Raw genomic sequence first — 122,623 nt, 5'->3', positions numbered from 1 at the left:
TTTGGCTCACTTTCACCTCATCCGCTTTATAATATCTTGTTAGTGTTGTATTTACAGAAAACTCAAAGAAAGAAAATCTGGCTTTGCAACATCTACCATTCATTTTGTGACATCATTGTGTGTCTCATTACATTATAAAATTAAATTCAGCTTTATTGTAATGACGGCAAGCTGTTGTTCATTTTGCCCAGGGCACACTGAAAGTCCCTGAAGCCAACCTGTTGGGTCCAAGTGGGGCCCTGACTCATTGTTACTGGAAGTATCAGTGAGTCAGCAGGTAATGCGCTGTTTAATCAGAAGAGAGAAGAAAGCCATTGTTATTTTGAAATGCCTTCAACACAGGAACGATGTGAAACCTATTTGTACTGCCAAGCTTTGAAGCTGTTAAGTTGATAAAGCTCCCCATCACAGGCCACTCTAAGCAATACTTTTTCATGTAAATGATGGTATAAATGATGAATGTAAAAATGTTGCACATGGTGAGAAACTGACAAAGGCTAACTTGAACAGGTGGGATATGGGAGGCAGAGGAACCCTAACATTGATCTTGTGATATAGTGTGGACGAAAGAATTACTTACAAATAAGTCACATCCCAATATATGGAGCACATATTACATGAATCTTTGTTCGTCAATCTTTGTTAATTTCCACCTCCTAGCTAGTATGAAAGGTCAAAGTCTAACCACCATCGTCAGTTAAAATTTAAATTGAATTAAAGCTTGAATTATACTTGGGTGCAGACGGAGACCTGACTTATTAGTAGTCATTCCTGTCATGCCTGGGTGTATGCATAGTTGGTGCATTGTAATGTAAATTCCCCATGGACGAGTCCATGCAGTCACAAAACACAGGCAGGCATTGAGGCTACGTCGTTTTCTCTCTGTTTTGGCCTCCCATCCACAATGAGATGGCATTTTCCCCAAGGGAAAATGCAGCGTTTTCAAAACGCTCTCGAAAACGCATACATTTGAAGACGGTGCTTATGCGTCGCAGTGTGGACAGCAAAAACGGGGACTTTCGAAAATGATGACGCATGTTAGTCATATGATACAGTCATGTGACCAATTAAACAAAGATAGCGGAGGCCATTATACAGCAGTTGTTTTGTTTGCTCTCAGTTTTGACAGCCCTATTAAAGATTGATATCAGTTTGTACATGCTTCAGATAGCTTTTCTTTGAATTTTTTAAATCTCACTCGCTTTTGAAACTTTGTACTTTTGTGTTACTCGCAGCAACAACTCCACCTCATTGTTAGTCCATTTAAAAAAACGGTGCTTTTCCTTAGCATTTTTCTGCAACATTTCAAAGAGCCGGAAAGTAAATAAACAGCAGACAGAAATGAGGCAGGCTGAATCTTCTTGCGTTTCACGCATGCGCAGTACTGGAACGTAAGCGTTTTTGGCCGTTTCAATGTGGACACACAACTCTGTGAAAACGACTGAAAACGCTAGTGTGGATCTATCCTGAGATGTCACTGGCTCACTGGCGGCTGAAGAAATTTACATTACATAAATTCCCGTGACATCAAACCATGAAAACCAGAGCAAACTTTTTGCAACACGTTTCCAAATTTGAAAAACAAGAAAAAAAAGAAAAAAAAACTGAATTCAGAAGCACATCATAAAATGAACAAAGATATTAAAAGTGAAACTTCCATCCATTCATTCGCTTCTGCTTATCCTTTTCAGGGTCTAGGGGGGCGCTGGAGCCTATCCCAGCTGTCATAGGGCGAGAGGCGGGGTACACCCTGGACAGGTCGCCAGTCTGTCGCAGGGCCAACACACAGGGACAGACAACCATTTGCGCTCACATTCACTTGCACCTAGTGGCAATTTGGATTATCAGACAATGTCTGATAATGAATGTCACACAATTAACCTATCCCCACAAGCTGCATGTCTTTGGACAGTGGGAGGAAGCGGGAGTACCTGGAGGGAACCCACACAAACACGGGGAGAACATGCAAACTCCACACAGAAAGACCTAATGGTGGAATTGAACTCAGGACCTTCTTGCTGTGCGGCAACAGTGCTAACCACCGTGCCGCCGCGGTGAAACTTAAATTTCTAATTTTATTAGTTCTCAGTAGCTGAGAAGTATTTACCTTGAAAAATCTCTCATCTTGGCTTCCTCTTCCCTCTTTCTTACAGATTTAGAAATCTGTAAGACTTTAAAGGCAGATCTACTGAGCAGGTTGGTGGTTCTATCCCTGGCTCTCCCAAGTCTGCATGCCAAATATCCTTGGGCATTATATTAACCCTAGGTTGCTCTCCGATGCATCCATCGGATTGTGAATGTTAGTTACTAAGCACTTAAAATTAGAGAAGAAACTGCTTGTGTGAATGGGTGAATGTGGGATGTTGTATTAAGTGCTTTGAGTGTTCTGGGAGAGTAGAAAAGGGCTATATAAGAATCAGTCAATTTAACATTTATCAATTATACATTGATTAGTTTGTAACTGTCTTAGAAATAATCCATTAAAATACACAAAACCAGCTTGAATACAGTAGCTGAGATGCAGTAGACATCACTGTTCTGCCTAATGCTGTTTGTGTATGTGGTTAGAGGCAGAGGAGAAGTCATTGGTGTTTGTTTTCCGTGGAGGCCTGCACATTCAGACGTGAAGGGGAAGGGAACCCCTTCGCCAAAGAAGTGAAAATCCAAAGCATAAGAGATAATGCCATCTAGATATAATGTCATCTTCTTCCTCCTAACCTCAAGCCATCTCATGAACTGAAGTCAGGGCTCTAAACATGCTCATTCGTTATTACAATGAACTGCCCAAACAACAAAAACAGCTGGTTGTAAGCTAACATGATGCCAGCTAATATTAGGCTCTTGTGTCCTAAAAATCACAGCTTAATTGCTTGAAGTGCCAGGGGTAAAACAAAACGGAATTCAGTTGACTGCAATTTGTAATCTAGTGACATCTAGTGGTGAGATTTGACACACTGTGACTTTAATTTTGTTCTCTCTGGGAAATAAATAAACTTTTTCACTGCAATATTGACAAAGTAATATGAGCTGAGTGACACTGAACTTCTTCATTTCACCTGTGGACTAGCTTCTCCTTTACACTGGCTTCTTTAGTTAAATAAAATGCTTCATGAATGGTTTTTTTCTTAGCGGTTAACAGCCATTCAATTTAATGTTTCTTTATTACTCTCTTTTAGCTCAAGGTTTGGTCTCTACCCACTCATATGGGTACAGGCGGCCTCTTATTCCTTATCTTTAGCAGTGAGTAACTGTGTGCATGCGGTTTGGTGCTAAGAGTGAGGTGCATGGTGAGATTTCACTGAAAACATTTGTGAGAGTAGACAAAACAGCGAATAGGAGGATTATGCAGCAAATCAGGCAGATTCAGCAAACAGACAAAAGATACACAGTAGATTTATTTACACAACCATCACAAGTGATGGTTGTGTAAATCACAATGTAATCACACAATATAAATCACACAAAATAAAAATCACAATGTGACAACATTCATGTTGTCACATTGTGATTTAATTTTTATATTCTGGCAAAAAAATCTGCTAACATTCATTCTCTGTGATTCTCGGTCACACGCTTGTTATGAGAACTGTTTCACTGGACCATCTCTGACTGCAGCTGACCTTTAAAAGTGAAACAAAAATGAAAGAATGTAGATGTAATCAGGTCAATTCCCTGGTAGCGTTAACTGCCCTCAGGTAAATGGGTGTTGTGCAATAAGTCAAAACAAGGACAGACAAACACAGGTGGATGACACAGTCAGATGCGAGGAAGGTTCTCACACTGTTTTCCTTGTGGCTTTTATGGGAAAACATGATGACTTCATGATACAGTTCACAAGAGTTCTCAGGAAACTGGCGTAATCTATGTTTAAAGTCAGTAGAGATTGATTTCAAACCACCCTCTAACAACCTTCTTGTTGTTAGACGATGCTTTCATGACTGTTGGTTATGTTAATGTGAACAGTAGTTTTATAGTCTGTACTGTCACTGATCCTACTAACGTCAGGCTGCTTTGGATGTAATGTCAGAGTTTGAAATTTACATTGTTCCAGGAAACATGGAAATGAAATATGTAAATCTGTATTCAAATCTGGATTTTGCTACTTATTTTAAAAGACTTATTTTTTTAAAATACCAACTCTCTAACTTCTGTTTATAGAAGAGTTACCGGTGGTTTCCATTTTAATACATTTTTGGTATATTTTACAGCTGGCAACAATTTCAGCGCTGTATTTAAGCTAATGCGGTGTGATGTGTGGTCATTAAAGAACAAGCTGTTTATAATTAAGATGTTAATTATAAGTATGAACATGGTGAGACTATACGGCTAAACATGCCAAAGATAACCACGTTACGCCTTCGACCCTTTTCATTTCTCCTGCGTCATCACGTGTACACGCATGCACGCACTTAGTCAAATACTTACAGTGTCCTCGCTTCATCATTGTTGCACTCACTCACAGCACACACTCTGACTTCTGCTTACAGACTGTTAACATTAACAAAAAGGCTCTGAGCTTGCCAGCATTTAACAGTGTAAGCCACTGCTGCTTTAAACAGAGCACAAATATGTCCACACTCGCTCAAACTCCCATAAACACACACACAGAATGCATGCAGAAAGCAGAGCTACCAAACAGTTCCTTGTCTAAACATGACAATGAGTCAGACTACATGTGGGCCAGTTTAAACAATACTGCTACTGATAATCAATGTTAGTGCACATTATAGTAGTTTTATCTTTCTTAGTTCCCACTTGTTTATTCAGTTCATTACTCAGTCAGGATTTGTGGCCTTTAAGTAGGACAGTGAACTTAAATTTACAACGAACATATCATATTTAGATAATTCTTGCATTTACATTTTTAATCTTCTACAAAGTATGATGCATAGAGATTAATATATGGATGAATATAAATTATTTGATCACCTGCACATTAAAACATCTGTCATCATTTATTGACACAGCTCTATAGAAGCTTGTGTTTCTTGTACAGGAAGTGGCTTTCATACCTTTTTTTCCAGGTGACCAGTTCTGAGTATGTTAGAAGCTGTTGATTTATGGGGATGTTCTAGGTTTTACCCAGAATGAGCTGAAAAAAAGAAAATGTGGTCAGAAGAGAATGGACAGACTGCTTCAAGGAAGACAACAGTAACTCAAATATCCACTTGTTATAACCAAGAGATGCAGTAGAACATGTCTGAAGGAAAAACACATCAAACCTTGAAGCAGATGGCCTACAGCAGCAGAAGCCTTTACGACCACACAAGCAAAGTGTAACTAATAAAATAGCTGGTAAGTGCAGAAGCATACATTGATACACACACACACACAACAACAACAACAAACATAAGAAAATGTTGCCAAAACTACGATCAAAGTTAAACGGAATATGAGACCATGGCTGCCTTGATTTGGCCAAGAAGGCTTGGTTCTTGTAGAAACTGGACCATTAAAATTAGACCATTCCTCATAGTCAGTGCAGCTAGGACATTTTTATACTCTATGACTGTGTGAACATATTAAGTTTTACAAGGCGCACTGATTATAAAGCGCACTGTCGGTGAATGGGTCTGTTTAAGGCGCACCAGATTATAAGGCGCATTAAGCTAAACAAAACAGTCAGATAAGTCAAACTTTACTCAACTCATTCTTTTTGCTTCCTCCACTTCTGTACCATTCATTCATTAATGCTGAATTCTCTGGCAGCTGCTCAATTCCCATGTTGTTGCAGTATATTAATGACAAACCTCATATTGTGGATGGATTACCTCAGTTGTTCTCCTGACTGAAGTTTGGTCCGTTTACAGCGTCCTGCCATGCGATTGCATTTGTCCCTAACCATTGGGAACCCTCATGTTAACTTTTATGAGTGGAAAAAAGTTAGCATTCATCCTCCAGCTTCACTGTGTTTAGGTGACAGCTATGCTAGCATATAACATAGCTGTTTCGCTAGCGATCACGTAGCACATTATTATATACTAGCTAGTCCAACTTCAGTAACCCTACAAAAGTCACTGCTGTTTAGTTTTCTGTCTTCATTTATGTTGGAAGTGGTAGCAGAGCTGTACGTTTGAATTTTTTCAGAAATCTCTCAGCCAGAACATGGTATATCATGTTTAGGTGGAAACTAGTGAGCTAAATTCCTGCTAACTTCTAACTGTTAAATTTAATAAATTCTGCTTTCATGGATGCCTGGATGTTAAACTTAATTGTTATACCTGGTAAAGCAGCAATGCTGATCATTTAATTAAAGATGAAAAAATATAGACAGTTTGTAACTCAAAGTGATGCCGCAGTGTTCTTTTGACTTTGGGACCTGAAGTAGACGGAGTTTTGGACCCAGATTACTCTGTGAGGCTCCTGACTACCCAGCGGTAATGCTCTGACAATCCATCAAGCGGTGCGGCTTTGTAGCTTACCAAAGTTGTACTTTTTTGACAGATTTTTGAACGTCACGTACCACATAAAATCGGTTCGAGGCCAGTAAACACAACCAGAATTCATACATAAGGTGCAGTGGATTATAAGGCGCACTGTCGATTTTTGTAAAAATTAAAGGATTTTAAGTGAGCTTTATAGTGCAGAAAATACAGTAAATATTTACAGTGGTGGATTTTATTGAATAGTTGGATTGAATAAGTTTAGAAAAACACGGCCTCTAAGACAGTGAACGTCCTTCACCTTCGCCTCTGCGAGAAACTCTGTTGCTGCTTTTCATGCAACGCAAAAAAGCTTCACAGCCTAAAAAACTGCCAGTGCATTAAACTCTTTGAAATGCAAATCATTTTATTTCAGGTATTTTCTACAGTGAGGATTTAGTGCAGCAAGGTGCATTTTTATGCCTCTGTTTGTTGAGGTTATTACCAGGTAAAGGAGGTCCACACTGCTGAATACTTCATCTGCTAGTGTAGCAAAAGGTGGACAGAGTAAGTATACCTGAGTAAAGACCTGAAATAATTGTAGTACTAGCAGTACTTTGGTCAGTGTAGACAGGTACTTTCCAGCAGGCTGAAGGATGTACCGCAGAATGTCTGACTTGAGACCACAGACAGGTGGCTGTGCCCTGTCACAGACCTGAAACCTACTACACTCTCAAGGTCTCCAAAGCTAACGGTTAGCCTAAGCTTGTATTGTTTGGTCGGTTTTGCCATTTCTTTATTAGGACTCCCTTTTTAATTTTTTTTAGAAAAGTTAGGTTTATAGTAAGTCCACATGAGGAGCTGATGTGCAAATTCAAAGCTCCTTCAAACGGACCAGAGTATTTCTAGAAGTGCAAATGTGTGAATTTGACTACTTTCTGTTGGATCCTACATGTGAGAACAGGAAACCCGAATTGACCCGACATTATCTGAAGGTTATATTTATATATATATATTTTAATTATTGGCTGTTGATGACAAAACCAGAAACCAGTAACCTAATGCACCCATTTACTTTTTTTTAGGTCTTGCATGAGTAGACATGCAGGGCCACTGGTGGTTCTCATGCTTAAAATGGAGCTGGACCAAGTTTAGTCTGGGAGTCTGTAGTCGTGTCATTAGTGGACTGGAGAAAGCGGTTCTTCTTGTGATGGTTTTACCATTCCTCTGTGTGGACCTCCTTATGTATAGGTGTGCAGTGGTGGAGCTCTGAAGGAAGATGTTGCAAAGCTACTGAAGGCAGATGAAGGCAGTTTAACTTTAACTTCGAGCTTTATCACTTTGAGTGGAAAGTTGTAGCCCAGCCCACAGAGGATCTCCTCAGAGAGGTTTATTACTTAGCTTGTTTGATAGTTTCCTTCTCCAACTCTGTAACTGCTTCTCTCTGTGTGTCAGGAGATCATGAAGCAGCTAGTAGATGCAGCCTTAAAAATGCACACAGAAGCTATGTCCCATCGAGACATCAAGGCTGAAGATCTGCTCATTTAAACCAACTCCGGTGACCAGTGAGTGTGTATCACAGAGGCTTTTAGATGTGACTGCATTGTGAGGGAAAATCCATACTGCCAATTTTCTGGTATGCCATCTGGCTTCTGCTCTTCATTCATCTGTCTGTGCTTAGGAGGAACCAGAATGTGCGCACCTTCCGAATTCTTCACAGCTGCTGGGCGCTCCGCTATAGGAAAAGTTGGACGGAGAGAGACAATTTACAACATCCTCTGTGGGACAATTTCTTTCAGTTGTGAGATGTCCCATGGTGAGAGTGGTAGAATAACTGTGTTTGGGGCTAACGCTGTATGGAACAGTTTCCTTGCAAAAAATTACTGCAGTTTCCATCTTGATCTGGGCTTTGTTTTCTGTCGTCCCTCTAACCAGACTGCCATAATTTTTTAGGGCTATGTTGAGCTTGAAATCCAAGGAATTGGGCCACTTTGGGAGAAATCTAGTAGCACTCATGGTTCCAAAACACAACTACAATCACACCTCAGCTTCACCTTTAGAGGTTAAGAATCACCTTCGGAGAGGACTAAATAAGCTGGGCCAATTTAGAGCAACAAATCATCTCCAGATTTCTCAATATTAGCTTTTGTTTTCAGCTTTGTCTTTAGCTTTGGAGCAGCATTGGCAGAGGTCAACTGAAAGAAAAGAAATTACTCAAGCTAAATAAAGATGACCAAAAACATGTTTTTCTACTATGATGTGATTTATATTTATTTTTTATTTTTTATTTATCAGGTTATTTTATTTATTATTTGGCCATGCTAATCTGTCCACTGCCAGAGACTGCTGTTTTCACCTTGTATAAAAAAGAGTTCAGGAATGTAATTTTTATCCAACTTCTTTCAATATGGAAAAACACACATACGTGCATCTCTTAACAGCAGTGATGTGTCAGAGTTTGCACTTTATAAAAGTCCTATTTTGGTCTATTCATTGGCATTCATTTCCCCAAGGAAAGGCATTCAACCAGGTCATTCCTCTTAACATCGTGTTTAACTCACACTCTGCAAATTCAAAACAGCTTGGCTGTGATATTTCTGCCTGGAAACCAGCAGCATGACACAATAACACAATAACACACAGTGTTGTGGCAGATTGTCCACTGTGTGAGCCTCCAGGTTGAAGGACAGGCTACCTGTTGGCTTTGATCCCAGTCTGACAGTTTGACACCCCCCCCCCCCCCCCCCCACATCAGAGTTTCCATGGGAACCTGTCGTGCCCAAACAGGGCCACAGAGACAGCATGATGTCATTGACACTTCAAAAGCACAACTTTAATTACCTGCATGTGGATCTTAGAGAAGGAGAGTGAAGGCCATGTGGCTGTTTACTAGAGGCAGTATGTGACAGAATAAACTCAACTACTGATGACCCATCAAAAATACCAACATAGCTGAATTTGTTATGAACAAATATCTTGTAGTTGTGCCTCTGCACATCTGGGGGGGGGGACCCAGCTTTCAACACCAGCGATGATTCTGCACATGGAAATTGGGTCAGTTTTAAACAGAACTTGGTGTTTGCTCTCTCCACAAGTTTAAAATCATGGTGAAACAGCAGCATGTACAGAGTGCACATATAGTCAAACAAACTATGACAAAAGTCCTTGGGACAAGTAAAACGTTTTATAATTAAAAGGTTGACTTCTTTAAATTAGGTAGTGATTTTTAAATAGGCAGAAAATATTTTGAATAAAAATGGTGTGCAATGAAAAAGGGGAGCACTTGTGGTATGAGAAACTTTGGAAAACTTGCAGAAGGACAGGAGAAGTGTTGATGGAACCCAGACCAAAAGAAGCAGAGACAGAAACAATAAGGTTTGAATCAATCCATGCAGAGCCATGGAGAGAAGAAGGTGTGCTCAATAAACATCTTTGGGAGCAACAGCATGGGATTTGTGTATATCAGGGGTATCAAAAGACCCCACAGGGTCACTTTCAGTGTCGGCACGTTTATTTTTCTAGCGTCTTCCAGTGGTGTTCAAAAGGAGAGCAAACGCTCTGCTTTTTTTCATCGTCTGTTTCCAATCGATCAGTGTGCTGCCTCCACAAATGAGGCTTTATTACTTTGTTTTAACAAAAAATGTGCGTGAAAAAACTCAAAATGAAGTATGAAGCTTTTTGTTTGTGTGAACGCCGTAAGAGTGTTAATGCTGTCCGGAGTGTAAAAAAGAAAAAGACAGGAAGCTGTGGTGAGTGAGGGTATAAAGGAAAAGTGATGGATGACATTTTGCAAACTCAGTCTGACCTCCAATCTCCAATTACATATTCTTGTACTTCTGAGAAGTTTTTAAAAAATTATATTGACCTTTCAAAGTATTCTTTTTACTTAAACCTCTGCCTTATTTTAGATGGAAGACACACAAGGTACACTTGAAGGGATTTTTCAGGCTCAAACAGGCCTTTGACTAGACACATATATAAGTGTAAATTTTTAAGGCAATGAGATTACGTTATCTTACTTAACCTCTTAAGCCCAAATCACAACATCATTGGCAAGGTGCTTTATATTGTAAGGTAAAAACCCTTCAACAATACAGAGGAAACCCCAGCAATCAGATGACCCCCCTAAGAGCAAGGACTTGGTGACAGTGGAAAGGAAAAACTCAAAACTCCCTCTTAACTGGAAGGAGGAGTTAAGCAGGAACCATCTACTTTGAGTGGTTGGGGGAGAATGTAAATCAGTGCCACAACACATGTAATGTGTGATTTTGCTTGTAACACATGGAGAAAAAAAATCTTAACACCAAAACTGCAAATAATGTGTCCTTCTACTAGCCTAAAATTGTTTGGTGGTTCCTCCTGTTCTGCTATACAGCAATATGGTGACCATTGAGCACCAAAAGTCAGAAGCTTTGAAAACATTTTGGGAACACCCCCCTGGTATTCACAGATGAATACCTCATGTGGCCATACTTGATACTTCAACACAATCATGTATTCAAAATAGTAAGAGTGAGTATGGACGAAAGACAGTTGAGATACGTTAGCATTGCCAAATCTACTTAGTTTACTCAGAAAACATGCATGTCTCTTTATTGCTGGAGTGATATAACAAGGTTGAAACAATATTATTTAATGGACTAAACATTAGCTCAATTTGCCAAAACTACTCAAGTGTACTTGATATCCAATCATCTTTTTCGCCAGCATTTCTATCACTACCCTTTATTTGCCTTGTTTCAATAAATGGAGACAGTGCTGTGTTTATGAAAACATAGATGGTGATACCAAAGTTGCAGCCTGGTACTTCTGAAAACAGCAAAGGAAAGTGGAATAATAGACATAATGTAAAAGTGACATAATGTAAAACATGTAAAAGTGAACAGGAAACGCGTGGTGTGCTTGTGCGTGAGTGTTCACTGCTCACAGTCACTGATGGAGCCGCTCTGTCACAGTCCAATAAAACATCTGGAGCTGTCTGCTCATGTTCTCGCTCAGGTTAGGTAAGTGTTTTTCAGACATTTTGTGCCCAAGGCCAAGCTACAATATTGCACACACCTGTATTCATATCAACACAAAATATACCGTCTGACATGTCATCAGTTCTTCTTCTGACTGTATTTGTCAGAAGAAGGGTTTGAGCATGACAGTAGACTTGGCACTCATTTAAAGTGGATCAGGTTTCTATCAGAAGAGACGTTTGGTTTCTAGATATTTTTTAATCATTTCTGGTGTTTGTCAGCTTCCCTAGAAAGATGACATTTCCTGTACAAACTAAAGCCACAAGAAGGGTTAGCAATTGACAATTTTTTAATCCTCTTGACAGCGGTGGGCACACTAGACCGCTGGCTAGTCGTGCTTTGCACCATAAAAAAAGAAGACCCATTTAAGTATATATTCCAACAGCGCGGCCTCGGACGGATTCTCAAGATTTCGTATCGAGATCATGTTACCAACGAGGAGGTACTTCAGCGCATTGCCTCACTACTGCTAGCGGACATGGTATTGGTCACGTTCTTCACCAACATCCGGAAAGATTACCGAAGATAGCCATGTCGTGTCACGGTCATTTATTGAGGACCCGAAAGCAGTCGATCTTTCATGGGACGAGGCTGAAGATGTGGCTGCAAACTGAGCTCATTGGCGATCCCTTGCTGCCCAATGCGCCATCCGGCACAGGAGGAACTAAGTCTAAGTAAGTAAGTTAAGTATATATTACATCTATAACATTTGACTGTGTATTTGTAAATAACTCAAGCTAAACATTTATTCCTTGCTTTTTGTGCAACAAGTGTTGCAATAATAATATATGGTTAACAGAAAATTCCAAGGCACACTTGAACTTACCTCGGAGTGTAACAGTGCATTTTAAATCGACAAGAAAGTGGCTACCCAAACAATTCGACTTGAGGCTTCACCTTACAAACTACCGAGGGACCTGATGGTGCCTAATTCCATCTTTTATACACAGTCAGTGGTCAAAAGATGTGAATGATGCATTTTCTAAAAGCCATTTTTGGAGCCATGTGCACCTTTGGTTTGCCTGCAGGCAAAATGAAGACAAAACAAGCATTGCCGCTGTTTCCTAACCTTTAATTACATTCTCCACCAGATATTGTGCAATATCTACATCTGCACCTAAAACATGAATGTTAAAGTACGCACATACCGGTTCTCACACACACACACAGACACACACACACACACACACACACACACACACACACACACTAGCTGACTAACTCCAAGAGAGGTGAGTCAGATACAATGTGCAGAGGGTGGGAGACATGTAGTGAATGAGTCTGGACGGGGTGTCCTCTGTGCAACAGTGGCAGGATTAGATAGTGGTGGAAGTGGACGGGCCCCTAATTTCAACAGTAGAGAGGATACTTGAGACTGCCGCAAGGATATGACCTCAAGAACTGGATGTGACTTTGGGGAAGTTTTGTGGATAAGCAGAAACTACACATGCATGCCTAAAACTGTGAAGTACTTAAAGGTTCTTCTTTGGATTGTCTTTTTACTGAACTTGAACTTTAAAATCACAGGAAAAAATCAAACTGAGTGAGAAAAAAATAAACTCTGTATGCACGTCCTGCATTTTTTCCTACAAACTAATCAGTAAAAACCCAATGATAAACGATGACTGACGGTTAAGCAAGACCACTTGCGTGTATGTGTAAGTGCAAGATGATGTCATGCAAGCACACTAAGCCAAAATATATCTCAGTCATATCCATCAATTGTTCTTTCTCTGCAGTCAAACACACACACACACACACTCTCTCTCTCACACACACACACACACACGCGCGCGTGCAACTCTGTCTTATCAAAACTTCTCTGTGTTACCACATCAGCCCTGCAACTTGGCAGCGAGGCCCCGATTTAGCATTACATCACCCTTTCCTCGTCCAGACCCTGGAGCTGAATGCACAAACTCAACCACACATGCTCACGCATTTGCAGGCAGAGCCAATTAGTAACGTTATTAGAGAACATCCATCAAGCTGAGGCCACGTATTTCCTCAAAGCCAAAGTTTGGAAAGACAACATCATTAGCTCCAGCCAGCAGCAGAGGAACATGTAATTGTGAGCACTTCTGCAAACACAAAAAAAGATTTACTGAAGCTGCTGATTTCAAGTAGACGTCACAGCTCCACGAACGCCATTGCATGTAAAAAGAATGTTTGCATGTAATGGAAGCAGACTACATGAAAATAGAAAGTGACGTCAGCATGCAATGTGGAAAAACTGCCCTCACATGACAAGCCACATGCCCAAAAAGCCTGTGTTTTTTCGATTGTTAATTTTAACACGTTACAATTTTTGTCTTAGTCTTTGCATTCAAACATTTTTAATTCTCAACGATTTTTGTTTTTCAAAACTATGTTACTTATGGAAGAGGAATTCACACTAAAAATGAAATAGGGGAATAGAAGTATCGTTATATGTATATAAAACAAATATACAGTGCAAAATAAAAAAAAGTAAAAAGAGTGGAAAGCATAAGGATAGATACATGTGCATATATGTTGTAGCATTTTCGTGGCTGACACTGAAGAATAATACAGAATATATTGAGAAATCTATAAATGTTGTAAATACTCAGTTATGAAATATACATAGACAAAGTTGACCTTAACCAATACCTGCTTCACCTTTAGATATTTCATATGCTGTAATCTCTTCCTTGCTTTTCCTTTTAGTGTTTACTTAGATCCCATTTTCACATAAACAATCAGGTGTTACTCAAACTAGATACTAAAACAGTGTTAATAAATGGAGTAAATGGAGAGTCATGTTCACACAGTAAGGTAATTATGGAGTTCCACAGGCTTCTGTGCTAGGACCAGTTCTGTTTACATTATATATGCTTCCCTTAAGCAGCATCATTGGAAAACATACCTTACATTTTCCCTGCTATGCAGACACCCAGCTTCGGTCGCAGCAGCTGGCCGCCCCTCCCTGGGCCTGGTTCTGCTGGAGGTTTCTTCCTGTTAAAAGGGAGTTTTTTCTTCCCACTACTGCCAAAGTGCTTGCACACAGGGCTCATATGATTGTTGGGGTTCTCTCTGTATGTATTACTGTAGGGTCTACCTTAAAATATAAAGTGCTTTGACTCACTCCCACAATCAGTGTTGGGGAGTAACGGAATACATGTACCGCCGTTACGTATTTAAAATACAAAATATGAGTAACTGTATTCCGTTACAGTTACCGTTTAAAAAGGTGGTATTTAGAATACAGTTACTTTGTTGAAATAAATGGATTACACGGCGGTACTTCCCTGTTTCATATTGTGGCGGGTCAGGACTGTTTGGGTTTTGTTTGACAGCTACGTTCTGTTGTTCCAGGTGGCAGCGTTACGGTTGCCATGGTTACAGGGTGACGCTCTCTCTCTGCGTGTTTCCTGGGTGAGAGAGTCATTTTTGGACCACTAAAAAAAAGACGTCGCCTAGTGTTAAAACTAGGCGACGTCTTTTTTTTTTTTTTTTCAACATCTGCTGAATGTCTAGTGTTGTCGCTGGCAGGACCTACATATACAGGCTATTTATAGTCCAAATGCGGTTGTTGTGGACGTCTTTTCAAAGTCAAACTTAGACTTATTTTAGACATCATTTTTAACAATGGTTCTACATGTATAGGCTCTGTAATCCCATGTTTTCAGAGGGTGGAGGGCAAGTTTTCTGTAGAGAAACAGCTATGTGTGAAGGAATGCAGAGTGATCAGCAGGCATCTCCAAGTTGGCGTGGGCTCTTGAACTAAAACAAAAGTGAGCAGCTGCACAGTGGATTTGGAGCAGAAATGTCCCGATCTTCTCACAGACAGTTCGCAAAATGTGCACATCGACAAAGACTGCTGAGCAGATAGCTCAGTTCATACACACTTGCGCAAACTTCGCTTACTTTCCGTCGTAACTTCTGTCAGAGCAGGCTGCCGATCACAACAACATTCACTTCCTCTTGCAAAGCTTTTCAAATAAAAGCCAGATACTTGTAAAAAATGAACCATATATAATGCAAATGAGCTGTTAAACATATGAAACACATTGTTTCATAATTTTAAAAGAGCAAAAGGGATTTCAAATTTTTCAATATACTTGAACCATCATTATTTTACATTTTAACATGGATTTCAACACATTTTAATAAAATGTGTTTTTATTAACATGGATACAAACAAATAAGCTGATTAACTAAAATAAATAAACCAGTTAAAGAAAATCAGGAAAATGTAAAATAATCCCCCAAAATTGCCTACGTGTACTGAATAAATCAATAGGCTAACACATAATGCCAACATGGATGCTGCCTACTGAGCCGGCTCTACTTTCTACAAAGGCTCAGATCCTTCAATGTATGCAGCAGGCTGCTATATAAGTTTTATCAGTTCATTGTTGCGAGTGCAGGCATCAGGGGCGATTTTAGCCCAGTTTTGGAGGTGCTTCAGCACCCCCAAAATGAATCAAAGCACCCCCAAAGATGTCTTACTTTTTTTGAAAATATTTGCTGTTTGTGGGACACACTACTAAAAGTATAAAAAGCATACAGTACTTAATTGAGATGGAACATTTTAACAACAAAAGTATAGATAACCCCTCCCCCCTCCCAAAATGGTTTGTTCCAGCTCGTGTCTCCCGTATTCTGGCTCTAGCGCCGTTGCTGCCTGAGCGATGGTGGCTGAGACTCAGCAGAGCGGAGGTGGAAGTGCCTGGCTTAAAACAGGACATATTAGCTGCATTTAACTTTTAGTTACTCTTTATATAGTTAGGTAGGAGTCAGACCATGTTTCTTTTTAACTGAAAAACATTACACCAGGTAATCTGCTGTGTTGAAAATAGGGCTGCCACGATTAGTTGACTAGTCACGATTACATCGACTATCAAAATCATTGACGACTGATTTAATAGTCGACTCGTCGTTTGAAGCTTTGTAAGATCACAAAAGACGCAGGAACAAGTAGTAGAATTTAAGAGTGTAATAACGAACTGAAACAGAAGATGGCAGCACTGCATGTACAAGGATGCCAGCTGCCGTTAAACCCCGAAGAAGAAGAAGGAGCTGTGTCCCAGAATTCATAGCGCAGCCCTGCTCTGTTTTCAACAATGGCAGCAGCTAGTTAGTTTTAATATTACTCTTATTATTCTTTCTGGGTCACAAAATAAACATTTAGCATATTTTCAGGCGAGAATGTAGCTGTGTAAACCTCAAATATCTGCTCAGTTTATCAAGACACCACATATTTTCAAAAGCGCTCCGACGTTTTCGGAGACGTCTGTTACCCACTAGCTTGATAGCTAGCCGGGGGCAAGGCTCACTAGAGCCCGTGAGAACACCGGACTCCGGCAAATCGTTTTCAAGCCCACTGCGGTCTTTCGCTACTCAGGTTAAACATATATAAGTCACTTAGATAACTTAAAAATTTTATTGTTTGGCTGTTTTTTAGTATTTTATTTGTTCCTGAGTAAATCGTACGGAGCCCCGCAGGGGACATGGGAGAAAAAAAAATTAAGATGGACTTTTGCGAGATCTCGCAAAACTAACTCGGGATCTCGCAAAAGTTTTGCGAGATCTCGCAAAACTAACTCGGGATCTCGCAAAACTTTTGCGAGATCTCGCAAAACAAACTCGGGATCTCGCAAAACTTTTGCGAGATCTCGCAAAACAAACTCGGGATCTCGCAAAACTTTTGCGAGATCTCGCAAACGTTTTAGCCGCATTCTTCGGACGCTGGCTCGAAGCCGACCGGGAGGTCGAGGCACGATGTGCCGGGAAAGCGGTGTTCCTCCCGGCTGTAGTAGGTCTCGACCTCCCGATAGCTCGAAGCTAACGGGACGTCTCGACCTCCCGTTAGCTTCAAGCTAATGGGAAGAATGCGGCTAAAACTTTTGCGAGATCTCGCAAAAGTTTTGCGAGATCCCGAGTTTGTTTTGCGAGATCTCGCAAAAGTTTTGCGAGATCCCGAGTTTGTTTTGCGAGATCCCGAGTTTGTTTTGCGAGCTCTCGCAAAAGTTTTGCGAGATCCCGAGTTTGTTTTGCGAGCTCTCGCAAAAGTTTTGCGAGATCCCGAGTTACTTTTGCGAGATCTCGCAAAAGTTTTGCGAGATCTCGCAAAAGTCCGTCTTAATTTTTTTTTCTCCCATGTCCCCTGCGGGGCTCCGTAAAATCGGTTAGGCTGAGATTAAAGTTATAGTTTTTACACAGCTGAATAAACGTCAAGCAGACAGCTGATTATCAGAAGTGTGAGATGCTCGAGAATATACTCCGGTGTCCCGTTATGTTTTAGATAACAAGGAGTTTATTAAACTTCACCGAAACAATCTGCAAATTTCATTCAAATTTAATAAACTATCATCTTGTCTTTATTTTTAGTTAGCACATACCTTAAACACTTCAAGCTGTAAGCTAATGATAGTTATATAAGAGCAGATGCATGCTGGTGCAATAAGCTGTACGCTGTACATCCAATGGATGCATGATCTGATTAGTCGACTAATTGCAAAAATAATCGGTGACTAGTCGACTATCAAAATAATTGTTTGTGGCAGCCCTAGTTGAAAACGTGTTTTCCGACGATGTTTGCTCTGTAGTAAAATTAGCGATATTTGACTGCCCTGTTGATCTCATTGAAATGTATACAGCCTATTTAAAATCTAAAACTTAACATTTTCCGTAGCCTGCTGTTGTTACCACTGTCCTGTTTGAAATGTAATGAGAGAAACTGGTTATTTTGCCATATGTGCATGTGCCGATATTGAACCCAAGGTACTAACTAGCTAACTGCTTGGATGCCCATTAACCTTATAACTCCTGTTGTGTGTGTGTGTACAGATTATCAGTCCAAAGAGGGAGAGAGGAAAGAGGGGAACATGAGGACAAAGTACAAGATCAGGAAGAACCAGGTAAGAAAACAGACAGGGAGTACTAACAGGCAAAACAGGAACTGTTAAACTGGCAAAGAAAAAGAAAGACAAACAACTTATACAATCTGGAATTTGTGTTCTCCCTATATTAAAGCTGCTATACAGAATCTGCAAAACAAACTGGGTTGTCAGCCCTGGCACTGCATTACCATATTGAGCTTCAGTCAGAGGAAGTCACGGTTGCCAAAGACTTTATAAAGCTCAAGAGTGAGGCTGGTGCCATTCCAGATATGTTAACATTGTACAATCTTCTGGATAATCAGATCTTCCCCAAACTGAAAACTGTTATTCAGGTTGCCCTAACAATCCCAGTTTGCAGCTGTAGCTGTGAGAGGTGTTTTAGTGTCTTGTGTCAGCTCCATACCTGGCTGAGAAGGACCATGGGTCAAAGCAGACTCCAGCACCTGGCTGTGATGTCAGTTGAGAAAGAGATGCTTGAGAGACTTGACCACCAAAATGTGATAGACAGATTTGCCAACTTCAAGGTGAGGCGACATAGGTTAAAATAAAAGAAAAAATCTGCAGAGCCATAGGAGTATCTGCAGTAAAGATCTTTTCATACATTGTATACATTGTACCAAAGGCCAAGTGTCTCCATTTTCTAATAATATTTTGTATATTTCAAGGACTCTTCTATTTTTGGAGTGTATTTTTTATGTATCTGTATTGTATTATACATACACTTTAGAAGTGAATCTCTGTCCAAAAAATGCACACAGTTTACTTTTTACTCACTATGAGCATCATTCATCATTTTCCCCCAGTAATTAAGGTTAGGATATGTATTTTTTTTTTTTTAAATTCCAATCCATTCTTCTTTGGCAGCAATTTAACAACCTTGATCAGATTTGATGGTTTTGTTACAGACTTTTCAAAAAAGTGTTTTGCTATTCTTTCAAAAATGTGGGGATTAAATTGTGTTAAAATGTACAAAACAGTGATGTCATGTTTTGTGACGAGGACCCAGGCACAGAGAGACTTGATGAATTTAAGAAACTTATGATTTAATAAAGAAATTTGCAGACTTGCACAGAGATGGTAAAATTATAATGACTGATAATGGAGATGAAGACAACAGACGATGAGGACAGGGAGGAACAGGGGTTTAAATGCACCAAGGAGGCAGTCAGAGAGAACTCGGGACAACTGGAGGCATTTAGGGATGCAGGGACTGACAGAGACGGGGAGGAAGTCTCATTGTGATGAGTAAAGTTTACCTTGCCTGGATGGGCAGCTCTCTGGGTGCTCAGCACCCCCAAAGCTCTGATCCTAGAATCGCCCCTGGCAGGCATCAAAGCAAAGGATGCAAACAGACTGAACAAACTCATCAGGAAGGCTGAGTCTGTTGTTGGCATGAAGCTCGCCACCCTGATTGCAGCAAGACTGCTGGCAATCATGGACAATGACTCCCATCCCCTCCATAACATACCGGGCAATCCGAAGAGCAGTTTCAGCAAAGGGTTCCTTCAGCTTCGCTGTCTGAGGGAACGTTCAGACTCTTTAATTCATCCAGTTGGGTCAGGTCCACATATGCGAAACAGAATGAATCACACCACACTGCACCCTGTTACCTGTGTATGCCATGACATATATTTGCACACATATTTGTGTCTTTTTATATTTAGATGTATATTTATATTTATACCTATATCACTATTTTTATATTAATATTTATTCATCAATATCTCTGTTTCTAGACTTCATTTTATAGGTGTGCTTGATGTTTGTTGTATATTTGTTACTATTGCCTATTGCCTATTATGTATAAACAAAAACAATGTTTGTTTATAAATAATCGGTATATATATCATGTTGATAACATGATATTTGTAAATTAAAAAATATTACATTTTTTAATCATATAAATTTCACGCACCTGTCATAGACGTCCACATGACATCCCCCCCAAAAATGACCCAGTCCAGAGTTCAAATGTTGAACGTCATATTGACCTCCAAGTTGGGTTGGACGTCCAAATTGTGGAAATCGTTGGGATGTCCAGAATTGATCACAGACCGATGGATCCAATGTAGATATGATCTGCAAGTCTATTTGATGTCCAGTGTTTTGTGGGTTTCCTTTTTAGGTTTATTTCAGTTCATCTTACATCTGCTTCAAAAGTCCAACAGTTTTCCTTGTTAGATTTGGACAGCCATGTAACCATGTAACATCTGCCAGTTTGTCACATTAATCCCCCAGCCTATCGAAATCATGCAACCTTTAAATAAATCACTCTTCGTCCTAGTCCCTTTCACTGAGCACACACCTGCCAACTTGTCCGTAATCTCAAACTCTATCCTATGTACAAAGATGATTAACTTCACTGATTCAGAGACATCGTGGCTCTTCTCTGGAAAGTGTTGTTTCACAGCTGAAGCTCTAGATTTCCCACAGTGTCCTCGATCTGTTTTGTTATGCTTCACACACTCTGAAATGCTTTTTTTTTTCACAGGGCATATAAGCACTTACAGAGTCCACCAAACACTCTTTAATAAATTCCTTCTCAGAGAATGGCTTACTGTTCTTTGCCATTTTATGGGAAATCACAAAGTTCAATCATTATTATTGAACTTTGATTTTGCCATTATTTATCATTTCTAGTCTTTTGGTTTCTTAGAGTTCTGTCTTCTGCTTTCTGCTTTCTGTCTCTGTGATCCATAGTTGCTCTCTCTCCCCTGTCAGCTGTATTCCCTTATCAAGTCTATGTCTCTGTGTTTCCTGTTTTACTTTGAAAGTCCGTGTCTCACGATAATGTATCTGATTTTGCTTCCCTTGTCTCGTTAGCCCTGATTTGTCCCAGCTGTGTTTCCCTCCTGTCTCCTATTCCCTGATTGCTCCCTCTGTGTATTTAAGCCCTGTGTTTTCTTTGGTCTGTGTTGTGATCTCCCTTATCCTATGCTGTGTGTTCTGTCTTCCTTGCCACCAACTGTCTGCACATTGGATCCACCATTACTGCCTGCACACAGCTCATGACAAAAGCATGTCTATTTCATGCTTTGAAGAGGAAAAGTGTGAAATGGACGCAGTGGAACGTCGTTAAAGTCTTCTGGTGCTGTATGGTTTCTGATGGGGGAAAAGAAATGTAAGTAGGAAGACTGATTAGACATCCACATGCAGAGAGCTTACATTTATTACGTTTCCCTGGGCATGCAAAGGATTGTATATGCAGTGATAACAAATGCAGCTTTCATAGCTTTTTAGGGGGGATTTTTCAGCTTTAAAAGCCAAAAGCCCGTACACAAGATAAACAGGAAAGAGCAGAGTAATGACAAACATGAGAGGAAGTGAAGAAATCCTGAACAAACATGTCAGTGGCAGAAAACACTGATTTACTGTTTCATGACAAGACTTGCGTTGTTTCTAATTAACCAAAACACAAGTGTTGCAAAAGAATACTCCTACTCGCCAATTTTCACCCCCCAAATGCGCACATACACACAGTACACACACTCTGCTTTGTCGTCTACAAATGAGCTAATTCATGATGAGTTTTATCAGGGCCCCAGAGAGCCAATAAATTCAGGAGTGTGTTGTCTTTACACCATGCGTATGTCAGACGCACACATGCAGACAGAATATTATGTCCCTTCCTGCTGTTTCAGTCTGGGAATCCATCATCCTGACCTTTTATGCATTGTGGAACTGCGCGCAAGCGTGCGCGCGCACACACACCACTCTTAATACAAACTAAAACTAAGCCTAATCCCAGTTTCAGCTGGGTTTACAGTGTGGTTAGTACATGCTGCATTACCACAAAGTATTTTTTTCCCCTCTGATCCTCCGTGCCTTCAGGTCTTTAACTCATCTGTCTGAATGGGTCCGCACTGAATACCACCTACTCGTAAAATCAGCTGCGGAAGCCTGCCTCTAAATTATAGTGTAAAGCATGTGGAGAGATGCAGTTTGGAAAAGGGAACACCATCTTTCAAACCTGTCTCGAAGAGGCTTTTTTAGAGCGTCAGTTTTCCAGCTGACAAAGCTTCTTTGATAACCTAATCATAGAAATGCTGGGTTTAAGGAGGTTTCCACACAGAGTAAGTCCTGGAAACTTTATGTTGTAGATATCCTCATGTCTCAGCTTGGCTGTTCACATACAAATACAGGACTTACTCTTGGATAAGCGATGAAGTAATTTTTATTTTTTATTATTCCACTTTTTAGAGGAGACCTGAGATACGGTAGAAGGTTTTCAGCTGGACAGGAAATACCTTTGACTAGACCCATTAAAAACCATGACATCTGCCATTCTTGAATTCATGAGTATAGTAGTTAGTTTAACATTAAACTGAGGACAAATTAAAATTTATCTATAAACAGCTACTTATTTTGAGATGATGGAGACACACTGAATCATTTGACAGCTTTCATTTTTAAATTTATTTTTTACATGTTCAGCTTTTTACCACACCACAATGAGGACAATACAGAAGACACATTTATTCTCAGCTTCTAATTAGCATAATTCACACAACCTGTTATCTGGATGTTTTAAATCTTCCAAGGGCAAGAGGACAGCTGACTGATAACAGCTGTGCAACTGAAGAGGTTTCACTTCTTGACAAGTTTGAAGGTATTTTGTATGAAAACATAATAGTTACAATAACATCCCCATTACTGCAAACTAGTGTTTCTTTAGTTTTCTCTTAATTACAGTGCATGATGAACCGTAAATGTACAGTTCAGTTTCCTCAAGAACAACAACAACCTCAAGTGCCACAGCCTATGGAGAATTGTGTGGTTCACTCCTTATTATTTCATTACTTCTACTGTTCCTACATGTTCATGTTTTGTTTTGGGTTTCTTTTTTTTGGGGGGGGGGGGTGTTTAAAAAACAAAAAAAAACAAACAAAAAAACAACAACAAAACAATGCTTTTCAAGTACTTGGGGACTGGATGACCTATAAAACCAGACCAAGTGGGTATCTGCAGCCTTTGGTACTGTGGCTTCAGTTTTCAACTTATTCTGACTCACAAGTTGTTGCAAACTGACTCTTGGCCAAGACCTTTGGCTTCACATTGTAACGGCTACAGTACACCTTTAATTTAACTTTTAAAAGTATAGGTCCAACTTTGGGAAATTTAACTGAAACTGCACCAGATTTGAGTCAAACTACACTTTGGGTTGGAGCTTGTTTGATTACCATCCACCACCCTATATGCATCCTAAAGCAGATTCTCAAGGCTAAAGCAGTATCCCTGTGTGTCAGATAATGATGTTAAGGGCCTTGCATTACAATCCCAGTGAACACTTCAACATAAATGGTTCAGAAACTTAATCTAGCTTCTTAAAAATTATTTTATATTATTATGTTGTCAGTTAGAACAAATGGTATAAATGGTCCCTAGGCAGTATCATTAGAAGGGATGGCATACAATCTCACTGTTATGCAGATGATACCCAGCTTTTTCTTTTTTCTCTCTCTCTTTTGAAGCCAGAAGACACACACCAAAAAGCAGGAATGTCTTAAAGACCTGAATGACCTCTAACTTCCTGCTTCTAAATTCAGATAAAACTTAGATTATTGTAGTCAGCTCTAAGAAATATGGTACTATATCTAACCAGATACTCTGGATAGCATTACCTTGGCCTCCCATGACACTGAGGAATCCTGGAGTATTTTTTTTGGTTAGGGATATTGTCCTTCAATGCACATATTAAACAAAAGGAGATCAAACGGACCCAAAGTCCAGGAAGGCCACCAGCCGGCACAACCAGAGCACACCTCTAGCAGCACAAGGTAACCCAAGAGGTCAAATTGAAATGAGTCATCCAATTTTGTCTGTGCTTTGTCTTTTTGTACAAGGAATATGGCATAATACTAGCAAAATGTGTCTTACTCGAGAGTTGTGGGCACATATATTTTCTTCTTGAGGAGATGTATGCTAATTTCATCCAAGCATGAAAAAGATTGAATGTCTCCCCAGAGAGAAGGAACTGTGAGGCTCGGAGTTCAGCTTTCAAAGGATGACGGCCAAAATGAGTACCAACCTGTTGCTGTGCTGACCACACACCACAACAAACACAACACTTTACAAAGCAGACTGTGGTAACCATGGTTCTTTCTATCATCTGACTCAAAACTTTTCCCAGCTCCATGAAACCCTGACCTACCCTACACCTTCTTGGCCCTAGAGCTGGAAGCAAGTGTTACACAGGTATGGCACACAATGAAGACATTTAAAACTCATGTAGTAGGTTGCAGATGGGGATCAGATAACATAAACAGTGTCGCACACTAATCACTGAAGGTCGCTCTCATTTACAGTTCTTCCCCTCCAGTTTCCATGCAAACACAAACAGATGGAGAAGTTAAAAATACAAAGTGCCAAATGTGATTAAGATGACCGATTCTCTTTTAATCACGTCCCATTTTGCTCCCCATTAAGTCGTCAGTTCTTATCGCTGCCCAGTTACAACATAAATTGTTTGTTTTGTTTTGGTTTGTGTGTTTTGTTTTTGTTTTTGTTTTTACTATACAGATCTAAAAAAGTTTTCCTAAAAACAAAACCAAGAGTTCCCCTGTGAGCTGATCCTAGCTATTTTCTTCCTACATGTTCATAACACTGACTGCATAGCTATCCAGTGACACATCCCCATTTTATGATCTAACTTAAACATAGGTTTTGAGGCATGTCATACAAATCATATTTCACTCTCTCTTGCACAACCGTGATGTTTCAACATGAAAACTCGAAGCATCCATAGCTGCTGGCTGATAGTACCCCATTGTCAGCCAGGCCAGGCGCTGCAAGCTTGAGCTCATGCTCTCCAGGCTGCTGCATGTTGGGGTTTTTTTTGTTTTGGTTTTTTTTTTGGGGGGGGTTTCCCTGCGTGCTGAGATTCCATGCACCCTGACCTCACCAGAGAAACTGGCAGGGCACAGAGTTAAGTCTGAACATAAACTGTACGAGTCAGGTTCTGTCAGTGAGAACAGTGATGGCAATTAGCTGCTTTGCTTTTCCAAACACCCTACATGTTGGAAATCTGACTGATGTGTCACAACAGCTTAGGAGAGAAGAGCCAGACAGCCAGGCTGCCGTTAGAGCTGTTTATTATTCCACCATCATAGGAGGAGTGCTCTGATAGCTCTGAGCTGAACTCAAGAAGCGCATGGAAGAAAAGCAAAGGAAGAAATCCAAAGTAACTGTGGGGAGGAAAGAACCAAAGCCGCCGCACAGAGATTAAAGCCCAAACAGTAAAGCAATATCCACATGATCTCTAAACACACTCAGACACTGATTTTCCACTCGATATTCCCAGATCTTCATTATGTGTGCCGTGAAGAGTGTAGCCAGCAGCTGACATGAATTTGCCTATGAGTTTAAGATACCAGTTTTTCTTTGGAGACACAGCAGGATCAGTACAGTCTGTACAGATAGGACACCATTAGTAAAACACCTTCCATGGACTATGATAAAACAACAACAAAAACATATAAAACTCAACATGTGGTCCTGAAGAGGAAAAACACCGGTTCAAAGGTACTGACTAAGCCTGTGCCACCTACCAGGCTGTATGGTAATTACATTGTGTGCTGTATGTTACGGTTCTCATTCATTATTGACATCAGAGATTAAATTAAATTAAATTCATAGAAATTACGTCATCAAAGCAGACATCAGGCTGAGTGACAGTTCAGTGTTTTACCAGTTTACCTACAATATAATGTAGCTATAACAGCAATTTGCAGTTTCTGTGGCACCCACTGACTTTACCAACAAACACTTGAATGTGATAATCATTTTTACTGTGTTTCCAGTGTTTTTAAAGAGTAATGGAGGGAGGAGTAAGAGATCAGTGATCAGAAAGGTGTGTTTTGTGATCTTACTGGTTCACGGTGTGCAGTTAACTCAGAAACTGTTAAAAACATGCAATGAAATCCACACAGGACATGGAGATAGATTTAAAAAATTGGCCATATTATATTTACATTACCACAGTGAGATTATTTTTTGTCTCATGAACAACATTAGCTAATTGTTATTTACTAAATTATCTTGAAATGACTCTTCAGTACAGAAATGAAGCCCAACTATCATGTTTTACAGTCCCGTGGTCTCAGCCTCAGATACTCAACTAATCAAAGTGATGTCATGACAAAAATGAATGACCAACAAAACATTTTTTTCTCCTTCATTTCTGTCACACAAAGCTGTATGAAACGTTTCTCGCGGTTAGTATCATGGTTGCTAGGCAACCTGAACAGCGCGACGAAGGCTAGACCGTCCCATTTCACAAGCCTCTCACTTCCGCACTTCTCGTACGTATAATACGCACCGTACGTAGTACGCGTACTGCGCGTACTTCAAGCGTGCAGACCCTGAATTGGGGCACAGCCATAGAGAGGTGAGGCTGAGATGGTTTGGACATATGAATACTGAACAAAGCATGTTGAAGATGGAGCTGCCAGACAGGAAAAAAGCATGAACTCAAAGGAGGTTTGTGGATGTTATGAAGGGAGACATCCCCTGGGTTAACTTAGCGGGATGACAAGCAGCTTTGTGTGATGGCCACAGTTGGGGTGAATCCAGACAACAAAAACATAACCTGGGTGTGTTGAATTTACTTCATAGTACAGAGCCCTGAACTGAATAGCTCAGCATGCTGTCACTGATTTTTGATTTTTGATTATTAAGTGTAGCTGGAGGAGGTGGCTGGGGAGAGGGAGGTCTGGGCCTCTTTGCTGCTGCCCCCGTGACCCGGCCTCGGATAAAGCGGAGGAAGATGGATGGATGGATGGATTTTTTTTTTTTTTTTTTTTTTTTTTTTTTTTTTTTTTTTAATCAGTTTTAAAAGATATCGAAGTATTGGATTTCTTCCTCAAGTCATCACTCTCTTTTAGTAACCTAAAAGAGCTGCCAACACGGTTGTAGACTCTTAGGTTGTGTCCAAAATTACTCTGCATCCAGTGTACTCCATTAAGCATCTGCCGGTCTAGATTCTGAAGGCATGCATTTTTCCACATAGGTCCAAAAACTTGACTGCTCACTACTGAGCATTTATGGGTATTTACAGCCACAGCCTTTCTCCTCTTTCACTTTCTTTCTTTCTTCAGTTACTGCAGACTATTTTTTATGACAGGGGACTCCAGCCAGTTTTTGCATATTTGTACAAATTTTAATACTTGACTTCTCCACAGTCGGATCTGTCTTTTCTTTCCCAGTGACTTGTACCAACAAGTCCACAGACATAAGATCACAGATAAGCATTGAAACAACAGAGAAGAATAGTGTTAGATCAACATTAAATCATCTTCAGCCTCCTGCCTTACGGTGAGTTAATTGTTCCCTACTTTTACAACATCCAGGGATCAGAGAGTGTGTGTGGTTCAGTATATCAACAGTGAAATCAGGCCCCATCCAGCACCGGCCTCAGCTTGCTGCCTGTCTCTGCAAACTGGATTATCGTCTTAAGATCTGTGACTGGATAAAGTTGCAGTAATTACACAGAACTAGGCCATCATGGAATTTCACAAATGTCATGCTCATCTTTTTCTATGGAATGATAATCTGTAACTGATATAGCCGTTGATGATGTTGTAAGTGCTGATGTCGTTTTAACTGAAATTACACAACTAGCATGTTGTATATTTCTTTGGCCAATAAATGGAGGTTATCAGCAGAGCTTCCACTGCAATTGTAGACCTCACTTCAAACGTGAGCACACAGCCAGACACACACAGCTCCTCTAGAGCTAGATTTGATGATAGATATTGATAAAGACCCAAGATTTCTGTCATTTTAACCTTTTTTTTTTTTTTTTTTTTTTACTTGTTTACTGTCAACTACATATTCCTGCTCTTTGGCCTTTATCTTTGAAGAGAGGCCAACGCTACATCTATTATCCATGATTTATATGAGAATATTCTATATCGAGATAATCTTCCACAGCACACCTGATCATTGCTCGTGGCACACCTATGTGATGTGGCACAGTGGTTGGGAAACACTGTATTGTATTATATTACACATTTCTTACATAAAGTGGCAAAAAATTAAGGTTTAATGCCATGTATATTCTTTACAATCCCTGTTTTGACTGGTGTGAAAAAAGTATTTTGAAAGTGTCTTTTTCACTTGAGTGATAAATCAAGTTTGGTTGGCTGTTGGTTGTGGTCACAACACCAGTGGTGTCCACAGACTAGCAGACTCTCACATCTTCTGTGAACAGACAGAATACATCTCACAAGGAGACAACTGATAAAATCGGAATGGAGAAGGTAGGAGCAGGATTTATGTGAACTGTGGTTTTACTTTAAAAACACTGCAGCACTGATAACGGTTTGTTTTTGTTTGTTTTTTTCAAACATGACGTATATGTGTAAGCATATCATCCCTCTTATTATGAAATCTTGATGGTATCTGGTCATTGTTTATCCTGAGATTGATAGCCTTTGCCTGGTTTGTCTGTAATTTTTAATGGCTGTGTTTGTGCTCTGCTCTCGTTTGACACATGGCATTACTTCAAAGAATATGAAAAGCGAAGTCTGTTATATTTTTTTTAATTAATTTTCTTTCCTTTCCTCCCTTTTGCCTGTGGCACATCTTAGACAGCTTTAAATCTGCTTTAATGTGTTTGTCTCTCCTAAACATTTGTGATCAAACCCTGGGACACACGCACGCACGCACACACACACACTTTTATCCCTTAGGGCACCAGAGGCAGGCAGGCAGCACGCACACAAACCCACATCTCGTATCAATCGAAGTTAAGTCCAGTTTATCCCTGCAAATGGTCTCTGTGGACTCCATCCTATATGTTCCTCTTCATCAGTGCACATCACTGTGCTGATGGCTGACATATACAAGCAGAGAGGGTCAGCAAGTTTTACAAGCACCTTCTTTTTTTTATTGTACTGAGTGCATGTCTGTAATGAGAGAGCTGGAACAGAGGGCATAAAACAAGAATGTGACGTGAAAGCAGATCATTTCTGGAGGTCGATAAGTTTTACAAGAAGCTTTGATGTAAATGAAAGTAAGTTACAAGACTTACTTTTCATAATTGCTTACGACAATGTTCAAAGAAGATTACAAATACACCGATTTTTATATGAAAAACAAAATTTACATTCCTCCCCTGTTGTATGTGGACATATAAATACGCATGTGTATGCACACAAATACATGTGAGTCTATGGAAAAGACCTCTGTCCACAATCAAAAAAATCATCAAGAGCTGCTGAATTTTCAAGTACTTGTTTCTTTTGTTTTGTTTTTTCGAAACCCAGAAGTCTTGGGTAAAAATGTGGATGTTCACACCAAAATGAGTATCTTGCATTGCGATGAGTCATTATAGTTCTGCAAGATGATGTTTGGATTGAATATTTCTTTCTTTAATAATTCTGCAGCTGTGTTTTTTTTTTCTTTGTTTTTTGTGTGTGTGTTTGTGCTGCCACCCATCTTGTCCTCCTCAAGATGGGTGGTGACCATGGTGGCCATTTAGAAGTCGGCCATCTTGGATACAACTTTAGTTTTTTCAATAGGAAGAGGGCCATGTGACACATCAAACTTATTGGTAATGTCACAAGAAAAACAATGGTGTGCTTGGTTTCAAAAATTAATGCACAAGTCATGTATTTTATAAAGGAAGGGCTCAGAGACCCCAATTGGGCTCCCATGAGCAAGATGAAAGCAGGAGATTCATGTCACAAGTCGGGATGTGGCGTGTGTGTTTAAGTCAACAGTATGTTACACTGCAAATAAAAAGTCAATTCTCATTTCACATTTTAGGTATTCAGCTTAAAAAAGTCCTTGTACAACATTCTGCTCATACAACTGAAAAGCAGAGGAACTTAGACATTAAGAGTAAAGTTGTTCTGTTTTTTTAAATAAACATGAAGACAACTTTTCTAAAGCAATGCTATAAGATCTGTAAAGTAAGTATGAGAGGAACATTGAAAAGCATCTACAAAACAATCACATAAATAAGCAAAAGTTAGATTTTCCCACAAAAGAATTTAGCAATTGCCCTCTCTTGTTCTTTCTTTTAAAAATTATTTTAAAATGTGTTTAATTACATTTTTAACAATACATTTGGGTTCAATCCAAAAGTCCTAGCTGCAAAATGATGCAAAAACAGATACACAAATGTAAAAATTGTTTTCTGCAACAGAGTTAATCTGGTTTTCATAAACTATGATTGAACAAGTAAGAAAGCCAACATAGAAAATTGAAAAAACTGTCTATTTGCATTACAAGACTGCAGCAACTATTTAGCATTCAGCAGCACACATCAACCTGAGGAATCTGATGAAACACTCTCATTGTTGAGTTAGTGAGTGCTCCAAGTCCAAAATATTCAGAAAATACATTTTAATTCCAAAACATTTTATTATTTAACCATGTGCTGCCAAGATAGTGCAAAAACGTTTCATAATATAAACTCCATAAGCTATTAAGTTAGTGGCCGTCATTCTCATTTATTCCCATTATTCAACAGGTTTTCAGCAGTAGAATCGCTAGATACACAGTATTTTATTCCAAGTGCCTGGTACACTTTTCTTGTAAATAACAAACACTCCAGTTATCTTCAGTGTTTTTAATCAAAACTATTCTGTAATTCCACAAAATCTAACAAAACATTTTCATTTCTTTATCGGAGCATGGATTTGATTTGTTTGTTTGAAAAAAAAACCACACACCTGAAGATCATGAACGTGTTCAAATTTGTTCAAAAAAACTTTCTCTGCAGCACTTTAAGTGGTCTAAAACACCACAAGGCACCTTTAAAATACGATTGCTGCATTATGAACATTGAGTGGTTGCTCCAGCTGTTCTTTACCACCCCTGATCCCAATTGATAAAATGGGTTTCGTTAAGACCAGTCTCTAAAAAGCAGTTCAGACCAAGCAACAGTCCTTCAAGAGTAAAAAAAAAAAAGAAGAAAAAAGCTGCAGTTCCACTATTGGCCAATTAAGGTTTGCTTAAAAAAAGCAAATCAATCCCCATAGATTTCCATGTTAAAAAGCATGTTTACAGACTGGTATAGGAAAGTCTACTCTATGGATAGTTTCGACCTTTCCTTCTCTTAATGTCATGTAATATGTGATATTTTTCTATAACTCATCTATTTGGATACAAGTAAGGTTTAAGTTAGGGATGTTATATTTGTAATACAATTGTCCGATAAATAATATAACCTGCTGTGTAGTTTGGCATGTTCAAAACATTTGTAAAAATACTGGAATTTCACTCTCCAGAACTGAAGCCCCCATTTAGCAGATACTTAATTTAATGAATGTTGCTTGCTAACCAAGTTAGCTAGCCAATATCTACAATCTACCCCCATCATCAAATATTGTCTCTTACTGCTCCTAAAAGACAGCCTGGTATCGTCCAAAATCCCAAGGCTTAGCCTTCAAAGTGGGGAATCCAGAAACTACTGGGTGAGATCACTGTGGCTACATCCATCTTTTACATACAGTCTGTGGGTTGCGCCAACCAACCTTAAGCCTGATAATAAGAGGCTTAAGGTGTCTCTTAGTGTGTGATGATTCACATGAATAAACATGTGAATATAGCCATTGCCTAGCAGCAGTGCTGTCCTGCTAATTTGTTGTTCCTGGAGTAAAAGAAAAGGCATTTAGATTAATATTATAGTAAGAAGAAAACAGGAAAATGAATAGGACTCTCTCAGGATTCTAATAAACACAAGAACACACTGCCAAGCAAACCCAGTTAATTACAAATAGGAGGAAATGCACAGCAGGCATGTCTATTAGGATGGACTTAGGTTGTATGGACATGGTTTACTCTTGGCAAAGAAACCATATTTTACTACAAAACAATCAGACTTTCAGAGTCCATGAAATTAAACTTAAATCAGTGCAACACAAAAACAATCAGTTTCACAGAAACCCAAATACACCTAAAAACTAAAGTCAAGCATTTCAGCATTTCTAAAATTAAAAAAAAAGATTGGGGGGGGGGGGGGGTGCTGCTGTTCTCACTGATGGGTGTGATGCTCTGCTCAGGCCATCAGCACTGCTCAGTATGGCTTCTTCTGCTCGTGACAGGCACAAAAACACACACATCATTGAAAACAAAGGTAATTAAATATCATTGTGACTGGTGTCATTACATCAAATGCATTTTTTAAATAATATAATCTTACCTCTACTGCCCTTTTCCTTGCTGTGGAGAAAATAAATGAAAATTACTCTTTAGGACATCAACACCTCATGTAACTCCACAAACAGCTAACACATGTATGTTTCCAGGAGGCGCTGGTGGGTTTGCGGCCTGTTTATATCACTCACCTGAGTGCAGGTAGCGCAGCATTACAATCAGGATGACCAGCAGTACGATCACAATCAAACCAAGAACAATGTTAAACATCCAGCTCCCTGGCTCTGAAACAGATAACACACATGAGACTCTGCTGCTCCCTACTGATAGTTTACAGTATTACACTGAGACGTCTCTCACCTTCCACATTCAGAATGAAGCTCTTTTTGATGGGCACTTTCAGGGAGTGATGAGAGACACTGCAAGTAAACTGTTTGCCAGACTGCCTGAGCGAAGCCTTGAGGTAGAAGAAAGCTGACAGCGAGTAGGTCCTGTCCTGGTTATGTTTGTGGCTGGACAGCAGGATGTTATCCAGTACCTTGGGCAGAGGAGCACCAACCCTCTGGCCTGACGCTGCCGGGTCCTGCTCGTACCAAACTATCTCCACATCCAGGGGGTAATAGCTGTTTGCCTCACACACAACTTTCTGCTCCTGGCCCTCCAGCAGTGAGAAGGTGGGTCCCACATTGAGGGAGACACGAGGAGGCTCTTAGGAGAGAAAGAATGGAAAATGTAAAAAGTTATCCCAAATGTATGAATCCACAGCTTCTGTGTTCTAAGTGATGGAAACATTGAAAAAAATCACACGTGAATTTCATTAACCATCATGGAGGGATGGATGGATGGATAATTGTTATTAATCTCTGTCTCTCTTCAACAGCATGTCGTCTATCCTGTCTTCCTTCCCTCACCCCAACCGGTTGCAGCAGATGGCCGCCCCTCCCTGAGCCTGGTTCTGCAGGATGTTTCTTCCTGTTAAAAGGGAGTTCTTCCTCCCCACTGTCACCAAGTGCAGCTTGAACTGACTGTTGCTGTGAATATAACTGACACAGGAAGCCACTGCTTTAATTTCAAGCTAACAATATAACAAATGAATGAGAACAATGTGTAACTCAGTTGGAGTTAGAGAAGAATAACTCAGTGATTATATGTTGTAGTAGCCAAGAGGTGTGGTGTCTGTGAAGGAGCAATGAAGGATAAACTGGGGGGGCTGGATAGATAGGGCTGTCATAAGGAAAAGTGTTTGTGATCGCTGATGATCATATGAACTGGAGACATTTGAAATTTCTGAATGTAAAAGTTGACAGTAAGACACAACTACATCATGAGCCACATAGAGCCCACTTTGATCTTAAGCGAGCTGGACCAGTTAAATTACCATTTCTATCAGTGTAAATGAGTTTAACTAACTAATTTCAACAATACATCTCTGTTGTTCTACATGAGACATACAACATACTGCTGTAGTAAACTACATTAAACTTTTTTGGCTCAAATTATTTTTAAAAAAAAGTGTAACATTACAGAAAACTCTGGTAGCTCCTTACCTGTAGTGTCCTATAATTATAAGGCAGAAAGTTAAATTTCCTATTTTTATTATTTATTTTACTCTAGAAGCATTGTTTTGTTTTTTAAAAAAGCTGACATTTCTAGAGCAGACAGTAAAAATGCAGTAACTTTTCTGTCATTTAATTGTTTATTTGCTACTTTATTGTTGTAGCATGAATGGCTGTGGGGGAGTTCTCTATCAGCAGGACAACTATAACATTTATAAAAATACACTTTTAACTGTATTTTTTAAAACTCGTGCTCTTCTTCACATTTCCAGTGGGCCGATTAGAGTCTTTGCCGTGCTGACCTTATGTCAAACAACGCTAGGCAATGTTTGGATGAAGTCAGGACCTAGAAGGGCAGGTAATATGCTGCCTGAGCATGAAGCACTGAAAGGAGCTGGTGTGTCAGCTGTGAAGAGCATGAAATGAAAGTAGATGAAATCTCAGCTGAAGCTCATTAAAAGTTCTCAGGGTCCACTGTCCATTCAAGTGCCCATTATCCCTAACTAAAGGGAACCCATTAAACTAATTTCCAGCCCCATTTGTTTCATTCTTGCTGTACAGTAGAGCAGCTTTACATGATGCACAGTACAAAATAATCTTGATTTAACTTCTACTGGGTCTTGAAATTGCTCTTCAGCACTAACTCCTCCCCCTTTACACCAAGTTTCTTCTGATTGGTTGGACCTTATGAACAAAAGATTAAAACAGTGGATGGGTGGGGCTTCTCTCCTTACAACCACATTAGGGATATCCACTCTCACTGACTTCATACAGATCTAAGAGTAGAAAAACTGTTTAAAGTCTAGATATGGATATTTGTTATTATCATAATCTGAAAATCTGACCATGTTTAATATGGAACAGTATCAGTATGACAGAAAAACTAAAAAAAACCAAAAAAAAAACCCAAAACAGAATCAGTCCCCTTTATAATCCATTTTTCAGTTTAACTAATGTAACAGGCAGAATTAATATTAGTACTTTGTATCATCTGATTTCCTCACCTTCGATGTGCAGATTTATGTCCACACTGCCAAACAGTGGATTCACTGACACTGAACAAATGTAGGTCCCTTCACTGCTCATCTTAGACAGGGCGAGGGTGTAGGTGGCATCGCCAGTCGCCAGAGCCTTCAGCCCAACGCCGCTCCCCTGGGTGTGCCCGGTGCGGCTGGTGTAGCTGAAGAGTTTATTCCTCTCTCCCCGGTGCTGCCAGTGCCACTCCACAGCGATGTTGGCACCCTTGTGGTCAACGTCAAACTGGCAGTGGAGCTTTTGCTGGGACATCAGGCCTGCTTTCACTGAAGGAGTCTTTGTTTTGATGGCCATGGCGACTGTGGAAACAGATCTGGTGACTGTCTGCACAAATTTCTAAAAACAAGTGGCCCACCATGTCCCATAACTACACATGCATCATCAACAATAAGTATCTCATATGATAGATATGTTTTTCTGATTCTGAAATCCTCATATGTTGAGTTTACCTGTGGTGGTGAGTACCTCTCTGTCAGGGATGGGGGGCCATTTGCGGTAGTCCTGTTCTCCTGGGGGAGGCTGGTCAGAGGGGTGCCTGAGGAAACCAGTGACTGTAAAGAGGCCCCTGCTGTGTCTGAGGGTACAGAGGAACCAGCGGTTGTACTCTTGGGCGCCCATGACAGGCCAGCGGACATAAATGCCCTCTGTGCTGTATCTGCGTAGCTCACACTCCAGCTGCTCTTCCTCCACCCCCTCCACATACCGCCTCAGGTCCAACTTTGATCCTAGAATGGGACACATGCAGTCAAATCAAATGTCTTTCAGCCTTCTCCTCATGCAGCCTGCAGTAACTCACCAGTGATTAATAAAGTGATGGCGTTTGGGTTAACAGGAGCATCTCCTTTCTGACCAAATTGCAGCATAGCCTCTCTGTGGATGAGTTGAGTCTCAGTGTGCCCCTCATTATTAGTAAACACATGTTCGTCAGTGAACTGACAGGGCAGCCACTGGTTCTGGATACTCCACACACCTAAATCACACAGACATATGCACAAAATCATCATTAAGCGTATGATTCCATTCATGCAGTCGAGTGTAGCGTCCACACTAGCTCTAAAAACGCGGTGACAAAGCCTTGCACAATAACTCACCTGCACTTAGACACAAGTAAATAAGGATATTTAAGATTAAACCCATGATTCTTCATTGGTGACCCCGCAGAAAATCCCCTTTAGTTCGGTTGCCGCTCGAAGTTTCTCCGGATACTTTCACTTTCATTTTCAAGAAAAAAAAACTGGCTTTGCAGACGCTCCGATCACGTGACAAGCAGCACACAAAGTAAGAGGGAAAATATGAAATTATAATAATATTCGCCGTTAAATTGCACTAGTTTCAACGTTAGATTGTTAAAGGGACCCCTAGTTATTGTTTTGTTTAGTAGTAATCTGGCTGTGTCCAGTGCGTACTACTGTGTGACAAGTTACTCACAAAATATCCATAATCATGCCCACAGTTGTATTTCTACAGAGGCTTCTCCACACGTCTCAGCGAGTCAACTGTAGGTTATGCTTCCATTTTTTTACGCCATCAAACTCGTAGTACTGCCTTTGACCTGAGGTGTTGCTGTGAGTGCACCAGAGCACATCCACAGCCACAGCACAGGAGGGTTTTTTTTTGTTTTTTTGTTTTGTTTTTTTTACAAAAAACTTTATTCATGAACAATAGCACAAGAAACAGACAAGAAACAAGTATTCATCAAATAAAAATCATGTGTAAAAACTGTGTCTTTAAGAAGCTAAAACAAAGTTATAAACTATCAGAAAGCAGGAACTTGTCTCAAATTAATTTAAAATGGCCAGGTAAAGCAACTTCTGTATTTATTTTTATTTAATGTTAATAACTGTACAGTGCTCTGTTTTTGGTAACTATTGTCCATGATGTAAATATGTAAAAGAAAATGTGTATACTTCTGTTCTGTGTCCTGTGTGTCCTGTTTGTTTGTATATGTGTTTTTCTTGCTGCTGTTACAACCAAATTTCCCCTTCTGGGACAATTAAAGGATTATTCTATTCTATTCTATTCTAAAGTAAGGGCTTTCCTATCACTTGCCAGTTTTAGCAATTTACTCAAGAATTTAAATTCATTAAGCAATCAGTTTTTCACTGTTTGGTTTTAAAATATTTACATTTGTGGATACAGTATTCCCTGACAACAACAGAGTTTAAACAAATATCCCACACTTGATTGCTTTATTGAATCCCAGTGGACTGTAACTAGCTCCATTTCATAAAGAGATTGCAATAATTCAGTGTGGAAAGAGCAGAAGATCCAGACTTCAATATCATCTTCCCAGAATACTCAGGTGGTCGTATCCAAGTTAAACCAGTTTAAATTGGTTTAACTTGGATAATAACTTGAAATTTCTGAATTTCATCTCCTTGTTACCTGAACTTAACTGAATTAATCTTAACTGAATTGTGACAGTTACAGGATCCTGTTCAGGGAGGGTGCTGTCCTAGCTCCACCAGTTACTGAAACATTACTATTAGGGGTTGCATCCTTCTTCCATATGGTCTTCCAGTGCTTCCACCAAATGTTGCCTTGGTGGGCCATTGTCATATGGTTTCCCTGCCATTGAGAGGGAACTGTAATAATGTAATAATGTAATAAACCAGCTGTACATTTATGTATTTATCTATTTTCCCTACCTGCTAACGTTCATCGTGGATGGAATTTTTCCCAGGATCCACTTGGTGGGAATCACTGGACAGGATCACCATACTTACAAAGAAAGACAATTTAAAAGCATAGTCCGTATGACCTGCATGTTTATAGGAGATGGCACGATTGAATCATTCAAAGCCACGCAGGTGATGGTGTCAGTGGTGTGCAGTTGTGGTTAGTTAGCCTGATACATCTGGTTTATGTGCCATAAATCTTATTTAAATGATCTTGTCAGCTGTCAGCTTGTCAGCTGTACTCCACTGAACCATGAATGGTTCAGTGGAGTACAGCTGCCTTCTATCTCTCTGGTTACATCTTCAAATGACTGGCCATGGTTGTGATTCTTTGCTTGGCAGTTTCCAAGCCATTGAGTACTTCTTAGACACTCCTTTCTGCAGCTCTGTGGAGGGCTAACTTCCCTCCACACTGCCTTGATTTTGGCCTCCTTCTCCATGGAGGGCACTGCTTCTTGTGGTTGTTCATCTTTTAGCCAAGCATCTCAGTGTTTGGTTTGTTTGTGGTTTAGATCAGCTGGTTGGTTTCAGTTTGTCTGTAACGCTGCATTCACATCTTTTAGTAGACCTTCAAAGATTACTTTGAAAGTTGAACGTTATAGACTTGATAATCAGCCACAGCTTAGCCACAATCTTCTCTCTCTAGCACTCAACACCTTCATCGAATCAGCTGTACTTGGGCTTGGTTCCAATATGGGATGAGGGTGATACTATCTCCGCCCTGACGTGATGTCCTGGCCCTGTCCTTGCCATAGCATTTGTGTTGTACATCATCGATCTCCAATTGGGATAGCAGTTGCTTCTTCAGAATGTTGGAGCACCTAAGCTACTAGTTGTTTCGCTGTCAGTTTACAACCTCTTCTGTTCCATGTGAGAGGATTTTCTCTAAGGCAGGAGAAATTATCTCCAAGAAAAGAAACAGACTCGGCCATCGCACAGTGGAACAAATTCTCTTCCTAAACAAAAACCAAACAGGATAACCTTAAATGCATCACGTTTTTACTTTACAAGTTAATAAGCATTTTCCTTTTTCAGTTCACAAATTAATTCTGCCTCCAGGTCAAAAATATGTATAAGAAAATTGGCCTAATATCATATTATTTATAAACATACCTGTCCAGTGGTTAATTGCATAAGTACATTAAGGCAGGACCTCACAGCAGAAGCATACTCCATAATGTATTGTACATTATTATATGTATATTAAATTTATTTTTATTATCTATTGTATTTACAAACATCAAGAAGTCACAAGAAGAGAAAGACCAGACCATGGCACATGTTTAAACAAGGTTTAAGTTTATTTTGTATTATCAATACCAATGCTCTCAGATTCAGATCTCATGTTCACTCCTTATGTTGAATACAGTTCTGTTTTAATATTGGTATAAATTTATGGTAGGGTTAGGTGAGGCTAAAGTACTGTATGATGTACTGTCAGTGAAGGTTGCAGCTGTTTTAACAAGAAAGTTCCGCACGAAAAGTCAAAGGGAGTAATCATACATGTTATTATACAGGAGCATAAATTCGGTTTTTATGAAAACTGCTGATCTCAGACCTGCACAGATTCTGATTTCCACATATCTGCAGTCAGCTGCATAGAGAACATGATATTTTCTCTGACAGCTTTAAACCCAATGTAAGAGAAAAGGTCTTCACTTGTATGTTGAAGTAAAAACTTTTACCTGTAATTCTCTCACTGTGGTAAATGTATTTAATCTGAAGTAGCATACACATGACAACATATCCCCTCTTGAAATTGAGGCATTTTATTTCATTTCGATAAACACTAATTAATGTCAGAAACATATGTTTCAAAGTTTGTGCTACAAAGGTGATGTGAAAAGGTCTACAAAGGAAAGAAAAATGCACTGTTTAAATGCATTCAAAACACACAGAGCTCTGTAGGGGGGATGTATGAAAAGAATGCATTTCTGAAAACCATTTGTCAATAATTCCAGTCTGTTATTGCAGCCACAAAACAACCATAAATATCATTAATGCAAAATGATATTTGCAGGTTCTCAAGTAACATTTCTGAAATAGATTACAGTATTTAACGTGAAAGCCACGGGGACATAAATGACCTCAAAACAAGAGTGAATTACAGGCTACAAGTCATGGTCCACTCTTACTGTGCATCTCTCTCACTTTTACTTCTTTCTTTTTCTGGTATGTGTGGAAAGCATGGTCTCCAAATGTAGCAGTGGGCCAGTCACACCAGTGTTCAAGCTGGTACATTTTTGTTTGTTTGTTTATTGATATATATATATATATATATATATATATATATATATATATATAATGGTGTAAAAACAAACATGCTTGAATCAAACATACATGCACTATGTTCATTATGGTATGGTACATTCCATTGTGACACACCATTCTAACCCATGACATTCCGTGCTATGGCATTCCATTTGGTGCTCAGCTGAACTGCAAAATATCATAAACATGTACAACTGTGGGATTTATGTCAAATATTTGTATATTTCATACAGATGTTGACACTCACAGTGCGCTAGGCAATTTTTATGTCTCATCAGGATTGGTTCAGTCATTCAGAAAGAAATAGTAAACACACAAATATTACCTTACACTGCATATATGTATTTAAACTGAGTTCAACCTTAAAGATGAGCAGCAAGCAGTAATATTGATTTATGTAGAATAAAATGCTGATGGGGAATGTTTTTCCTGCAGAATAAGTGCTTAAAAGGTCTGTGCAGTTTGTCAGTAATAGAGTTTGGCACATGTCTGACACAAGATATCTAAGAATGTAAAAACTCTAATATTAGTCATCAGCTTGTATGTCTGTTATTTAGCAACATATCTGAAACATGCAATATGAATAAATTAAACTAAAATTAAGAACAGAAGAGCAAAAATGACACATACCATCATTTCTTCTTCAAAGCCATCTGTGACATCACAGAATTGTCTTTGATGATAGCTGTAGGGGGCGGAGTCAGGTTTCAAGAAAACCCACAAATGCACCCCATGTAGACAGAAACTGTAAGCACTACACTAGCTTTTTAGTTTGAGTTTCCATTTGGAACCCACATTACCTAGTTGAGTAGATAACTGGTTGCACTTGATAACTTTGCGCGGACAATATAAATACAAATTAAATACATTCATTTAAAAATGGCTGCCACACTAGAATTACAGCATAAAAAAATTGAAAAATTAAGAAAAAGAGAAAAACACCTCATGGCTTTAAACAAGGAACAGCAGAAGACAATATCAGAATTTGTTATGGTGTGTAGAGAACGTGTGGATGACATTTCGAGGCTTAAACAGGAAGCCCGCGCCCATCTCTCAGAAATAGACCAACTAAGAAAACGTTTGGCTCAATGTGAGATGAAGGCCGCAGGATCAGAGAAATATGAGAAAAAAATCCTGGACCTTCAAAAGAGATGCAAAGACCTGGAAAGGAAACATGCCACTGAAAAAAAGAGACGGGAGCAGAAAGAAAAAGATGCGGAATTTCTGTCTCGTCTTCAAGGAAAAGTCAATAGACTGAACAAAGAAAATGAGGCCCTGAAGCAAAAATTAGAGCAGGTGACCACTGAAAAAAACCAAAAAGTAAAAGAACTGAAGGAAAAAGAAGAACAGATAAAAAATGAGCTTAGAGTCCAGGACCAGCTCAAAGAAGAGAGGGTCAACTTTGAAAAAAGGACATCAGAATATCTTGTAGAGGCTAGCACGCTGTTTCAATGTAGAGACAGACTTAAAACAGTGGAGGCACAAGAAGAGAAATTAAAAGCTGAAATTAAAACATGGCAAAAAAAAGCAGAGGATTTTGAAGAGCAAAAGGACAGGGTCATTATGGAGAAAAACGCATTGATAATGAAAAAAAATGAACTGTCAGATTTGCTTTTGGGAAAGAACTTGGACAATAAAAAACTAGTAAAACAGTTAAAAGAAAAACGAGAGGAAATAGAAAGTCAGACAAAGGAAGCCTCAAAGCAGCTTTCTAACACGCAACACCTGGAGAAAGTCCTGAAGATGAAAAATGAACAAATAGCCAAACTTGAAAGTGAGAGGCGGGAATCCTTCAAGAAAATGACATCCCAAGATCATGAGATTGTCAGTCTGAGAAATGCTCTGAAAGAAACAGAACACAGACTAAAAATACAGATGACGCACGATGAGTTTTGGCCTCAGCATGAAAAACTTAATAAGGAGTTATCTGAGGCTAAGACCGTGATCAGTCAATTTAAGGACACCATAGAGTCACTGACAAAAGACGCAGAACAAAAGAATAGTGAACGAGAAATGATTCAAGCAGAGCTATCCAAGTCTCAGACCAGGTATTTTGCTGTGAAAAATAAACTGGAGCTCACCAAACAAAAGCAGGCAGAAGCGCAGACGACACAGGCCAAACAACTTGCCTGTGTCGACAAGGAGCGCAACGTAGTTAAGAAAAGGCTGGTCCAGATTTTGGCAGACAAAGAAAAGTTGGACAAAGAGCTCACACACTACAAAGAAATTGTGTTTCAGCAGCAACAAAACATAAAAGAGCTGGAAACTGAAATTCAAATGAGTTCAATTCAAAGACAAACGATTGAAGGACAAAAACAGGAAATTGACCGTCTGACGGAGCAGGTAAAGGACCTGCGTGAGGAGAATTCCTCAAAGGTTGCCATTGAGCTGGACAAATACGCTGCAAAAACGCAGGAAAAAATCTTCTCGCAGTGGCGAACAAACAGACTTAACGCTAAAAGAAAAATGCACATGTCCAGTCACGCATTAGTATTTGAACAGCGCCGCCGGGACCGCCTGTTATGCAAATATAAACAGCTGGTCACAGAAAAGGACAAAGAAATTAAAGAACTACGGTCAACGCTGAATCAGGAGGCTGCACTTCAAAACAAAGATGCCATACAGAAACTCCACAGATGTGAGTGGGAAAATCGCAACCTCAAAAAGCAGTTAGTAACAACACAGCGAATCCTTTCTGTATATGAGGCTAAGAACAGCAGCCTTGTAGAAGAAAATAAACAACTGACACTTGAGGTGAGCGCAAAGCACACCCCGCTACCTCAGATTTCCACCAAGGCCAAGTCAAACTCTGTGGCGAAATCATATCAGCAGTCTGAGGTTGGGCGCTCAACCAGAGTCATCTCCAGCATTCCTCAAAAGACAGAAAAAAAGGTTTATCTCCTCCCTCCTCTCGTAGGCAAAACGTTGGCATTGCAGAATTTAAGCAGCAGACCCTCCAGATTATCCAGCAACTCTCCAAAGATTTTGCAACACACCCCCATAATTAAACAACAGACCCCAGTCCAGATGTACTTCACTGGATCAGGCAGCCATCCCATCCTGCCTAAAATCAGACACAATCATCCCAGTGCCGAAGAAGTCTCCCATCTCCAGCCTGAATGATTACCGCCCTGTGGCCCTCACACTGGTAATCATGAAATGCTTTGAGAGACTAGTCCTTCAGCACATCAAGGATTACCTACCCCCAGAATTTGACCCCCACCAGTTTGCATACCGCGCAAACAGATCCACAGAAGACGCCATCGCCACAGCCCTCCACGCTGTGCTGAGTCACCTAGAGAAACGGCAGAGCTACGTCCGAATGCTCTTTGTGGACTACAGCTCAGCCTTTAATACAATCATCCCGGACATCCTCATCACCAAACTGGTCACTCTTGGCCTCCCTCCTCTCACATGTGCCTGGAAAAAGGACTTTCTCACAAACCGGCCCCAGACTGTAAGACTTGGCCCTCATCTCTCCTCCACTCGCACACTGAGCACCAGCTCCCCACAGGGCTGTGTGCTGAGCCCCCTCCTGTATTCTCTCTACACCCACGAATGCAGTTTGACCCACAACAACACTCTCATCATCAAGTTTGCTAATGACACCACGGTAGTCGGACTCATCGCAAAGGGAGACGAGGCAGACTACAGAGAGGAAGTCCTGAAGCTGGCAGCATGGTGTTCAGAAAACAACCTGGCACTGAACACTGAGAAAACCAAAGAGCTCATTGTTGACTTCAAGAGACACAGCACTGACTTGGCCCCCCTTTACATCAACGGGGAGTGTGTGGAGAGGGTCCACACCTTCCGGTTCCTTGGTGTCCTCATCTCTGCTGACATCTCCTGGACAGACAACATCTCAGCGGTCGTCAACAGCGGCTGCACTTCCTGAGAGTCCTCAGGAAGTACAAGCTGAACTCCAACCTGCTGCTGACCTTCTACCGCTCGTCCATTGAGAGCCTGCTAACCTACTGCATCACGGTATGGTACGGCAGCTGCACCAAGCGGATAGAGTGAGGCTTCAGAGTGTGGTCAAGACAGCACAGAAGATCATCGGCTGACCTCTCCCCTCCCTGATGGACATTTATTCCTCCCGCTGTCTCAGCAGAGCAGCAAACATCATCAAGGACAGCTCCCACCCTGGTTTCAACATGTTCAGCCTGCTTCCCTCAGGGAAGCGCTACAGGTGTATCAGCACAAAAACCCACAGACTCAAAAACAGTTTCTTCCCCAAAGCCATAACCACCCTGAACTCACACATGCACCGATAACACAGCCCCCCTAAGAAACCTGCTGACCTGTTCCAACACCAGAAAGCCCACTTTGAAGCTGTGGAGGTAAACACAGACAACACGAGAGCTCTCAATTAACACTGCTCGTTTATTACTCATCACCACACAACTGGATACTTTTCCCTCCAAAACACAGCAATGACACTTCCTGAGAACTGGGTGTGAGTGGAGCCCTCCAGTGGTCCACCACACATGCCGCCGGCACCACCTGATCATCCAGAAGCACATGTGCTGGTTTAAGTCTGTCAATAGAAACAGCCTCCTGCCGACCCCCAAAATCCAAAAGGAAATGCTTCCGGCCCGGTTGAATAACCCTAAACGGGCCGTCATACAGTGGACGCAGCGGAGGCCTATGAGCGTCATGCCTGACAAAAACAAACTGCGAAGAGTCCAACGACCTCGGAACAAAGGTGTCGGGCACACGATCAGGCCGTGTGCCGCAAAGCGCTGGAAAACCTGATGCAGATGGGACACGTGCTGACTCTCAGAACAGCTGGCCAACAATATATCGTCAAGGTACACGAAGACGAAAGGCAAGACAGAGTTCATCAACCGCTGAAAAGTCTGGGCGCGCCTTTCAGGCCGCACGGCATGCGCAAAAATTCAAACAGGCCGAAAGGGGTAATAACGGCAGTTTTGGGGACGTCTTCGGCGCGCACGGGAACCTGGTGATACCCCCGAACCAAGTCAATTTTAGAAAAAATCGAGGTGCCGGCGAGGTGGGCGGAAAAATCCTGGATGTGGGAAATGGGGTAACGGTCGTTCTCCGTGACATTATTCAAACGGCGAAAATCCCCACACGGCCGCCACCGACCGTCTGACTTGGGCACCATGTGCAGCGGAGAAGCCCAGGCACTATTTGAGCGCTGCACAATGCCGAGGCGCTCCATTGCGGCAAACTCTTCCCGAGCGACGGAGAGTTTCGCGGGGTCGAGGCGGCGCATGTGTGCGAACACCGGGTGACCGACCGTCGGAATATAATGTTCAACCCCGTGCTTCGTTGCCGTGTTCGATAAATTAGGAACAGTCAGTGAAGGGAACTCCAAGAGCAAACGCTGAAAAACATGAACCCTGAAGTCACTAAATTAGCCCGATTCAGGGGCTCGATGGCGCGAGTGAAACAGGGTATTGAAGAAAAATACAGGGCATCGACACGATATTTCGTGTCGTCAGCCGAGATGCCACGAAGGGCGAACTGAGCCTCCACGTGCACGAACAATGACGGGGGATCGTGAAGCCAAAAGTCCGGCAGCTCGAGCGCCACAGCAAACGTAGCTGCAGCCGGAGGCAGAGGGCTGGCGGCTGCTGATGCATCCAGAGCGGAGTCGGTGCCACCATCGGACTGCAGCATGTTCGAGTCAGGGGTCACCAATGTGGAGGTAAGCACAGACGACACGAGAGCTCTCGATTAACACTGCTCGTTTATTACTCATCACCACATAACTGGATACTTTTTCCTCCAAAACACAGCAACAACACTTCCTGAAAACTGGGTGTGAGTGGAGCCCTCCAGTGGTCCACCACAAAGCAATCATTTCCTTCCATACATTGAAAGAAATAATCATCTTTTAGACTGGTCAACAAACAAAAATGGACTTTTTCTAAAATAAAACTCAATCACTAAGGGATATGGTTAAAAAGAATACTAAAAATACACTGAGGCAATTACATCTCTAACCCAGGAGGGCCTGTATTTACCGTAACACCAAAAATAGTAGACAACAATAAATAATAACATCTGTTTGCTGTGAGGAAGTGACATGAACACATTCCATCTGTGTCACTACCTCACCCCCAACCAGTCGCGGCAGATGACTGCCCCTTTCTGAGCCTGGTTCTGCTGGAGGTCTCTGCCTGTTAACAGGCAGTTTTTCCTCCCCACTGTCGCCAAGTGCTTGCTCATAGGGGGTCCTCGGATTGTTGGGGTTTCTATAATATTGTAGGGTCTTTACCTTACAATATAAAGTGCCTTGAAGCAGCTTCTTGTGAATTGGCATTTTGCAAATAAAATTTAATTGAAATGAACTGATTTCCTTTGGTTTAAGTCTGAGTGGTTGTATTTGAGCACTTTTGATCTACTTATATTCATTGTATTCATTCCTTAAAATGAGGTACTAACTCTAAACTTTCCACTGTGATTCTAAAACCTAAAGTACAAAGTACAAATACTTTACTGTACTTACGTTTCAGGTATCTCTATTTTCAGAATCAGCATATTTTAGAAATGTTGCATGAGTATTTTTTTTTCTGACACCTTTTAACTTTTACTCCCTACATTTTGACAGAAATTTCTGTATTTTCTATGCCTTACCTTTAAACATGGGTTTGTTACTTTAGGTTTAACACATTACAGAAAAGTTTTTATTTCCATGCACTTAGCATCTTTAAACAACAAACACAAGGAAAAAATCCTGGATCTCCAGAAGAAATGCTAGGACCTTGAAAACAAATGTGCCATTGTAAAAAAAAAAAAAAAAAAAAAGACATGGGAGCAGAAAGAAAAGGTAGTGGAATTTCTGGCTTTCAAGACAAAATCAAGACATTGAAAAAAAAAAAGTTACCCAGAAACAAAATTAAGCCAGGCAGTAATTGACAAAAAAGCAAAACAAGTGAACGAGAAAGAACTCAAGCAAAAAGAAGAATGCTTAAAAAAGGAGATCAAAAATCCAGGACCAGCTCATGGAAGAGTGGGTGAACTGTGAGAAAAGAAAAACATAATATGTGAAATGCTATACATATAAAGGCTAACCACTGAGCCCTGCTCTGAAAACCTGACATAGATGTAACTCTGTCTGTAAAGTTGCATTTAAGAAATAAGTGCTTAAAGTTAAAGTTTAAAGCGCCATCTTCTGTCACTACGGAACATAAAGTCACGTGGTTGGTTGGTTAATAGACTTACATTAGTTTATGTTTGCTAAATAGTGACACAATGAATAACCCCCTTACTCTATAAAGGTGTGTGTGTGTGTGTGTGAGGAATGCTCCTCAGATCAGCCTTTAGCATAGGTAATTAAATATCATTGTGACTGGTGTCATTACATCAAATGCATTTTTTAAATAATATAATCTTACCTCTACTGCCCTTTTCCTTGCTGTGGAGAAAATAAATGAAAATTACTCTTTAGGACATCAACACCTCATGTAACTCCACAAACAGCTAACACATGTAAACTGTATATGTTTCCAGGAGGCGCTGGTGGGTTTGCGGCCTGTTTATATCACTCACCTGAGTGCAGGTAGCGCAGCATTACAAACAGGATAACCAACGGTACGATCCCAATCAAACCAAGAACAATGTTGAACATCCAGCTCCCTGGCTCTGAAACAGATAACACACATGAGACTCTGCTGCTCCCTACTGATAGTTTACAGTATTACACTGAGACGTCTCTCACCTTCCACATTCAGAAGGAAGCTCTTTTTGATGGGCACTTTCAGGGAGTGATGAGAGACACTGCAAGTAAACTGTTTGCCAGACTGCCTGAGTGAAGCCTTGAGGTAGAAGAAAGCTGACAGCGAGTAGGTCCTGTCCTGGTTATGTTTGTGGCTGGACAGCAGGATGTTATCCAGTACCTTGGGCAGAGGAGCACCAACCCTCTGGCCTGACGCTGCCGGGTCCTGCTCGTACCAAACTATCTCCACATCCAGGGGGTAATAGCTGTTTGCCTCACACACAACTTTCTGCTCCTGGCCCTCCAGCAGTGAGAAGGTGGGTCCCACATTGAGGGAGACACGAGGAGGCTCTTAGGAGAGAAAGAATGGAAAATGTAAAAAGTTATCCCAAATGTATGAATCCACAGCTTCTGTGTTCTAAGTGATGGAAACATTGAAAAAAATCACACGTGAATTTCATTAACCATCATGGAGGGATGGATGGATGGATAATTGTTATTAATCTCTGTCTCTCTTCAACAGCATGTCGTCTATCCTGTCTTCCTTCCCTCACCCCAACCGGTTGCAGCAGATGGCCGCCCCTCCCTGAGCCTGGTTCTGCAGGATGTTTCTTCCTGTTAAAAGGGAGTTCTTCCTCCCCACTGTCACCAAGTGCAGCTTGAACTGACTGTTGCTGTGAATATAACTGACACAGGAAGCCACTGCTTTAATTTCAAGCTAACAATATAACAAATGAATGAGAACAATGTGTAACTCAGTTGGAGTTAGAGAAGAATAACTCAGTGATTATATGTTGTAGTAGCCAAGAGGTGTGGTCTCTGTGAAGGAGCAATGAAGGATAAACTGGGGGGGCTGGATAGATAGGGCTGTCATAAGGAAAAGTGTTTGTGATCGCTGATGATCATATGAACTGGAGACATTTGAAATTTCTGAATGTAAAAGTTTCAGGGACAAGAATTATTAGAGCCACATAGAGCCCACTTTGATCTTAAGCGAGCTGGACCAGTTAAATTACCATTTCTATCAGTGTAAATGAGTTTAACTAACTAATTTCAACAATACATCTCTGTTGTTCTACATGAGACATACAACATACTGCTGTAGTAAACTACATTAAACTTTTTTGGCTCAAATTATTTTTTAAAAAAAGTGTAACATTACAGAAAACTCTGGTAGCTCCTTACCTGTAGTGTCCTATAATTATAAGGCAGAAAGTTAAATTTCCTATTTTTATTATTTATTTTACTCTAGAAGCATTGTTTTGTTTTTTAAAAAAGCTGACATTTCTAGAGCAGACAGTAAAAATGCAGTAACTTTTCTGTCATTAAATTGTTTATTTGCTACTTTATTGTTGTAGCATGAATGGCTGTGGGGGAGTTCTCTATCAGCAGGACAACTATAACATTTATAAAAATACACTTTTAACTGTATTTTTTAAAACTCGTGCTCTTCTTCACATTTCCAGTGGGCCGATTAGAGTCTTTGCCGTGCTGACCTTATGTCAAACAACGCTAGGCAATGTTTGGATGAAGTCAGGAGAAGGGCAGGTAATATGCTGCCTGAGCATGAAGCACTGAAAGGAGCTGGTGTGTCAGCTGTGAAGAGCATGAAATGAAAGTAGATGAAATCTCAGCTGAAGCTCATTAAAAGTTCTCAGGGTCCACTGTCCATTCAAGTGCCCATTATCCCTAACTAAAGGGAACCCATTAAACTAATTTCCAGCCCCATTTGTTTCATTCTTGCTGTACAGTAGAGCAGCTTTACATGATGCACAGTACAAAATAATCTTAATTTAACTTCTACTGGGTCTTGAAATTGCTCTTCAGTGCTAACTCCTCCCCCTTTACACCAAGTTTCTTCTGATTGGTTGGACCTTATGAACAAAAGATTAAAACAGTGGATGGGTGGGGCTTCTCTCCTTACAACCACATTAGGGATATCCACTCTCACTGACTTCATACAGATCTAAGAGTAGAAAAACTGTTTAAAGTCTAGATATGGATATTTGTTATTATCATAATCTGAAAATCTGACCATGTTTAATATGGAACAGTATCAGTATGACAGAAAAACTAAAAAAAAAAAAACAGAATCAGTCCCCTTTATAATCCATTTTTCAGTTTAACTAATGTAACAGGCAGAATTAATATTAGTACTTTGTGTCATCTGATTTCCTCACCTTCGATGTGCAGATTTATGTCCACACTGCCAAACAGTGGATTCACTGACACTGAACAAATGTAGGTCCCTTCACTGCTCATCTTAGACAGGGGGAGGGTGTAGGTGGCATCGCCAGTCGCCAGAGCCTTCAGCCCAACGCCGCTCCCCTGGGTGTGCCCGGTGCGGCTGGTGTAGCTGAAGAGTTTATTCCTCTCTCCCCGGTGCTGCCAGTGCCACTCCACAGTGATGTTGGCACCCTTGTGGTCAACGTCAAACTGGCAGTGGAGCTTTTGCTGGGACATCAGGCCTGCTTTCACTGAAGGAGTCTTTGTTTTGATGGCCATGGCGACTGTGGAAACAGATCTGGTGACTGTCTGCACAAATTTCTCAAAACAAGTGGCCCACCATGTCCCATAACTACACATGCATCATCAACAATAAGTATCTCATATGATAGATATGTTTTTCTGATTCTGAAATCCTCATATGTTGAGTTTACCTGTGGTGGTGAGTACCTCTCTGTCAGGGATGGGGGTAGTCCTGACAGAGAGGTACTCTCTGTCAGGACTACATATGCGGTAGTCCTGCTCTCCTGGGGGAGGCTGGTCAGAGGGGTCCCTGAGGAAACCAGTGACTGTAAAGAGGCCCCTGCTGTGTCTGAGGGTACAGAGGAACCAGCGGTTGTACTCTTGGGCGCCCATGACAGGCCAGCGGACATAAATGTCCTCTGTGCTGTATCTGCGTAGCTCACACTCTAGCTGCTCTTCCTCCACCCCCTCCACATACCGCCTCAGGTCCAACTTTGATCCTAGAATGGGACACATGCAGTCAAATCAAATGTCTTTCAGCCTTCTCCTCATGCAGCCTGCAGTAACTCACCAGTGATTAATAAAGTGATGGCGTTTGGGTTAACAGGAGCATCTCCTTTCTGACCAAATTGCAGCATAGCCTCTCTGTGGATGAGTCGAGTCTCAGTGTGCCCCTCATTATTAGTAAACACATGTTCGTCAGTGAACTGACAGGGCAACCACTGGTTCTGGATACTCCACACACCTAAATCACACAGACATATGCACAAAATCATCATTAAGCGTATGATTTCATTCATGCAGTCGAGTGTAGCGTCCACACTAGCTCTAAAAACGCGGTGGCAAAGCCTTGCACAATAACTCACCTGCACTTAGACACAAGTAAATAAGGATATTTAAGATTAAACCCATGATTTTTCATTGGTGACCCCGCAGAAAATCCCCTTTAGTTCGGTTGCCGCTCGAAGTTTCTCCGGATACTTTCACTTTCATTTTCAAGAAAAAAAAAACTGGCTTTGCAGACGCTCCGACCACGTGACAAGCAGCACACAAAATAAGAGGGAAAATATGAAATTATAATAATATTCGCCGTTAAATTGCACTAGTTTCAACGTTAGATTGTTAAAGGGACCCCTAGTTATTGTTTTGTTTAGTAGTAATCTGGCTGTGTCCAGTGCGCACTACTGTGTGACAAGTTACTCACAAAATATCCATAATCATGCCCACAGTTGTATTTCTACAGAGGCTTCTCCACACGTCTCAACGAGTCAACTGTAGGTTATGCTTCCATGTTTTTTACGCCATCAAACTCGTAGTACTGCCTTTGACCTGAGGTGTTGCTGTGAGTGCACCAGAGCACATCCACAGCCACAGCACAGGAGGGGTTTTTTTTTTTTTGGTTTTTTTTGGTTTTTTTTTTTACAAAAAACTTTATTCATGAACAATAACACAAGAAACAGACAAGAAACTTAGAGTATTCATCAAATAAAAATCATGTGTAAAAACTGTGTGTTTAAGAAGCTAAAACAAAGTTATAAACTATCAGAAAGCAGGAACTTGTCTCAAATTAATTTAAAATGGCCAGGTAAAGCAACTTCTGTATTTATTTTTATTTAATGTTAATAACTGTACAGTGCTCTGTTTTTGGTAACTATTGTCCATGATGTAAATATGTAAAAGAAAATGTGTATGCTTCTGTTCTGTGTCCTGTGTGTCCTGTTTGTTTGTATATGTGTTTTTCTTGCTGCTGTTACAACCAAATTTCCCCTTCTGGGGCAATCAAAGGATTATTCTATTCTATTCTATTCTAAAGTAAGGGCTTTCCTATCACTTGCAAGTTTTAGCAATTTACTCAAGAATTTAAATTCATTAAGCAATCAGTTTTTCACTGTTTGGTTTTAAAATATTTACATTTGTGGATACAGTATTCCCTGACAACAACAGAGTCCAAACAAATATCCCATACTTGATTGCTTTATTGAATCCCAGTGGACTGTAACTAGCTCCATTTCATAAAGAGATTGCAATAATTCAGTGTGGAAAGAGCAGAAGATCCAGACTTCAATATCATCTTCCCAGAATACTCAGGTGGTCGTATCCAAGTTAAACCAGTTTAAATTGGTTTAACTTGGATAATAACTTGAAATTTCTGAATTTCATCTCCTTGTTACCTGAACTTAACTGAATTAATCTTAACTGAATTGTGACAGTTACAGGATCCTGTTCAGGGAGGGTGCTGTCCTAGCTCCACTAGTTACTGAAACATTACTATTAGGGGTTGCATCCTTCTTCCATATGGTCTTCCAGTGCTTCCACCAAATGTTGCCTTGGTGGGCCATTGTCATATGGTTTCCCTGCCATTGAGAGGGAACTGTAATAATGTAATAATGTAATAAACCAGCTGTACATTTATGTATTTATCTGTTTTCACAAAACAAAGAAAGACAATTTAGACAATTTAGAAGCATAGTCCGTATGACCTGCATGTTTATAGGAGACGGCACGATTGAATCATTCAAAGCCACGCAGGTGATGGTGTCAGTGGTGTGCAGTTGTGGTTAGTTAGCCTGACACATCTGGTTTATGTGCCATAAATCTTATTTAAAGGATCTTGTCAGCTGTCAGCTTGTCAGCTGTACTCCACTGAACCATGAATGGTTCAGTGGAGTACAGCTGCCTTCTATCTCTCTGGTATACATCTTCAAATGACTGGCCATGGTTGTGATTCTTTGCTTGGCAGTTTCCAAGTCATTGAGTACTTCTTAGACACTCCTTTCTGCAGCTCTGTGGAGGGCTAACTTCCCTCCACACTGCCTTGATTTTGGCCTCCTTCTCCATGGAGGGCACTGCTTCTTGTGGTTGTTCATCTTTTAGCCAAGCATCTCAGTGTTTGGTTTGTTTGTGGTTTAGATCAGCTGGTTGGTTTCAGTTTGTCTGTAACGCTGCATTCACATCTTTTAGTAGACCTTCAAAGATTACTTTGAAAGTTGAACGTTATAGACTTGATAATCAGCCACAGCTTAGCCACAATCTTCTCTCTCTAGCACTCAACACCTTCATCGAATCAGCTGTACTTGGGCTTGGTTCCAATATGGGATGAGGGTGATAATATCTCCCCCCTGACGTGATGTCCTGGCCCTGTCCTTGCCATAGCATTTGTGTTGTACATCATCGATCTCCAATTGGGATAGCAGTTGCTTCTTCAGAATGTTGGAGCACCTAAGCTACTAGTTGTTTCGCTGTCAGTTTACAACCTCTTCTGTTCCATGTGAGAGGATTTTCTCTAAGGCAGGAGAAATTATCTCCAAGAAAAGAAACAGACTCGGCCATCGCACAGTGGAACAAATTCTCTTCCTAAACAAAAACCAAACAGGATAACCTTAAATGCATCACGTTTTTACTTTACAAGTTAATAAGCATTTTCCTTTTTCAGTTCACAAATTAATTCTGCCTCCAGGTCAAAAATATGTATAAGAAAATTGGCCTAATATCATATTATTTATAAACATACCTGTCCAGTGGTTAATTGCATAAGTACATTAAGGCAGGACCTCACAGCAGAAGCATACTCCATAATGTATTGTACATTATTATATGTATATTAAATTTATTTTTATTATCTATTGTATTTACAAACATCAAGAAGTCACAAGAAGAGAAAGACCAGACCATGGCACATGTTTAAACAAGGTTTAAGTTTATTTTGTATTATCAATACCAATGCTCTCAGATTCAGATCTCATGTTCACTCCTTATGTTGAATACAGTTCTGTTTTAATATTGGTATAAATTTATGGTAGGGTTAGGTGAGGCTAAAGTACTGTATGATGTACTGTCAGTGAAGGTTGCAGCTGTTTTAACAAGAAAGTTCCGCACGAAAAGTCAAAGGGAGTAATCATACATGTTATTATACAGGAGCATAAATTCGGTTTTTATGAAAACTGCTGATCTCAGACCTGCACAGATTCTGATTTCCACCCTGCATATCTGCAGTCAGCTGCATAGAGAACATGATATTTTCTCTGACAGCTTTAAACCCAATGTAAGAGAAAAGGTCTTCAGTTGTATGTTGAAGTAAAAACTTTTACCTGTAATTCTCTCACTGTGGTAAATGTATTTAATCTGAAGTAGCATACACATGACAACATATCCCCTCTTGAAATTGAGGCATTTTATTTCATTTTGATAAACACTAATTAATGTCAGAAACATATGTTTCAAAGTTTGTGCTACAAAGGTGATGTGAAAAGGTCTACAAAGGAAAGAAAAATGCACTGTTTAAATGCATTCAAAACACACAGAGCTCTGTAGGGGGGGATGTATGAAAAGAATGCATTTCTGAAAACCATTTGTCAATAATTCCAGTCTGTTATTGCAGCCACAAAACAACCATAAATATCATTAATGCAAAATGATATTTGCAGGTTTTCAAGTAACATTTCTAAAATAGATTACAGTATTTAACGTGAAAGCCACGGGGACATAAATGACCTCAAAACAAGAGTGAAATACAGGCTACAAGTCATGGTCCACTCTTACTGTGCATCTCTCTCACTTCTTTCTTTTTCTGGTATGTGTGGAAAGCATGGTCTCCAAATGTAGCAGTGGGCCAGTCACACCAGTGTTCAAGCTGGTACATTTTTGTTTGTTTGTTATTGAGATATATATATATATATATATATATATATATATATATATATATATATATATATATATATATATATATATATAATGGTTTAAAAACAAACATGCTTGAATCAAACATACATGCACTATGTTCATTATGGTATGGTACATTCCATTGTGACACACCATTCTAACCCATGACATTCCGTGCTATGGCATTCCATTTGGTGCTCAGCTGAACTGCAAAATATCATAAACATGTACAACTGTGGGATTTATGTCAAATATTTGTATATTTCATACAGATGTTGACACTCACAGTGCGCTAGGCAATTTTTATGTCTCATCAGGATTGGTTCAGTCATTCAGAAAGAAATAGTAAACACACAAATATTACCTTACACTGCATATATGTATTTAAACTGAGTTCAACCTTAAAGATGAGCAGCAAGCAGTAATATTGATTTATGTAGAATAAGTGCTTAAAAGGTCTGTGCAGTTTGTCAGTAATAGAGTTTGGCACATGTCTGACACAAGATATCTAAGAATGTAAAAACTCTAATATTAGTCATCAGCTTGTATGTCTGTTATTTAGCAACATATCTGAAACATGCAAAATGAATAAATTAAAATAAAATTAAGAACAGAAGAGCAAAAATGACACATACCATCAAGACAAACAGCATTACATGTTTTTCTTCTTCAAAGCCATCTGTGACATCACAGAATTGTCTTTGATGATAGCTGTAGGGGGCGGAGCCAGGTTTCAAGAAAACCCTTAAATACACCCCATGTAGACAGAAACTGTAAGCACTACACTAGCTTTTTAGTTTGAGTTTCCATTTGGAACCCACATTACCTAGTTGAGTAGATAACTGGTTGCACTTGATAACTTTGCGCGGACAATATAAATACAAATTAAATACATTCATTTAAAAATGGCTGCCACACTAGAATTACAGCATAAAAAAATTGAAAAATTAAGAAAAAGAGAAAAACACCTCATGGCTTTAAACAAGGAACAGCAGAAGACAATATCAGAATTTGTTATGGTGTGTAGAGAACGTGTGGATGACATTTCGAGGCTTAAACAGGAAGCCCGCGCCCATCTCTCAGAAATAGACCAACTAAGAAAACGTTTGGCTCAATGTGAGATGAAGGCCGCAGGATCAGAGAAATATGAGAAAAAAATCCTGGACCTTCAAAAGAGATGCAAAGACCTGGAAAGGAAACATGCCACTGAAAAAAAGAGACGGGAGCAGAAAGAAAAAGATGCGGAATTTCTGTCTCGTCTTCAAGGAAAAGTCAATAGACTGAGCAAAGAAAATGAGGCCCTGAAGCAAAAATTAGAGCAGGTGACCACTGAAAAAAACCAAAAAGTAAAAGAACTGAAGGAAAAAGAAGAACAGATAAAAAATGAGCTTAGAGTCCAGGACCAGCTCAAAGAAGAGAGGGTCAACTTTGAAAAAAGGACATCAGAATATCTTGTAGAGGCTAGCACGCTGTTTCAATGTAGAGACAGACTTAAAACAGTGGAGGCACAAGAAGAGAAATTAAAAGCTGAAATTAAAACATGGCAAAAAAAAGCAGAGGATTTTGAAGATCAAAAGGACAGGGTCATTATGGAGAAAAACGCATTGATAATGAAAAAAAATGAACTGTCAGATTTGCTTTTGGGAAAGAACTTGGACAATAAAAAACTAGTAAAAGAGTTAAAAGAAAAACGAGAGGAAATAGAAAGTCAGACAAAGGAAGCCTCAAAGCAGCTTTCTAACATGCAACACCTGGAGAAAGTCCTGAAGATGAAAAATGAACAAATAGCCAAACTTGAAAGTGAGAGGCGGGAATCCTTCAAGAAAATGACATCCCAAGATCATGAGATTGTCAGTCTGAGAAATGCTCTGAAAGAAACAGAACACAGACTAGAAATACAGATGACGCACGATGAGTTTTGGCCTCAGCATGAAAAACTTAATAAGGAGTTATCTGAGGCTAAGACCGTGATCAGTCAATGTAAGGACACCATAGAGTCACTGACAAAAGACACAGAACAAAAGAATAGTGAACGAGAAATGATTCAAGCAGACCTATCCAAGTATCAGACCAGGTATTTTGCTGTGAAAAATAAACTGGAGCTCATCAAACAAAAGCAGGCAGAAGCGCAGACGGCACAGGCCAAACAACTTGCCTGTGTTGACAAGGAGCACAACGTAGTTAAGAAAAGGCTGGTCCAGATTTTGGCAGACAAAGAAAAGTTGGACAAAGAGCTCACACACTACAAAGAAATTGTGTTTCAGCAGCAACAAAACATAAAAGAGCTGGAAACTGAAATTCAAATGAGTTCAATTCAAAGACAAACGATTGAAGGACAAAAACAGGAAATTGACCGTCTGATGGAGCAGGTAAAGGACCTGCGTGAGGAGAATTCCTCAAAGGTTGCAATTGAGCTGAACAAATACGCTGCACAAACGCAGGAAAAAATCTTCTCGCAGTGGCGAACAAACAGACTTAACGCTAAAAGAAAAATGCACATGTCCAGTCACGCATTAGTATTTGAACAGCACCGCCGGGACCGCCTGTTATGCAAATATAAACAGCTGGTCACAGAAAAGGACAAAGAAATTAAAGAACTGCGGTCAACGCTGAATCAGGAGGCTGCACTTCAAAACAAAAATGCCATACAGAAACTCCACAGATGTGAGAGGGAAAATCGCGACCTCAAAAAGCAGTTAGTAACAACACAGCGAATCCTTTCTGTATATGAGGCTAAGAACAGCAGCCTTGTAGAAGAAAATAAACAACTGACACTTGAGGTGAGCGCAAAGCACGCCCCGCTACCTCAGATTTCCACCAAGGCCAAGTCAAACTCTATGGCGAAATCATATGAGCAGTCTGAGGTTGGGCGCTCAACCAGAGTCATCTCCAGCATTCCTCAAAAGACAGAAAAAAAGGTTTATCTCCTCCCTCCTCTCGTAGGCAAAACGTTGGCATTGCAGAATTTAAGCAGCAGACCCTCCAGATTATCCAGCAACTCTCCAAAGATTTTGCAACACACCCCCATAATTAAACAACAGACCCCAGTCCAGATGTACTTCACTGGATCAGGCAGCCATCCCATCCTGCCTAAAATCAGACACAATCATCCCAGTGCCGAAGAAGTCTCCCATCTCCAGCCTGAATGATTACCGCCCTGTGGCCCTCACACTGGTAATCATGAAATGCTTTGAGAGACTAGTCCTTCAGCACATCAAGGATTACCTACCCCCAGAATTCGACCCCCACCAGTTTGCATACCGTGCAAACAGATCCACAGAAGACGCCATCGCCACAGCCCTCCACGCTGTGCTAAGTCACCTAGAGCAGCGGCAAAGCTATGTCCGAATGCTCTTTGTGGACTACAGCTCAGCCTTTAATACAATCATCCCGGACATCCTCATCACCAAACTGGTCACTCTTGGCCTCCCTCCTCTCACATGTGCCTGGATAAAGGACTTTCTCACAAACCGGCCCCAGACTGTAAGACTTGGCCCTCATCTCTCCTCCACTCGCACACTGAGCACCGGCTCCCCACAGGGCTGTGTGCTGAGCCCCCTCCTGTATTCTCTCTACACCCACGAATGCAGTTTGACCCACAACAACACTCTCATCATCAAGTTTGCTAATGACACCACGGTAGTCGGACTCATCGCAAAGGGAGACGAGGCAGACTACAGAGAGGAAGTCCTGAAGCTGGCAGCATGGTGTTCAGAAAACAACCTGGCACTGAACACTGAGAAAACCAAAGAGCTCATTGTTGACTTCAGGAGACACAGCACTGACTTGGCCCCCCTTTACATCAACGGGGAGTGTGTGGAGAGGGTCCACACCATCCGGTTCCTTGGTGTCCTCATCTCTGCTGACATCTCCTGGACAGACAACATCTCAGCGGTCGTCAACAGCGGCTGCACTTCCTGAGAGTCCTCAGGAAGTACAAGCTGAACTCCAACCTGCTGCTGACCTTCTACCGCTCGTCCATTGAGAGCCTGCTAACCTACTGCATCACGGTATGGTACGGCAGCTGCACCAAGCGGATAGAGTGAGGCTTCAGAATGTGGTCAAGACAGCACAGAAGATCATCGGCTGACCTCTCCCCTCCCTGATGGACATTTATTCCTCCCGCTGTCTCAGCAGAGCAGCAAACATCATCAAGGACAGCTCCCACCCTGGTTTCAACATGTTCAGCCTGCTTCCCTCAGGGAAGCGCTACAGGTGCATCAGCACAAAAACCCACAGACTCAAAAACAGTTTCTTCCCCAAAGCCATAACCACCCTGAACTCACACATGCACCGATAACACAGCCCCCCTAAGAAACCTGCTGACCTGTTCCAACACCAGAAAGCCCACTTTGAAGCTGTGGAGGTAAACACAGACAACACGAGAGCTCTCAATTAACACTGCTTGTTTATTACTCATCACCACACAACTGGATACTTTTCCCTCCAAAACACAGCAATGACACTTCCTGAGAACTGGGTGTGAGTGGAGCCCTCCAGTGGTCCACCACAAAGCAATCATTTCCTTCCATACATTGAAAGAAATAATCATCTTTTAGACTGGTCAACAAACAAAAATGGACTTTTTCTAAAATAAAACTCAATCACTAAGGGATATGGTTAAAAACAATACTAAAAATACACTGAGGCAATTACATCTCTAACCCAGGAGGGCCCGTATTTACCGTAACACCAAAAATAGTAGACAACAATAAATAATAACATCTGTTTGCTGTGAGGAAGTGACATGAACACATTCCATCTGTGTCACTACCTCACCCCCAACCAGTCGCGGCAGATGACTGCCCCTTTCTGAGCCTGGTTCTGCTGGAGGTCTCTGCCTGTTAACAGGCAGTTTTTCCTCCCCACTGTCGCCAAGTGCTTGCTCATAGGGGGCCCTCGGATTGTTGGGGTTTCTGTAATATTGTAGGGTCTTTACCTTACAATATAAAGTGCCTTGAAGCAGCTTCTTGTGAATTGGCATTTTGCAAATAAAATTTAATTGAAATGAACTGATTTCCTTTGGTTTAAGTCTGAGTGGTTGTATTTGAGCACTTTTGATCTACTTCTATTCATTGTATTCATTCCTTAAAATGAGGTACTAACTCTAAACTTTCCACTGTGATTCTAAAACCTAAAGTACAAAGTACAAATACTTTACTGTACTTACGTTTCAGGTATCTCTATTTTCAGAATCAGCATATTTTAGAAATGTTGCATGAGTATTTTTTTTTCTGACACCTTTTAACTTTTACTCCCTACATTTTGACAGAAATTTCTGTATTTTCTATGCCTTACCTTTAAACATGGGTTTGTTACTTTAGGTTTAACACATTACAGAAAAGTTTTTATTTCCATGCACTTAGCATCTTTAAACAACAAACACAAGGAAAAAATCCTGGATCTCCAGAAGAAATGCTAGGACCTTGAAAACAAATGTGCCATTGTAAAAAAAAAAAAAAAAAAAAAGACATGGGAGCAGAAAGAAAAGGTAGTGGAATTTCTGGCTTTCAAGACAAAATCAAGACATTGAAAAAAAAAGTTACCCAGAAACAAAATTAAGCCAGGCAGTAATTGACAAAAAAGCAAAACAAGTGAAAGAGAAAGAACTCAAGCAAAAAGAAGAATGCTTAAAAAAGGAGATCAAAAATCCAGGACCAGCTCATGGAAGAGTGGGTGAACTGTGAGAAAAGAAAAACATAATATGTGGGGTGCTGCTGCTGTTCTCACTGATGGGTGTGATGCTCTGCTCAGGCCATCAGCGCTGCTCAGTATGGCTTCTTCTGCTCGTGACAGGCACAAAAACAACACACATCATTGAAAACAAAGGTAATTAAATATCATTGTGACTGGTGTCATTACATCAAATGCATTTTTTAAATAATATAATCTTACCTCTACTGCCCTTTTCCTTGCTGTGGAGAAAATAAATGAATATTACTCTTTAGGACATCAACACCTCATGTAACTCCACAAACAGCTAACACATGTAAACTGTATATGTTTCCAGGAGGCGCTGGTGGGTTTGCGGCCTGTTTATATCACTCACCTGAGTTCAGGTAGGGCAGCATTACATACAGGATAACCAACGGTACGATCCCAATCAAACCAAGAACAATGTTGAACATCCAGCTCCCTGGCTCTGAAACAGATAACACACATGAGACTCTGCTGCTCCCTACTGATAGTTTACAGTATTACACTGAGACGTCTCTCACCTTCCACATTCAGAATGAAGCTCTTTTTGATGGGCACTTTCAGGGAGTGATGAGAGACACTGCAAGTAAACTGTTTGCCAGACTGCCTGAGCGAAGCCTTGAGGTAGAAGAAAGCTGACAGCGAGTAGGTCCTGTCCTGGTTATGTTTGTGGCTGGACAGCAGGATGTTATCCAGTACCTTGGGCAGAGGAGCACCAACCCTCTGGCCTGACGCTGCCGGGTCCTGCTCGTACCAAACTATCTCCACATCCAGGGGGTAATAGCTGTTTGCCTCACACACAACTTTCTGCTCCTGGCCCTCCAGCAGTGAGAAGGTGGGTCCCACATTGAGGGAGACACGAGGAGGCTCTTAGGAGAGAAAGAATGGAAAATGTAAAAAGTTATCCCAAATGTATGAATCCACAGCTTCTGTGTTCTAAGTGATGGAAACATTGAAAAAAATCACACGTGAATTTCATTAACCATCATGGAGGGATGGATGGATGGATAATTGTTATTAATCTCTGTCTCTCTTCCACAGCATGTCGTCTATCCTGTCTTCCTTCCCTCACCCCAACCGGTTGCAGCAGATGGCCGCCCCTCCCTGAGCCTGGTTCTGCAGGTTGTTTCTTCCTGTTAAAAGGGAGTTCTTCCTCCCCACTGTCACCAAGTGCAGCTTGAACTGACTGTTGCTGTGAATATAACTGACACAGGAAGCCACTGCTTTAATTTCAAGCTAACAATATAACAAATGAATGAGAACAATGTGTAACTCAGTTGGAGTTAGAGAAGAATAACTCAGTGATTATATGTTGTAGTAGCCAAGAGGTGTGGTCTCTGTGAAGGAGCAATGAAGGATAAACTGGGGGGGCTGGATAGATAGGGCTGTCATAAGGAAAAGTGTTTGTGATCGCTGATGATCATATGAACTGGAGACATTTGAAATTTCTGAATGTAAAAGTTGACAGTAAGACACAACTACATCATGAGCCACATAGAGCCCACTTTGATCTTAAGCGAGCTGGACCAGTTAAATTACCATTTCTATCAGTGTAAATGAGTTTAACTAACTAATTTCAACAATAAATCTCTGTTGTTCTACATGAGACATACAACATACTGCTGTAGTAAACTACATTAAACTTTTTTGGCTCAAATTATTTTTTTAAAAAAGTGTAACATTACAGAAAACTCTGGTAGCTCCTTACCTGTAGTGTCCTATAATTATAAGGCAGAAAGTTAAATTTCCTATTTTTATTATTTATTTTACTCTAGAAGCATTGTTTTGTTTTTTAAAAAAGCTGACATTTCTAGAGCAGACAGTAAAAATACAGTAAGTTTTCTGTCATTTAATTGTTTATTTGCTACTTTATTGTTGTAGCATGAATGGCTGTGGGGGAGTTCTCTATCAGCAGGACAACTATAACATTTATAAAAATACACTTTTAACTGTATTTTTTAAAACTCGTGCTCTTCTTCACATTTCCAGTGGGCCGATTAGTCTTTGCCTAGCTGACCTTATGTCAAACGCTAGGCAATGTTTGGATGAAGTCAGGAGAAGGGCAGGTAATATGCTGCCTGAGCATGAAGCACTGAAAGGAGCTGGTGTGTCAGCTGTGAAGAGCATGAAATAAAAGTAGATGAAATCTCAGCTGAAGCTCATTAAAAGTTCTCAGGGTCCACTGTCCATTCAAGTGCCCATTATCCCTAACTAAAGGGAACCCATTAAACTAATTTCCAGCCCCATTTGTTTCATTCTTGCTGTACAGTAGAGCAGCTTTACATGATGCACAGTTCAAAATAATCTTGATTTAACTTCTACTGGGTCTTGAAATTGCTCTTCAGCACTAACTCCTCCCCCTTTACACCAAGTTTCTTCTGATTGGTTGGACCTTATGAACAAAAGATTAAAACAGTGGATGGGTGGGGCTTCTCTCCTTACAACCACATTAGGGATAGCCACTCTCACTGACTTCATACAGATCTAAGAGTAGAAAAACTGTTTAAAGTCTAGATATGGATACTTGTTATTATCATAATCTGAAAATCTGACCATGTTTAATATGGAACAGTATCAGTATGACAGAAAAACTAAAAAAACAAAACAAAACAAAAAAAAACAGAATCAGTCCCCTTTATAATCCATTTTTCAGTTTAACTAATGTAACAGGCAGAATTAATATTAGTACTTTGTGTCATCTGATTTCCTCACCTTCGATGTGCAGATTTATGTCCACACTGCCAAACAGTGGATTCACTGACACTGAACAAATGTAGGTCCCTTCACTGCTCATCTTAGACAGGGCGAGGGTGTAGGTGGCATCGCCAGTCGCCAGAGCCTTCAGCCCAACGCCGCTCCCCTGGGTGTGCCCGGTGTGGCTGGTGTAGCTGAAGAGTTTATTCCTCTCTCCCCGGTGCTGCCAGTGCCACTCCACAGTGATGTTGGCACCCTTGTGGTCAACGTCAAACTGGCAGTGGAGCTTTTGCTGGGACATCAGGCCTGCTTTCACTGAAGGAGTCTTTGTTTTGATGGCCATGGCGACTGTGGAAACAGATCTGGTGACTGTCCGCACAAATTTCTCAAAACAAGTGGCCCACCATGTCCCATAACTACACATGCATCATCAACAATAAGTATCTCATATGATAGATATATTTTTCTGATTCTGAAATCCTCATATGTTGAGTTTACCTGTGGTGGTGAGTACCTCTCTGTCAGGGATGGGGGTAGTCCTGACAGAGAGGTGCTCTCTGTCAGGACTACATTTGCGGTAGTGCTGCTCTCCTGGGGGAGGCTGGTCAGAGGGGTGCCTGAGGAAACCAGTGACTGTAAAGAGGCCCCTGCTGTGTCTGAGGGTACAGAGGAACCAGCGGTTGTACTCTTGGGCGCCCATGACAGGCCAGCGGACATAAATGCCCTCTGTGCTGTATCTGCGTAGCTCACACTCCAGCTGCTCTTCCTCCACCCCCTCCACATACCGCCTCAGGTCCAACTTTGATCCTAGAATGGGACACATGCAGTCAAATCAAATGTCTTTCAGCCTTCTCCTCATGCAGCCTGCAGTAACTCACCAGTGATTAATAAAGTGATGGCGTTTGGGTTAACAGGAGCATCTCCTTTCTGACCAAATTGCAGCATAGCCTCTCTGTGGATGAGTCGAGTCTCAGTGTGCCCCTCATTATTAGTAAACACATGTTCGTCAGTGAACTGACAGGGCAGCCACTGGTTCTGGATACTCCACACACCTAAATCACACAGACATATGCACAAAATCATCATTAAGCGTATGATTCCATTCATGCAGTCGAGTGTAGCGTCCACACTAGCTCTAAAAACGCGGTGACAAAGCCTTGCACAATAACTCACCTGCACTTAGATACAAGTAAATAAGGATATTTAAGATTAAACCCATGATTCTTCATTGGTGACCCCGCAGAAAATCCCCTTTAGTTCGGTTGCCGCTCGAAGTTTCTCCGGATACTTTCACTTTCATTTTCAAGAAAAAAAAAACTGGCTTTGCAGACGCTCCGATCACGTGACAAGCAGCACACAAAGTAAGAGGGAAAATATGAAATTATAATAATATTCGCCGTTAAATTGCACTAGTTTCAACGTTAGATTGTTAAAGGGACCCCTAGTTATTGTTTTGTTTAGTAGTGATCTGGCTGTGTCCAGTGCGCACTACTGTGTGACAAGTTACTCACAAAATATCCATAATCATGCCCACAGTTAATTTCTACAGAGTTTCTCCACACGTCTCAACGAGTCAACTGTAGGTTATGCTTCCATTTTTTTTACGCCATCAAACTCGTAGTACTGTCTTTGACCTGAGGTGTTGCTGTGAGTGCACCAGAGCACATCCGCAGCCACAGCACAGGAGGGGTTTTTGGGGGGGTTTTTTTGTTTTGTTTTTTACAAAAAACTTTATTCATGAACAATTGCACAAGAAACAGACAAGAAACTTAGAGTATTCATCAAATAAAAATCATGTGTAAAAACTGTGTGTTTAAGAAGCTAAAACAAAGTTATAAACTATCAGAAAGCAGGAACTTGTCTCAAATTAATTTAAAATGGCCAGGTAATGCAACTTCTGTATTTATTTTTATTTAATGTTAATAACTGTACAGTGCTCTGTTTTTGGTAACTATTGTCCATGATGTAAATATGTAAAAGAAAATGTGTATGCTTCTGTTCTGTGTCCTGTGTGTCCTGTTTGTTTGTATATTAGTTTTTCTTGCTGCTGTTACAACCAAATTTCCCCTTCTGGGTCAATTAAAGGATTATTCTATTCTATTCTATTCTATTCTATTCTATTCTAAAGTAAGGGCTTTCCTATCACTTGCAAGTTTTAGCAATTTACTCAAGAATTTAAATTCATTAAGCAATCAGTTTTTCACTGTTTGGTTTTAAAATATTTACATTTGTGGATACAGTATTCCCTGACAACAACAGAGTCCAAACAAATATCCCATACTTGATTGCTTTATTGAATCCCAGTGGACTGTAACTAGCTCCATTTCATAAAGAGATTGCAATAATTCAGTGTGGAAAGAGCAGAAGATCCAGACTTCAATATCATCTTCCCAGAATACTCAGGTGGTCGTATCCAAGTTAAACCAGTTTAAATTGGTTTAACTTGGATAATAACTTGAAATTTCTGAATTTCATCTCCTTGTTACCTGAACTTAACTGAATTAATCTTAACTGAATTGTGACAGTTACAGGATCCTGTTCAGGGAGGGTGCTGTCCTAGCTCCACCAGTTACTGAAACATTACTATTAGGGGTTGCATCCTTCTTCCATATGGTCTTCCAATGCTTCCACCAAATGTTGCCTTGGTGGGCCATTGTCATATGGTTTCCCTGCTATTGAGAGGGAACTGTAATAATGTAATAATGTAATAAACCAGTTGTACTAAGAGGGCACTGCTTCTTGTGGTTGTTCATCTTTTAGCCAAGCATCTCAGTGTTTGGTTTGTTTGTGGTTTAGATCAGCTGGTTGGTTTCAGTTTGTCTGTAACGCTGCATTCACATCTTTTAGTAGACCTTCAAAGATTACTTTGAAAGTTGAACGTTATAGACTTGATAATCAGCCACAGCTTAGCCACAATCTTCTCTCTCTAGCACTCAACACCTTCATCGAATCAGCTGTACTTGAGCTTGGTTCCAATATGGGATGAGGGTGACAATATCTCCCCCCTGACGTGATGTCCTGGCCCTGTCCTTGCCATAGCATTTGTGTTGTACATCATCGATCTCCAATTGGGATAGCAGTTGCTTCTTCAGAATGTTGGAGCACCTAAGCTACTAGTTGTTTCGCTGTCAGTTTACAACCTCTTCTGTTCCATGTGAGAGGATTTTCTCTAAGGCAGGAGAAATTATCTCCAAGAAAAGAAACAGACTCGGCCATCGCACAGTGGAACAAATTCTCTTCCTAAACAAAAACCAAACAGGATAACCTTAAATGCATCACGTTTTTACTTTACAAGTTAATAAGCATTTTCCTTTTTCAGTTCACAAATTAATTCTGCCTCCAGGTCAAAAATATGTATAAGAAAATTGGCCTAATATCATATTATTTATAAACGTACCTGTCCAGTGGTTAATTGCATAAGTACATTAAGGCAGGACCTCACAGCAGAAGCATACTGTATTGTACATTATTATATGTATATTAAATTTATTTTTATTATCTATTGTATTTACAAACATCAAGAAGTCACAAGCAAAGAAAGACCAGACCATGGAACATGTTTAAACAAGGTTTAAGTTTATTTTGTATTATCAATACCAATGCTCTCAGATTCAGATCTCATGCTCACTCCTTATGTTGAATACAGTTCTGTTTTAATATTGGTATAAATTTATGGTAGGGTTAGGTGAGGCTAAAGTACTGTATGATGTACTGTCAGTGAAGGTTGCAGCTGTTTTAACAAGAAAGTTCCGCACGAAAAGTCAAAGGGAGTAATCATACATGTTATTACACAGGAGCATAAATTCGGTTTTTATGAAAACTGCTGATCTCAGACCTGCACAGATTCTGATTTCCACATATCTGCAGTCAGCTGCATAGAGAACATGATATTTTCTCTGACAGCTTTAAACCCAATGTAAGAGAAAAAGTTTTCACTTGTATGTTGAAGTAAAAACTTTTACCTGTAATTCTCTCACTGTGGTAAATGTATTTAATCTGAAGTAGCATACACATGACAACATATCCCCTCTTGAAATTGAGGCATTTTATTTCATTTTGATAAACACTAATTAATGTCAGAAACATATGTTTCAAAGTTTGTGCTACAAAGGTGATGTGAAAAGGTCTACAAAGGAAAGAAAAATGCACTGTTTAAATGCATTCAAAACACACAGAGCTCTGTAGGGGGGGGATGTATGAAAAGAATGCATTTCTGAAAACCATTGTCAATAATTCCAGTCTGCTACCGCAACCACAAAACAACCATAAATATCATTAATGCAAAATGATATTTGCAGGTTTTCAAGTAACATTTCTGAAATAGATTACAGTATTTAACGTGAAAGCCACGGGGACATAAATGACCTCAAAACAAGAGTGAATTACAGGCTACAAGTCATGGTCCACTCTTACTGTGCATCTCTCTCACTTTTACTTCTTTCTTTTTCTGGTATGTGTGGAAAGCATGGTCTCCAAATGTAGCAGTGGGCCAGTCACACCAGTGTTCAAGCTGGTACATTTTTGTTTGTTTGTTTATTGATATATATATATATATATATATATAATGGTTTAAAAACAAACATGCTTGAATCAAACATACATGCACTGTGTTCATTATGGTATGGTACATTCCATTGTGACACACCATTCTAACCCATGACATTCCGTGCTATGGCATTCCATTTGGTGCTCAGCTGAACTGCAAAATATCATAAACATGTACAACTGTGGGATTTATGTCAAATATTTGTATATTTCATACAGATGTTGACACTCACAGTGCGCTAGGCAATTTTTATGTCTCATCAGGATTGGTTCAGTCATTCAGAAAGAAATAGTAAACACACAAATATTACCTTACACTGCATATATGTATTTAAACTGAGTTCAACCTTAAAGATGAGCAGCAAGCAGTAATATTGATTTATGTAGAATAAAATGCTGATGGGGAATGTTTTTCCTGCAGAATAAGTGCTTAAAAGGTCTGTGCAGTTTGTCAGTAATAGAGTTTGGCACATGTCTGACACAAGATATCTAAGAATGTAAAAACTCTAATATTAGTCATCAGCTTGTATGTCTGTTATTTAGCAACATATCTGAAACATGCAAAATGAATAAATTAAACTAAAATTAAGAACAGAGGAGCAAAAATGACACATACCATCAAGACAAACAGCATTACATGTTTTTCTTCTTCAAAGCCATCTGTGACATCACAGAATTGTCTTTGATGATAGCTGTAGGGGGCGGAGCCAGGTTTCAAGAAAACCCTTAAATACACCCCATGTAGACAGAAACTGTAAGCACTACACTAGCTTTTTAGTTTGAGTTTCCATTTGGAACCCACATTACCTAGTTGAGTAGATAACTGGTTGCACTTGATAACTTTGCGCGGACAATATAAATACAAATTAAATACATTCATTTAAAAATGGCTGCCACACTAGAATTACAGCATAAAAAAATTGAAAAATTAAGAAAAAGAGAAAAACACCTCATGGCTTTAAACAAGGAACAGCAGAAGACAATATCAGAATTTGTTATGGTGTGTAGAGAACGTGTGGATGAAATTTCGAGGCTTAAACAGGAAGCCCGTGCCCATCTCTCAGAAATAGACCAACTAAGAAAACGTTTGGCTCAATGTGAGATGAAGGCCGCAGGATCAGAGAAATATGAGAAAAAAATCCTGGACCTTCAAAAGAGATGCAAAGACCTGGAAAGGAAACATGCCACTGAAAAAAAGAGACGGGAGCAGAAAGAAAAAGATGCGGAATTTCTGTCTCGTCTTCAAGGAAAAGTCAATAGACTGAGCAAAGAAAATGAGGCCCTGAAGCAAAAATTAGAGCAGGTGACCACTGAAAAAAACCAAAAAGTAAAAGAACTGAAGGAAAAAGAAGAACAGATAAAAAATGAGCTTAGAGTCCAGGACCAGCTCAAAGAAGAGAGGGTCAACTTTGAAAAAAGGACATCAGAATATCTTGTAGAGGCTAGCACGCTGTTTCAATGTAGAGACAGACTTAAAACAGTGGAGGCACAAGAAGAGAAATTAAAAGCTGAAATTAAAACATGGCAAAAAAAAGCAGAGGATTTTGAAGAGCAAAAGGACAGGGTCATTATGGAGAAAAACGCATTGATAATGAAAAAAAATGAACTGTCAGATTTGCTTTTGGGAAAGGACTTGGACAATAAAAAACTAGTAAAAGAGTTAAAAGAAAAACGAGAGGAAATAGAAAGTCAGACAAAGGAAGCCTCAAAGCAGCTTTCTAACATGCAACACCTGGAGAAAGTCCTGAAGATGAAAAATGAACAAATAGCCAAACTTGAAAGTGAGAGGCGGGAATCCTTCAAGAAAATGACATCCCAAGATCATGAGATTGTCAGTCTGAGAAATGCTCTGAAAGAAACAGAACACAGACTAAAAATACAGATGACGCACGATGAGTTTTGGCCTCAGCATGAAAAACTTAATAAGGAGTTATCTGAGGCTAAGACCGTGATCAGTCAATTTAAGGACACCATAGAGTCACTGACAAAAGACGCAGAACAAAAGAATAGTGAACGAGAAATGATTCAAGCAGGGCTATCCAAGTATCAGACCAGGTATTTTGCTGTGAAAAATAAACTGGAGCTCACCAAACAAAAGCAGGCAGAAGCGCAGACGACACAGGCCAAACAACTTGCCTGTGTCGACAAGGAGCACAACGTAGTTAAGAAAAGGCTGGTCCAGATTTTGGCAGACAAAGAAAAGTTGGACAAAGAGCTCACACACTACAAAGAAATTGTGTTTCAGCAGCAACAAAACATAAAAGAGCTGGAAACTGAAATTCAAATGAGTTCAATTCAAAGACAAACAATTGAAGGACAAAAACAGGAAATTGACCGTCTGACGGAGCAGGTAAACGACCTGCGTGAGGAGAATTCCTCAAAGGTTGCAATTGAGCTGGACAAATATGCTGCAAAAACGCAGGAAAAAATCTTCTCGCAGTGGCGAACAAACAGACTTAACGCTAAAAGAAAAATGCACATGTCCAGTCACGCATTAGTATTTGAACAGCGCCACCGGGACCGCCTGTTATGCAAATATAAACAACTGGTCACAGAAAAGGACAAAGAAATTAAAGAACTGCGGTCAACGCTGAATCAGGAGGCTGCACTTCAAAACAAAGATGCCATACAGAAACTCCACAGATGTGATAGGGAAAATCGCGACCTCAAAAAGCAGTTAGTAACAACACAGCGAATCCTTTCTGTATATGAGGCTAAGAACAGCAGCCTTGTAGAAGAAAATAAACAACTGACACTTGAGGTGAGCGCAAAGCACGCCCCGCTACCTCAGATTTCCACCAAGGCCAAGTCAAACTCTATGGCGAAATCATATCAGCAGTCTGAGGTTGGGCGCTCAACCAGAGTCATCTCCAGCATTCCTCAAAAGACAGAAAAAAAGGTTTATCTCCTCCCTCCTCTCGTAGGCAAAACGTTGGCATTGCAGAATTTAAGCAGCAGACCCTCCAGATTATCCAGCAACTCTCCAAAGATTTTGCAACACACCCCCATAATTAAACAACAGACCCCAGTCCAGATGTACTTCACTGGATCAGGCAGCCATCCCATCCTGCCTAAAATCAGACACAATCATCCCAGTGCCGAAGAAGTCTCCCATCTCCAGCCTGAATGATTACCGCCCTGTGGCCCTCACACTGGTAATCATGAAATGTTTTGAGAGACTAGTCCTTCAGCACATCAAGGATTACCTACCCCCAGAATTTGACCCCCACCAGTTTGCATACCGTGCAAACAGATCCACAGAAGACGGCATCGCCACAGCCCTCCACGCTGTGCTGAGTCACCTAGAGCAGCGGCAAAGCTATGTCTGAATGCTCTTTGTGGACTACAGCTCAGCCTTTAATACAATCATCCCGGACATCCTCATCACCAAACTGGTCACTCTTGGCCTCCCTCCTCTCACATGTGCCTGGATAAAGGACTTTCTCACAAACCGGCCCCAGACTGTAAGACTTGGCCCTCATCTCTCCTCCACTCGCACACTGAGCACCGGCTCCCCACAGGGCTGGGTGCTGAGCCCCCTCCTGTATTCTCTCTACACCCACGAATGCAGTTTGACCCACAACAACACTCTCATCATCAAGTTTGCTAATGACACCACGGTAGTCGGACTCATCGCAAAGGGAGACGAGGCAGACTACAGAGAGGAAGTCCTGAAGCTGGCAGCATGGTGTTCAGAAAACAACCTGGCACTGAACACTGAGAAAACCAAAGAGCTCATTGTTGACTTCAAGAGACACAGCACTGACTTGGCCCCCCTTTACATCAACGGGGAGTGTGTGGAGAGGGTCCACACCATCCGGTTCCTTGGTGTCCTCATCTCTGCTGACATCTCCTGGACAGACAACATCTCAGCGGTCGTCAACAGCGGCTGCACTTCCTGAGAGTCCTCAGGAAGTACAAGCTGAACTCCAACCTGCTGCTGACCTTCTACCGCTCGTCCATTGAGAGCCTGCTAACCTACTGCATCACGGTATGGTACGGCAGCTGCACCAAGCGGATAGAGTGAGGCTTCAGAGTGTGGTCAAGACAGCACAGAAGATCATCGGCTGACCTCTCCCCTCCCTGATGGACATTTATTCCTCCCGCTGTCTCAGCAGAGCAGCAAACATCATCAAGGACAGCTCCCACCCTGGTTTCAACATGTTCAGCCTGCTTCCCTCAGGGAAGCGCTACAGGTGTATCAGCACAAAAACCCACAGACTCAAAAACAGTTTCTTCCACAAAGCCATAACCACCCTGAACTCACACATGCACCGATAACACAGCCCCCCTAAGAAACCTGCTGACCTGTTCCAACACCAGAAAGCCCACTTTGAAGCTGTGGAGGTAAACACAGACAACACGAGAGCTCTCAATTAACACTGCTTGTTTATTACTCATCACCACACAACTGGATACTTTTCCCTCCAAAACACAGCAATGACACTTCCTGAGAACTGGGTGTGAGTGGAGCCCTCCAGTGGTCCACCACCTGATCATCCAGAAGCACATGTGCTGGTTTAAGTCTGTCAATAGAAACAGCCTCCTGCCGACCCCCAAAATCCAAAAGGAAATGCTTCCGGCCCGGTTGAATAACCCTAAACGGGCCGTCATACAGTGGACGCAGCGGAGGCCTATGAGCGTCATGCCTGACAAAAACAAACTGCTAACAGTCCAACGACCTCGGAACGAAGGTGTCGGGCACACGATCAGGCCGTGTGCCGCCAAGCGCTGGAAAACCTGATGCAGATGGGACGCGTGCTGACTCTCAGAACAGCTGGCCACCAATATATCGTCAAGGTACACGAAGACGAAAGGCAAGACAGAGTTCATCAACCGCTGAAAAGTCTGGGCGGCGCCTTTCAGGCCGCACGGCATGCGCAAAAATTCAAACAGGCCGAAAGGGGTAATAACGGTAGTTTTCGGGACGTCTTCGGCGCGCACGGGAACCTGGTGATACCCCCGAACCAAGTCAATTTTTGAAAAAATCGAGGTGCCGGCGAGGTGGGCGGAAAAATCCTGGATGTGGGAAATGGGGTAACGGTCGTTCTCCGTGACATTATTCAAACGGCGAAAATCCCCACACGGCCGCCACCGACTGTCTGACTTGGGCACCATGTGTAGCGGAGAAGCCCAGGCACTATTCGAGCGCTGCACAATGCCGAGGCGCTCCATTGCGGCAAACTCTTCCCGAGCGACGGAGAGTTTCGCGGGGTCGGTCACCCGGTGTGTGCGAACACCGGGTGACCGACCGTCGGAATATAATGTTCAACCCCGTGCTTCGTTGCCGTGTTCGATAAATTAGGAACAGTCAGTGAAGGGAACTCCAAGAGCAAACGCTGAAAAACATGAACCCTGAAGTCACTAAATTAGCCCGATTCAGGGGCTCGATGGCGCGAGTGAAACAGGGTATTGAAGAAAAATACAGGGCGTCGACACGATATTTCGTGTCGTCAGCCGAGATGCCACGAAGGGCGAACTGAGCCTCCACGTGCACGAACCATGACGGGGGATCGTGAAGCCAAAAGTCCGGCAGCTCGAGCGCCACAGCAAACGTAGCTGCAGCCGGAGGCAGAGGGCTGGCGGCTGCTGATGCATCCAGAGCGGAGTCGGTGCCACCATCGGACTGCAGCATGTTCGAGTCAGGGGTCACCAATGTGGAGGTAAGCACAGACGACACGAGAGCTCTCGATTAACACTGCTCGTTTATTACTCATCACCACACAACTGGATACTTTTTCCTCCAAAACACAGCAACAACACTTCCTGAAAACTGGGTGTGAGTGGAGCCCTCCAGTGGTCCACCACAAAGCAATCATTTCCTTCCATACATTGAAAGAAATAATCATCTTTTAGACTGGTCAACAAACAAAAATGGACTTTTTCTAAAATAAAACTCAATCACTAAGGGATATGGTTAAAAAGAATACTAAAAATACACTGAGGCAATTACATCTCTAACCCAGGAGGGCCTGTATTTACCGTAACACCAAAAATAGTAGACAACAATAAATAATAACATCTGTTTGCTGTGAGGAAGTGACATGAACACATTCCATCTGTGTCACTACCTCACCCCCAACCAGTCGCGGCAGATGACTGCCCCTTTCTGAGCCTGGTTCTGCTGGAGGTCTCTGCCTGTTAACAGGCAGTTTTTCCTCCCCACTGTCGCCAAGTGCTTGCTCATAGGGGGTCCTCGGATTGTTGGGGTTTCTGTAATATTGTAGGGTCTTTACCTTACAATATAAAGTGCCTTGAAGCAGCTTCTTGTGAATTGGCATTTTGCAAATAAAATTTAATTGAAATGAACTGATTTCCTTTGGTTTAAGTCTGAGTGGTTGTATTTGAGCACTTTTGATCTACTTATATTCATTGTATTCATTCCTTAAAATGAGGTACTAACTCTAAACTTTCCACTGTGATTCTAAAACCTAAAGTACAAAGTACAAATACTTTACTGTACTTACGTTTCAGGTATCTCTATTTTCAGAATCAGCATATTTTAGAAATGTTGCATGAGTATTTTTTTTTCTGACACCTTTTAACTTTTACTCCCTACATTTTGACAGAAATTTCTGTATTTTCTATGCCTTACCTTTAAACATGGGTTTGTTACTTTAGGTTTAACACATTACAGAAAAGTTTTTATTTCCATGCACTTAGCATCTTTAAACAACAAACACAAGGAAAAAATCCTGGATCTCCAGAAGAAATGCTAGGACCTTGAAAACAAATGTGCCATTGTAAAAAAAAAAAAAAAAAGACATGGGAGCAGAAAGAAAAGGTAGTGGAATTTCTGGCTTTCAAGACAAAATCAAGACATTGAAAAAAAAAAAGTTACCCAGAAACAAAATTAAGCCAGGCAGTAATTGACAAAAAAGCAAAACAAGTGAAAGAGAAAGAACTCAAGCAAAAAGAAGAATGCTTAAAAAAGGAGATCAAAAATCCAGGACCAGCTCATGGAAGAGTGGGTGAACTGTGAGAAAAGAAAAACATAATATGTGAAATGCTATACATATAAAGGCTAACCACTGAGCCCTGCTCTGAAAACCTGACATAGATGTAACTCTGTCTGTAAAGTTGCATTTAAGAAATAAGTGCTTAAAGTTAAAGTTTAAAGCGCCATCTTCTGTCACTACGGAACATAAAGTCACGTGGTTGGTTGGTTAATAGACTTACATTAGTTTATGTTTGCTAAATAGTGACACAATGAATAACCCCCTTACTCTATAAAGGTGTGTGTGTGTGTGTGTGAGGAATGCTCCTCAGATCAGCCTTTAGCATAGGTAATTAAATATCATTGTGACTGGTGTCATTACATCAAATGCATTTTTTAAATAATATAATCTTACCTCTACTGCCCTTTTCCTTGCTGTGGAGAAAATAAATGAAAATTACTCTTTAGGACATCAACACCTCATGTAACTCCACAAACAGCTAACACATGTAAACTGTATATGTTTCCAGGAGGCGCTGGTGGGTTTGCGGCCTGTTTATATCACTCACCTGAGTGCAGGTAGCGCAGCATTACAAACAGGATAACCAACGGTACGATCCCAATCAAACCAAGAACAATGTTGAACATCCAGCTCCCTGGCTCTGAAACAGATAACACACATGAGACTCTGCTGCTCCCTACTGATAGTTTACAGTATTACACTGAGACGTCTCTCACCTTCCACATTCAGAATGAAGCTCTTTTTGATGGGCACTTTCAGGGAGTGATGAGAGACACTGCAAGTAAACTGTTTGCCAGACTGCCTGAGCGAAGCCTTGAGGTAGAAGAAAGCTGACAGCGAGTAGGTCCTGTCCTGGTTATGTTTGTGGCTGGACAGCAGGATGTTATCCAGTACCTTGGGCAGAGGAGCACCAACCCTCTGGCCTGACGCTGCCGGGTCCTGCTCGTACCAAACTATCTCCACATCCAGGGGGTAATAGCTGTTTGCCTCACACACAACTTTCTGCTCCTGGCCCTCCAGCAGTGAGAAGGTGGGTCCCACATTGAGGGAGACACGAGGAGGCTCTTAGGAGAGAAAGAATGGAAAATGTAAAAAGTTATCCCAAATGTATGAATCCACAGCTTCTGTGTTCTAAGTGATGGAAACATTGAAAAAAATCACACGTGAATTTCATTAACCATCATGGAGGGATGGATGGATGGATAATTGTTATTAATCTCTGTCTCTCTTCAACAGCATGTCGTCTATCCTGTCTTCCTTCCCTCACCCCAACCGGTTGCAGCAGATGGCCGCCCCTCCCTGAGCCTGGTTCTGCAGGATGTTTCTTCCTGTTAAAAGGGAGTTCTTCCTCCCCACTGTCACCAAGTGCAGCTTGAACTGACTGTTGCTGTGAATATAACTGACACAGGAAGCCACTGCTTTAATTTCAAGCTAACAATATAACAAATGAATGAGAACAATGTGTAACTCAGTTGGAGTTAGAGAAGAATAACTCAGTGATTATATGTTGTAGTAGCCAAGAGGTGTGGTGTCTGTGAAGGAGCAATGAAGGATAAACTGGGGGGGCTGGATAGATAGGGCTGTTATAAGGAAAAGTGTTTGTGATCGCTGATGATCATTTGAACTGGACACATTTGAAATTTCTGAATGTAAAAGTTGACAGTAAGACACAACTACATCATGAGCCACATAGAGCCCACTTTGATCTTAAGCGAGCTGGACCAGTTAAATTACCATTTCTATCAGTGTAAATGAGTTTAACTAACTAATTTCAACAATACATCTCTGTTGTTCTACATGAGACATACAACATACTGCTGTAGTAAACTACATTAAACTTTTTTGGCTCAAATTATTTTTTTAAAAAAGTGTAACATTACAGAAAACTCTGGTAGCTCCTTACCTGTAGTGTCCTATAATTATAAGGCAGAAAGTTAAATTTCCTATTTTTATTATTTATTTTACTCTAGAAGCATTGTTTTGTTTTTTAAAAAAGCTGACATTTCTAGAGCAGACAGTAAAAATGCAGTAACTTTTCTGTCATTTAATTGTTTATTTGCTACTTTATTGTTGTAGCATGAATGGCTGTGGGGGAGTTCTCTATCAGCAGGACAACTATAACATTTATAAAAATACACTTTTAACTGTATTTTTTAAAACTCGTGCTCTTCTTCACATTTCCAGTGGGCCGATTAGAGTCTTTGCCGTGCTGACCTTATGTCAAACAACGCTAGGCAATGTTTGGATGAAGTCAGGAGAAGGGCAGGTAATATGCTGCCTGAGCATGAAGCACTGAAAGGAGCTGGTGTGTCAGCTGTGAAGAGCATGAAATGAAAGTAGATGAAATCTCAGCTGAAGCTCATTAAAAGTTCTCAGGGTCCACTGTCCATTCAAGTGCCCATTATCCCTAACTAAAGGGAACCCATTAAACTAATTTCCAGCCCCATTTGTTTCATTCTTGCTGTACAGTAGAGCAGCTTTACATGATGCACAGTACAAAATAATCTTGATTTAACTTCTACTGGGTCTTGAAATTGCTCTTCAGCGCTAACTCCTCCCCCTTTACACCAAGTTTCTTCTGATTGGTTGGACCTTATGAACAAAAGATTAAAACAGTGGATGGGTGGGGCTTCTCTCCTTACAACCACATTAGGGATATCCACTCTCACTGACTTCATACAGATCTAAGAGTAGAAAAACTGTTTAAAGTCTAGATATGGATATTTGTTATTATCATAATCTGAAAATCTGACCATGTTTAATATGGAACAGTATCAGTATGACAGAAAAACTAAAAAAAAAACAAAAAAACAGAATCAGTCCCCTTTATAATCCATTTTTCAGTTTAACTAATGTAACAGGCAGAATTAATATTAGTACTTTGTGTCATCTGATTTCCTCACCTTCGATGTGCAGATTTATGTCCACACTGCCAAACAGTGGATTCACTGACACTGAACAAATGTAGGTCCCTTCACTGCTCATCTTAGACAGGGGGAGGGTGTAGGTGGCATCGCCAGTCGCCAGAGCCTTCAGCCCAACGCCGCTCCCCTGGGTGTGCCCGGTGCGGCTGGTGTAGCTGAAGAGTTTATTCCTCTCTCCCCGGTGCTGCCAGTGCCACTCCACAGTGATGTTGGCACCCTTGTGGTCAACGTCAAACTGGCAGTGGAGCTTTTGCTGGGACATCAGGCCTGCTTTCACTGAAGGAGTCTTTGTTTTGATGGCCATGGCGACTGTGGAAACAGATCTGGTGACTGTCTGCACAAATTTCTCAAAACAAGTGGCCCACCATGTCCCATAACTACACATGCATCATCAACAATAAGTATCTCATATGATAGATATGTTTTTCTGATTCTGAAATCCTCATATGTTGAGTTTACCTGTGGTGGTGAGTACCTCTCTGTCAGGGATGGGGGTAGTCCTGACAGAGAGGTACTCTCTGTCAGGACTACATATGCGGTAGTCCTGCTCTCCTGGGGGAGGCTGGTCAGAGGGGTCCCTGAGGAAACCAGTGACTGTAAAGAGGCCCCTGCTGTGTCTGAGGGTACAGAGGAACCAGCGGTTGTACTCTTGGGCGCCCATGACAGGCCAGCGGACATAAATGTCCTCTGTGCTGTATCTGCGTAGCTCACACTCTAGCTGCTCTTCCTCCACCCCCTCCACATACCGCCTCAGGTCCAACTTTGATCCTAGAATAGGACACATGCAGTCAAATCAAATGTCTTTCAGCCTTCTCCTCATGCAGCCTGCAGTAACTCACCAGTGATTAATAAAGTGATGGCGTTTGGGTTAACAGGAGCATCTCCTTTCTGACCAAATTGCAGCATAGCCTCTCTGTGGATGAGTTGAGTCTCAGTGTGCCCCTCATTATTAGTAAACACATGTTCGTCAGTGAACTGACAGGGCAGCCACTGGTTCTGGATACTCCACACACCTAAATCACACAGACATATGCACAAAATCATCATTAAGCGTATGATTCCATTCATGCAGTCGAGTGTAGCGTCCACACTAGCTCTAAAAACGCGGTGACAAAGCCTTGCACAATAACTCACCTGCACTTAGATACAAGTAAATAAGGATATTTAAGATTAAACCCATGATTCTTCATTGGTGACCCCGCAGAAAATCCCCTTTAGTTCGGTTGCCGCTCGAAGTTTCTCCGGATACTTTCACTTTCATTTTCAAGAAAAAAAAACTGGCTTTGCAGACGCTCCGACCACGTGACAAGAAGCACACAAAGTAAGAGGGAAAATATGAAATTATAATAATATTCGCCGTTAAATTGCACTAGTTTCAACGTTAGATTGTTAAAGGGACCCCTAGTTATTGTTTTGTTTAGTAGTGATCTGGCTGTGTCCAGTGCGCACTACTGTGTGACAAGTTACTCACAAAATATCCATAATCATGCCCACAGTTGTATTTCTACAGAGGTTTCTCCACACGTCTCAGCGAGTCAACTGTAGGTTATGCTTCCATTTTTTTTACGCCATCAAACTCATAGTACCGCCTTTGACCTGAGGTGTTGCTGTGAGTGCACCAGAGCACATCCACAGCCACAGCACAGGAGGGTTTTTTTTTTTTTTTTTGGTTTTTTTTGTTTTGTTTTTTTACAAAAAACTTTATTCATGAACAATAGCACAAGAAACAGACAAGAAACTTAGAGTATTCATCAAATAAAAATCATGTGTAAAAACTGTGTCTTTAAGAAGCTAAAACAAAGTTATAAACTATCAGAAAGCAGGAACTTGTCTCAAATTAATTTAAAATGGCCAGGTAAAGCAACTTCTGTATTTATTTTTATTTAATGTTAATAACTGTACAGTGCTCTGTTTTTGGTAACTATTGTCCATGATGTAAATATGTAAAAGAAAATGTGTATGCTTCTGTTCTGTGTCCTGTGTGTCCTGTTTGTTTGTATATTAGTTTTTCTTGCTGCTGTTACAACCAAATTTCCCCTTCTGGGTCAATTAAAGGATTATTCTATTCTATTCTATTCTATTCTATTCTAAAGTAAGGGCTTTCCTATCACTTGCAAGTTTTAGCAATTTACTCAAGAATTTAAATTCATTAAGCAATCAGTTTTTCACTGTTTGGTTTTAAAATATTTACATTTGTGGATACAGTATTCCCTGACAACAACAGAGTCCAAACAAATATCCCATACTTGATTGCTTTATTGAATCCCAGTGGACTGTAACTAGCTCCATTTCATAAAGAGATTGCAATAATTCAGTGTGGAAAGAGCAGAAGATCCAGACTTCAATATCATCTTCACAGAATACTCAGGTGGTCGTATCCAAGTTAAACCAGTTTAAATTGGTTTAACTTGGATAATAACTTGAAATTTCTGAATTTCATCTCCTTGTTACCTGAACTTAACTGAATTAATCTTAACTGAATTGTGACAGTTACAGGATCCTGTTCAGGGAGGGTGCTGTCCTAGCTCCACAGTTACTGAAACATTACTATTAGGGGTTGCATCCTTCTTCCATATGGTCTTCCAGTGCTTCCACCAAATGTTGCCTTGGTGGGCCATTGTCATATGGTTTCCCTGCCATTGAGAGGGAACTGTAATAATGTAATAATGTAATAAACCAGCTGTACATTCATGTATTTATCTGTTTTCCCTACCTGCTAACGTTCATCGTGGATGGAATTTTTCCCAGGATCCACTTGGTGGGAATCACTGGACAGGATCACCATACTTACAAAGAAAGACAATTTAGAAGCATAGTCCGTATGACCTGCATGTTTATAGGAGACGGCACGATTGAATCATTCAAAGCCACGCAGGTGATGGTGTCAGTGGTGTGCAGTTGTGGTTAGTTAGCCTGATACATCTGGTTTATGTGCCATAAATCTTATTTGAAGGATCTTGTCAGCTGTCAGCTTGTCAGCTGTACTCCACTGAACCATTCATGGTTCAGTGGAGTACAGCTGCCTTCTATCTCTCTGGTATACATCTTCAAGTGACTGGCCATGGTTGTGATTCTTTGCTTGGCACTTTCCAAGCCATTGAGTACTTCTTAGACACTCCTTTCTGCAGCTCTGTGGAGGGCTAACTTCCCTCCACACTGCCTTGATTTTGGCCTCCTTCTCCATGGAGGGCACTGCTTCTTGTGGTTGTTCATCTTTTAGCCAAGCATCTCAGTGTTTGGTTTGTTTGTGGTTTAGATCAGCTGGTTGGTTTCAGTTTGTCTGTAACGCTGCATTCACATCTTTTAGTAGACCTTCAAAGATTACTTTGAAAGTTGAACGTTATAGACTTGATAATCAGCCACAGCTTAGCCACAATCTTCTCTCTCTAGCACTCAACACCTTCATCACATCAGCTGTACTTGAGCTTGGTTCCAATATGGGATGAGGGTGATAATATCTCCCCCCTGACGTGATGTCCTGGCCCTGTCCTTGCCATAGCATTTGTGTTGTACATCATCGATCTCCAATTGGGATAGCAGTTGCTTCTTCAGAATGTTGGAGCACCTAAGCTACTAGTTGTTTCGCTGTCAGTTTACAACCTCTTCTGTTCCATGTGAGAGGATTTTCTCTAAGGCAGGAGAAATTATCTCCAAGAAAAGAAACAGACTCGGCCATCGCACAGTGGAACAAATTCTCTTCCTAAACAAAAACCAAACAGGATAACCTTAAATGCATCACGTTTTTACTTTACAAGTTAATAAGCATTTTCCTTTTTCAGTTCACAAATTAATTCTGCCTCCAGGTCAAAAATATGTATAAGAAAATTGGCCTAATATCATATTATTTATAAACATACCTGTCCAGTGGTTAATTGCATAAGTACATTAAGGCAGGACCTCACAGCAGAAGCATACTCCATAATGTATTGTACATTATTATATGTATATTAAATTTATTTTTATTATCTATTGTATTTACAAACATCAAGAAGTCACAAGAAGAGAAAGACCAGACCATGGCACATGTTTAAACAAGGTTTAAGTTTATTTTGTATTATCAATACCAATGCTCTCAGATTCAGATCTCATGTTCACTCCTTATGTTGAATACAGTTCTGTTTTAATATTGGTATAAATTTATGGTAGGGTTAGGTGAGGCTAAAGTACTGTATGATGTACTGTCAGTGAAGGTTGCAGCTGTTTTAACAAGAAAGTTCCGCACGAAAAGTCAAAGGGAGTAATCATACATGTTATTATACAGGAGCATAAATTCGGTTTTTATGAAAACTGCTGATCTCAGACCTGCACAGATTCTGATTTCCACCCTGCATATCTGCAGTCAGCTGCATAGAGAACATGATATTTTCTCTGACAGCTTTAAACCCAATGTAAGAGAAAAGGTCTTCACTTGTATGTTGAAGTAAAAACTTTTACCTGTAATTCTCTCACTGTGGTAAATGTATTTAATCTGAAGTAGCATACACATGACAACATATCCCCTCTTGAAATTGAGGCATTTTATTTCATTTTGATAAACACTAATTAATGTCAGAAACATATGTTTCAAAGTTTGTGCTACAAAGGTGATGTGAAAAGGTCTACAAAGGAAAGAAAAATGCACTGTTTAAATGCATTCAAAACACACAGAGCTCTGTAGGGGGGGATGTATGAAAAGAATGCATTTCTGAAAACCATTGTCAATAATTCCAGTCTGTTATTGCAACCACAAAACAACCATAAATATCATTAATGCAAAATGATATTTGCAGGTTTTCAAGTAACATTTCTGAAATAGATTACAGTATTTAACGTGAAAGCCACGGGGACATAAATGACCTCAAAACAAGAGTGAATTACAGGCTACAAGTCATGGTCCACTCTTACTGTGCATCTCTCTCACTTTTACTTCTTTCTTTTTCTGGTATGTGTGGAAAGCATGGTCTCCAAATGTAGCAGTGGGCCAGTCACACCAGTGTTCAAGCTGGTACATTTTTGTTTGTTTGTTTATTGATATATATATATATATAATGGTTTAAAAACAAACATGCTTGAATCAAACATACATGCACTATGTTCATTATGGTATGGTACATTCCATTGTGACACACCATTCTAACCCATGACATTCCGTGCTATGGCATTCCATTTGGTGCTCAGCTGAACTGCAAAATATCATAAACATGTACAACTGTGGGATTTATGTCAAATATTTGTATATTTCATACAGATGTTGACACTCACAGTGCGCTAGGCAATTTTTATGTCTCATCAGGATTGGTTCAGTCATTCAGAAAGAAATAGTAAACACACAAATATTACCTTACACTGCATATATGTATTTAAACTGAGTTCAACCTTAAAGATGAGCAGCAAGCAGTAATATTGATTTATGTAGAATAAGATGCTGATGGGGAATGTTTTTCCTGCAGAATAAGTGCTTAAAAGGTCTGTGCAGTTTGTCAGTAATAGAGTTTGGCACATGTCTGACACAAGATATCTAAGAATGTAAAAACTCTAATATTAGTCATCAGCTTGTATGTCTGTTATTTAGCAACATATCTGAAACATGCAAAATGAATAAATTAAACTAAAATTAAGAACAGAAGAGCAAAAATGACACATACCATCAAGACAAACAGCATTACATGTTTTTCTTCTTCAAAGCCATCTGTGACATCACAGAATTGTCTTTGATGATAGCTGTAGGGGGCGGAGTCAGGTTTCAAGAAAACCCTTAAATACACCCCATGTAGACAGAAACTGTAAGCACTACACTAGCTTTTTAGTTTGAGTTTCCATTTGGAACCCACATTACCTAGTTGAGTAGATAACTAGTTGCACTTGATAACTTTGCGCGGACAATATAAATACAAATTAAATACATTCATTTAGAAATGGCTGCCACACTAGAATTACAGCATAAAAAAATTGAAAAATTAAGAAAAAGAGAAAAACACCTCATGGCTTTAAACAAGGAACAGCAGAAGACAATATCAGAATTTGTTATGGTGTGTAGAGAACGTGGGGATGACATTTCGAGGCTTAAACAGGAAGCCCGTGCCCATCTCTCAGAAATAGACCAACTAAGAAAACGTTTGGCTCAATGTGAGATGAAGGCCGCAGGATCAGAGAAATATGAGAAAAAAATCCTGGACCTTCAAAAGAGATGCAAAGACCTGGAAAGGAAACATGCCACTGAAAAAAAGAGACGGGAGCAGAAAGAAAAAGATGCGGAATTTCTGTCTCGTCTTCAAGGAAAAGTCAATAGACTGAGCAAAGAAAATGAGGCCCTGAAGCAAAAATTAGAGCAGGTGACCACTGAAAAAAACCTAAAAGTAAAAGAACTGAAGGAAAAAGAAGAACAGATAAAAAATGAGCTTAGAGTCCAGGACCAGCTCAAAGAAGAGAGGGTCAACTTTGAAAAAAGGACATCAGAATATCTTGTAGAGGCTAGCACGCTGTTTCAATGTAGAGACAGACTTAAAACAGTGGAGGCACAAGAAGAGAAATTAAAAGCTGAAATTAAAACATGGCAAAAAAAAGCAGAGGATTTTGAAGAGCAAAAGGACAGGGTCATTATGGAGAAAAACGCATTGATAATGAAAAAAAATGAACTGTCAGATTTGATTTTGGGAAAGAACTTGGACAATAAAAAACTAGTAAAAGAGTTAAAAGAAAAACGAGAGGAAATAGAAAGGCAGACAAAGGAAGCCTCAAAGCAGCTTTCTAACATGCAACACCTGGAGAAAGTCCTGAAGATGAAAAATGAACAAATAGCCAAACGTGAAAGTGAGAGGCAGGAATCCTTCAAGAAAATGACATCCCAAGATCATGAGATTGTCAGTCTGAGAAATGCTCTGAAAGAAACAGAACACAGACTAAAAATACAGATGACGCACGATGAGTTTTGGCCTCAGCATGAAAAACTTAATAAGGAGTTATCTGAGGCTAAGACCGTGATCAGTCAATTTAAGGACACCATAGAGTCACTGACAAAAGACGCAGAACAAAAGAATAGTGAACGAGAAATGATTCAAGCAGAGCTATCCAAGTATCAGACCAGGTATTTTGCTGTGAAAAATAAACTGGAGCTCATCAAACAAAAGCAGGCAGAAGCGCAGACGGCACAGGCCAAACAACTTGCCTGTGTCGACAAGGAGCGCAACGTAGTTAAGAAAAGGCTGGTCCAGATTTTGGCAGACAAAGAAAAGTTGGACAAAGAGCTCACACACTACAAAGAAATTGTGTTTCAGCAGCAACAAAACATAAAAGAGCTGGAAACTGAAATTCAAATGAGTTCAATTCAAAGACAAACGATTGAAGGACAAAAACAGGAAATTGACCGTCTGACGGAGCAGGTAAAGGACCTGCGTGAGGAGAATTCCTTAAAGGTTGCCATTGAGCTGGACAAATACGCTGCAAAAACGCAGGAAAAAATCTTCTCGCAGTGGCGAACAAACAGACTTAACGCTAAAAGAAAAATGCACATGTCCAGTCACGCATTAGTATTTGAACAGCGCCACAGGGACCGCCTGTTATGCAAATATAAACAACTGGTCACAGAAAAGGACAAAGAAATTAAAGAACTACGGTCAACGCTGAATCAGGAGGCTGCACTTCAAAACAAAGATGCCATACAGAAACTCCACAGATGTGAGTGGGAAAATCGCGACCTCAAAAAGCAGTTAGTAACAACACAGCGAATCCTTTCTGTATATGAGGCTAAGAACAGCAGCCTTGTAGAAGAAAATAAACAACTGACACTTGAGGTGAGCGCAAAGCACGCCCCGCTACCTCAGATTTCCACCAAGGCCAAGTCAAACTCTATGGCGAAATCATATCAGCAGTCTGAGGTTGGGCGCTCAACCAGAGTCATCTCCAGCATTCCTCAAAAGACAGAAAAAAAGGTTTATCTCCTCCCTCCTCTCGTAGGCAAAACGTTGGCATTGCAGAATTTAAGCAGCAGACCCTCCAGATTATCCAGCAACTCTCCAAAGATTTTGCAACACACCCCCATAATTAAACAACAGACCCCAGTCCAGATGTACTTCACTGGATCAGGCAGCCATCCCATCCTGCCTAAAATCAGACACAATCATCCCAGTGCCGAAGAAGTCTCCCATCTCCAGCCTGAATGATTACCGCCCTGTGGCCCTCACACTGGTAATCATGAAATGTTTTGAGAGACTAGTCCTTCAGCACATCAAGGATTACCAACCCCCAGAATTTGACCCCCACCAGTTTGCATACCGTGCAAACAGATCCACAGAAGACGGCATCGCCACAGCCCTCCACGCTGTGCTGAGTCACCTAGAGCAACGGCAGAGCTACGTCCGAATGCTCTTTGTGGACTACAGCTCAGCCTTTAATACAATCATCCCGGACATCCTCATCACCAAACTGGTCACTCTTGGCCTCCCTCCTCTCACATGTGCCTGGATAAAGGACTTTCTCACAAACCGGCCCCAGACTGTAAGACTTGGCCCTCATCTCTCCTCCACTCGCACACTGAGCACCGGCTCCCCACAGGGCTGTGTGCTGAGCCCCCTCCTGTATTCTCTCTACACCCACGAATGCAGTTTGACCCACAACAACACTCTCATCATCAAGTTTGCTAATGACACCACGGTAGTCGGACTCATCGCAAAGGGAGACGAGGCAGACTACAGAGAGGAAGTCCTGAAGCTGGCAGCATGGTGTTCAGAAAACAACCTGGCACTGAACACTGAGAAAACCAAAGAGCTCATTGTTGACTTCAAGAGACACAGCACTGACTTGGCCCCCCTTTACATCAACGGGGAGTGTGTGGAGAGGGTCCACACCATCCGGTTCCTTGGTGTCCTCATCTCTGCTGACATCTCCTGGACAGACAACATCTCAGCGGTCGTCAACAGCGGCTGCACTTCCTGAGAGTCCTCAGGAAGTACAAGCTGAACTCCAACCTGCTGCTGACCTTCTACCGCTCGTCCATTGAGAGCCTGCTAACCTACTGCATCACGGTATGGTACGGCAGCTGCACCAAGCGGATAGAGTGAGGCTTCAGAGTGTGGTCAAGACAGCACAGAAGATCATCGGCTGACCTCTCCCCTCCCTGATGGACATTTATTCCTCCCGCTGTCTCAGCAGAGCAGCAAACATCATCAAGGACAGCTCCCACCCTGGTTTTAACATGTTCAGCCTGCTTCCCTCAGGGAAGCGCTACAGGTGCATCAGCACAAAAACCCACAGACTCAAAAACAGTTTCTTCCCCAAAGCTATAACCACCCTGAACTCACACATGCACCGATAACACAGCCCCCCTAAGAAACCTGCTGACCTGTTCCAACACCAGAAAGCCCACTTTGAAGCTGTGGAGGTAAACACAGACAACACACTGCTCGTTTATTACTCATCACCACACAACTGGATACTTTTCCCTCCAAAACACAGCAATGACACTTCCTGAGAACTGGGTGTGAGTGGAGCCCTCCAGTGGTCCACCACACATGCCGCCGGCACCACCTGATCATCCAGAAGCACATGTGCTGGTTTAAGTCTGTCAATAGAAACAGCCTCCTGCCGACCCCCAAAATCCAAAAGGAAATGCTTCCGGCCCGGTTGAATAACCCTAAACGGGCCGTCATACAGTGGACGCAGCGGAGGCCTATGAGCGTCATGCCTGACAAAAACAAACTGCGAAGAGTCCAACGACCTCGGAACAAAGGTGTCGGGCACACGATCAGGCCGTGTGCCGCCAAGCGCTGGAAAACCTGATGCAGATGGGACGCGTGCTGACTCAGAACAGCTGGCCACCAATATATCGTCAAGGTACACGAAGACGAAAGGCAAGACAGAGTTCATCAACCGCTGAAAAGTCTGGGCGGCGCCTTTCAGGCCGCACGGCATGCGCAAAAATTCAAACAGGCCGAAAGGGGTAATAACGGCAGTTTTGGGGACGTCTTCGGTGCGCACGGGAACCTGGTGATACCCCCGAACCAAGTCAATTTTAGAAAAAATCGAGGTGCCGGCGAGGTGGGCGGAAAAATCCTGGATGTGGGAAATGGGGTAACGGTCGTTCTCCGTGACATTATTCAAACGGCGAAAATCCCCACACGGCCGCCACCGACCGTCTGACTTGGGCACCATGTGTAGCGGAGAAGCCCAGGCACTATTCGAGCGCTGCACAATGCCGAGGCGCTCCATTGCGGCAAACTCTTCCCGAGCGGCGGAGAGTTTCGCGGGGTCGAGGCGGCGCGTATGTGCGAACACCGGGTGACCGACCGTCGGAATATAATGTTCAACCCCGTGCTTCGTTGCCGTGTTCGATAAATTAGGAACAGTCAGTGAAGGGAACTCCAAGCGCAAACGCTGAAAAACATGAACCCTGAAGTCACTAAATTAGCCCGATTCAGGGGCTTGATGGCGCGAGTGAAACAGGGTATTGAAGAAAAAGACAGGGCATCGACACGATATTTCGTGTCGTCAGCCGAGATGCCACGAAGGGCGAACTGAGCCTCCACGTGCACGAACAATGACGGGGGATCGTGAAGCCAAAAGTCCGGCAGCTCGAGCGCCACAGCAAACGTAGCTGCAGCCGGAGGCAGAGGGCTGGCGGCTGCTGATGCATCCAGAGCGGAGTCGGTGCCACCATCGGACTGCAGCATGTTCGAGTCAGGGGTCACCAATGTGGAGGTAAGCACAGACGACACGAGAGCTCTCGATTAACACTGCTCGTTTATTACTCATCACCACACAACTGGATACTTTTTCCTCCAAAACACAGCAACAACACTTCCTGAAAACTGGGTGTGAGTGGAGCCCTCCAGTGGTCCACCACAAAGCAATCATTTCCTTCCATACATTGAAAGAAATAATCATCTTTTAGACTGGTCAACAAACAAAAATGGACTTTTTCTAAAATAAAACTCAATCACTAAGGGATATGGTTAAAAAGAATACTAAAAATACACTGAGGCAATTACATCTCTAACCCAGGAGGGCCTGTATTTACCGTAACACCGAAAATAGTAGACAACAATAAATAATAACATCTGTTTGCTGTGAGGAAGTGACATGAACACATTCCATCTGTGTCACTACCTCACCCCCAACCAGTCGCGGCAGATGACTGCCCCTTTCTGAGCCTGGTTCTGCTGGAGGTCTCTGCCTGTTAACAGGCAGTTTTTCCTCCCCACTGTCGCCAAGTGCTTGCTCATAGGGGGTCCTCGGATTGTTGGGGTTTCTGTAATATTGTAGGGTCTTTACCTTACAATATAAAGTGCCTTGAAGCAGCTTCTTGTGAACTGGCACTATGCAAATAAAATTTAATTGAAATGAACTGATTTCCTTTGGTTTAAGTCTGAGTGGTTGTATTTGAGCATCTCTATTTTCAGAATCAGCATATTTTAGAAATGTTGCATGAGTATTTTTTTTTCTGACACCTTTTAACTTTTACTCCCTACATTTTGACAGAAATTTCTGTATTTTCTATGCCTTACCTTTAAACATGGGTTTGTTACTTTAGGTTTAACACATTACAGAAAAGTTTTTATTTCCATGCACTTAGCATCTTTAAACAACAAACACAAGGAAAAAATCCTGGATCTCCAGAAGAAATGCTAGGACCTTGAAAACAAATGTGCCATTGTGTAAAAAAAAAAAAAAAAAAAAGACATGGGAGCAGAAAGAAAAGGTAGTGGAATTTCTGGCTTTCAAGACAAAATCAAGACATTGAAAAAAAAAGTTACCCAGAAACAAAATTAAGCCAGGCAGTAATTGACAAAAAAGCAAAACAAGTGAAAGAGAAAGAACTCAAGCAAAAAGAAGAATGCTTAAAAAAGGAGATCAAAAATCCAGGACCAGCTCATGGAAGAGTGGGTGAACTGTGAGAAAAGAAAAAACATAATATGTGAAATTCTATACATATAAAGGCTAACCACTGAGCCCTGCTCTGAAAAACTGACATAGATGTAACTCTGTCTGTAAAGTTGCATTTAAGAAATAAGTGCTTAAAGTTAAAGTTTAAAGCGCCATCTTCTGTCACTACGGAACATAAAGTCACGTGGTTAATAGACTTACATTAGTTTATGTTTGCTAAATAGTGACACAATGAATAACCCCCTTACTCTATAAAGGTGTGTGTGCGTGTTTGTGTGTGTGAGGAATGCTCCTCAGATCAGCCTTTAGCATAGGACTGCATAGGATACAGGATACAGTATACTGATCTTCAAATGCATCTGTAGTTAATGTCTAATGAGTAATGTAATGATGTAATTTGTTTCATCTGATAGACATCGTACACTTTCTGGATCCATATATTATATGTGGGAGGTCCTGGTTTTAACCATCTAATAATTATGCATTTTAGGGCTGCAGTGAGGTAAGTTTTGGCTTTGCAGTCAATAAGTTCTGGAATCCTTCCCAAAACTGCTACTGTAGGACTTAGTGGAATATTTACTTTGAAAACTCAAATTATAGGATCAAATATCTGCCTCCAGAATACTTTAGGGCAGAGCCAAAATATATGGGTATGGTTGTGCTGTGTCCCACAGTTCCTCCAGTATGAACTCAGAAGTGTGGGGCCCATCTTATCAGTTATTTCTGGTGTTCTGTAGAATCTGCTGATAATTTTCCATTTAAACTCTCTCCATCTGTTTGAATTAGTGGTCTGGTGTGCTTTAGTACATATTTCCCACTTGGTATCATCAGGTATTTTTTCATTTATTTCTGCTTTCCACCTTCCCCTCATCCTCAGGGAATTATGCTTAATCATTGATGGGAATGCATTATAGGTTTGACTAATAGTAGTAGTCTTGTCTCTGTTTCCCATCTGTTTTTTCGGTTGTTTTTTTTTTTTTTTTTTTTTTTTTTTTTTTTTTTTTTTAGAAATTCTTCAATTGGTGTGGGGTTGGCAATGTTTCCCTAGCTCTTGAGTGTTGTCAAAAAGGACCTTAGTTGTAGGTATCTATAGAAATCTGTCCTGGGGAGATTAAATTCATTCTTCAGATGTTCAAATGTCTTAAAGTTCACTTGTTCCAATAGTTGATGTACACATTTCAGTCCATTATATGCAGTATCCAAATACTGCATTTAAAAAGTGGACAGGGAAAAGGGTTTCATAGATCCAATGCTTGATAGTGATGAATGATACTTTGGTGGTCCCAGTGCTGACAGAATTTTGTTCCAAAATTCTAATGTATTAGAAGACTGCCATTTATTTTACGAGACTATCTAGAAAAGGAAGTGTTTCCATTGGTTCAGGATATTTGCTATTTTCTATATTGAGCCAGCGAGTATGAATATCACTTTGCAGCCATGTCAGCAAAGGTTTTATTTGTGCAGCCCAGTAGTAATGTTTAAAATTAGGAACATTAATACCCCCCCCCTTATCTTGAACAACTGCAGGGTCTTGAGTCTAATTCTACGCTGCTGTTTATCCCATATGAAGTTAGAAGTTATTTTGTCCAGCTTATCAAGCATTGTCATTTGGATTTTTTTTTAACTGGTATCATCTGTAAAATAAATAGAATAGTCTGGGCAGAACATTCATACATATACATTCAACTCAGCTCATTAGGGACAGGAGGAGAATAGACCACTTCTCTCAATCATTGCTGATATGTTGAATTATTTTATTAGAATTTTTCTCAAACAAGTGGTCCAAAGGTATGGGAATGAAAATTCCCAAGTATTGTTAAGGGTTCAAATATTGAGGAGGGATACAGGAGGGTCGGTCAAACGATGATTTTAATGAACACACGTGTGGGAGATGAACACTGTACGCAGACAGCATCAATCTCTCCCTAACAATACACAAGCAGTTGTTTTATACCATCAGGGTTTATTTTTATGACGCCCCCTCATGCGTCAAGCAGATACAATAGATGCATAAGTTTCAAAACCACAATGACTTTTAACACAGTTTGAAAAAACCACATCGCCTCGTCTCCATCCCAGGTGTCTTTCTGTCGCTGCCGGACACTCGCTTATCGTCTGGAACATCAGGCACACATTCTGCAACAAAACGTTCTTTTGCAGGCACAATTTTGCAGTCACAAGCAAAATATTTTGAGGGATTCTAAGTGTGTGTGTGGTTGTGTCAACCTGAAATGCACTCAGTTTCACCTCTCACCTCACCAGCTAAATCTTGTAACCTTTCCACCAGACAGAAGGCCAGCACGTACACAACTGAAACTATATGTGTAATATATTGAATAAATGTTGTAATCAAATGATACTACTTAAAACTTCATAAAAGAATATAAAAAGAATAAAAGATAACAATGAATAACCTGGTTATTCAAATGGACTCATCCAGACAGCTCCTCAAAATAAACACCAAAAAATGCACACTTTACAGAGGAAACAAAGACATTTCAGAAGTACACATCCTGACTTATTCTGAGTCATCTGTTACCAAGCAAACTCAAACACAGCAGGTTGCTGAATACACTCAGGTCTTTATTCAGGCCTGTTTCTAGATTATGTGATATATGTATTGTAAGCGTGTATGCAATCTTTCCATAGCTCTAGGCCACTTTGCTCAATAGATCGGCATCGCGCCGGACGAAGCTTCTGACCATCAATTAACTGACCGAGCTTCAACTCTTTAATAAGCACCAAAATGCAATGTGTATAAAATGATTACAGTTGCTCCTGCAATGAAAGATTATTATATGATTATGGTACCACCTGTAATACAGACTTTAATGTAATGTTAACAGCTTCAATAAATGCTTTAATGGTTCTAATGCAATGATAATACTGATAATAAAATAGCAGTAAAATAACTTGTTTAATCCTACAGTATTTAATACCCACTTTAGACCATTTTAATTCACTTTGTACTTTAATATTTTCTGGAATTGTCCCATTTATATCCATTGCCTTGGTCTTATCTATGTTAACCTTGTAACTTGAGTAATATCCATAGTCTAGAATAATGTTTTTTAGGTATGATATTGTAAGATTGGGTTCTGTTAGAAATAGTATTGTATCAGCAGCACATAGGGATATTTTATGCTCTTCGTTGTTTTATTTATTTTTTTTTGTTATTGCCTATTAGTAACAGGTTGAGAGAGTTCCACCTCCACCTCCTGTTTGTAGTGCTGGCCCGTTTGAAGCTGAAGCTCTGGCGCATGTGTCACAAAAATCAACACACTGCTTCAGAAACACTGTGCCTGTGTCTGAACAGAGTCGTATGATCAATGACGTCTGAAGCTTCATTCGGCATGTCACTGCTTCAGTACCTAATTCAATGGTTTGTAAGGAACTGAATCACTGGCAGGGCTTGTGCTGTGTTTTGGTGGTGATTTGTGCGCTCACACAATGTGCTTACACATGGCCCACATACTGCAAAGAATGACGGCCCTTTGGTGGCCCAGATCTGGTTTGCCACAGGTGGCCCACACATGGGCCAGCACAAGGCCCGTTGCAGACATACTGCTGGCCCTGTGCTGGCCCAGAACAGTTTCAGCTCTGGCCCCAGATGTCAGCCTAATGTGTACCTTAATCAAGCCATGTAATAACAACATGTGCCGGAACATAATAGTGCAAAAATAACGTGACGAAACTCTGTTCAGATAGTGAATGGACTGATTCTTACATAGCACTTTTCTACTCTCCCAGATTATTCAAAGTGTTCTATACAACATGCCACATTCACCCACTTTCTCTAAACTGAGTGCTTCCTAACTACGCTTCCTAACTACATTTATACACATTCACACTCTTGACATGCAGACATGCAGACAGTAGGTCAGTTCGACCTACTGATCGAACCGCTAACCTTCCGATCAGTAGGTGACCTGCGCTACCTCCTGAGCTACAGCCACCCAGTGCGAAACATGAGTAAACCCTCACTAGGTTTTAGATAAAATGTACACTCACAAACCTGTCAAACCTGCATTTGAAATGTTGGTTACCATAGATAGCAGTATAGTATTGTAACATGGCATTTGGGTCTTCTAACTAAAATAGGAAAATAGGAACATAAATAGTGCCATCATTGCCAGGCCTGGCCCACATCTGGTTGACATACACCCTGCCATGACATCAGTCAGTCAGAAGTGCCAGCTTGATGCTGGATCCAGGCCAGACCTGTTTTCAATGAGCCTGGGCCACATAAACCAAACCGTAATCGGGCCAGATGTGGCGTGTCATCACATAGACAGTGCCACCTATGCCAGGCCTGGCCCATATCTGGATGACATACCACTTACCATGCCAGAAGTCAGCCAGCAGTGGCAGCTAGACACCAGATCCGGGCCAGACCTGTCTGCTATGTGGGAACACTCTGGAGTAAAAAACGTGAGTGCTTCCTCTTGTTACCCTCCATTAGTGAGAGTGCTTCTCTTTCGACTCTTCTTTCAAATCTTTGCATACCAATAAACCTGTGACTGAATTTTGTTGTCTTTTGTAAAACTGATAAAATTCTTCTCATCTGCTCAGCTTAATTTTTTCTTGTGATTTTTAATATAAAGGGATCCTGAACTCTGAATACAGGCTGCTCTTGGACATACCATCATAACATCATGATAAGCGAGTTTAGACTCTTTTTGGGTGTGCTCAAGCATGCTATATAGGGTCAAAAGCATTAGCTGATGTAGCTAATTTTAACCTTATTGCGAGCAGTGTTGGTCAAGTTACTTGATTAAAGTAATCAGTAACTAATTACTGATTACTTCCCCCCAAAAGTAATCCCGTTACTTTACTGATTACTTATTTTCAAAAGTAATTAATTACTTAGTTACTTAGTTACTTTTTAAAAACACGATTTACAACCTGAATAGGTGATAAAGCGATAGATCTTTCAGCCCAATTCTACTTTTTCTACATAATCCATCATACAAAATGAAATCAAATGGAAAAGTCCCTTTTTAAAACTTGTTTTATTAGTTTTAATCTTTTAACTTTATGCATCAAGCAAAAATTTAATTATATGCAACATTCTCTGACTGGAAGAAATTTGTTTAATATTTAAACCTATTTTCTGCACATTCCAGCACATAAAATAAAATATTTTTTGTGTTTACACTCACTCTTTCAAATAGATGCAAGTAAAACACAGCAGAAAATAAATAAAGTCAAAGACTCAGCGGTTCTTTTGCTCTATTTTCACCTGTAAAGCAGGTGGGCGGAGGTTTACCTTGGTGCAGGTGTGCCGCAGCGGTCAGTGGAAGAATCCGCGAGTTTCTCTGTGACTTTCCCATTACGTCATTGCGCACTCGGTGCTTGCTTGGAAGTTTAGGGGTTTTTTTCGCTGTAAAAAGAAGTTTTCTTCCCACGCACAACGGACACTAATTTTTATGTCACTTTTTATGGAATCAAACTCAAAGTAAGGTCAGTACTTCCATGCTTTAAACGCTGCACGCTCATACTCTCTCCCGCACTCGATATATTATCCATTGTTGCTCTGTACACAGCTGTTTTCACAAACGTCGCACTTGCTTACGTCACTGTCATGAGACATTCTCGCAAAAAATCATGGTTTTAGTAACGCAATAACGCAGCGTTCCTACGGGAAAGTAACGGTAATCCAATTACCGTTTTTGCAATAGTAATCCCTTACTTTACTCGTTACTTGAAAAAAGTAATCGGATTACAGTAACGCGTTACAAGTACCGCGTTACTGCCCATCTCTGATTGCGAGTTGCCAGCCAAGGAGCTGATGGACTTTACTATTAATAGTTTGTTACAAATTTCTATTCCTATTCTGGTCAAATTGGGCTTCAGTGTTTGTTTACTGTACAGCTCCAGATCCAGGTGGCAGCAAGTCAGAATGTTGTTATCTCTGTATGTCAGCAGCAGCCTGTATTCAGTTTGAATATTGCTATAAACTGATATGGATCAGTTTATCTTTTATTCACTGCAACATTTAACATTTGGGTGATGGCACAAAGACTGAGAGAGGGGAGGATAGAGAGGGAGTAGGGTGAAGACAGCAAAGAGAGAGAGAGCAAAAAGAAACAGGTAAGAGTGGACATGTAGTCACATTCACCAAAAATTATAAAGCTGTAGCTTCATTTTTTACCCACATTTATTAATGATGATTTCACGTATCTAAGTATTGGGTTGTACTGTTGTTGATTATTTGGAACACCAACCTGCTCTTATAGTAATTATAAGATTATATTTTTATCATTTTCCAACAAATACAATTCCAGGAATATGGAGAGAGACACACAGAGTCAGAGAGAACAGACTACAAATCTGTTCTCCAATCGTGAAATTAGGGTACATGATGCTTTGTGCTGAGTCTGCATAACAAAGGGAGCATTTGTATGAAGTCAAAAACATATAAAACAACTCTATTACAAGTTTGCTTCATGTACAAGGTCTATGGAGTTGGCAGGGGGATTTTCCATTGTTTATACTATATAATGCTACTGTGTAAAAAAGGTTGATGACATTTGCAAACAGCATGTTCCATTACTAATAAATAAAGCACTGCATGCATGACATTATGACTGGGAGCTGAACCCCCCCCCCCCCAAAAGGTTTAAACCTAGAATTGCCCACGCTCTCCAAACATCATCTAACTTGGTTTATTTTTCATCTGAGTGTTTAAATAAAAGCTTGTAGTAAAGGTAGTGCATATTTTATTTATCACAGATTTTACATTGGATGCCCTTCCTGATGCAACCCTCCTGTTTATCCAGCCTTGATAAACCAGCACTAGAAGTACACTAGCTTGGTTTGCATTTCATTCCAGTCTGAAAGAGATCTTTCTGTTCCTGTTTGCTAACCTGAATCTACAGTGGATTCATTCTTTTCAGCATCCTTATTATATTTATTAATTTTTACAGTAATCTTCATTTAGTAAACTGACATTCAGTTTCCAATACTCTGTTTTTATTCAGCTCTATATAGAACCTTGTCTCCCCAGTGTTTAGTCCAAAAAGTGTCTCGTGCATCAGAAGAATCAGTCCTGGCTCCTGAATCCACTGGCTCAGCAGCTGCTAACCCGTAATCTTCAGTAGTTTTAATGTTATTGCACTGTTTTACATTCATACATGCAGGAGTTTACACATCGACACAAATCTACCTTTCACTGATGTTTCCATGGGGACCCCAGAAAGGACAGTTTGCCAGCCAGCCTTGTGTGTTGAGAATGGGGCCACATACTCTCGCTCTGATCCCAGTCCTCCAGTTTGTTTGTTTTTATATCGCCTTACCTGCTAACGTTCTCCATGCTGTGAAGAAAAATGACAATTACCCTCTAGAACATCAACGAGTTATGTCATGATGATCTTCATATTTGTACATGCTTTCATGTCAGTGACTCCCAAACAGCAAGCTCGTGTGACTGTATTTTTTCCTTGTGTGTGTGGTTTGATGTAGCAGCAGGTCTGTATCACTCACCTGAGTGCAGGTAGCGCCGCTTCACATATAACAGCAGGATCATAACAGAGCCCACAGCGAGGTACAACATCCAGTTTGTTGGCTCTGAAACAGAACACACATCAAGCTCTGCTGCTCCCAGATGCTAGCTCCTAGTATTACACTGAGACTCACCTTCCACAATCAGGGTGAAGCTCTTTGTGATGGGCACTTTCAGGGACTGATGGGAAACGCTGCATGTGAACCTTTTCCCAGAGTCCCTGAGTGAAGCCTGGAGGTAGAAGAAGCCCGACAACGAGAAGGTCATGTCCCGATTTTCTTTGTGGACGGAAAGGAAGACATTCTCCAGTGACCTGGGATGTGGAGCGTCCAACATGGCTGGATCCTGCTCGTACCAAATTATCTCCACATCCCGAGGGTAGTAGCTGTTTGCCCCACACACAATCTTCCTCTTGTTACCCTCCACTAGTGAGAGACTGGGTCCCACATTGAGGGAGACATGGGGAGGCTCTGAGGAAAGCAGAGAGGGAAAAAAAACATTACTTTAAAAGCTGAAACGAACAGTGGCTTTTCTGCTGACTTTCTATATTTCTGAGTTCTAAAACCACCTCCACACCATACGACTTTTATCACTTAAGATGAGAATGAACACTTTAAGAGCCTGATTTGCTTTTTTTTAAAAAAAAAAGAAAAAAAAGACTGAATAAAAAAAAGAGTTAAAAAAATTTTTTGTCAGCATTTACAAAGATACTTTTACACGCTATTTTGCCCTATTCAGGAAACATGGTTTTGCAGACATGTTTATGTGCAGCCCTCCAACAGCGTGTAGCCTGATGGCGATGACGCTATGCTGATAATGCTGAAAAGTGGGCGTGAACAGCAGAGAGAGTGAGTGACAGCAGGCATGCAACAGGAAACAGCAACGGACTGGTTCTACCACATATTTTTGACGTTGCTCCTGATAGCAGTAAACATCTCCAGCAAACTTTAAACAGTAATAATAAGAGTATTTATGGTTGTCACACTATGCTGTACACATCACAAACAGCTTTTTCACAGTCCACCTTAAACTCCATCCACTTAAACTCCATCAATAAATGTGGTTGAAAGCATATAAGTACAATTTAGTATTAGTACTTTTGTCCATGGCCTATGAACTCTCTGACTGTTTTCCTCACCTTCAATCTGCAGATTTATATCCACCCTGCCGAATAGTGGATTCACGGACACTGAACAAATGTAGGTCCCTTCACTGATCATTGTGGTGGAGGCGAGGGTGTAGGAGGCATCTCCGGCTGCAAAGGCACGTAGTCCAACACCACTTCCTTGGGTCTGTCCTGTGCGCCTGTTGTAACTGAAGAGCTTGGTCCTCTCACCGTGGTGCTGCTTGTGCCACTCCACAGTGACCTTTGCACCCTTGTGGTCGACATCAAACTGGCAGTGGAGCTTTTGCTGGAACTTCAGACGTGCTTTAACTGAGGGAGTCTGTGTTTTGATGACCATGGCGACTGTGAAAAAGTGTGACAAACATGAACACATGCGAGTTGTTAAGCACATTTCTCAATACAAGCGTCCAATAACAGTGTAGGAGCCATGAGAAAGGCCATCTTTCATTTGTGTATTGAAAGTTGAAGATCAACCCTAAGTGGTGCAACATTTCTTAAATCTGAAATGTGACACCTCTGGCAATCCCTAATTCCAGGCCAGTACGGCTGAAGATTCCTGGTTAGCTGGGTACATATACCACTAAGTTAACAAACCACCTGGGTACAGCCTACTGTGCATATAGCTTAACACAAGGATCCTTACCTCTTATCTGTGTACATGTGTTTATTTGTCTCATCCATGTAATCATTAACACCAACTGGCTGATATTAGTTACACAGACACAGGTTCCTGTTGCATGCATGCAATCTTCCTCATTAACTCTGTACCATTGTTCCACATGATAACACTTTCTTATCTTTAATTAGCTTAAAAATTCCTGCACACGTTGAGGAAATCCAAAGCACCTGCCACAGATGCTCTTTGTTGTCATTAATGATGCATTCAACCACATCTTATAGGACAAATACACATTTGTTCTGGGACACACCCAACATGTGTGTGCACTCTCTCTCAAACAAATACTAATATTTCTAGGTTATGTGCTGGTGTAATACATTTTGTAGATATGTAAATATGTCATCAAGGGAGACTGCTGATGTCTAACTTTGATTATAGTTCTTCATTTAATTATTAATCAGACTGACCAAATCAATGTATTTTATGAGAAGAATTAAGTACATTTTTATTATTTCATTATTTTAATTATTTTATGAACATTTTATTATTTGTTTTAATGGATGGTTAGTCATTTGCAATCAAGTTAATTGTTTTATTTTCCTTCAGTCAAAGTTTGTTCCCATAATATTTATATTTTCTTCCTTTATGGGGTTCTGGCACAGCAATACTAACGACTAGTCATAACGCCAACGAACAACAAACTTTTAAGACAAATATATTCAGTTTTTGTCTGAAATCCTCATATGTTCAGTTTACCTGTGGTGGTGAGCACCTCTCTGTTAGGGATGGGGGGCCATTTGTGGTAGTCCGGCCGTCCTGGGGGAGGCTGGTCGAAGGGGCGCCTGAGGAAGCTGGTGATGGTGAAGAGGCCCCTGCTGTGTCTGAGGATGCAGGTAAACCATTGGTTGTACTCCCGGGCACCGAGGACAGGCCAGCGGACATAACCGCCCTCTGTGCTGTATCTGTGCAGCTCACACTTCAGCTGCTCTGCCTCCACCCCCTCCACATACTGCAGTAGATCCAACTTTGATCCTAGAAGACAATAAAATAAACTCTAACACACTGTAGTTGTTGTTGTTGTTGTTGATGCTGTTTTCAGCCTTCTCGTCATGCAGGCTGCAGTAACTCACTGTTGATCAGGAAAGTGATGGCGTTTGGGTTAACAGGAGCATCTCCTTTTTGACCAAACTGAAGTATAGCCTCTCTGTGGATGAGCCGAGTCTCTGTGTGGTTGTCCTTATTCAAAAACACACGCTCATCAATGAAGTTGCAGGGCAGCCACTGGATCTGATGGACACTCCACACACCTGAATGACACACAAAGACATAGAAAATCAAACAGTGTTAAGTTCATGTGGTAGCCTGTAGTGCCGATACTTGTTGCTGACCTACACACAAGCTGTAATCTGTGACAATAACTCACCTGCACTTAGAGACCAGTAAATAAATATCGTGAATATTAAACTCATAATTCTTCCCCGGTGCCCTCCACGGTCATACCCCTTGCTGCGCGATTGTCACAGGAAGTTTGTCGGGATACTTTCACTTTCACTCTGCGGGAGGGGGGGAATCCTGTGCAGAACAGGATAACGAGCTACTCACAGAAGAAAATAACAAAAAAATAATCTAGAATATTTGCTATTAAATTGCGTTAATTTCCCCGGATAGCCTGTACAGGTGTCCTAATTATTTTATTGTCAGTCATTATGAGGATGACTGTGTGTCCTGTGTAAACTACTGTCTGTGCTATGTCATACATAAAAGCTGGATTTTTACCGATTTGTTTTCCCACAAAGATCTATTGTTAATTTACGGCGAATAGTTTTGTTTTTGTCTTTTGTTTTTGGTTTTTTTTGGTGGGGGGTGTCTTTTTTGTTTTTTAACTGTATTAAACTTGCAGTACCTTTGCTGTCCTGAAATGTCGCTGTGAAAACTGACCGCATGAAAATACCAGATCAATAGAGAGAAGTCCTGAAATTCAACACACGTCGTACAAGAGAACTTTTCCACCCAATTTTATTAATGAACAATAACAATACGAACAGATGAGGCGCTTATCCACCAAACAGAAATAAATTATACAAAGGCTGAGTGTTTAGGAGACATATCAAGAGACATATCAAATACAATAAATATTAAAAATATTAATTAACATGAAAAAAGCATAAGCATAAAAAAAAGTTCCTAAAGAAAAAAAGAGTCCTGATACCAAAGCCCCAAAACATATTCCATACTGTTTTATTGCATCCTGTTGGACTGTAACCAACTCCTCCTGTGATTCCAGAAAGCCTGCAGTGATTCAGTGTGGAAAAAGCAGACAATCCACACTTTCTATATCATCTTCACAGAATACTCAGGTGGCCATATCCAAGTTAAACCAACTAAAGCCTGAATGATTATTTTGTTGGTAAATTCATTTACAATTTTGAATTTCTCTTCTTTCCCTTTGGGAGGAAGAGGAAGTGAAATATGCTTACTCCTTGTTACATGAACCTCCTCAGCCTCAAATTCCTTCAAAATAGAAGTAGATGAGACTTTCTGCAACTGAATGCTTCTAAAAACCTTTTGTACATTTATCATCACAAAAGTCAATAGCTGCTATGCAGAGCTGTCTGAGTCCAGGAGAAGTCTCAGAGTACACAATGTCTTCTTTATCCATCCATCTTGAAGGCAGTGGGATAAGTTTTTAATCTCATCTCAGAAGGATGGTTTGTCCAGTTTAACCTATGCAGCATTCTCTTTTCCAATGTCTCAAAGTGATTTAAGATATAGATAATGCAATTTTAATTCAGTAAACAATTTTTGTTATACAAAGAAAAGAAATGTGGTTAAAAATGTTGATTCCTTTGGTATAAATGCAACTGAATTTGGACTTAATGGATTGTGTGTTTTGTGCTTCTTTCCAAATCTAAAGTACTGCAAAGTTTTCATTAGAAAAAGATGTCTGACATCATCAAATGCACTACAAAAATATAAGAATACAATATATCCATGCTCTTGAATTAAATAGGCTTCCATCAGTACAATCTGACATCAGTCCAGTGTTATTACAACTGACCATCCGTTCTAAAATAGCTGTGAGCTGGTATGTCCCTGTATATTTCTTTGAAGCCATCATCAGGATCACTGAATTCAGATCCTCAGTTTTCAGCTCTGATTCACATAATCTTTGAAAGAGTCCTGAGTATACAGGATAACATCCTGAATCCAAAAGAGTAATCTGTGGAGCATAAACTGGAATAAAAAGTGACTACTTATTTGTTAGTACTTCAGAAAACTATTTGCCAACAGACTTGTGATTGACTTACATTGGATGTCTGAATCACTGATATCTAAATTAATAAAACATGACAAACTCTTCATACCTGATAAAAAGCCATCAAACTTTTGCCCTTTTGCAAACTAAAAAACGGCCTCTCTTAAAAAGCCCTGAAATTTAATGACCCAAACAAAACTGTAATGTTCACCATAAATTTTAACAAAGAAAAATAAAATAAAATACAACACTTGTTCAAGTCAACCAGTTCACTAGCTGGTAACCCATCATTTTAAGCAGAGTTGTAATGCACTGCCTCACTGTCACACATGGAATGCAGGAGTTCACCAGCCCTCAGTCCGTCGATGTATCTGTGAAGACTCTGAAGGAAGACTCATTTAGCAGCTCACCTCTCTTATTCAGTCTGTGGCCACAACCTCTTCCTTTCTTCCTTTCAATTCAATTCAATTCCATTTTATTTGTACAACACCAAAACAACAGTAATCTCAAGGTGCTTGCCATTCCCTTTTTTGTTTTTTGTTTTTATATCACCTTACCTGCACCAACTTTCTCCACACTGTGGAGGGAAAAAAAAACAATAATTACTTTAAAGAACTTCAACATCTCACATGTGATACAACCAAGTTCCAAAAGAGCTGGGACGGTGTATGAAATCTGAATAAAAGCAGAATGTAATGCATTACACATCTCATGATCCCATATCTTATTCACAAACATTGAAAACATATCAAATGTTAAAACCGATAAAATGGAGAATTTAAAGAAACACAAATAGTTCATTTGGATTTTAATGGCTTATTTATTGTGAGGGTCCCAGGGGGCTGGAGTCTGTCACACCTACTGCAAGGTGAGAGGCGGGGTACACCCCGGACAGGCTGCCTGTCTGTCACAGGGCTAACACAGAGAGACATACAACCTTTCATGGGTAATTTAGAATATCCACTTAACTCAACCCCAATAACTGTATGTCTTTGGACTGAGGATAGGCTCCAGATACCCCTGCAACCCTGATAAGGATAAATGTAAGAGAATGGGTGGATGGAATTTGATGGCAGTAACTCTATGGTGTAAAGCTGTGTATTGAGTGTATCAAACCCAAATGCAGAAATCAGGATTCGGGAGTGAACTGATAAGGCTGGGACACAAAGGAAAAAATCAGGAATGATGAGACCACAGGCTTTAAACCATACACAAGCACAGGAGACAAACAACGCCTAACACACAACATGAAGTACCTAAACATGGAATTACAAAGAGGAAAGGAACACAACCTAATAACCCAGAACAGAGCCCAGAGAAGTAAAACTAAGGCCTCAAACTAGAAACACTACACAATTATCAGTAAACTGACACAAAGGAGCAAGTGCCACAATACCGAAATGAGATTAGGTCTGATACAAGAACACAACAGAGGCAGGAATGCATAATGAACTAAATGGATACAAAATAGACTAAAAACCCAGAAGGGAACTAGATCAGAAAAACAACTTTTTCCCCCATTAAACCTGTCCTGCCTCGCAGCTTTTGTAATCCGAATTATTAGCCAACTCCAATGTTGTGCCAAACATATTTCGCTTTTCCAAGATGAGCGCCATAAAATCTCTATATGCTCCTCCTGTTTGTGTGTTTCTGTATTCGTTTCTGTATTCATTTCTATTAGTGTTATTTCAGTTATTATAATGTAATATGACCATTTCTAAGCTAACAGGCAGGAGAGAGAAAAGCAAGTGGGAGAAAATAGGAGAAAATATCAAAGATAAAAGGATAGAGCACAAATAGAAAAGCACCACCTGCTGCACCTGTAGTCCCAGAACTGCCTGGAAGGTTGCGACTCCAAAAACACAAAAACACAGCTGTTTCGTCCACACGTAAACGGCGATCAAATCACCGAAAACTGAGATTTTTTAAAACTCCTTTTTTGCGTTTACATGTGGATGAGGAATACAGAGTTCGTCACGCAACGTCAAAGGTATGTGCCTTATTTCACGTCACGCTGTGCGCCACGTTATTGTTTACATGAGATGAATTGCAGAATGGCAGAAAATACTGTTAATCTGAATATCTTCAGTTTTTACACGCTTACATATACACACGCAGTTACTGTCCCTCCATTTAGAAAGGCAGAGGCGTCACGGTGTGATTCTTTTATGTGTAGTTGGTTTTTTTCATGTGTAATAATATTCAACATTGCTATCAATACATTTTTCAAAAAATGCCTCTCTGTGCAAAATGGGTTTAAAAATATAAACAACTGTGGGATACTGTTTGTCCTTGATTTGAACCGGGGGAACAAATCGTGGCAGGATCAGCCTGATATTATTTGTATCCCACTGTAACATTACTGTATAAAGAGCTAACATCTCCAAAATGTCAGGAGTAGTTAGTCATTACAACAAGTGTTTGTGAACTAAAACTCAAGAATGTGGGATACTGTTTGTCCAGGATCTGGAGACCGGGCCCCACACTTTGGGAAGCTCTGGGTTAACAGAAGTTCATATTGAGATTCTTCTTTGTGTGACAGAGCTTCAACCTGCATTTGTGGATGTGACCTGTATTCACAAACACTCACTTGTAGAGGTGTTCCTGAGCTTTGCATTGATTTCTATGACAGAATTCCTGTTTTTAAAGCATGGCCCAATTCTGATTGGATATTCTGCCTTGTCTATCGTCTGTTGCCTTTCATTTGCCAGGTGGCATATTATTTGATTAACTATCAAATTTAATGCTTCAATGCAACTATTTAAAAAAGAAATTGACCTTGTCCCTTAGACACATTCTCTGAACCTTTTGACGATATTATGTACAGGAAACTATGACATATTTAAAGTTTGCAATTTTATGGAACATTATTCTGAAATTGTTAAACAATTCTTAGACACTTCTGGGAAACTCTGCCCCTCTGAGATGCTCTTTTTATACCCAGTCATGTTACTGACTCCAAAAATGTTTCTCCCACTGTTTTTTCAGTACTGCAGACTTTTCCAGACTTTTCTTGCCCAGCACCAACATTTTTTTCTGATATGTTGCTGTCATCAAATTCAATATAGTCTAGTATTTTTCTCAGTAAATTTTCTCACTTTAGTCTTTTCACATGTTTTCCATTTTCTTTTAAATTGCAAATCATCCATTCTGTTTATTTATCTATATTAATAATTATTTTCTGTAGAATAAATATCATTTTCTCTAATATATGTTATTTATATTATTTTCTTTACATTTTACACACAACTTTGCAACTTTTTTAAAATTGGGGTTGAACATGCTTTATATGTCAGTTGCTCCCAAACAGCAAGCACGTGTTCCTCAGGTGTGATTTAGCTGGAATTCTGTATCACTCACCTGAGTGCAGGTAGCGCCGCTTCACATACAACAGCAGGATCACAAAAGAGCCCACAACGAGGTACAACATCCAGTTTGTTGGCTCTGAAACAGAACACACATCAGGCTCTGCTCCTCCCAGCTGCTAGCTCCTAGTACTATACTGACACTCACCTTCCACAATCAGGGTGAAACTCTTTGTGATGGGCACTTTCAGAGACTGATGGGAGACGCTGCATGTGAACTTTTTCCCAGAGTCCCTGAGCGCAGCCTGGAGGTAGAAAACACCTGACAGCAAGAAGGTCATGTCCCTATTTACTTTGTGGCTGAACAGAACACTGTGGTTCAGTGGCTTAGGATGTGGAGTGCCTGGATCCTCCTCGTACCAAATTATCTCCACATCCCGAGGGTAGTAGCCATTTGCCTCACACTTAACCATCAAGTCCTTGCCCTCCTGCAATAACAGGGTGGTTCCAACATTGAGGGAGACATGGGGAGACTCTGAGGAAAGGAGAGAGAAAAATAAATAATAATAGTAATTTCAATACCTAACAGCAGACATTTATTATAGTAACTGGGCTGTTTTATTTAATTCACTCGTTTTAATTTAATATTCTTTCAGGTCAAAACTGGTGACATTTAAAAGTTGAGATTTGGTCTGAGTTTCAGAATTCTAGGAAGTCAAATTTAGTAAGATGCATTTCAGGTTACACACTTAACAGAATAATTAAATATATATATATATATGTATATATATATATATATATATATATATATATATATATATATATATATATATATATATATATATATATATATATATATATATATATAGAGAGAGAGAGAGAGAGAGAGAGAGAGAGAGAGAGAGAGAGAGAGAGAGAGAGAGAGAGCGAGAGAGAGAGAGAGAGAGTTTCTGACCACACTTAGTGGAGTGTAGTGGAGTAACAATCCCACAAATGGATTTAACAGTTCATTAAAATTTGCCTTCCATCCTTCAAAGTTAGTTGAAAATAGATTCAGAAAACCAAAAAGATCTAATAACTAAGAAACTGAGATTCTTAAAAGGCTGCTGTATATTGACAACATATAAAAAGTACCATATAAAGATTTCAAATATCATGTCACATTTGACCTCTTACATTTCCTTCAAGGTCAATAGATTGATCTGAAGGTCAAAGTAATAAAATGCTATAAAGAGCTATTTAAAAATTGGTTTCTTACTCTCATTGTTTGTACTGACAACATATACACCAGTCAAAGGTTTGGACACAGCTTCTTATGGCAAGCACAACAGTCAATCATTACTTTAACAACTGAAGATCAGTCAGTCTGGAAAACTGCTAAAATTTTGAATGTATCCCCAAGTGCAGTCCCAAAAACCATCGAGCACTACAATGAAACTGGCTCACATGAGGATTGCCCCACAAAAGGAAGACCAAGAGTCACCTCTGCTGCTAAGGGTAAAATTCATCTGAGTCACCAGCCTCAGAAATCACAAGCTAACAGCACCTCAGATTAGAGCCCAGATAAATGCCACACAGATTTTCCAGTAGCAGACATCTCTACATGAACTGTTCAGTGAAGACTGTGCGAATGAGGCCTTTGTGGTCAAATAGCTGCTAAGAAAGCACCACTAAGGAAAAGCAGGCGAGGAGGTGTGATGGTGTGGGGATGCTTTGCTGGTGACACTGTTGGGGATTGATTCAAAATGGAAGGCACACTGAACCAGCATGGCTCCCACAGCATCCTGTAGCAACATGCCATCCCATCCGGTTTGCTATTAGTTGGACCATCATTTATTTTTCAACAGGACAATGACACCAAACACACCCCCAGGCTGTGTAAGGGCTATTTGACTGAGAAGGAGAGTGAGGAGTGCTGTGCCTGATGGCCTGGCCTCCACAGTCACCCGACCTAAACCCAATTGAGCTGGGTTGGGATGAGATGGACCACAGAGTGAAGGCAAAAGGGCCAAGGAGTGCTCAGCATCTCTGGAAATTCCTTCAAGACTGTTGGAAAACCATTTCAGGTGACTGCCTCATGAAGCTTATGGAGAGAATGCCATGAGTGTGCAAAGCAAAGGGTGGCTATTTTAAAGAATCTAAAGTATATAAAATGTTTTGAGTTATTTCACGCTTTTTTGTTTACTGCATAATTCTATATGTGTTCATTCATAGTTTTGATTCCTTCAGTGAGAATCTACAATAGTCATGAAAATAAACAAAAACCATTAAATGAGAAGGTGTGTCCAAACTTTTGACTGGTAGTATAGACATTTAGGGAATGATCCAATCCTATGTACCTTCAATCTGCAGATATATATCCACCTTGGCAAACAGTGGATTCACGGACACTGAACAAATGTAGGTCCCTTCACTGATCATTGTGGTGGAGGCGAGGGTGTAGGAGGCATCTCCAGCCGCAAGGGCACGTAGTCCGACACCGTTCCCCTCGGTCTGTCCTGTGCGCCTGTTGTAACTGAAGAGCTTGGTCCTCTCACCAGGGCGGTGCCTATGCCACTCTACAGTGACCTTTGCACCCTTGTGGTCAACATCAAACTGGCAGTGGAGCTTTTGCTGGGACTTCAGGCGTGCTTTAACTGAGGGAGTCTGTGTTTTGATGACCATGGCAACTGTGGAAACAGACGTGACAAACAACACAAGTGTCCTTTACTCAAATAGGTGACAACCACTTCCTGTATCTATGACATGACAATTATTTGGCCATCCACCATTCCAAGTCGATATAACTATAACTGTCTCTCTCTATTTCTACTCTAATCTCCAAGACACAAACACAGTTTCTTTTCAGCACTCTGTCCTTGAACTTCTGCCACTGCAACAGGCAGGCAATTAACAAACCCTAGGAATGGTCTGTATGGCTCAAAAAAAAACAGAATCCTCATATGTGAGTTTACCTGTAGTGGTGAGTACCTCTTTGTCAGCAATGACAGACCAGTTGTGGTAGTCTGGCTGCCCTGGGGGAGGCTGGTCAGAGGGGTGTCTAAGGGTGCCAGCGACTGTGAAGCGGCCCCTGCTGTGTCTGAGGATGCAGGTAAACCAGTGGTTGTACTCCCGGGCACCGAGGACAGGCCAGCGGACGTAACCGCCCTCTGTGCTGTATCTGTGCAGCTCACACTTCAGCTGCTCTGCCTCCACCCCCTCCACATACTGCAACAGATCCAACTTTGATCCTAGAAGACAATAAAATAAACACTAACACACTGTAGTTGTTTTTTCAGCCTTCTCCTCATGCAGGCTGCAGTAACTCACTGATGACCAGGAAAGTGATGACGTTTGGGTTAACAGGAGCATCTCCTTTCTGACCAAACTGAAGTATAGTCTCTCTGGGGATGACCCGAGTCTCAGTGTGGTTGTCCTTGTTCAAATACAAACGCTCATCAATGAAGTAACAAGGCAGCCACTGGATCTGATGGACACTCCACACACCTGAATGACACGAATACATCAGTCAGACAGCATAGCCGTTGGAATTCATGCGGTAGACTAGAATATCTATAGTCACTGTTGACCTAACACGCACAAACTGACCTAAGCTAATCTGTGACAACGTGTTGCACTATAACTCACCTGCACTTAGATACAAGTAAACAAAAATCCTCAAGATTAAAACCGTCATTCTTCTCCACTGTCAAACTCCTTGTTGTTCGATGTCCACACAAAGTTTCTCTTGACACTTTCACTTTCATTTCAAAGGAAAAAGAAAAAAGGAGTGCGATTTCTGGCGTGATGAGCAGCTCGAAAACCAAACCTTTAAAAAAAACATTAATCATAATCAAAAAAGTTAATAAAATCGAGAATATATGCTAGGAAATTTCAAATAAATAAATAAATAAATCAGGATACAATGTCCTAGTTCTTTTTACAGCGTTCCTGTTTTCATGTTAGACGTAACATTATTGTAGCTGGAGCCTATCCCAGCTGCCACGTGGCCAGAGGCCTGTCTGATAGGAAGACTGTGGTAGGTGCATATTTTACTTTATCCATTACCACACAAACGGACTCTAAACTGTGAGCGGTACCCGGTGTACTTGGAGTCACGGGGCAAATGTACTCCATACTTGATTCGAACTCAGGATTGCTGTAATGTGACTATGTGAACCACCGCACCACATAGTTTAATAAATAGTTCACAGCAGTTCATGAGGAGTCAACAGCTTGCAACAGGTGCTTTATATAAAACTCGTAGTATTGACTTTGCCCTGAGATGTCGCTGTGAGGGCATGACGACAGCAGCCTTCCTAGTCTTTCCGACACCAGAGCTGATGGACGAGAGTCATGTCACTTCCTGTTAATCTCGTTTTACAGCAATTCACTATTTAGTTCACCTGAAAGTCCTCAAATAATAGCTGTGAATGTAGCGAAAGCACTCAGATAATTATTTCTCCATGCCCGATGTTAGGTCTAATAATCTACATCATAAGTTATTTAGATATTGGGAGCGTAGTTAAACCACAACAAAACCTATAATGCATATGAGAACACGCTGCTTGTGGTGGTCGAAGGTGATCACTGTCAGGAAGTTACTGTCAGAAAGTTTTCTGCGGCTGTGTGTTTCATGCCTGAAGTAAAGTAGTCGATGCATTATGCGGCTCTTGGTGCTGTTTGTGTTACACCGAAATGTTGGAAACCATAAAAATGTGAAAATGAAGCTGCATCTATTAACTATTAAGGAAAATATTTAAAAACAAAACAAAAAACAATAACCAAAATTGTTTACCCAACAAGAATGACATTCTGGGGCTACAGAGCCATAGAGCTCTATTCATTCTGCCATATGCTTAGAGCGCCCTCTATGAAACCGGAAATCCACAGAGTGGGAGTTCTTGATCATGAATACTCTCTGGTTGTACACGCTGACGCTAACAGCGGAAGCGCTTTATACAAAGTTGGTGTCACTCTGATAGAAACCTTTGCTGGGACGTAGTTTCGTGTTTGCTCTCTACTTCATTATACTCTGTTGTAAAGTATTAGAGCTGTGGTACAGCTTATAGTTGGAACTAAAATTAGCTAACTAGCTTCTCAGCATCCAGGTCCACTCTGCAGCTTTGGCACTAATAATGAACAAAGGTAACCGTTACACTCCTCACGTTCCCATACAGTAAACACGAGTCACAATTTCTGTTATGCTACAGTTAATGTTGCATGTGGTAAAAGGAAATAACAGCAAACCGTGATTTTTCGCCATAATCAACCCCCACAAAATTAAATAGTATCAGCTTTAGCAGTTTAAGAGGTAATGCTGTTCTCTAACCGCTCTGCTGTTTGTGTGTGAGAATGACAGAGCAGCGACATTTTTCCTATATATATTTATATAGCTTGTATTCATTCTGTGTGGAACTGAAAAATAGACACTAATACCTTATTCTACAGAGTGTGGATGTTCATATACAAGATCACGATTTAAAATAATGAGATACAAGTAACCTCTCTGAGCTCAGACTATGTTCCTTCCACTGTCAACTTAAGATGAACCAGAGTTGAACTTAAGCTTATCTTCAGTCAAAAGCCATTTTCAAAGTGGCATTTTCTGGTCTTAAGATCAAATGTGGGGTTTTTTTTGTGCAGCTTTGCCATTTTAGGCTAATTTAAGGAGCTGAGAGGACAGTTAAAAATTTTCAAAAAAATCAATTTCCTCTGGCAAATTTGAGTTTTGATGCCTTTTCTCTTGTTCTTTCAGACTCGACAGTGCTTTGGGGAGCTTTCCTCCTGGCTGATAAGCTGTGTTCCCCCTCATCTCTGTCCACCATTCAGAAAGCAGACTGGAGCCGGGTGGGACATGTGATCCTGGAAGCACTCAAAGAAATCTGCAGAAAGGATGAAGTCAGTGACTGTCCCAACCCAGCAGCTGAGAGCTGGAAAAAGAGGATGGTTTGTGTTGTGTGGCTGAAGCTGCTGTGCAGAGAGGCTGAGGAGAACGTTGAGTTTGCTTGGAGGGAGAACCCTTTCTTCTCTCTCCAAAACAGCCTCCCTGAGGTCAGCCGTGTCGTCCTGCTGGAGCTGGTGAAGTCAGCAGCAGCTGCGGGTGTTTTTGCCAGTTTCCTCCTGCGTCTTCCTCACGCTCAAATCTGTGCTGAGCTGGAAAGGCTGGTGGAACATGTGAGGAGCGATCCCATAGGGGAAGACGATATCCGACTCCTTCTGGAGGTTTGGTGGGAGCTGTGGAAAGGCAGAGTGGAAGAGGAGGTTGGAGAAGAAGAGAGCATAGAGAAGATGTTTGCCAGCCAGCTTGCTCGCCTCTCCTCTGAGTCCTCCAGTCTGTCCCCTCAGGCTGCAAAGAGGTTAAAGTTAGACACGCCAAATTCAGCAGATATTCTGCACATTCTTCTTTACGCACTCAAAGACATGAAAGGTCACATATCCTCACCTGACCTCTGCTTTCAGGCCTTATCCATTTCCCTCGATGCTCTTTACACAACCTTCCTGATAGACCAAAACATGGTGCTTCCAGCTAAAGAGAAGTTGGACTGTTTGTGTAAAATCCTCCGAGCCAGAGAGGAGAACATGGAGAAGCTGAGTCCTGAAATGATTCAGGAAGCTCTGAAAGACTTGCGTGCTTCTCACACACCTTCTCAGTTTAATCTGCGCCAGATGAAGCTGAGTGAAGCTCTGAGGATTATCACAGAGCTTGCACAGTTTTGGCAAAGCGGTGTTCTCAATCAGTGTGACCACTCCAGCCCTAGTTACTCTGCTTTCCAGCTAGAACAAAGCATCCAGAGGGTCCTGGCTTCTCTAGAGGAAGCACCCGGAGCTGGGAGTGACGACTTTGAAGGAGAGAGTGATACACTCAGAGGTGTGCTGAAGTCACTGTCCCTCCCTGCAGCAGAGAGCAGCCCTGAAGTGAGCGCAGAGGTTGCTGCTGTCATCATCACCCATCACCTGGAAGACTGTGAGGACTTTGCAGTGTTGTTTGCCAGCGAGCCATTATGGGCAGAACGTGCGGATCGCTGGCTCGACTGCCTGGAAAAAAACCAGGGGGCATTCCGGCAGCACGGCACCCTTATGAGCCTCGCCTCCACCCTAATGAGCAGACTCCATAGCGAGAGCGCTAATGTGAGGCAGTGCCACAAACTGCTGAAAATCACTTCAGGTATTTTCTCCACACTCACATTAGAAGACCAGAACAAAGCGTTGGCTGCCATGCTGAGATTATCCAGCAGGGGGATCTTCAAGTGCTCTGTACCTGCTGCTCTGGCTGATGGGTTTGAACAGGAGCTCAACATGACCTTCAACTGCATCATTCAGGGGGCGGGCGGAGCTTCAGTGGGAGCTTCACAGGGCAACCTGACTACGGCAGCCTCTCTAGTTGCAAGAGTGGCCTTTCAGAACCCCGAAGCCACTTTGAGGTCCTGCTGTCATTCGGCTGTTTTCAACAAAGGAGCTTTCTCTCTAATGGCTAAGATCCTGGAACAGCTGCCAGGACTCAGAGACCAGAGGGGAAGAAGAGATGGAGGGAGGAAAAATGTGGTGTGCAGTTTACTTTGCAAGTGTTTACAGGACATGATCCAGACCAAGTCACTGTTAGCAACTGAAAAAGAACAGTTCCTCAAGTTTCTGGGTCTGCTCATGGAGCCCGTCACTTCAGCTGAGGGAGAAGGAAAGAGGGAAAGCGTTCTGTCACCTCACGAAGTCGTGAAAACCTTTGTCCTGCCTAACCTCTCAGCTACGGGTGAATATCACATGTTTATGTTTACCACAACCTACATTAGCTATTTTATTAGCATTTTACAGTTGTGATCAAAAGTTTAGATCCACTCGTCATGGATATGAATGTCATGGTAAACGTGGTGCTTCCACCACCTCTGGGCTTCTAACATTTCCAGGGTGGAATGATTGTACAGCATATATGTGTGATGACTTTGAAAAAAACAAAACAAGAATTGGATTCACAGGTTTTAATTTATTTCCACTGATCCTGACAGGGTCAAAATTCTAAATGTTAAATGAAAAGGTTAAGTGTACCGTAGCATGTTGCATCTTCATCAGACACTTTTAGTAGTTACCAATAAGCATCTGGCATAATTCTTGGCAGAATTGATAGGTTATTCAAAATTATTGGTTTCCAGGCATAGACCACTAGAGTTGAGGTCTGGGCTTTAGGAAGGGAATTCCAGAAGGTTACGGTAATGTCAGCCTTCTTTATCCAAGTTTCAACCATCTGACTGTTGATTTGAGCCACAGAGCATGATGCTACCACGACCATGCTTGACAGCAGGTACAGCATTCTTAGGTTTGAAAGCCTCTGCAGCTGCAAGTGTCAGTTAAGTGCGAAGATGTCGATTTTGGAGCAGGGGCTTCTATATCGGCATCTTCTTGGTCCATGGCGATGTAAAAAAAAAAAAAAAAAAACAACAACTCTTCACTGTGGACAGTGATGCTGCTGTTCCAGAAGTTTCCAGTTACATAAATGCATTGGGATGTAAAGTAAATTATTTGTCACTGATAGTTATTCTGTGGTTCTGCCAGCTCACTGTTCTGTGGATGCAGAGCTGAGTATCCAGCTTCTCCAGACTGCTTTGTCTGTGGACATGCAGGAAGCAGCCACCACTCCTCACTGGGTGTTCAACTGCTCTCCTTTCCCCCTCCTCTACATGCTGGCCCAGCTACACAACCAGACTCTCAGGTTTGTATCATAAGTAAAGCTTTCCACTTTTTTATTTCTGAGCTGTTAAACCTTTATATAGGGCTGCTCGATTATGGCAAAAATGATAATCACGATTATTTTCACTGAAATTGAGATCTCGATTATTTGACGATATTTATTTAACAATAACAATGTGTTGAATAATGACTTTAAAGATTGTCAAAAAATAATATAAAATACTGATAACAGTGCAAATGTTTGCAATATAAAAAATAAATGAAAAATGTAAACATCTATGTTTAGTGAACTTTGCAGTGTTGCTCTGTGGTGCAGCTACGACACTGTAGTAAAGTTTACACACTATGTCTACTTGATCCACGTCTGACTCCGCCAACCCATAATGTTTCCACACCACTGAAGTTTTAACCTCTCTTTTCAACCAACAGCAGTCACCCTCCTCTCCAACTAACTTCTGCTTAGCTTTCTGAGCGTCCCCAACCCCCGGGCCTCAGACCGGTACCGGTCCGTGAGTCGTTTGGTACCGGACCGCGAGAGTTGAGGCTCAGGTGTGAAATGTATAGTTTTCAGGGTTTTTTATCGGTTTTCAGTGTTATTTTGTTTACTCGGTTTTCCTGGGTCTTTTCACGTGTGTTATGAATAAATCTTCTTTTTTTCGGTACCGGTACTAGTTTTATTTTGTTGTATTTATCCGCGACACCTTAAAGGCTGGTCCATGAAAATATTGTCGGCAAGGGCGTAGATTTGGCATGGACGAAAGGGACATGTCCCCACCAATATCCAGCGATTAGGATGGCAGCAAAAAGGAAGAACCTGGATATAAAAAAGTATTTCGGAAACTAAATGCACAACATGCAGCACTATTAGTTCTCTCAGTCTCCCAGAGTAGCATTTCTAATTTTGATTGAAACTGTCAGAGAAAACGGCAGCCTCGAGCAAGCCCGGATATTAGTTTACAGAGGCTGTTAGAATTATATGTCTAACGTTAAAATGTTGGTGACACAATAATTTCTTCCTAATGGCACTGACATATTCATAGGGTTAATTTTTGAGACTAAATATCATGAGGTAGTCGTGATTTTGCAAATATTCCACCTTGGAGTGCAGTTTGCACAAATTGTTTTAAAAATGCACTCACCCTACAAACATTACTGACGAGTCAAGATCTGCACAAATTGACAGAAACACTGAAGCAGCTACACATTTTATTCTTATTGTCATGTATGTCCTATTTGTCAGGTGATAGAGATTAATGGTGATACAAGAATCACAGGTGAAATTGGATGATGACTTGGTGGTTCATTACTGTATTTGAAGCACATGTGTGACTGCATGTATGTGAATGTCTCACTGTTATTCATCAGTTGACAGAGGCAGCTCTGCCATGTTGTAGCTCAGACAGAGGTGAAGAGGCGAGGTCACAGGTGACTGGCTGATGATTTGGTGCTATAGATTAACTAGTATTTATTATCATGACAATTGTTAGGCTGCTGATTTAAATTGATTCATTAGTTTATATTTGACAAAGAATCTGAATTGACATGTCTCACTTTATATATGGCACGAATCCATGTGTTATTTTATCAGGTAGCAATATGTCCTAGTGCAGTCAGAGGGGAAGAGCCAAAGGTGAGGCACATCAAGCACATAATAATACTTTTAATCTGAGGATAAAACGCATGTACTGAGGCTGAAAGAAGCTTCAGTGCTCTCAGAAGACTAAAAAGATGGCTAAGGTTAACAGTGACTCGAATGAGATTAAACAATGCTGCTGCTGTCCACAAGGAGAGACTGGACAGTATAGATGTAAAACAAATATGCCAGCAGTTTATCTCAGTTAACGAGAGGAGAAGGCATGTGTTTGGCTCCTTCACACAGTCCACATTGAGTTGTTGTGTGGGACACCAGTAGTCCATGTCTGTTGCTGTAACAGTAGTTCATGTTTAGAATAAAAACTCCCAGCTCACTGATTTGATAGGGCCAATATTGTGCCTAAAATGTTGCATAATTTTGCTGAGAGATCTTTTGTAGTAATTGTAGCTGAGTAGTTTTATGGACAAAACCCACCAGGTCATTCAGTGTTCCCTTAGTGCTAATGTGTTAGAGATGTTGGTGTACTATAACTGAACTAATGTTGTTAAGTCCTTAAAGTCATATTCTTTTATTGTCATGACTGTATTTGAAGCTATTTTTATGTTTGTATGATACCTGATTTATATGAAATATGGCTGAAGTAAACTAAAGCCTAAAATACTTAGTCAGTCATTTGTTTAATAGTAATTTAACATTATAAAATTCACATATAAAACTATGAATTGTAATTTTAAATGGTTTAAAAACATGCAGAATAGCATATGTAGGCAAGTATATTTCTCCTTTTTTTTATCAAGAAGCAAAGACAAAAAGGAAAAAAAAGAAACAGGGCAGGGTTCAGTGGTTGAATCATCCGTCCCCACCAATGCCAAAACCAAATCTACACCCTTGATTGTCGGGCATAAACCGGTCCGTGGCACAAAAAAGGTTGGGGACCGCTGCTCTTAATTGTTGTGACACGTGTTCGAAATGCAGAGAGGTGCGCTCGATTTGCCACATGGAGCAGCGCGAGAGTAAGCACGAGGGAGGGGCTAATAATCGGCTCTGTCATTTTTAATGATCGTTGAAAGCCCAGATCGTAATCGTGATTAAAATTCGATTAATTGAGCAGCCCTACCTTTTATAGTGTTTAACATCATTTGATTTCAACTTAAACCCACCTGATCCCTCCTAGATGTTGGGAGCAACCACCAGACCACCACATCTGGTCCATGGATATGAAGGAGCTGCTGTTGTCAGTGCTGACCACTCTGGGGCAGGTGGTGGGTGCAGAGGTGGCAGCGGCCCCCAACAGCTGGTCCCGAGCGCTGTTCTGGCTCCACAACAAGATGGAACAGCTGGACTGGACGGTTCAGTTCCTGCTGAACCCTGTGTGGGGGGAGCACTTTAAAAATGAAGTGCCCTCCTCTCTGCTGGCTGTGTGTGATCTACCTGAACAGGTATGTCCTACTGCAGAACCCGCCTACTCCTGAATTTCTTTGAAGAACAGTGTCAAGTATCAACATCCAATCTGTGAAAATGCAAACCCAGGTCTGGGTAAAACATAAATAAAACAGAATGAATTTATTTGCAAACATCTTAAACCCTCATTTTATTCAAAGTACAACACTCAACGTGTCAAATGTTTAAACTGAGAAAATGTGCCTTTTTTTAAAAAAAAAAAAAGAAGAAAAAAAATCTCCTTTTCAAATTGGAGGCAGAACTTTGAGACAAGGCCTTAAAAGACTGGAAAAGTCAGTGTTACTAAAACAAGTGGCTGATAACTAATTGGGTTAACTGGAAGCAAGTCAGTAACAATACAGAGTACAAAGAGCATCTTTGAGAGGCAGTGTTTCTCAGAAGTAAAAGATGGGCAGAGATATACCAGTCTGCAAAGAAATGTAATCCCAAAGATTTTGAGTATCTCATCATCTCTGGTACATAACTTCAAAAAGGTTCAAAGCATCTGGAGAAATCTCTGTGGCAGAGGACAGGACCTTCAGGCCCTCAGAAAGCAATGGATTTAAAAAAAAAACAGCCATGATTCCATCATAGAAATCAGGAACGCCTCCAGAAATCACTATTTGTGAATATGATCCAGAAACATTGCCGTCTTCTCTGAGGCAAAGCTCATAAATGGACTGATAGATCCAAACTGTTCTGTGATCAGATAAATCAAAACTTGAAAGCCCTGAAAGGTCAAATTAACTGAAACTTTTTTTAAAAAAACAGAAAATAGAAAAACGCGTAAAAGCACACAAACCACAAGTGAAGTGTTTATGGGGACACAATAATGTGACGGACCAGCTAGAGAAGTGGCCAGAACCAAAACATGCACATGATCACACTGAGACATGCTTAAAAGAAGAGGACTCATCAGAGAAGACGATGCAGGATAACACAAGATTCATATAAAACTGTAGATACTGTACATGTTTGCTATTAGCTGTTAAACAGCCATCTGTTATTGTGTCCACAAAAACACTTCCATTTTTTTAATGATTTTTCTATTTGCTGGTGTTCTTTGACCTCTGCGGGCCACTGTAATGTACAAGTTTTAGGTTTTCAATCAGCAGATGCTGCTCAGCCTGTAGACCTTTAAGCCATTTTTGTAGCAGGCTGTAAACCAAATTTTTAATGCTGTAAATTTGGGCATTTTACCATTGAAATCTGGCTCACAGGCTCACTTTTTGAGAAAAAAATATGTGATACTGTTATTTGTGTGGTTTCTCTAGAGCTGATTGTTTTTGCTCTCAGTTTGCATTGAACAATATGTCTGTCCTGTAGGAATGGTTGGGTGTGGACCTTCCCTCGTACGGTTTGGGCACAGGTCTTTTAGCCTGGATGGAGTGTTCCTCCATATCTGACTCTCTGCAGAGCACCATGCTGTCCTGTCTCACTCTGGACCAGCACAAACCTGACCACGTCAGCATGTTCAGCAAAGGCCTGCTAGTGGCTCTGACTCAGATGCTGCCCTGGTGCTCCGTCTCCCAGTGGAGCAGGCTGCTGAGAGGCCTCCGTGAGCTGATCACATCCAGCCGCCTTCACGTGCCTTTCTCTCTGGAGTATGTGGACTTTCTGCCCCTACTGGACCTGAGGAAGTTTTCATGTGAACTCCGCCTGTCAGTCCTCCTGCTTCGAGTCCTGCAGCTGCTCTGCGGCTCCAGCTGCTCTGACTGGCTGTCGGCGAATGGCTGGGCACACGTAGGCAGGTTATACGCCCACGCTGTGAGGGACATGATGAATTCACTACGAGCCAAACTGCCTCTTCCTTCATCTGGTGCTTTTACTGCTTCTGCTTCAACTCCTCCTAAAACACCAGCAACCACAGACTCAAATCCAACTCTCATATGTCCAAAGTCCAAAGAAGCCAGAGACACTCCTCTGATATCAAAGGATTCACAGAAGGAGACTGCTCCAAGCCAGGAAGTTCTTTTTGTTCTGAGCCAGCTCTTCTGCCATGTTCAGCACGTCCAGGTACGACTTCTTTACACCATTCTATCTCTGATTGGCTAATTTTTTCCTCTTATAACCAAGCAGCATGTTTGCTCAAATTTAGTAATGCGCTTGGATCAGCATGTGTTAGATGCCATTGTATTTGACTGCTACAAAGTTCTCTCAGTGTGTTCTTTTCCTGAGTCAGGACTACAGGCTCACTGGTGAAATGTGTCTTCCCTTCAGGTGATGATGCCAGGAGGCCAATGTGAGCCTCTGTTCCTCTCTAGTCTGGAGATCCTCAGTCAGTACGAGGCCATTATGGCCGCCTTCCCAAACAGCTGCACCCCACTGGAGTGCGACAACACCCGCCACTTCTTCTCTACCATCTCAGACAACTTGGAGAACCCGGAGATGAAGGCTGTGCTGCAGCAGAAAATTGCTCAGCTCGTGTCCTCAGCAGCATGATGCACACACTGATCTATCTGCTGTTTCCCACTGAGCACGTTGAGTTTGCAAAAACTCAAAATCCTGAATATGCCTGCTGATTAACAACAGTGTAATGTTAAGGTCATGTTTAATATGAGCACCTCTCTAAGAATCCGCTAATGATGTCAGTGTGTGTACAAGTTATCCCTGTGAGCCAGAAGCTCAGGCTGGAGATGGCTCTAAATAGTTTTTTTTTTAATTTATTCTTGGCTCTATGTGATGTTATAGAAAATATATTTTTAATATAATGAGACACAGACCTGCTGTATGTGAGGGCAGGACACAAAACTACTCATGGAGGGTGCAAGAATGAAAGCATGGAGATGGAAATAAGGAGGAAATCTGTCACACTGAACTCATGTTAAGAAGTAACAAGCTTGAAATCTCTGAATTAAAAACCAAACTTAAAATCATATTTTGCAACACGTTGAGCAGTTATTCTTATTTGCATTAACATTGTAGACAGCATGAAAACGTAAGCTAAATGTGTGTACTGTACACCAGGGGCACTCAGTCATCATCAGTGTGTTATTATTTCATCCTTTATCCATTAAAGTGACTTTAATTTATACAAACAGATTCTGTGTAGTTGGGTAACATTGTTGAGGCTCTAACATATAAAAGCTGAACCGACAAAAGGAAAACAGCACTGCTGACAGACTATGTGATAGAGTCACAGTTAAACAACTCTTTCCTGTTAAATCTGACTTAACTTTATTATGAAAATAATAAACTTATTTTTTCATTAACTGTAGCAATAATCTGAGGGTTTTGTGTTGTTTTTTTGAAAATCATGGAGCCTTCAGTCTTTGCAGGCCGGCCCTTTCCTCTGCCTCAGGTACAGTCTGTTGGCTTTCCTCAGCAGAAGTATAAACCAGTAGATCTGTGGAGCCAGGAGCACTAGGTTACCCACGTTGCATTGCAGTGGCAGGTGAAAGACCACTCTGTGCAGAGGAATCCCAAATTGCCGGCCATACATCCAATACATGAAGGGGAAGAGCAGGATCCGACATGTGAAGAAGCTGAGCAAGACAATGATGCCGTTGATCCTGTGGAGTCTGGTGTTGTCGAGACCCAGCTGGATATGAAACACAGAAAGATGGTGAGGGGACTTCCCTAATACATCCATGTGCGTAACACAAAACACTTTTATGCAAACATGATAAGAATTTATGCCATTTGTCGTACTACAACACAATCTTTTATACATGACCATTATAAACCCTGCACACGGTCCCACAATAAAAACACAGGACCAGGTAGGTTCATCATTAAAAACTGCATTTTGTATTTAATCGGATTATCTTTCTCTAACAGTAATTTTGCTTGATGATCTGAAATTGTTAGTGTGACAGATTTTCACACCCATATGTTTTGGCTAGTCTCTGGTGTCTTTGTACAGTCTGCTACTCTGGTCCTGTCAGCTGTGGGAGACTCCTCAATCTATGGATTGGGAGCTTAGGTCCTGTTCCTGTGCTGCCAAGATCGAAGCCTCTGTGCTGTCCTTTAAGCCGACCTTTTCTTGCCACTAGTGGGATTTCTTGATGTCAGCCTTCCTCTATCTGCTAAAGGTAAATCCCATGCATTACCTGGATAAGAATCTTTCCAATGGAGACAAAAGGAGTGCTGAACTCTGTAGTGAACAGGCAGCCGATGAAGAAGTCCCCCAGTCCTCTTCTGAAGAACTGCAAATCAAACATTTAGTGGCAAGTCAGCCTGAACACACAAAGCGGAAGAGACTCCTCAGTGTTCTCACCAGAGTGATGGGCATGAAAATGAGAAGCAAGGCCACATGATGAAGAACCAACATGGAGTCCTTGATGAGAAAAGCCTTCACTGTCTGAAGAGAGTGGCCGCTGTATGAGCTGGAATGACCTTTGAGCTTCTGAGTATGGTAGTGGCTCAGATACATGGCATAGATGTCAAAGACCATGTAGGGCACTCCAAACAATACAAACGCGTTCACCAGCCAGTGACTGTGAAGTGAGACAGGAAACACTTTCACTGAGCTAACAAACTGACAATCTAATGATAACTCATGTCTTCATGTGCAACAAACTACACTAACCTGTCAGCCATGACGTCCCTGCAGGATGTCATGACTGTGACTCCAGCTGAAGTAGCCAGAGATGCATGTATGGCAGAAACCAGCCTAAAGTAAGCAAAGCAACTGTTTGAGTAGACACAACTGCACTGGAATACATGCACGTTTATTTGTTGTCTGGCTTTTTAATAGTCCCCACTGCACACGCAATAAATATTCAAACCCTCACAGGCGTGCAATGTGGTGCCTTCGGCACATATCCTACAAACAGATAACCTAATTATTATGTCAAATTCTAAAATCTAAGTCAAGCTTATATTTAACGGGAATCAGAGGATTCCTTACGTCAAAAACGCCTCTATGGTTTGTTATACATGTGCCGAATTTAGCTGCTCTTTCCTGTTAGGACACAGGAAGCAAATCTCAATCTCAAATCTCAAGTGTGTGTAACGAGACAGATAAACAACACAACATTAAACTGGCGTTTGTGTTAACGCAGTCTGGTGAGGTGACCCGTGTGGATGCTGACCTTTCACTGACACAAACCACGTCAGCGTCGCTCCACTGTGTGAAAGTGGATTTAAGCACTTTTCTGAAGCTGCAGAAAAGTCCAGGGAACACCAGAGCGCCACAGACCAGGGCAGAAAGCATTATGTTAGCCGGCCTCCTCCTGGTCCCCGTAACCGTTTTAACACAGTCTACATACCAACACCTGCCGTAGGGACACCATCGTATTTCAGTAAGCTAACGGCAACTAGCTTCTCTGATGTTTGTTGAACTTCCGTTAACCTTTATTTAGAGGGCTATGATTGGCTGTAGGAGAAGAGCTTTAAACCAATAGAAATCCTTGACTTTAAACTACCTTTGAATTTCTCGGTCTACTTTATTCGAATCTGTTTCAATACGTTTCTTCTCTTCTTTGGTGATTGAAATATGTATAATATTTAAATGCAAATGATATTTAAAATTATTAAAAATACTACCCATCTGTACTTGTATTATTATTTTTATAATGTCCTTTTCCCATTTTTCATTGAAAAAGAAATGCGCGTGGGAAGGTAATGGTGATTCAGTACTACAGGATTATATTATGTATTTATTTTTTAAAGAGAACGTTTTAGGAAATTCTATGTTTTAATAAAATTATAAGAAAATGTCGTAATGACAGGGACTTACCAATAAAAGGACATGTCAGTCCAGTCTAAGATAAGTCTTCGTTTAACAATATT

At 40.9% G+C, this 122,623-nt stretch overlaps 12 protein-coding genes across 12 annotated transcripts; 5 read left to right on the top strand and 7 right to left on the bottom strand.

Annotated features, from left to right (window-relative positions):
• Positions 1-32,218: 32,218 nt before the first annotated feature.
• LOC148098772 (tapasin-like) lies at positions 32,219-36,157 on the bottom strand. The gene is made up of 8 exons (XM_087850711.1): positions 36,038-36,157; positions 35,743-35,916; positions 35,396-35,671; positions 34,916-35,245; positions 32,716-33,063; positions 32,547-32,639; positions 32,402-32,421; positions 32,219-32,290 (listed from the first exon to the last, which is right to left on the bottom strand). The coding sequence occupies exons 1-8, from the start codon at positions 36,081-36,083 to the stop codon at positions 32,276-32,278; spliced, it is 1,302 nt and encodes a 433-aa protein (XP_087706837.1). The 5' UTR covers positions 36,084-36,157; the 3' UTR covers positions 32,219-32,275.
• Positions 36,158-40,640: 4,483 nt separating this feature from the next.
• Positions 40,641-43,086, top strand: LOC148098771 (uncharacterized). Its single transcript, XM_087850710.1, has one exon. The coding sequence runs from the start codon at positions 40,775-40,777 to the stop codon at positions 43,016-43,018; it is 2,244 nt and encodes a 747-aa protein (XP_087706836.1). The 5' UTR covers positions 40,641-40,774; the 3' UTR covers positions 43,019-43,086.
• A 2,017-nt stretch (positions 43,087-45,103) lies between these two features.
• LOC148098770 (tapasin-like) lies at positions 45,104-51,013 on the bottom strand. The gene is made up of 8 exons (XM_087850709.1): positions 50,918-51,013; positions 50,623-50,796; positions 50,243-50,551; positions 49,763-50,092; positions 47,586-47,933; positions 47,417-47,509; positions 47,263-47,282; positions 45,104-46,886 (listed from the first exon to the last, which is right to left on the bottom strand). Exons 1-8 carry the CDS (start codon positions 50,961-50,963, stop codon positions 46,836-46,838), a joined length of 1,371 nt encoding a protein of 456 aa, XP_087706835.1. The 5' UTR covers positions 50,964-51,013; the 3' UTR covers positions 45,104-46,835.
• A 4,144-nt stretch (positions 51,014-55,157) lies between these two features.
• LOC148098769 (uncharacterized) lies at positions 55,158-57,908 on the top strand. The gene has a single exon (XM_087850708.1). It carries the CDS (start codon positions 55,616-55,618, stop codon positions 57,857-57,859), a length of 2,244 nt encoding a protein of 747 aa, XP_087706834.1. The 5' UTR covers positions 55,158-55,615; the 3' UTR covers positions 57,860-57,908.
• Positions 57,909-59,766: 1,858 nt separating this feature from the next.
• On the bottom strand, positions 59,767-64,387 carry LOC148098768 (tapasin-related protein-like). The gene is made up of 8 exons (XM_087850706.1): positions 64,275-64,387; positions 63,980-64,153; positions 63,600-63,908; positions 63,120-63,449; positions 60,929-61,276; positions 60,760-60,852; positions 60,606-60,625; positions 59,767-60,391 (listed from the first exon to the last, which is right to left on the bottom strand). The coding sequence occupies exons 1-8, from the start codon at positions 64,318-64,320 to the stop codon at positions 60,341-60,343; spliced, it is 1,371 nt and encodes a 456-aa protein (XP_087706832.1). The 5' UTR covers positions 64,321-64,387; the 3' UTR covers positions 59,767-60,340.
• A 3,370-nt stretch (positions 64,388-67,757) lies between these two features.
• Positions 67,758-73,959, top strand: LOC148098767 (uncharacterized). Its single transcript, XM_087850704.1, has one exon. It carries the CDS (start codon positions 68,533-68,535, stop codon positions 70,774-70,776), a length of 2,244 nt encoding a protein of 747 aa, XP_087706830.1. The 5' UTR covers positions 67,758-68,532; the 3' UTR covers positions 70,777-73,959.
• On the bottom strand, positions 72,913-78,783 carry LOC148098766 (tapasin-like). The gene is made up of 8 exons (XM_087850705.1): positions 78,664-78,783; positions 78,369-78,542; positions 77,989-78,297; positions 77,509-77,838; positions 75,322-75,669; positions 75,153-75,245; positions 74,999-75,018; positions 72,913-74,622 (listed from the first exon to the last, which is right to left on the bottom strand). The coding sequence occupies exons 1-8, from the start codon at positions 78,707-78,709 to the stop codon at positions 74,572-74,574; spliced, it is 1,371 nt and encodes a 456-aa protein (XP_087706831.1). The 5' UTR covers positions 78,710-78,783; the 3' UTR covers positions 72,913-74,571.
• Positions 78,784-82,679: 3,896 nt separating this feature from the next.
• Positions 82,680-88,846, top strand: LOC148098765 (uncharacterized). The gene has a single exon (XM_087850703.1). It carries the CDS (start codon positions 83,424-83,426, stop codon positions 85,665-85,667), a length of 2,244 nt encoding a protein of 747 aa, XP_087706829.1. The 5' UTR covers positions 82,680-83,423; the 3' UTR covers positions 85,668-88,846.
• Positions 88,847-95,146: 6,300 nt separating this feature from the next.
• Positions 95,147-100,131, bottom strand: LOC148098764 (tapasin-related protein-like). The gene is made up of 7 exons (XM_087850702.1): positions 100,058-100,131; positions 99,765-99,941; positions 99,391-99,666; positions 98,028-98,357; positions 97,024-97,359; positions 96,871-96,954; positions 95,147-96,701 (listed from the first exon to the last, which is right to left on the bottom strand). The coding sequence occupies exons 1-7, from the start codon at positions 100,101-100,103 to the stop codon at positions 96,670-96,672; spliced, it is 1,281 nt and encodes a 426-aa protein (XP_087706828.1). The 5' UTR covers positions 100,104-100,131; the 3' UTR covers positions 95,147-96,669.
• A 1,902-nt stretch (positions 100,132-102,033) lies between these two features.
• On the bottom strand, positions 102,034-108,913 carry LOC102796744 (tapasin-related protein-like). Its single transcript, XM_087851463.1, has 7 exons — positions 108,823-108,913; positions 108,505-108,681; positions 108,150-108,425; positions 107,535-107,864; positions 105,404-105,730; positions 105,251-105,334; positions 102,034-102,467 (listed from the first exon to the last, which is right to left on the bottom strand). The coding sequence occupies exons 1-7, from the start codon at positions 108,869-108,871 to the stop codon at positions 102,439-102,441; spliced, it is 1,272 nt and encodes a 423-aa protein (XP_087707589.1). The 5' UTR covers positions 108,872-108,913; the 3' UTR covers positions 102,034-102,438.
• A 1,221-nt stretch (positions 108,914-110,134) lies between these two features.
• Positions 110,135-119,530, top strand: gemin4 (gem (nuclear organelle) associated protein 4). Its single transcript, XM_006809808.3, has 6 exons — positions 110,135-110,322; positions 110,933-112,921; positions 113,719-113,875; positions 116,622-116,886; positions 118,214-118,903; positions 119,108-119,530. Exons 1-6 carry the CDS (start codon positions 110,313-110,315, stop codon positions 119,327-119,329), a joined length of 3,333 nt encoding a protein of 1,110 aa, XP_006809871.2. The 5' UTR covers positions 110,135-110,312; the 3' UTR covers positions 119,330-119,530.
• A 344-nt stretch (positions 119,531-119,874) lies between these two features.
• LOC102795170 (ceramide synthase-like) lies at positions 119,875-122,161 on the bottom strand. The gene is made up of 5 exons (XM_006809809.2): positions 121,924-122,161; positions 121,419-121,502; positions 121,107-121,326; positions 120,940-121,035; positions 119,875-120,428 (listed from the first exon to the last, which is right to left on the bottom strand). Exons 1-5 carry the CDS (start codon positions 122,043-122,045, stop codon positions 120,153-120,155), a joined length of 798 nt encoding a protein of 265 aa, XP_006809872.2. The 5' UTR covers positions 122,046-122,161; the 3' UTR covers positions 119,875-120,152.
• Between the last annotated feature and the right edge of the window lie 462 nt (positions 122,162-122,623).

The sequence above is a fragment of the Neolamprologus brichardi genome, chromosome 14 (assembly GCF_056152115.1).
Source record: "Neolamprologus brichardi isolate AB-2024 chromosome 14, ASM5615211v1, whole genome shotgun sequence".
Lineage (NCBI taxonomy): Eukaryota > Metazoa > Chordata > Actinopteri > Cichliformes > Cichlidae > Neolamprologus > Neolamprologus brichardi.
The sequence above is the reverse complement of the archived record's forward strand: the minus strand, read 5'-3'. Positions and strand labels throughout refer to the sequence as shown.

Excerpts from the sequence above, each read along its gene's own strand:
- LOC148098767 (XM_087850704.1), top strand. The coding sequence starts at position 68,533 with ATGGCTGCCACACTAGAATTACAGCATAAAAAAATTGAAAAATTAAGA.
- gemin4 (XM_006809808.3), top strand. Across the intron at positions 112,922-113,718 it reads GCCTAACCTCTCAGCTACGG|CTCACTGTTCTGTGGATGCA; the intron begins GTGAATATCACA and ends TGGTTCTGCCAG. Across the intron at positions 118,904-119,107 it reads GCCATGTTCAGCACGTCCAG|GTGATGATGCCAGGAGGCCA; the intron begins GTACGACTTCTT and ends TCTTCCCTTCAG.
- LOC148098768 (XM_087850706.1), bottom strand. The coding sequence starts at position 64,320 with ATGGGTTTAATCTTAAATATCCTTATTTACTTGTATCTAAGTGCAG. Across the intron at positions 61,277-63,119 it reads CATAAATCTGCACATCGAAG|AGCCTCCTCGTGTCTCCCTC; the intron begins GTGAGGAAATCA and ends TTCTCTCCTAAG. Across the intron at positions 60,626-60,759 it reads GCTGCCCTACCTGAACTCAG|CAAGGAAAAGGGCAGTAGAG; the intron begins GTGAGTGATATA and ends TTTTCTCCACAG.
- LOC148098764 (XM_087850702.1), bottom strand. The coding sequence starts at position 100,103 with ATGAGTTTAATATTCACGATATTTATTTACTGGTCTCTAAGTGCAG. Across the intron at positions 99,942-100,057 it reads TTACTGGTCTCTAAGTGCAG|GTGTGTGGAGTGTCCATCAG; the intron begins GTGAGTTATTGT and ends TGTGTCATTCAG. Across the intron at positions 97,360-98,027 it reads TATAAATCTGCAGATTGAAG|AGCCTCCCCATGTCTCCCTC; the intron begins GTGAGGAAAACA and ends TGCTTTCCTCAG.
- LOC102795170 (XM_006809809.2), bottom strand. The coding sequence starts at position 122,045 with ATGCTTTCTGCCCTGGTCTGTGGCGCTCTGGTGTTCCCTGGACTTTTC. Across the intron at positions 121,503-121,923 it reads GTGGTTTGTGTCAGTGAAAG|GCTGGTTTCTGCCATACATG; the intron begins GTCAGCATCCAC and ends TGCTTACTTTAG. Across the intron at positions 120,429-120,939 it reads TTGGAAAGATTCTTATCCAG|CTGGGTCTCGACAACACCAG; the intron begins GTAATGCATGGG and ends TTTCATATCCAG.
- LOC148098765 (XM_087850703.1), top strand. The coding sequence starts at position 83,424 with ATGGCTGCCACACTAGAATTACAGCATAAAAAAATTGAAAAATTAAGA.
- LOC148098771 (XM_087850710.1), top strand. The coding sequence starts at position 40,775 with ATGGCTGCCACACTAGAATTACAGCATAAAAAAATTGAAAAATTAAGA.
- LOC102796744 (XM_087851463.1), bottom strand. The coding sequence starts at position 108,871 with ATGACGGTTTTAATCTTGAGGATTTTTGTTTACTTGTATCTAAGTGCA. Across the intron at positions 105,731-107,534 it reads TATATATCTGCAGATTGAAG|AGTCTCCCCATGTCTCCCTC; the intron begins GTACATAGGATT and ends TCCTTTCCTCAG. Across the intron at positions 102,468-105,250 it reads GCGGCGCTACCTGCACTCAG|TGTGGAGAAAGTTGGTGCAG; the intron begins GTGAGTGATACA and ends TTCCCTCCACAG.
- LOC148098766 (XM_087850705.1), bottom strand. The coding sequence starts at position 78,709 with ATGGGTTTAATCTTAAATATCCTTATTTACTTGTATCTAAGTGCAG. Across the intron at positions 78,543-78,663 it reads TTACTTGTATCTAAGTGCAG|GTGTGTGGAGTATCCAGAAC; the intron begins GTGAGTTATTGT and ends TGTGTGATTTAG. Across the intron at positions 75,670-77,508 it reads CATAAATCTGCACATCGAAG|AGCCTCCTCGTGTCTCCCTC; the intron begins GTGAGGAAATCA and ends TTCTCTCCTAAG.
- LOC148098772 (XM_087850711.1), bottom strand. The coding sequence starts at position 36,083 with ATGGGTTTAATCTTAAATATCCTTATTTACTTGTGTCTAAGTGCAG. Across the intron at positions 35,672-35,742 it reads CATCACTTTATTAATCACTG|GATCAAAGTTGGACCTGAGG; the intron begins GTGAGTTACTGC and ends GTCCCATTCTAG. Across the intron at positions 32,422-32,546 it reads GCTGCGCTACCTGCACTCAG|CAAGGAAAAGGGCAGTAGAG; the intron begins GTGAGTGATATA and ends TTTTCTCCACAG.
- LOC148098769 (XM_087850708.1), top strand. The coding sequence starts at position 55,616 with ATGGCTGCCACACTAGAATTACAGCATAAAAAAATTGAAAAATTAAGA.
- LOC148098770 (XM_087850709.1), bottom strand. The coding sequence starts at position 50,963 with ATGGGTTTAATCTTAAATATCCTTATTTACTTGTGTCTAAGTGCAG. Across the intron at positions 50,797-50,917 it reads TTACTTGTGTCTAAGTGCAG|GTGTGTGGAGTATCCAGAAC; the intron begins GTGAGTTATTGT and ends TGTGTGATTTAG. Across the intron at positions 47,510-47,585 it reads CTTCCTTCTGAATGTGGAAG|AGCCAGGGAGCTGGATGTTC; the intron begins GTGAGAGACGTC and ends TATCTGTTTCAG.